Source organism: Lepidochelys kempii, chromosome 7 (genome assembly GCF_965140285.1).
Source record: "Lepidochelys kempii isolate rLepKem1 chromosome 7, rLepKem1.hap1, whole genome shotgun sequence".
Lineage (NCBI taxonomy): Eukaryota > Metazoa > Chordata > Testudines > Cheloniidae > Lepidochelys > Lepidochelys kempii.
Genome location: NC_136386.1, coordinates 60,725,533 through 60,847,428, shown reverse-complemented (window position 1 = coordinate 60,847,428; position 121,896 = coordinate 60,725,533). Strand labels below are relative to the sequence as shown.

The 121,896-nt window shown below is 44.5% G+C and overlaps 3 protein-coding genes and 1 long non-coding RNA gene across 14 annotated transcripts; 2 read left to right on the top strand and 2 right to left on the bottom strand.

The window, feature by feature from the left end:
- Nucleotides 1-2,441: 2,441 nt before the first annotated feature.
- TUBGCP2 (tubulin gamma complex component 2) lies at nucleotides 2,442-94,128 on the bottom strand. 9 transcript variants are annotated; one of them, XM_073353112.2, is made up of 19 exons: nucleotides 93,486-94,128; nucleotides 90,943-91,024; nucleotides 89,556-89,713; nucleotides 80,343-80,471; nucleotides 77,312-77,488; nucleotides 72,842-73,001; nucleotides 58,051-58,258; nucleotides 50,733-50,932; nucleotides 48,526-48,715; nucleotides 41,464-41,609; nucleotides 38,493-38,673; nucleotides 35,872-36,052; nucleotides 34,955-35,127; nucleotides 31,889-32,017; nucleotides 18,536-18,656; nucleotides 16,477-16,620; nucleotides 14,953-15,081; nucleotides 4,688-4,851; nucleotides 2,442-2,819 (listed from the first exon to the last, which is right to left on the bottom strand). In XM_073353112.2, exons 3-19 carry the CDS (start codon nucleotides 89,703-89,705, stop codon nucleotides 2,705-2,707), a joined length of 2,697 nt encoding a protein of 898 aa, XP_073209213.1. In that variant the 5' UTR covers nucleotides 89,706-89,713; nucleotides 90,943-91,024; nucleotides 93,486-94,128; the 3' UTR covers nucleotides 2,442-2,704. The 9 variants fall into 9 exon arrangements, 8 of the variants coding, with proteins under 8 accessions (XP_073209213.1, XP_073209214.1, XP_073209212.1 ...); XM_073353113.2 differs by lacking the exon at nucleotides 93,486-94,128 and adding an exon at nucleotides 93,346-93,410; XM_073353111.2 differs by lacking the exon at nucleotides 90,943-91,024.
- On the top strand, nucleotides 78,265-87,815 carry LOC140914677 (uncharacterized). Its single transcript, XR_012159937.1, has 3 exons — nucleotides 78,265-78,491; nucleotides 86,904-87,140; nucleotides 87,425-87,815. It is a non-coding gene; the product is annotated as an uncharacterized LOC140914677 (long non-coding RNA).
- ZNF511 (zinc finger protein 511) lies at nucleotides 93,602-107,222 on the top strand. Of its 3 annotated transcripts, none has more exons than XM_073353121.2 (6): nucleotides 93,602-94,171; nucleotides 96,472-96,545; nucleotides 97,831-98,032; nucleotides 99,452-99,576; nucleotides 101,055-101,193; nucleotides 107,060-107,222. In XM_073353121.2, the coding sequence occupies exons 1-6, from the start codon at nucleotides 94,031-94,033 to the stop codon at nucleotides 107,105-107,107; spliced, it is 729 nt and encodes a 242-aa protein (XP_073209222.1). In that variant the 5' UTR covers nucleotides 93,602-94,030; the 3' UTR covers nucleotides 107,108-107,222. The 3 variants fall into 3 exon arrangements, with proteins under 3 accessions (XP_073209222.1, XP_073209221.1, XP_073209220.1); XM_073353120.2 differs by having other exon boundaries at nucleotides 93,604-94,171; nucleotides 101,058-101,243; XM_073353119.2 differs by having other exon boundaries at nucleotides 93,608-94,171; nucleotides 101,055-101,243.
- A 9,809-nt stretch (nucleotides 107,223-117,031) lies between these two features.
- Nucleotides 117,032-120,899, bottom strand: LOC140914673 (homeobox protein MSX-3). Its single transcript, XM_073353109.1, has 2 exons — nucleotides 120,085-120,899; nucleotides 117,032-118,809 (listed from the first exon to the last, which is right to left on the bottom strand). Exons 1-2 carry the CDS (start codon nucleotides 120,515-120,517, stop codon nucleotides 118,388-118,390), a joined length of 855 nt encoding a protein of 284 aa, XP_073209210.1. The 5' UTR covers nucleotides 120,518-120,899; the 3' UTR covers nucleotides 117,032-118,387.
- Nucleotides 120,900-121,896: the final 997 nt, after the last annotated feature.

The following is a 121,896-nucleotide window of genomic DNA, read 5'->3' as shown; positions in this document are numbered from 1 at the left end:
GCCTTCGGATGAGCTTTCACTGTAGCCCACTAGAGCATCCTGGTGAACATGCACGTAGTGAGATTAACTTAGAAACTAAAATGCTAAACTCTACGAGCAGCGCAGTGTCAGCAATCTCAATTCCGTTTTATAGTCTATGGGTTTGTCAATGGGGGAAATATTTTCGGCCTGAATGGCCAAACACAAGTTCTCTTATTTATCTGGCATCTTATCCCACTTTAATTAAAATGCTTTGGAAGCAGCATAACTACTTTGGAATGAGTTATCTACTCTACACTTCATGTGGAAACATCCTTATTTGTAATTAACTATACCACTTCAGGCCATCCTCTTCCATTCTGCACTGCTTCACATCGGGATTAGCCTGTATTTCCCTTGTGCACCTTCTACTGCTCCAGGGTCATCCTGACTGGATGTCACCTTCCCATTTAAATGTTGGTGTTCAGCCCAAGTGTGCCCCTTCACAATTCAAGTTTGTAGCAAGTTCACATGCACGGAGTCCATTATAGCAGCCATGTGCTATAAGTCCTGTGCTTTCATGTGCTCCTATCTGGAAGTCCTCGATTTCCTTGTCTCCCTGGGGAGATGAGCACATCCAGTCCCATCTTAACAAGAGTCAGTGGAATGTGAAGAGAGATCATAGAATGAGAGGCTATCACTGCAAATGTGGCAGTAGGGGCACTCCCAGGACATGGACTAGTGCCACAACAAAACAAAGGAGCTCCAGCAGAATTACAAAAACAACAGCTTCAGTAACGCTCCCAGTACATGCACTAGGAGGAGCTGGACTGCAGTTTTGCCAGGGAGGCCACAATGAAACGGATATTCCTGCGCCATCAGAAGGCACCCAGCTGACCACAGGCGTCAGCGAGGAGATATCCTCAAACAACCAAGGTCTCTGGCATGTCCAACCCTGAGCCACAGACCCAGGCAGATACATTGCCAGAGATGGTCCCCAAGACCCAGCTGAAGAACCAGCCTGACAGCACTGCAGAGGGGACCTTTTCCTGTAAGTACTGTGTGTTGTATTGCAATAAACTGCCCTGATACTTACTGCATAGGGGGATTTAAACAACTTTGTTCTGGATAATAGCTGGGTGCCACCATGTGGGGTGGATATTACTATGAGAGAGGCCAGACATGTCTGCCTCTGTACAGCACCCTTAACTCTCCATCAGCTTGGCTTTTATTATCCTCCCCTTCCCACTAGCATGCTCAAAAAGGCATCCGTGCTAGAAAGTGTATGGTCAAAAGTGGTCAAAAGTTTAATGCATGTGATGAGAGGAGAAGTGGAAAGAAAAGACACTCCTTTCCTGATCTGGTGATGGAAGTGATGGTTCCTATAAGCCTAAGGCTGCAGTCAGAGCCATCAATTATTCAACTAATGAACCTATTGTGAGGAAAAACAGCCTCCCCTTGTTAGGCCATCCCAGAAAAATAGAATGCCCTAAAGGCCACCATATCTGGGTTCTACGGAAATGGGAATATGTAGCCAGAACCAAAACCATATAGGGTTCTACAGGTCAAATCCAACACCCTGAGTTACACCTGAAAAACAACTACAGTGCAAACCCACAGAGCATAAGGGCTCTTTAAGCACTGCAGGCAGCCTTGTGTTTGCCATGCATAGGCAGCTGCCTGCACATGGCATACACAAACACTCCTGAGGAGCAGCCCTATGTGGAGTACATGCCCATAGTCTCTTGCAGAGCTGACAACGGCCTAGATAACTGGAGCCCCTCAATGTGCAATCCTGAGTAGTAGGGGATGGAGATGATGAGCTCTGCCATTTCTCTGGGTCTCTCCTCCCAACCTAGCAACATTACTTACTTGAATAATGAGTGGGTTGAGCCTCAGACAGATGTTCTGATTCCATTAGACCTGGGAACAATATTTCAGATGAACCTCTCCCAACTTTCCCACCCAATGAAAAATGAGGATTCATGTCAACCAAAACATTTGCAAACTTACATGGAATTCACTGAACTATTTTGGTCAAAAATTCAAAATGACCTTTTGTTTTGAATTTTACTTCAATTTCATTTAAAAAGTTTGAACTAAAAAATGGAACAAAAAGTTTAGTTTAATCCAAAAGAAAAAAATTTCAGTTTGCCAAAAACCAAAAATTTGTTTCAGGTCATCTGAAAGTGAATTTCTCTTTCCATTTTTCAGTTTGGACAGTGAACTGAAAGTCTGTTATTTGCATAGCTCTGGCATCTATGCTACAATCGCAGACAGACACTGAAAAAGGGCCTGGATCCAAACCTAAGTCAATGGAGGGACTCCACTGGGCTTCAGCGAGCTTTCTTCAAGCCCTAAGTCACAACACGTAACTACCTTACATCTCTATCTGTGAATTAGCAGAACTACATAAGATGACCAAGCTGTAGTCACCCAGAATGACTGAAGTGAGCAGTAAGTTCAGGCCAACAGAGACCAAATAATTCTGATGTTTTATTTCTTTATATATTATACAACACACACAGTTTTAATATTTGGTAAAAAAGTTAACAAAAGTATCTCAGAAGTGACAAAATCCTTTCCACGTTTAGATTTCAGAAGCTCAAACACGATCTTACTAGACGACTGCTGTTTTCCAGCTTTTATGGAGTTTAAAGTGCAAACTACTCACAGATACAACTGGGCAAGAGTACTGCATTCTGGTGTGAAAGGTGCAGCATCTAAAATATGTAACATAAAAGCGTCATTGGGTGGATACAACGACCCTGGGAAGAAGGGGAGCTTCGGAAACTCCTTTCTGACTCCTCTGTGCAGAAATATGCTCCAGCCGCTCTGTGTAGAATCCATTGAAATCCAGCCTAGAGGAAAGCAAACACATGTTCAATAGTCTTCCCACAAATGGCCCAGAAGTGTGAAAACAGAGAGAAGTGGTAACAGGCTTCAAATGCTATTTAAGGGTTTCAAAATTCCATAGTAAAAATGAGAGAAATTCCTGGGCATACACCTAAAATTCACCAGTTACCATAATTACCATTATTTATGATTTACAGTGTATTTATACCTGTGTATTTACAGTGTATTTATACCTTATAGAGGTAAATTCCAGTTATCTAAATGGCTCAGGGGTGGAAGCATATTGGAATTTCAGAAAATCAGAGTTTGCCAAAATTGGAATTTTTGTAAATGAAAGTGTTGATTCTGGGAGACTTTTCCGACATCGTTTACCTGTGTTTAAAACAGAATCATCACAAATATTCCATAAAAGCAAGTTATAAGGCTTTTTGTCTGAAGCTTTCAACGTACTTTACAAAGGAAGATAGGCAGCATTAGCCCCATTTTACAAATGGGGAAACTGAGGCATAGAGGGCTGGCATGATTTGCACTAGGCCAAATAGCAAGTCAGTGTCAAAACTGGGAATAGATCCCAGATCTCCCAACCTTCAGTCTGGACTATGCTGTAAAACTGAATGTTACTAATCCAAGTCTCTACTATTGTTAGGGAAAAATGATTCTGAAACATCAAGCAAAGCAGTGTGTTTTAGGAAGGGTCTCTGAGTAACAAATGGGTATTATAAATTTTGGTTACAAGCTACTACTAGCCATTTAAAATTACTTCTATGAGCAATAAACACACAGTCTCCTGAAGGAAAAAAACAAGACTATACACTTTAAAATAAGGATTCTTGCTTTGTGAATCAAAGCTACAGCCTATGGCTCACTGGGGCTGTGCATCTTACATCTGTCCATCAATTCTGTAACTGCAGCTATTTCAACTTATAAATGTTAATACAAGGAACATTTCCATGCTTTTAAGTCCAAGCTGGTAAGTATCCTAGGCTGTAACTTCACTGCTTTTCCTCCTGTGACACATCAGGTTAGGAATGCCAAGTCTCTCTGCCCCGCTCCATCCTCACTCATCCCCTTAAACCTACAATTGTTTGATGCCTTAGTTGAGAATTTCCAGATATTAACATATTTGGATTTCATTTAATTTTAATCTTCTCTCATTAAAAAATAACCCCAGTCCAGTACTGTACATGGCTTGCCACCAGTGGACATCAACAGCAACAACAGTCGCAGTTCCTCTGGGGAAAAAAATACTGGCAGGAATGCATAGAGTGAGAGGCACTTCTGTTTGATGCACTTCATCCAAGCTCAACTGAGAAGGATTTCCCAGTGCATACCCTGTAGGGATGAGAAACTGGCAGTGCCTCAGCAGGCCCTACACATTTCGCACCATGTTGCAATGTAGCTGCAGAGGGATCTTAAAGACCCAGTGTTACTAATAATACCGGGCACTTTTATAGTAGCTGTTCATGCGTAGATCTGAAAGCATTTCAAAGGCAGCTCTATTATCCCCATCTTGGAGATGGAGAAACTGAGGCATGGAGCGGGTAGGTCAGTTTCTCAAGAAGTATAGTCATTTCAGTGACACAGGACAAGGCTATGACCAAATACAGTGAGACTAGCATCATTTACAAAGTCAGATTTGCAATAGCTTAAAAAAGAACCTCCATTTCCCCAACTTTATTTCTTGCAAAAGTACATTTTAAAAAAGCTACTTGCTGAACTACTGACTAAAGCTTCTTGCTATTCCAGTGTTACACTGATAGAACAGCTGGCTGCCATGATACCACAAAAAAGGAATAAAGAACAAATTTCAGTCTGGTCTAGAGTTGGACTCTTTCCTTCCTGTGCTACTAGGAGACAGTTCCACTCTGCTCACCTGTAGATGATGTTGATCATGCTGTGCTCACAGTCATTGGTGCTATAAACACTCAGCTTATCCAGAAGGTCCAGGAGATGTGTTGAGAAATTGCTGTCAAACTTGTTGATAGTTGCCTCGAAGCCAGATGTTAGTTGGAAGGCGTCTGCATGCTCTGCTAAAAGCTATCAAGAGGAGGCCACAGTAAGTGAGAGTGGTTCTGGGTGGCAACCAGACACACACTGTACAAGTTTCAGAGTAACAGCCGTGTTAGTCTGTATTCGCAAAAAGAAAAGGAGTACACTGTACAAGGACTCTCTCTTTTCTTTTTTCAAACTTCTGTTTCTATGGAAGAATATTGACATAAAATTTCAAAACTGCTCCATCCCAGACACACCTTTTCTCATGCGGCATACAACAGGATGAACAGTTGTGAAATGAATTCTATATACTGCCCCTCAGGTATGCTGCAAGACCCAAGCCTAGAGCATGCTCCCTGGGCAAGGTACTGACACTGAGAAGACATCATGCCCTGGGGGTTTAAAAACCTTGCCCTGCTGGTCTGACACACAATCCAAAGGTATGAAATGGATCCTGTTAGAGTTGTGTAGTAGTATCTTCAGTAGTAGTGTGGCTTTAACTGATCTCTACAGTATTTCATCACAGGCACTATGATCAGAAGCATCCTGTGGGTGGCTTGTTTTCAAATGCTACGTGCTGCTGTACACGAGATAGGTTCATCAGGCAAACAACACAGGCAGGGAATGTCCAGCAGACCACCTTCAAGCATTTACACTGCACTGCTCTTTCGTGGCCCCCTAGTGGCTGTCTGCAGGAATGGTGTGTCAGCCTAGCAGAAGGCAGATTGTGAGCTGCAGGGTGAGAGAAGTTAGCATACATATACACAGAAAGGAAACAAACAAAGTCAGGTGTCCTAATCTCAAAAGGGATGGGCTGGAAATGGTCTAACAGTCTACACACTAACTGGTTCATTTGCCACAAGATACTACTTTGGAGATGTGAAAGAACCCGAGCCACAAAGAACCCATGCGTTAGTGCCCACTGCCCTTGATAAAAACAGTTCAGAACTAAGTAATAAGACAAATGTTTGCTGTAAGCAACATAATTCTGCTGCAGCTGGGTAACAATGTACATGTTTAGCAGGGTCAGCGCTCTCATTAAACCACAGAGGAAGAAGGAAAATGACATGAAAAAATGCTTACTAATCTTTTGTAATTGTTGTTCAAGATGAGTTGCACTTGATCCATTCCACTCTTAGTGCCTGTGTGCCCCATGCACCATTACCAGCAATTTTTCCCTCACTGCTATAAAATGCCTAGCTGACCCTGAGCCCCCCTCAGTTCTTTCTTTCCAGAAATTCCGACATAGAGGGGTAGGAGGGTAGGTCGTGGAATAGACATGTGCAACACATCTCGAAGAACAACAATTACAAAAGGTTCAAAACCGTCTTTTCTTCATCAAGTGCTTGCACATGTGCATTCCACTCTTGGTGACTCCCAAGCAGTAATAAAGCTGGAGGGATCAGAGTTCACATTCATACAGCTTAACCAAATTTGGCATCATCCCTAGAATAATAGGTGATGGTATAATGGGAGAAAGTGCACTGATGACTGGCTTGCTGCTTTACAAATGTCCTAGATAGGGATTTGCACTAAGAACACCACTAAGGATGCTTGAGATCTTGTGGAATGAGTAGTCAGGTTACTTGGTGGCCAAATGCCTGCCTGTTCATAGCAAGTGTGGATACATGACGTTATCCAAGACAAAATCCTCTGTGAACAGTTGGATGGACTGCTGAAATGGTTCAGTCCTGTCTATGTAAAAGTCTAGAGCTCATGTAACATCCAGTGTGTGTAGTCATTGATTCCTATTTCTGTGAGGTTTTGGGTATAACACCGGTAAGTAAACTGCTTGATTGCTATAAAAATTTGAAACTGCTTTACAAAGGACACTCAGGGGAGGGTGTAAATATACCTTATCTTTAAAGAAGACCGTATATGGAGGTTCCGAAGTCAAGGCATGGAGTTCCAAGACTCTTCTAGCAGAAGTGATGGCAATTAGAAAAGCCACCTTCTAAGGGAGGTATAGTAAGGAGCACATTGCTAAAAGGTCAAACGGTGGTCCCATAAATTTAGACAAGACCAGGCTCTAGTCCCAAGGGTGGAGGGACAAGCTCTCTTCATTGAGGATACAACTTTTCAAGGCCTTTAAGGAATCGGATTGTCATGTCATTTGAAAAAACAGAACTGTTATCCACACAACGGTGGAAAGCTGATATTGTTGTCAGGTGAACCTTGACAGAGGAAATTGCTAAGCCTTGCTGTTTCAGGTGCAGCAAACAGTATATGTTGGATGGACGAATGTATCAGCAAGACTCTGGTTTGGGAAGCCAAGACTAAGAACCGCTTCCATTTTGACAGCTAGGTGGCTTTGGTGGAGGGCTTTCTACTGCTTAGTAAGACTTGGCGAATTTGCTCCAAGCAAGCTTGTTCTCTGGGATTTAGCCATGGAGCTTCCAGGCTGTTAAATGAAGGGAACACAGGTTCGGGGGAGCAGCTGACTGTGGTATTACATAAGAACATAAGAGCAGCCATACTGGTTCAGACCAAAGGTCGATCTAGCCCAGTATCCTGTCTTCCGACAGTGGACAATGCCAGGTACCCCAGAGGGAATGAACAGAATAGGTAATCATCAAGTGATCCATTCCCTGTCGTCCATTCCCAGCTTCTGGCAAACAGAGATTAGGGATACCATCCCTGCCCATCCTGGCTTATAGCCATTGATGGACCTATCCTCCATGAACTTATCTAGTTCTTTTCTGAACTGTATTTTAGTCTTGGCTTTCACAACATCCTCTGGCAAAAAGTTCCGCACACTGACTGTGCATTGTGTGAAAAAATACCTTGTGTGTGTTTAATAGGCAGCAGGTTTAAATTTCATTTGGTGACCCCTAGTTCTTGTGTTATGAGAAGAAATAAATAACACTTCCTTATTTACTTTCTCCACTCCAGTCATGATTTTATAGCCCTCTATCATATCCCCCCTTAGTAGTCTCTTTTCCAAGCTGAAAAGTCCCAGTCGTATTAATCTCTCCTCATACAGAAGCTGTTCCATACCCCTAATAATTTTTGTTGCCCTTTTCTGAACCTTTTCCAATTCCAATACATCCTTTTTGAAATGGGGTAACCACCTCTGCACGCAGTATTCAAGATGTGGGCGTACCATGGATTTATATAGAAGCAATATGATATTTTCTGTCTTATTACCTATCCCTTTCTTAATTATGCCCAATATTCTATTCGCTTTTTTGACTGCCGCTACACATTGAGTGGATGTATTTAGAGAACTATAAACCATGATACCAAGATCTCTTTCTTGAGTGGTAACAGCTAATTTAGACCCCATATTTTATATGTATAATTGGGATTGTGTTTTCCAATGTGCATTACTTTGTATTTATCAACATTGAATTTCATCTGCCATTTTGTTGTCCAGTCACCCAGTTTTGAGAGATCCTTTTGTAGCTCTTCACAGTCTGCCTGGGATTTATATATCTTGAGTAGTTTTGTATCATCTGCAAATTTTGTCACTTCACTGTTTACCCCTTTTTCCAGATGATTTATGAATATGTTGAATAGGACTGGTCCCAGTACAGACCCCTGGGGACAACACTATTTGCCTCTCTCCATTCTGAAAACTGACCATTTATTTCTAATGACCTTTTGTTTCCTATCTATTTCTAATGACCTTTTGTTTCCTATCTTTTAACCAGCTACCAATTCACGAGAGGACCTTCCCTCTTATCCCATGACAGCTTACTTTGCTTAGGAGCCTTTGGCGAGGGACCTTGTCATCTTTGGAGCCCTTTTTAAGAACTGGAGTCATATTAGCTATCCTCCAGTCATTTGGTACAGAAGCTGATTTAAATGATAGGTTACAGACTATAGTTAGTAGTTCTGCAATTTCACATCTGAGTTCCTTCAGAACTCTTGGGCGAATACCATATGGTCCTGCTGACTTATTACTGTTTAGTTTATCAATTTGTTCCAAAACCTCCTCTAATGACACCTCAATCTGGGCAGTTCCTCAGATTTGTCACCTAAAAAGAATGGCTCAGGTTTGGGAATCTCCCTCACATCTTCAGATGTGAAGACTGATGCAAAGAATTCATTTAGTTTCTCCGCAATGGCCTTCTTGTCCTTGAGTGCACCTTTAGCATCTTGATCGTCCAATGGCCCCACTAGTTGTTTAGCAGGCTTCCTGCTTCTGATGTACTTACAATTTTTTTTTATTATTTTTTGAGTCTTTGGCTAGCTGTTCTTCAAGTTCTTTTTCAGCTTCCTAATTATATTTTTACACTTGATTTGCCGGAATTTATGCTCCTTTCTATTTTCCTCACTAGGATATAACTTCCATTTTTTAAAGGATGCCTTTTTGCCTCTCACTGTTTCTTTTACTTAGTTGTTTAGCCATGATGGCACTTTTTTGGTTCTCTTACAGTTTTTTAATTTGGTGTATACATTTAAGTTGAGCCTCTATTATGGTGTTTTTAAAAAGTTTCCATGCAGCTTGCAGGGATTTCACTTTTGGTGCTGTACCTTTTAATTTCTGTTTACCTAACTTCCTTATTTTTGTGTAGTCCCCTTTTCTGAAATTAAATGCTACAGTGTTGGGCTGCTGTGGTGTTTTCCCCGCCATAAGGATGTTAAATTTAATTATATTATGGTCACTATTACCAAGCGGTTCAGGATCAGATCCTGTGCTCCACTTAGGACTAAATCAAGAATTGCCTCTCCTCTTGTGGGATTCCAGGACTGGCTGCTCTTAGAAGCAGTTATTTAAGGTGTCAAGAAACTTTATCCCTGCATCCCTTCCTGAGGTGACATGTACCCAGTCAATATGGGGATAGTTGAAATACCCAGTTATTAAGTTTTTTATTTTAATAGCCTCTCTAATCCCCCGGAGCATTTCACAGTCACTATCACCATCCTGGTCAGGTGGTTGACAATATATCCCTGCTGTTATATTCTTATTATTAGAGCATGGAATTACTATCCACAGAGGTTCTATGGTACAGTTTGGTTCATTTAAGATTTTTTCTTCATTTGATTCTACGCTTTCTTTCACATATAGTGCCAGTCCCCCACCAGCATGACCTGTTCTGTCCTTCTGATATATTTTGTACCCGGATATTATTGTGTCCCATTGATTATCCTCATTCCAACAAGTTTCTGTGATGCCTATTATATCAATATCCTCATTTAATATAAGGCAGTTCAGTAAACGCATCTTATTATTTAGACTTCTAGCATTTGTATATAAGCACTTTAAGAACTTATCACTTTTTAGCTGTCTGCCATTATATGATATAATTGAATGGCACTTTTTTCATTTGACTGTTTCTCATCAGATCCTACCTGTATTTTATCATCTTCCATCCTCTCCTCCTTACTAGGACATAGAGAATCTCCATTAATAGATCCTCCCCTAAGGGATGTCTCTGTCCGAATCACGTGCTCCTCTGCACCTGTAGGCTTTCCCCCAGCCCTTTGTTTAAAAACTGCTCTACGATCTTTTTAATTTTAAGTGCCAGCAATCTGATTCCATTTTGCTTTAGGTGGAGCACATCCTTCCTGTATAGGCTCCCACTTTCCCCAAAGTTTCCCCAGTCCCTAATAAACCTAAACCCCTACTCCCTACACCATCGTCTCATCCATGCATTGAGGCCCTGCAGTTCTGCCTGTCTAACTGGACCTGCGTGTGGAACTGGAAGCATTTCAGAAAATGCTATCATAAAGGTCCTGGACTTCAATCTCTTACCTAGCAGCCTAAATTTGGCCTCCAGGACCTCTCTCATATCCTTCCCTATGTTACTGGTACCTACACGTACCACAACCACTGGCTCCTCCCCAGCACTCCACCTAAGTCTATCTAGATGTCTCGAGAGATCCGCAACCTTTGCACCAGGTAGGCAAGTAACCATGCGGTTCTCCCGGTTATCGCAAACCCAGCCAACTATGTTTCTAATGATCGAATCACCCAATACCCGTTTCTTCCTATAACTGGAGTTCCTCCCCGCACTCCCCAGAGAGGTATCCTCAGTGCGAGAGGATACCACATCTGGAAGGAGGGTCCCAACTATGGGATCATTTCCCTCTGCTCCAGTTAGATGTTCTCCTTCCCTGAGACTTTCATCCTCCTCAACAGCATAGAGGCTGTCAGACTGGGGGTGGGACTATTCTACTGTGTCTCATTTATGTACCTCTCTGTCTCCCTTAGCTCTTCCAGATCAGAGACTCTGAGCTCCAAAGCCCGTACACAGTCTCTGAGAGCCAGGAGCTCCTTGCACCAAATGCACACACATGCCACCTGCCCATTGGGCAGGTAACCATACATGCTGTATTGGGTGCAATAAACTGGATAGCCCCCCTCTGTTGCTGGATGTCTGCCTGCATTATTTTTTTATTTATTATCTATTTGAGTGATCAAATCCAGGTGCAACAGAAGTAAGATTGGAGTCACCACTAAGAGATCAAGTCGAGTGGAGAACCAGTATTGGTGTGGGCACACCAATTGGAATTGGGGGTAAAGCATAATAAAGCTTTACCGTCCAGGGTGGCAGGAAGGCGTCTGCAATGGAACCCAGACTGCAGCCTCGACAGCAGAAGAATTGATGACATTTTCTGTTGTACTTGTTCTCATATAGGTCTGCCTGGGAAGTCCCCCACTGCTTGAATATGCCTCTGGCTACATCCAGGTGAACAGACCACTCGTGATGACTAAAGAAAGACCTGCTCAAGTGATCTGTTATCTCGTTCTGCACCCCTGGAAGGTAAGAGGAGTCGAGGTAGACTGAATGGGCTATACAAAATTCCCATAGATGAACTGCTTCCTGAAAAAGGAAGGATGAGCGAGCTCCTCCCTTCCTGTTGAGGTAAAACATGGCTGCGGTGTTGTCTGTCAGAACAAATAGGTTTCTCCTTCTGATATGAGGCAGGGATGACTGACAGGCAAGACTAACCACTCTGAGCTCTCTAATGTTGATATGAAGAGAGATCTTTGTAAATGACCAAAGACCTTGAGTTCTGAGGGGCCCCAAGTGTGCTCCCCATCCTAGCACTAATGTGTCTGAGACCAGAGTCATTGACGGTCGAGAAGGGATGAAGGGAACATCCACACAAGCGTTGAGAGGATCCAACGACCAATTCAGAGAAACAAAGAACCCGGGAAGGAACTGTGAATACAATGTCCACAGGAAGATGGCTTGGCAAGTACCCTGAGACCATCCAAGTCTGGAAGAGTATGAGATACAGACTCACATGTTGTACCACTTGTGGGCACAAGACCATGCGGCTCAGGAGCCTTATACAGTTTTGGGCTGTTATGATTGGATGACATTTGAGGTGTGTAACCAGGGACTGGACCAACTGGAATTGTAACTTGGGGGAAGGGGGGTAACACCCTTGCCTGGATAGAGTCTAACACACACCAATAAACTCTATCCTCTGTACCAGACAAAGTATAGATTTGTCTGCATTGATCAATAGGCTTAAGGCCTTGAATGTTGACTGGATGAGTCAAACACTGGACACAACCAGAGCCCTGGCCCAGCCCTTGACTAGTCAGTCATTCAGATATGGGTAGGCCTGAACTCCTAATCTCCTCAGGAACACTGCCACTACAGCCATACATTTTGTGAATACCCGAGAAACTGCAGACAGGCCAAATGGAAGCACCGTGAACTGGTAATGTGACTGCTTCACTACAAACCTGAGGAACCTTCTGTGCCCACAGTATATTGAGGCATAGAAGGAGGCATCTCTTAAATCAAGGGTGGCGTACCAGTCCCTGGGATCCAGAGAAGGAATAATTGATGCCAGGAGGACCATGCAGAACTTTATATTTTTGAGATAGTTGTTAAGTTGATGCAGGTCTAAAATAGATCCGAGACCTCCCTTGGCTGTCAGGATTAGGAAATAACGGGAGTAGAAACCCTTCCAGGCTGTGGGGGGAATCTTTTACTACCTCTATCTGTATGCCCAGATTTAAGGCTACTCCCTTTAACAACTCTAGGTGAGCTTTATAGTCATCTGGGGGAGGTGAGATGCCCTTGACTGAGACTGCCTTGTCAGGAAAGGAGGACAAGGAGGCCTGCACTGGCTGTGGATGCTCTTCCTTCCCTTCTTTATCTATGGGGTCCTGTTGAACCTGGTTTTGGAATCTGGTTTGAAACCGGGAAGAGTAGGACCCAATCTCCGACTCAAAAGAGGACAATTCTCATTCTGGTGGCCACAGGAGTGCAGCTCCTGACTGTGCTGGCGATCAGTGCCAAGGTGGAGAGGTCTGCAGCAAGGCCAGCATCATGAGTTTCCCCTTTGATGATGCTGAAGGGCAAGCTGTCATGGGTACAGGAGACTGGTCCAGTACCATGCGTTGTAATGATCCAACCAGTTCACCCGTGTCCGCCAGCACTGAAAGTGACGACTCTTGTACTGCGAGCAACACCAGTACTGACAGCAAGAGGAGATCACTAGCAGCTGCAAACACCTCTGGCAATGTTGGTATTGAGAGTGTTGGTATCGGTGCAGTGCTGCAGATATGGGAGTCTCTTCTGGCTCCAGACTTGACAGTACCTGCATAGGTGCCGGCTTCCATGGTACCAAGGCAGAGGAGCACTTGGGTTTAGAGTGCAATTTATTCTGATCCCCATACCTGGCAGACTTCATGTAGATTGCCCCCTTTCAGCAGTCTGCTTTTTATGCCTCTTCCTAGGCACTAGGATTGGTACCAGGACTCTGACATGATAGGATGCCAAAGCAGTCGGTGCTGATTCTGTCTGTCTGGCTCAGATGGAGGTCTTGGTGCCTTCTCCATGAGCAGAAACTTTAGCGGGGCTTCCTGATCTTTATTTGTGTGAGGCTTAAAGCCCTTGCAAATTTGGCAAAGGTCCCAGTATGAGCTTCCCCAAGGCACTTCAAGCAACTAACTTGTGGGTTGCTCATGGGCATAGACTTATTATAGGAAACACAGGGTTTGAAGCACAGTGACCAAGGCATCTCTTGGCACCAGGGATTGATGGAAAAGCAAATAAACAGAAAATCTAACTGTAATTTTACTACTAGTGACTAATTATTCACAATACATAAAGAACAAAATCAACTGTGAGAACTTGCAAATGCAAGAAGAATAGTTCCAGAGACGATCATGGTTGGCAAAAAGAAGCTGAGGGGGCACAGGGTTGGCTAGGGGCTTTTTACCAAAGCTAGTGGCACTTGGCAGCAGAGGGTGCTCAAGCCACCCCAACGAATACCACTGAGGGAAAAATTTCTGGCAACTTTGAACTGGGCACATACACACCAAGAGTGGAATGCATTGTGCAAGCAGTCAAAGAACACTTGTGGTGAAATGAGAAGGTAGGCATTAGTGGAAATGTGCTGTTCTGAGGTATTCGTGGATTTGTAACACTGAGTCTGTAAGCATTCTGTATCTCAGCAAGGATCTGTGCTGAACAGCTGCTGTGTGGAAGTGTCCCTTACTCAGCAGGCCTGCTCCATGTGTGTAGGGAGAGGTAGATCTGCTAAATTTAGTGACCAAAGTAAGCATTCACTGCTTTTTATCCCTGTTGACAGGGCTGGCTCTGTAGGGGTAAGACTGACAGAAAGCTGGATTCTGTTCCTTTCCTCTAGCATCAGAATTGTGTATTAAGTTCCAGTCAGTTACACTATGCAAACCCACTGAAGAGAACAGAGCTGCATGGCTGTCACTGGAAGCTTGCAGAACCTTTATGCATGATGAGCATCCCTGAGAAGAAAAAAGCTCAGCCTGACTGTCAGAGCCTTGGCTGAGCTTGTAGTGCTAGCAGTTAGAAAAATATTTTTTTTTCTCTTGTAACCTGAGCACATTTGATCTGAATTCACTAAAGGCATGTGTAAGGGCATAACAGACATGGAACCTTGAGGGGCCATTTCTCAGAATGAAGTCGCTCTTTGAGGAATGTTTTGAGTGTATTTATTTACATGAGCTTTTAAGTTCACACTTAAAGGAGCCTGGCTGGTTAGTTTAAAGAACACTTATTCCCTCCTTGTTACCAAATGGGAACAGCACACGCTGCTGGCTGGATGATCGTGAAGTACCTCTATGGCTTTTTCAGTGCAATGGAAGAAAGGTAGAAATAAGAGAAACCTGACTTCCAAGGTGCTGTCTGGAAGGAAGAATTAGCCAGTTAAGAACAAGCAAATAAATATTCTTAAAAGTGGGTGCCTTACTTTATTAGTTAGCTGCTTCTTCACAACTTCCTCGGCACGCTCCTGCTCTGTTGGTGGGCCCAACATTGTGCCGTGCTCTAATGTAAGCCGGCCCATTTCATTATTCAGCTTCATGCTTTGGGTAAATCTCTGTGGGAAGAGTAGATGATAGAACATGGTAAACATCAAGCGCCATTTCTATAGTTAAAATGAAGCATAAGAACTGGTTTTAATTCAGGCAGGACTTTAGAGCTTCAATAGTTCACAAAAGCCTTCTTCCATAGCAGCGGGGTACATGGGATCAAATCCTGGTTAAGGCAGCGATGAAGTTAGTGTTTCCCATCAGACTGCCTATTTGTGTACGTCGCTAAAACTGGTGCATGAGACACCAGTGCTGGGTCATGATAGGCAGACACAACTGTTTTACAGGTCAGGACTGAGGTGCATTGGGGTGCCCACAACTGGAACAGTAAAGGGTGCTGCAGATCAGTACAGTGGTGTACTGGCAGAGTTTTGGGGAAGAGGACAGAAAGGAAGACTCTGGGGTGCCGAGGGTTAGAGCTGAGATGCAATGACAGATATATACAGAGAACTTGCACAATGCACAACTGAATATTCCTGACTACCGACTCCTGTTCTAACCACTAGGTTAGAAGGCTGGGTTCAAGGAGGAAAGAGATTAGGTCAAGGCTGGGAACAAACAGGTGCAGGAACTATCACAGCTGTGGGCGAATGCTTTGAGCAGCCATTGAATGCTGCTGCTCCTGGGTTTAACAGCCAGTCTGCTGACTCTTCCAACCAATCAGGCATAGATGACAAATCTGAGGAACTGTCGCAGACTGAGGTGTCAGAACACATGAACAAGGGGGTCACCCAATGAAATTAATAGGCATCAGGTTTCAAACAAACAAAAGGAAGTACTTGTTCACACAGTGTACAGTCCACCAGTGGAACTCGCAGCCACGGAATGATGTGACGATCGAAAGTAGAAGTGTGTTCAAAAAAGAATTAGGTAAGTTCAAGGAAGATAGGTCCATCAGTGGCTAGTAGCCAAGATGGTCAGGGATGCAATCTCATGCTCTGGATGTCCCTAAGTATCTGACTGCCAGAAAATTGGACTAGATGACAGAGGATGGTTCACTCAGTAATTGCCCTGTTCTGTTCATTTCCTCTGAAGCATCTGGCAGAGGCCACTGGTGGAAGACAGGATATTGTACTGAATGGACCATTGACCTGACTCAGTATGGCCATTTTTATATTCTTTACAAGCACTATGAGTCAATTCTCATTCATACTAAACTATCAGTATTCTTGTAAGAATAACATAAAATCAAACTTTCCCTAGAGTAGGATGTTTCAGTCATCATCTTCTTGCCAAAGCAGCTGCCAGAATAGTAAAAAGAAAGCTAAAGAGGCCAGTGAAAGAAGCAAAGTATTTCAGAGGGAGGAGAGAAGGGCAAGTCAAAAGAAATGGCACTGTGAGAAGAGGGAAGTGGCATTTTGAGCAGCTGCAAACACTCTGCTGCGTGCTGGGAGGCCCCATACCTGCATACAGTTTGTGAACATGACACAAACAGACATCAGCTTGGAAAAGATCTTCAGTAGCTCAGGATTTGTTAGCATGCAGTCCTTTAGACAGTTATCCAGAAAGCTCGTATGGTGGCTCAGGACATCATCAATATTGGAAGCCTGTTATAGGAAAACACAACAATAAACAACACATCAACCAGTTCCTTACACTAACCTGCTACCAGAGATTTAAAATATCGGTTAGTGATGTGAAATAAATTAATGGAAAAAGAAAAAGTAAAATTGCTATGAGATATTGAGAAGATCATAGTGCTTAAAATGTAAAGTTAAACTCAGACAGGAAATACATTATAGGAACAAAATGAGATTGGGAAATGCTAACTGTTTCTGTAGGGTTTTACAAGTTTTTAGTCATCTCAACTGATATGGCAAGTTTACATTCAGATAAAACTCTACACTGACTCAAGATGTGCAGAGATTAAAAACGCAAATTGAGTCATGAGAAGGGTATTATAGCAAACACATCCAAGACATCTGCTCATACTTCTCAGAGCCAACAAGGGTCAAAAGCACAACCTTTCCCAGAACTGGAATGGAATAGGGATAAACCCCGTTCCCTGATGAGTCGGGGACGTTGGTTCTATCTTTCCTTATGCCAAGGGGTTCCTTTTCCATTTCAGAGCTCTTTTTCATGAGAGTGCTTGGTGAAAACAGGGGGAGATTGGCACAATGGAGAACATTAGACTGAAAGGGGCTGCCCTTTCCTGTCATTTCTAAATCTCAGTGATCCTAATTCATGGAATACCAGGTAGGGAAAACCTGGCCCAAACAGTCCCAAGGTATGATTAAGAGCTAGTTCTGTGCTCCAAACCTGTAGTGCAATATATGCCTTATTGAAATCAATGGAAGTTTTGCCCAGATACTTGGGGAGGTCTAAACCCTTGCTGACAATTCCCTTACAAAATTTATATATATGCCTTTAATAGCAAATTAGTGATTAGGATTATTCTGTTTCATAACTGACTGTCATAACAAACAAAAGCAATGTATATGTCACCCAATCTTCCTGACCAACAGTCCAGTCCTCTGGACCCTCAGGGAGGGTCGAGTGAACATACAAAAGAATTCAGAGTGATTATTAGTCATAGTCACAGTCAGAGAGTCAGCAAAAGCTCTGTATCAGTGATTCCTGGGTATGTCTAAAACCTTTGCATCCCAGTACTCTGGGACCATTCTCCCCTCATGCAAAGAGCTGCAATCTTTCTTCTGTTCCTGTTATTTTGTTCTCTTTTGGTAGATGGGATCCAGCCACTGATGGCACCATGTCACATGGTGGTGTAAGCAGGAGCTGGAGCACAGAGAAAAGTGTGGTTCTAAGAGAGAAAAAGCCTTTATTAATAATAGAGATGGGAAGTGATGAAGAAGAGTCAGCACAACTGTGGTGTGGTGAGACCAACAATTTTAGCCCTGTAAATGTCTGCCTGCACAGAAACAGCCTCTGGAGGAATACATTTTGGAACGAAAGACAGCTACTTTTGTGAGTCTCCCACACCCAAAAGTGTGTGTTGCAAACTCTTCTGCAGGAGTTAACTACTCTCCTAGCAAGTGCTGGTGCACAAAGACATACAAAAAAAAAAAATCAAACTAGCATTGTAAACTTCAACCACTGGAACAGTCACACGCCAAGGGACAACATTGCTAGGGAGAGTTACTCCAATCTAGACTTCTAAGAAGGCAATAAAATAATGGGGAGTAAGACAAGTGTACGTCTGGAAAACTCTTGTCTGGATCCCCTTAGCTGCTCCTCCTTAAATTTCTTTCTTTTCTAGGCAGAAGCACTGTCAGGCTTCTGATGTTATCACCACAGGAACAGCACTTAAAGAATTCCCAACAATCTCTTCTGGAGCAGTAAGTGTGGGGAACACAGTAACTGTTTTCTGGAGAACGGTATATTTAAATATTTACTTTAAGTAACTGAAATCTGATTTTTTTCTTAAACAAGAGGGATAAGAGTAACAGTTCGGTGACTTGGGACTCTTGTCCATCTGGCCACAGGTCAAACCACTAAACTCACCGATTTCAAGTTTTTCTCAAGGATATGCCATGTTGGTTCCATCACTTCAAACATCATATAATACTGGATATTCTGTACAAAATTCAGCATCCGCTGTCGTAGTGTGAAAGCACCAGCAAACCTGAAAGAGGCAACAAGCTGCAAGCTCAGAGATGGGAACTGGCACTGGCATTGACTTTAGAGAGGCAGGTGAAGCACAACTGAAGACAACCATACAGAAGTCAGGAAATAAAACGTTTGCTCACCTTCTCGTAACTTGTTCTTCGAGATGTGTTGCTCACATCCATTCCAATTAGCTGCCCGTGCACTGCATGCACAGTTCACCAGAAAGTTTTTCCCTTAGCAGCATGCATCGGGTCAGCTCTGGAGCCCCCTAGAGTCATGCCTTCATGGCACCGCATATAGGGCCCTGCTGACCCGCCACCTCTCCAGGTTCTTCTTGTCGGATACTCCAACAGAGGGGAAAGCGGGTGGGTTTGGAATGGATATGAGCAACACATGTCGAAGAACAACAGTTAAAAGAAGGTGAGTGACTGTTTTTTCTTCTTCTTCGAGTGCTTGCTCAAATCAATTCCAATTAGGTGACTCCCAAACCTTACCTAGGAGGTGGGCTGGAGTTTATGGAATCACTGATTGAAGCACAGCCCTGCTGAACACTGCATTGTCCCTGGCTTCCTGGGTGATGGCGTAATGTGAAGTAAAGGTGTGGACCGAAGACCACGTAGCCGCTCTACATATCTCCTGGATCGGTACCAGGGCCAGGAAGGCCAATGAAGATGCTTGAGCTCTGGTGGAGTGTGCAGCCAGAGAGGGGGCAGGGACCTTTGCGAGACTGTAGCAAACCCAGATACAGGATGTGATCCATGATGATATCCTTTGCGTGGACACTGGGAGGCCTTTCACCCTGTCCGCTACCGCAACAAACAGCTGGTTTGACTTGCGGAACGGCTTAGTTCATTCAACATAAAAGGCCAATGCATGCCGCACATTCAAGGAATGGAGCCTCTGCTCGTAGCTACTAGCATGGGGTTTCTCGAAAAAGACTGGAAGGAATAGGTCTTGATTGGCATGGAAATTTGAGACCACCTTCAGGAGGAACACCAGGTGAGGTTGTAGTTGCACCTTATCTTTGTAAGAAATGGTATATGGGGGGTCAGATGCGAGAGCCTTGAGCTTGGACACCCTTCTGGCTGATGTTATTGCCGCCAAAAAAGCCACCTTGTAGGAAAGGTAGAGAAGTGAGCACGTCGCTAGGGGCTCGAATGGGGGCCCCCCAATCAACCTCAAGAGTACCAAGTTAAGGTCCCATGTGTGAGGTGGGCCACCGAATATGAGGATATAACCTGTCCAACCCCTTGAGGAACCACTGCACCATTTCGTTAGTGAAGATGGTGCGTCCATGCTCTCCTGGGTGAAAAGCTGAGATGGCAGCCAGGTGAACCTTTATCGAGGAGTGAGACAAAACCTGCTGTTTCAGCTTTAGGAGGTAGTCCAAGATAAAGGGGACCGACAATTGTGTTGGAGGGATACGACTCCACAGGCACCAAATTGCAAATCTTTTCCATTTGGCTAGGTAAGTCGCTCTGGTTGAAGGTTTTCTGCTACCCAGAAGAACCTCTCTAATGGGGTCTGAGCATGTGAGCTCTAGCAGGTTCAGCCATACAGTTTCCAAGCTGTGAGGTGGAGAGACTCGAGATTGGGGTGTTGAAGCCTTCTGTGATGTTGAGTGATGATGTCCAGAACAAGCAGTAGAGTGATTGGAGTATCTACCGATAGCTCCAGTAGCATGGCGTACCAATGCTGATGTAGCCAGGATAGTGCCACCAGGATCACTGAGGTTCCAGTGCTCCGGATTTTGAGGAGGATCTTATGAATCAACAATATAGGAGGGAATACGTAGAACAGGCAGCTCTTCCATGGAAGCAGAAATGCATCTGCCAGTGAATCCGGGCTGTGGTTCAGGAAGGAGCAAAAGTGTAGACACTTCCTGTTGGCCCTTGTGGCAAACAGATCTATCTGGGGAACTCCCCACTGCTGGAAGATATTGTTTATTACATCTGGATGGATAGACCACTCGTGATTGTGAAAAGACCTGCTGAGGTGGTCTGCTAGGTCATTTTGCAACCCTGGAAATAGACTCATAGACTTTAAGGTCAGAAGGGACCATTATGATTGCCTAGTCTGACCTCCTGCACAACGCAGGCTACAGAATCTCACCCACCCACTCCTGCAACAAACCCCTCACCTATGTCTGAGCTACTGAAGTCCTCAAATCATGGTTTAAAGACTTCAAGGTGCAGAGAATCCTCCAGCAAGTGACCGGTGCCTGATGCTGTAGAGGAAGGCGAAAAACCCCTAGGGCCTCTGCCAATCTGCCCTGGAGGAAAATTCCTTCCCGACCCCAAATATGGCGATCCGCTAAACCCTGAGCATGTGGGCAAGACTCACCAGCCAGACACCCAGGAAAGAATTCTCTGTAACTCAGATCCTACACCATCTAACATCCCATCATAGGCCATTGGGCATATTTACCCCTAATAGTCAAAGATCAATTAATTGCCAAAATTAGGCTATCCCATAATACCATCCCCTCCATAAATGTATCAAACTTAGTCTTGAAGACAGATATGTCTTTTGCCCCCACTGCTCCCCTTGGAAGGCTGTTCCAGAACTTCACTCCTCTGATGCTTACAAACCTTCTTCTAATTTCAAAGTTTAAACTTCCTGATGGCCAGTTTATATCCATTTGTTCTTGTGTCCACATTGGTACTGAGCTTAAATAATTCCTCTCCCTCCCTGGTATTTATCCCTCTGATATATTTAAGAGAGCAATCATATCTCCCCTCAGCCTTCTTTTGATTAGGCTAAACAAGCCAAGTTCTTTGAGTCTCCTTTCATAAGACAGGTTTTCCATTCCTCGGATCATCCTAGTAGCCCTTCTCTGTACCTGTTCCAGTTTGAATTCATCCTTCTTAAACATGGGAGACCAGAACTGCACACAGAATTCCAGATGAGGTCTCACCAGTGCATTATGTAAGGGTACTAACACCTCCTTATCTCTACTGGAAATACCTTGCCTGATGCATCCCAAGACTGCATTAGCTTTTTTCACGGCCACATCACATTGACAGCTCATAGTCATCCTGTGATCAACCAATACCCTGAGATCCTTCTCCTCCTCTGTTACTTCCAACTGATGAGTCCCCAGTTTATAACAAAAATTCTTGTTATTAATCCCTAAATGCATGACCTTCCACTTTTCACTATTAAATTTCATCCTATTACTATTACTCCAGTTTACAAGGTCATCCAAGATCTTCCTGTAGGATATCCCGGTCCTTTTCTGTATTGGTAATACCTCCCAGCTTTGTGCCATCTGGAACTTTATTAGCACACTCCCACTTTTTGTGCCAAGGAGATTAAATAAGACTGGTCCCCAAACCGATCCCTGAGGAACTCCACTAGTAACCTCCTTCCAGCCTGACAGTTCACCTTTCAGTGTGACCCGTTGTAGTCTCCCCTTTAACCAGTTCCTTATCCACCTTTCAATTTTCATATTGATCCCCATCTTTTCCAATTTAACTAATAATTCCCCATGTAGAACCGTATCAAATGCTTTACTGAAATTGAGGTAAATTAGATCCACTGTGTTTTCTTTGTCTAAAAAATCTGTTACCTTCTCAAAGAAGGAAATCAGGTTGGTTTGCCATGATCTACCTTTTGTAAAACCATGTTGTATTTTGTCCCAATTATCATTGACCTCCATGTCCTTAACTACTTTCTCCTTCAAAATTTTTTCTAAGACCTTGCATACTACAGATGTCAAACCAACAGGCCTGTAGATACCCGGATCACTTCCAAAAGTACGCTTCCAAAGGTATGGAGTGTGCTATGCAGAACTTCCAGAGCTTGAGGGCTTCCTGACACAGGGGAGAGGAGTGTACTCCCCCATCTGTTGATATAAAACATCACTGTTGTATTGTCTGTCAGGGACAATATGCACTTGCCCTCCAGGAGAGGACGAAAGGCCTGACATGCCAGTTGGACTGCCCTGAGCTTCCTTACATTGATGTGAAGCATCAGTTCCTCCTGAGACCAGAGGCCCTGAGTTCTGTGCTCCCCTAGGTGTGCCCTCCACCCAATGGCTGAGGTGTCGGTGGTCAGACATAGGGATGGACAAGGTTTGGAGAATGCAACCCCTGCGCATACCAACTGCAGGTCAAGCCACCAGTGAAGAGATTTGAGAACCTCCGGTGGAAGGGTAACCACCATGTCTAGACTGTGCCTGTTTGGTCGATACACCAATGCTAGCCAAGCTTGGAGAGGTCCGAGTCTGAGCCTCACATGTTGCACTACATATGTGCAAGATGCAGAGTTTTAAGTAACTCCTTACTGTGGTTACAGAGAATTGTTTGAGGTCCTGTATGATGTTGTGAATGGCCTGGAAGTGGGATTGAGGCAAGAACGTTCTGGCCTGTGTTGAGTCTAGCACTGCCCCTATGAACTCTATTCTCTGAGTAGGGGTGAGCGGTGACTTTTGAGTGTTTAGGAAGAGGCCCAATGCGTTGAAGGTGGATCTTATGAGGGAGACATGCTGATCCACTTGTGTTCTGGACCGGCCCTTGACTAGACAGTAATCTAGGTAAGGAAATATCTGAACCTGCCTTTTCCGCAGAAAAGTGGCCACGACGGCCATACATTTGGTGAGCACCTGAGGTGCTGATGATAGGCCGAACGCTAGCACTGTGAATTGGTAGTGGGAACTCCTGACTGTAAGCCTTAAGAAGTGCCTGTGGGACAGGATTACGGCAATGTGGAAGTATGCATCGTTCAAGACAAGGTCAGCATACCAATCTCCTGGATCTAGGGAGGGGATGATAGTGGCCAAAGAAACCATTCAGAAGTTTAGTTTCTTAACGAACCTGTTGAGATTGTGCAGGTCCAAGCTGGGTCTGAGGCCCCCTATTGCTTTTGGTATTAGGAAACACCAGGAGTAAAACCCCTTTCCCCTGAGATCCAGCTGAACCTCCTCCGCAGCCCCCACCGATAGGAGGGTTTGTACCTCAAGGACGAGAAGTTGCTCGTAAGAAGAGTCCCCGAAGAGGGACAGGGAAGGGGGGCGGGAGGGAAGGGGGGGCGGGAGGCAGGGGGTGAGGAAAATTTGAGAGAATATCCCACTCCTGCCATGCAGAGGACCCAACAATCTGAGGTAATTTGGGACCATGCTCGGTAGCAATGGGACAGACATTCCGAAAACATGAAAGAAGGATCCAGTTGAGAGGTTGGTATAACGCTTTCGGGCGCATCCTCAAAAGGTCTGCCAAGGGCCTGGTGGCTGCCTGGATGACCCAAATCCCCTGTTATTTGGGGTTTGGCGATGGTGGTTCTGATTTCTGGGATGCCTACGGTTCTGGTCCTGCCTAGACTGCCCCTGGTATGGTCGTGTCATGGGCTGAGGCCTAAATTGTCTACGCTGGGTGGCAGAGGTGTGCAGTCCCAGCAATCTCAGAGTGTCTTTCAAACTGTGGAGTCTCAAATCCATTTTCTCTGAAAATAATGTGGACCCTTCAAACAGTTGGTCCTGAATTGCCTGTTGGACCTCCCTGGGGAGGCCCAAGGCCTGCAGACAGAAGCAACGGAGCATTGCGATGCCCGAAGACAACGTCCACGTTGCGGAGTCCGCCGAGTCTAATGCCGCTTGCAGCAACATCCTCGTGACCATTTTGCCCTCATCAACGAGAGCTGAGAATTCCAACTTAGAATCCAGTGGGACAAGGTCCGAGAATTTGGACCCTGCATCCCATGTCTTAAAGTTATAATGGCTAAGGATCGCTTGTTGGTTTGCGATATGAAGCTGGAGCCCTCCAGGGGAATATATCTTCCTCCTGAAGAGGTCCAGCTTCTTTGCACCCTTAGCTCGAGGAGTAAACCCTTGTTGCCCTTGCCTCTCCCACATGTTAACAGCTGCCATTACCAATGAGTCTGGTGAGGGGTGGGTAAACAAATATTCATAGTCCTTCGAAGGCACAAAGTACTTTCTCTCAACTCCTTAGCTGTAGGAACCAGAGAAGATGGTGTTTTCCAAAGAGCTTTTTTGTTCTCCTTAATAGTCTTTATCAGGGGAAGGGCCAGCCTGGTGGATCCTGCTGGGGATAAAACGTCCACCATTGGATTGGACACATCAGTGACCTCCTCCATCTGTATCCCGAGGTTCTGAGCGACCCGCCTCAGAAGTTCAAGGTGGGCTCTGTTGTCAGGAAGGGGAGGCCCTAAGGATGTTCCTGCCACTGCCTCATCTGGAGACGAGGATGATGAGTCCCAAACATGGGAGGGACCCTCCTGTCCACCCAGCTCCTCAAAACACTGCGGCTCTTTCCCCAAGTCGGAGTCTGCCTTGATGCTGGCCCCGGTCGCAGCGGCAGTTACGGTACCGTCCGTGGTACTAAGTGTAGCTGCGGTGCCGGGTACAGTGCCAGATGTGCTGTCAATGCCAGGCGCGGTACCGACTGTGGTGCTGGTGGTGGTGGCTGATGCCCAGAGAAATCCCTGGCTCTAGATGCAGTCCTTCTCTCAGACGCGACCGAAAAGGAGCGTACAGAGGTGGACTCCTGAAGTAGTGGATAGTTCTCTGAAAACATCCACTCAAAAAAGCAGTCAACAAGCAAACAGAATTTGGGAATCATTAAGAAAGGGGACAGATAAAAAGACAGAAAATACTGTATTGCTTCTATATAAATCCAATGGTATGCCCACATCTTGAATACTGCATGCAGAGGTGGTCACCCCATCTCAAAAAAGATATATTGGAATTGGAAAAGGTTCAGTAAAGGACAACAAAAATGATTAGGAGTATGGAATGGCTTCTGTATGAGGAGAGATTAATAAGACTGGGACTTTTTAGCTTGGAAAAAAGAGACGACTAAGGGGGATATGATAGACGTCTATGAAATCATGGCAGGTGTGGAGAAAGTAAATAAGGAAGTGTTATTTACTCCGCCTCATAACACAAGACCTAAGGGTCACCAAATTAAATTAACAGACAGCAGGTTTAAAACAAACAAAAGGAAGTACTTTTTTAAACAACCCACAGTCAACCTGTGGAACTCTTTGCTGGAGGATGTTGTGAAGGCCAAGACTATAATAGGGTTAAAAAAAGAACTAGATAAATTCATGGAGAATAGGTCCATCAATAACCATTAGCCAGGACAGGCAGGGATGGTGTCCCTAGCATCTGTTTGCCAGAAGCTGGGAAAGGGCGACAGGGAATGGATCACTTGATGATTACCTGTTCTGTTCATTCTCTCTGGGGCACCTGGCATTGTCCACTGCCGGAAGACAGGATACTGGGCTAGATGGACCTTTGGTCTGACCCGGTATGCCTGTTCTTATGTTAATTCAAAAACTCTTCAGAGGTGTATGCTTCAATATCATTGCCAAATAAATCTTTAAAAAATTATGAATAAGACAATGGATTTCATCTTCCAATTCTTTCACCATCTGTGAAAAGCACAGGTTTACATAGTACCCATATTTCCGTGCATATTTTCTGCTAGGCTGGGACTATAGCATGGTTGCCCAGACAGACTAAATTTCCCAGCCTGCCTTGCTCTCCTGCTTCCAAGAGAGAGAGACTGGCTGGAATCACCAAGGGCTACCATGATTTTCCTCACAGAGGATGAAGGGAGGTTCTAGTCCACACTGTTCATGGAACTCCAACCTTGGGCCTTAAGGCTAGGGACCACTGCATGTGCTCCTCCATGAATTTCAGAGTGCCTCCCTGAGACCATTTCTGTCCCCTGAGAGAAATCACCAACCATTACACCTGCAAACCTGAGACAAGGCAGTACAGCCCAGGAGAGATCTCATTCATTTTAAGGCCTAGAGACCATTACAAGGGTACTTTCAGACAAACAGAATTACAAGGTACTTTAATAAAATTTTCCTTCTCTAAAGATTCTGAGTTGTCCATGAACTGTGCTTGGTGCAAATCAGAAAGGGGCATGTTAAGAATCTTAGTACCTTCAGGGTATTCTGAGCTGACCCAGTCTCTGGTGTAAAGTAGGGTAGCCCCATGGCTACCAGTTATCCACAGACCCCAAAGGGCCATTAAAGCAACAGGGAATCACCAGGGAAGGTTTGTTATTAACTGTGATGGAGGAATAAAGCAGCTCCCCAAATCAAAATCCTTAATTGCAGCCAGCTCACATTGCAAAAGAAACAATTATTTTAGCAGTGAGAGAGTTTGGGTTCATGTCTTGGAAACAGTTTCTGCAGGACTGACAGACCAAAGCAACAATTGCTTTGTACATATATAGAGGAGAAACTGTGTGTCTGGCTTTCATACATCTGGAAAAGAAACATCCCTGGGAAAGGCAGACATGGCCCTTCCTCAGATCAAATGGGCTCTGACACAGAGGTAACTATGCTTTAGATCAGCTAGGTCATAACAATGCAAAACGCATGAGACAACCTTTTAAGACCTGGTCTTCTTAGTGACAAGAAGGAAACAGGATCAAATGAAAGAAGTAGTTATGTGGCCTGTGAAGTATTGCAGCCAGGACCAGTAAACCCACCAAGCACATTAATTCCAGCACAGAGTGCTAGGATGTAGTACCAGAGATTTGGTTGATTTCCCCTAAACCCTGGCTGTCTCCACTATCAAGCTCTTGGGTGACAGTGGGAGAGACAGCCAGAGGAAGAAGGGGTTACTAACCTTGTGCAGTAACTGTGGTTCTTCGAGATGAGAGTCCTTAGGGATGCTCTACTGTAAGTGTACCTGCATCCATGCGCTTTTGATCAGAGATTTTAGGTAGCAGTCTCCAATCGGCCCGCACTTGTGCTCTCCCTGTCTTGTTCCTTGTCTTGAGGCTATCTAGCCCTGTGCAGGCAAACTGCCCTTAGTTCCTTCTCTTTATTGAGAACTCCAAAGTAGAGGGGAGGAGGGCGGGTCGCGGAGCACCCATGGGGACACACATCTCGAAGAACCACAGTTACTGCACAAGGTAACCATGTGATAAATGAGAGGGGGGATAGCGCCCTTTTGTGGACACCCAGCCAGCCAATTGGCTATAGAATCCCTCTTGGTGGTTGTTCTCTATGTGCTTTACCTGTAAAGGGTTAACAAGCCCACAGGTAAAAGGAATGGAGTGGGCACCTGTCAAGGTTCCTTCCCCACTCTGAACTTTAGGGTACAGATTTGGGGACCTGCATGAAAGACCCCCTAAGCTTATTCTTACCAGCTTAGGTTAAAAACTTCCCCAAGGTACAAACTTTGCCTTGTTCTTGAACCCTATGTTGCCACCACCAAGCGTGTTAAACAAAGAACAGGGAAAGAGCCCACTTGGAGACGTCTTCCCCCCAAAATATCCCCCCAAGCCCTAGGGGAAGGCTTGATAAAAATCCTCACCAATTTGTACAGGTGAACACAGACCCAAACCCTTGGATCTTAAGAACAATGAAAAAACAATCAGGTTCTTAAAAGAAGAATTTTAATTAAAGAAAGAGTAAAAGAATCACCTCTGTAAAATCAGGATGGTAAATACCTTACAGGGTAATCAGATTCAAAACATAGAGAATCCCTCTAGGCAAAACCTTAAGTTACAAAAAGACACAAAAACAGGAATATACATTCCATTCTGCACAGCTATTTTACCAGCCATTAAACAAAAGAAAATCTAATGCATTTCTAGCTATATTACTTACTAACTTTTTACAGGAGTTCTGAGCTGCATTCCTGATCTGTTCCCGGCAAAAACATCACACAGACAGACAGACCCTTTGTTCCCCCCCACTCCAGCTTTGAAAGTATCTTGTCTCCTCATTGGTCATTTTGGTCACGTGCCAGTGAGGTTATCTTAGCTTCTTAATGCTTTACAGGTGAAAGGGTTTTGCCTTTGGCCAGGAGGGATTTTATAGCACTGTGGACAGAAAGGTGGTTACCCTTCCCTTTATATTTATGACAGCACCTGCCCAAAAGAGCCAGTGGGAGGGCTAGAACTTTTTAAACTTGGGAAAAAACTCCCCTTTGTCTGTCTGTTGCGATTCTCCGGGAAAGAGGGGAACAGGGAGCAGCTATGCTGTAAGAAGCTTTAAGCCAGACAAGAAAACCATCAGATCATATCTAGAACTACTTTTAACAACCCAAATGTGTAAGTTGATCAAGTATGTTTAGAAAGATGTGATTAGAATTATTTCTGTTTATTTCTTATGGCTAGTGGACTCTGTGCTAACCCCAGATGCTCTTGTTTGCTTGTAACCTTTAAAGCTGAACCCCCAAGAAAGCTATTTTGGACGCTTAATTTTTGGAATTGCTCTTTTAAAATCTACCAAAAGCTCAAATTCCAGATGTATTTTCTTTCTGTTTTTAATAAAATTTACTTTTTTTAAGGACGGGATTGGATTTTTGGTGTCCTAAGGGGTTTGTGCATATGTTGTTTAATTAGCTGGGGGTAACAGCTAATTTCCTTTGTTTTCTTTCTCAGCTCTTCCCGGTGTGTGTGTGTGAAAGGGCTTGAGGGTATCCCACAGGGAGGAATTCCCAAGTGCGCCTTCCTGGGTTCCAAGGGGTTTGCATTTGGGTGGTGGCAACGTTTACCAAGCCAAGGTCAGAGAAAAGCTGTAACCGTGGGAGTTTAATACAAGCCTGGAGTGGCCAGTATTAATTAAAATCCTTGAAGGCCCCCACCTTCTGCACTCAAAGTGCCAGAGTGGGGAATCAGCCTTGACACCCATTCTTTCTTCTTTGAGTAGTATCGTTATGGGTGCTCCACTGTGGGTGACTCTACAGCGGTATTCCTGATGGAGCGGTGGGGCTTCACAGTTGATACTGATACTAATACTGTGGAGGCAAACATAACATCACATGCTGAGTCATGGGTAACTGCATAATGTTCTGAAAATATATGAGTGGATGCCCACGTTGCTGCTCTGCATATTTCTGTAATGGGAACATTTTTGATGAAGGCTACAGAAGTGGAAACGGATCTCATGGAATGCGTTTGGACTCCAGATGGAGGTTGCAGATTGCAGGCATGATAGCAATAGTTAATGCAGTTTGATATTCATCTGGAGTCTCTGATTTAATATTGCAGATCACTTGAATCTGACTGCAATTGAGAGGAATAGTTTAGGAGATTTCCTAAAGTCTTTTGTTCTATCCAAATAGAATGCCAAAGCTTTCCTGACATCGAGTGTATGCAATATTGCTTCTCTGTTGCTACGGTGAGGCTTTGGGAAGAAGGTGGGAGGGTGAATGACCTGTTTTATATGGAAGGACAAAGCTATTTTGGAGAGGAACTCTGGGTGTGGTCTCAGTGTGACCTTACCCTTAAAGAAAATTGTGAAGGGAGGGTGTACCATTAGAGCCCCTATTTCCTTGATCCTCTGAGCTGAGGTGATGGCCACTGGAATGCTGTTTTCATAGACAGATGCATAAATGAGCATGTGGCCAGGGATTTGAAAAGGGGTTTTGTTAGGCCCCTGAAGACCAGATTAAGGTCCCATGCTGGTAAGGTACATCTGCTTTGTGGGAAGAGGTTACACATACCCTTGAGGAATCTCTTTGCTGTTGGATGAGCAAATATTGAATATCTATCTTCCGAAAAAAAGCTGTTATGGCTGCAAGAAGCCTGAGGCAATTTCGCACTGTCACAGTGGGATAAACCTTCAGATCTAAAGCACTGGCCAGCATTGTCTAGAATTGTACCTGGGGAAGGAAGACCTTGCTTTTGAAGTGTACAAGACTGCTCCTATGAACTCTATTTTTGTACAGGAGACAGGACTGACTTCTCTGTGTTGGTGCCTAGTGTGCCAAAGGTGGATTGGATCACAATCATGCTGGACAGCACCTGAGCACTGGACCACCCTCTCACCAATCTGTCATCCAGGTAGGGAAACACTTGAATGCCTGATTTTCTGAGGAAAGAAGCCACTGCTACCATATACTTTTGGCTCTGACATATTGCCATATGGAAATGCGCATCTTTTAAGTTGAGGACAGAATTCCAGTCTCCAGGACCAAGGGAGGGGATAATGGAAGCCAGCATGCCTGTGCAAAACTTTATACTGTTCAAATGTTTGTTGAGGTGTCACAGGTCTAGTGTGGGTCTGAGGCCTCCTTTTGCTTTTGGGATCAGGAAATAGAGGGAATAAGACCCCTTCCCTCTGTTCAACTGTGGATCCTTCTCTGTGGCTCCCAACTGGAGGAGGCACTGCATCTCCCAAAGGAGAGCTTCCTCATGAGAGTGGTCCCTGAAGAGGGACAGGGAAGGGAGTGGGAAGGGGGGATCGAAATGAACTAAAGGGTCTATACACTGTGCTTCAGACCCACTGGTCTGTGGTGATGCAAGAACAAACACTCGGGTAGTGTGATAGCTGGTTGGTAAACAGAGGAATAGGAGAGGTTGGCAGTACGGAAACTGGTAGGCTGTCTTTGATAAACACATCATAGTGTTTGCTTTGCACTCCCAGATTGCCAAGATGAACTAGCAGCTTCTGAAGAAAGGGGAGGTCTTCCGCTATATCTTCTGCTCTTCTTTCTCGCTAGGTCCTAGTGGCAAGGTGTGAAAGCAAAATAGTGTGACTGCTGAAGACAAAACTTCTTTTTCTTTGGGGCAGGTATATATGTGCCCAAAGATCTGAGTGTTGACCTGGAGTCTTTCAGGCTATGCGGCTTGTCATGTAGACTGCTTGGAGAAAAAGGGATGATCCTTCACAGGGAAAGTCTGTTCGACCTCTTGAGGGAGACCTAATGACTGGAGCCATGAACATCTGTATATTGAAATGGCCGATGTCATGCCTTGACAGCAGAGTCAGCAGCATCCAACCCCACCTGAAATGATGTTCTAGCCAATAACTTTCCCTCATCCAGCAACCGAGAAATTCTTGTCTTGCATCCTTTGACTCGGTCTACAAATTTTAAACCAGAAGTTAAAGTCATACTGCCCCAGCAGTGCCAGCTGGTTAGTGATCCTGAACTGCAGGCCAGCTTTCTGCCAAACAGGTCAAGTGTTTTACCATACTTTGATTTTGGGGTATACACCTATTGCTCTGTTCTCTTTCTTATTGGTGGCTAAGACCACCAGCGACCTCAGCGGGGGTGGGTACACTTTACTAATATTTTACTAGCACTAAATTCTCTTTAAATAAGAATAACCATCAAGTACAAGGTTTGAATTAATCAACAGGCTTTCTACCAGATGCTGAAATGCTGCTTAAAACAACTTCTCTTCGCTTGGTAAAAACACGTATAATGACTTAGCGAAGGGACCAGAACAGGGGACATTTAAAATGTGTAACCACTAAGAAGAAAAAAAACAAACTTCACAATGCTCCAATGGGAGAAAAAAGCCATACCACTTAGCCGAATGCAGTGAGTACTCCTTAGCAGCCTTATTGCTGATCCAAACATTGCACAACTGTCTCTCCACATGCTTGCAATAGAACATGTGTCTGAAAAGCATCTGGTATCTGGTTAAAGCTTTCCTGGAAATAGAACACAGGAAGAACAAAAATAATAAAGATTAAACCCCATTCTAATTAGCAGACAAGATAAGGTTGCTCTATACGCCACACACAATACAAAACCACCAAAGCAAGGAAATAAAAAGCTAAGGCATCTAACATGACATACCTTTTACTCCTCCACCCAGAGATGCACTACTCACCACTAAAGCAACCACAATCATAATTGCCCCAGTAGTGATGCCAGCCTTCCAGCACCCCCTCCTCAAACTCCCCAACACCATGAACAGCTAGCCATCCCCACCCCCCACCTGACTGTTCTGCACAGTTCTGAAAAACCACACTCATGCCTGTCTGGGAAAGAGGTGCTGGAAGGCTAGCTGATGCCAAAGCATGCAGCAGTGCACCAACTACACTAAAAACTAATGTTAATGCTTCAACTTTTCACCAAGATTTTTAAGAGAAAAAGGAGAAAGACATGTGGCCAAGGACTAGGCTCTGGACACAGTGACAGTTCCTCTACTTGCTGTCATTGCACTAAAAGTGGGAACAGAGGTGGGTGGGACTGGCACTTCTGTTAATACCTTTGGACGCCAAACGTTCAGTGCCACAAAGAGGCGCTGTGCCCCACCCAATAGATGCAGCTCTCTGCAGAGTTCTAAAGCTCTGCAGCAGGGACCTGCATCCCAAAAGCAGAAACATGAAGGGACCACCTCACAGAACATTTGCATTTTAAGTACAGCCCTCGTAACAGAGCAGACTTTAGTCTAGAGCCTCTCCAACTACGGAAGAAAAAAGAGTCAGACACCTGGAGGCTGTGGTACTTTTGCTGACAATCATAGAATCATAGAATATCAGGGTTGGAAGGGACCTCTGGAGGCCATCTAGTCTAACCCCCTGCTCAAAGCAGGAACAATCCCCAACTAAATCATCCCAGCCAGGGTATGTCAAGCCTGACCTTAAAAACTTCTAAGGAAGGAGATTCCACCACCTCCCTAGGTAACACATTCCAGTGTTTCACCACCCTCCTAGTGAAAAAGTTTTTCCTAATATCCAACCTAAACCTCCCCCACTGCAACTTGAGACCATTACTCCTCATTCTGTCATCTGCTACCACTGAGAACAGTCTAGATCCATCCTCTTTGGAACCCCCTTTCAGGTAGCTGAAAGCAGCTATCAAATCCCCCCTCATTCTTCTCTTCCGTAGACTAAACATCCCCAGTTCCCTCAGCCTCTCCTCATAAGTCATGTGTTCCAGTCTCCTAATAATTTTTATTGCTCTCCGCTGGACGTTTTCCAATTTTTCCACATCCTTCTTGTAGCGTGGGGCCCAAAACTGGACACAGTACTCCAGATGAGGCCTCACCAATGTCGAATAGAGTGGAATGATCATTTCCCTTGATATGCTGGCAATGACCCTACTTATACATCCCAAAATGCCATTGGCCTTCTTGGCAACAATGGCACACTGTTGACTCATACCCAGCTTCTTGCCCACTGTAACCCCTAGGTCCTTTTCTGCAGAACTGCTGCCTAGCCATTCGGTCCCTAGTCTGTAGCGGTGCATGGGAATCTTCCGTCCTAAGTGCAGACTCTGCATTGTCCTTGTTGAACCTCATCAGATTTCTTTTGGCCCAATCCTCTAATTTGTCTAGGTCGCTCTGTATCCTATCCCTACCCTCCAGTGAATCTACCTCTCCTCCCAGTTTAGTGTCATCTGCAAACTTGCTGAGGGTGCAATCCACACCAATACTTCTCCCAAGTACTCAGCTCAATGAACTTTTTTACTTAAGCCTAAACCCCAGAATATGGATCTAATTTACACCCACTCTAACCTTCAGAGAGCAGAAATCTTTTCTTTTAAGCACGATTTTTTTTTCAAATGTCCCACAAGCCTGTTGATTTTTAAAAGGTGGGGCCCAGATTAAGGGATATACCATTTTGGTCATTTATTAACAGCTAATTATGGGACCGCAGGTGAACTCATTTTGTTCCTTCCTGTTGAAAAGCAACCTCCTGTCTGTTTGTGTGTCACGGGCAGGATTGCCAGTGTAAAACCAACAGACCCCGGTTGTTGGTGGGCAGGATCGAACCTGGGACCTCTGGAGCTACATACATGAGCTCTAAGCCATATGGCCCTTAGCTAAGGCTGTAGATCAGACTCAATCTCTCTCTAAGTGGTCTTGGTGCCACTAGACGGGTCAGCGCACCTCACCCAGGAGGTGTGGGGGTTATACCAGCACTTGCTGATGAAGGCAGGAGATTGTGCTGCAGCTTAAGTGGAATTTTCAAACTCTCATAACTTGGTCAAATAAAAACTAACTTTCACCACAACATTCAAGGCATTTCTCAATGACAATGGTTTGCCCATACCACCCCTCCATTTTGTTTCAAGAGCTACTAAAGACATGCCTTTTTTTAAAATAGAGGAGGAAATTTATTTCCTCAACTCTTCCCTCATTCAAAGAATGGCTGATCCATTTGCTCAAACTTTAAAACAAGAATTCACCTTCAAGCAGAGACCTAACCTGGAATATTTATGCCTGAAAGGCAACCATTTCAGAAAGTTATGAGTGACTGACAACAGGGGATGATGAGGGTTAGACTGGAAATACTTAGGCAATCTTAAGTTATAAAATACGTTGCTAGCATTTCCAGCTAAGTTTTATGTTTTTATATAGTTTAAAACAGAAGCCTGAAATTCGAAAGACACCTCAGGTATTTTGGTCATATAAACCAACCATTTGGCAGAGTTTTAATGCAGATAAAGTCATGGTCTAAGGATCTAACAGGCATAGCAATGGAAGTAAATGACCTCAGTGCTGCCCCTTTACATATCACTAACCTAGGTAGTTTACATCTTTGAAGAAAGAGACATTCTGTCTTGCTTTTTTAACTACTGTATGAGTTCTGTGCAGAAGTAGGTTTGTGTTTTTTCTTTGTGGCCTAATACTTTACCTGTTTATAATGAGTGACAGAGGCCATTTGACAATGTAATCAAAAGAAAATGCTTCTAGGCCACTGAGAGTGAGCTCTGTGGGATCAGCATTGATAATTGCCTTTTCCTGTTTCGTTTCAATGGCCAGCACTCTCAAGAGCTGTGTAATGAGATCATGGGGCATCAAGTCAATCTGTAAAGAAACAAAGAGCAGGAAAAAGATGCTGCTGGACATTTTCTATTATTGTGTAGCTGCAGACATGTGTGGCAATAGGACTGGTCTGAATGCATTGTATGGAATGTTGTTAGATTCATTCTCAAGTCTTGAAAACAACACCCAATTAAGTAATAGCGACTTGTTGGAAGGAATATCATGCTGTTGATGAGCCAATCAGCAGTGTCAGTTCTGTTGACATTAGAGCATGAACAGATAGAAGAATAGTCATTTTGATGTTTTGTGGAGAGATCATTAACTTCAAGAGAGTTAAACAACGAGCAGCAAAGATCCATCTCTGCTGACTGTCAGTTACTACTGGACAGCTAGACTTGAATAAAGGTTCAAAAAGCTCTTGGGACTTTCGTGCTAAAATTTCTGAACATAATAGGTAGACAGATGCTACTAATTGACTCAAACACTTCATTTTATTATTTTGGGCTATGGGGTTCAGAGCTAGGAATAAAAGCAGAAGCACTGTACCCACTCAGCAATACTGTGTCCACCTCATCCTGTCAGCACAGGAGTCAATAATGAAGCAGAAATGGAAGTGGAAAGGAGATTATCCTGAGACAGCTGAAGAGGGCTCTTTCTTCTATCTATATTTTCTGGGATTCTTTGCTTTGCTTTTACAATTTTCTTTAAAGCATATGGATTTTTCTAGGACATGGATGGGCCTCACTGCTCTATTTCAGATTATTTTCTTTTTATATAGACTCTTACCTTTAAATCATCTTTAAATGGGTCTGTGTTGGCAGTGCTCATTCTCAAGGCTAATTCAAGCAAAGCTTCTAATCTAGTAGGTATAATGTCATCTACCGGCTTTTTCAGTTCCTCTTCTGTTAGATCCATGAAGTGAACAAAGAAATCTCCTTGGTCCATTAGGAAGTAGTGCTTTATAGACCTGCTCAACAAAATGCAAAGACAAAAAAGAAGAGAGTTAGAAAGTAAGTTAACTATCTATAATGCTAAATCTAGAAAAAAAGGAGCAAAAGTCATCAGCTCTCAGCCAGTATGCAGGTTCTAATCACAGGAAAATCCACCCTCTACATGATACATACAACTAGAACTATGATTTCTTCCTTTTTCCCCACCCTCAGATCCAGATGTTGTATGTTCAGATTTTATTAAACATTTGTCCCATTCCTGGGCGAAAATTCTTGTGAAAACATGCATTTTACCTTTGGATCAGAACAGTCAGGTGGGGCTCAGCCTAGAGAAGATTCTGCCCCCAGTGACTGACAACCTAACCTTGGTCTACCCAACTGCATCATTCCTGTGCAGCATAGCTGTCCTGGAGGATGAGGATCTCTCTAAAGTAACCAGGGCCCCCCCAATCCATTCAGAGGTATCAATTAGGTGCAGTATCTTGAACTCTACTCTGATGTGAAGGAGCGGAGTTCACAGAACGTGTGTGATATGTTTGCGTAGGCTTTTGCTGCTAATGAGGTGAGCTGCCATGTAGAGTGTCAACTTCAGCCTTCTTGTGGTGGCAGGAGCAAAGGTGAGTCCGGCATGACCCTGAGACTGTGTGTCACCTGGACAATCTGATGCCCTTGATCGCTGGTGAGTTTAGAGTATGAAGTCACTCAAAATGTGCCTCGTCTTATCGTCATTTTTGTCTTCCGTATGTTGAGCCTGAGCCAACTACTCTCATCCATCTATTGATATCTTTCAGGAGCTGAGATATCTTGATGATTGCAGAAATTGAATCAGTGGAGAAGACATACAGTTGTGTCATCTGCATATTGCTGGCACATGAGTGTATGGTGTCTCACTCAGCAAGAACTCAAATAGGTGTTAAAGAGGGAAAGAGTGGAGGACTCTGCATGAGATGGGATGGGTGATGGGGAGCAGTTCCCTATTACAATTCTCTGGGATCTCAACCACAGATAGTACCCAAAACTCTGGTGTTCACCAAACACACAGCAGGACTCATACACTGAAAGGCTGCTGAGAGATCTAGTAGTATCAGCAAAGAAATTTATTTCCTGTCTAAAATAAGAAGTTGTTCATGTATCAGCCCTGCAGGGCTGTTTCTGAGCAGTGTTCTGGCCTGAAACCTGACTGTGGTACCCAGCACACTGACCGAGGACAGACTCTATCGGAGCTTGGAAGCCAGCAACTTTTCAATGTCTTGGCCAAAAGAGGGGAGGAGATTGGAAACATGACAATGGTTGGCGAACTATTAGCACTAAGTGGAAGCTTTTAAAAGATGGTAGGGTATCTGTAAGCTCTCTTTCAAAGAAGCTTTTATGGTCTTGACCATGAATGACAGTTAGCAGTTTCAGAAGAGATGGGCAAGACACACCTCAGAGCTTCCAGGGCCTCTATTCAGGGGATTGGTCTAAATTCCACCAAGGGAGGTGGGACAGGAGGCAACCTTGGCTCTGGAGAAGTTACCTTTGTTGCAGTGAGGTCCTCTGATTCAAGCAATTTTGTTTGTGAAATAGGCAGAGAGCTCTCTACAGAGATAGGGGCTTTGGTCTGCAGGGATTATGGATCTGTTACGTATCTTACTCCACGGACCAGCTCTGCTGGTCATGATTTGACAAATGCAATTCTATAAGGTTCTTTCAGTTGCCTTTAAGGCTGTAGCAGCTGTTCACAGGTAAGTACTCACTTTTTCAGGGACTGACCACGAAGAATTTGCACCATAGGTGCTCCAGCCTTCTGCTTTCACGCTTTAGTTGATGTGGTCTTTTGGAGAACCACAGTGACCTGTGTGGGCAATATGGGGGAAGGAGCTATTTTAAGGCTTGCTTGTTGAGGTTTCTGGCCAGCAGCTAATTGCAGTGTTCTACAATTGTTGTTTTTAATAGGTTGTTTTTGCACTGGTCCTTTGCCTGGGTGGTTCCCCCAGTAAGTGTCTTCTGAAGGTTCTGAAGGTTTTGAGGGACCAAGAACTGGGTCACACAGGGATCTACAAATATGCTTGACAACTGAAAGTTTCAGATAGAATACATCTGCTGTTGGCTGAATAGATTACATACAACATAAAAGTGCATGATCATAAAAGTGCATGATCAGACTGGACAAATCACTACAAAGCATCCTATTAAGAATGATCCTGCACTGGCCCTGAGGAATACATTGGATGATTTAATACATCTGTGATTCTGTGAATTCCAACTGAGATAAATTTTTGACCTAATCCTTGACAGAACCATTTGTTTTTCACATTAAACACATAAATCTAGTTTGTTTTATTTTTGCAGATCAGAATCTCTATTGGAACTGCAATGATGGCAATGGTAACGTGCATGGAAAAAGCCCAAAGGTAAAAAGATCATTACTTCACTATTTACATACAAACTAACATACATTTAGGAAATAAATCAAACCTCAAATGAGCCACAAGTTCTTTTTCCTCCATTAGGAAATCCAGAAGAACCTTGCTAGCATAGTTATAAGCTTTTTCTATTTGCTCCACATATGCTCGCTCTTTCAATGTGTAGATGACCTCTTTAGCCTCAGGGCAGGTAACATCACAACCACATTCTCGAACAACATTTAAATATTTCCCTAAAAGAAAAAAGTGGCAGCTGCTGTTTAGTCTGACTAATAATAATGCAATTAATTTGCACTCTCTCAAACAGGGAGACATTTAGGCCAAAACTTTCAAATAGAAGGGTAACATTTTCAAAAATGTCTATGAGGTTTAGAAGTAAAAAGGACTTAAGCACTTTTAAAAATTTTACCCTAGGTATCTAAAATTAGACTCTTAAATCCACATTTAGGCACTCAGAACTAGCCTGATATCTAGAAATGCTGAGCAACCTTAGCTCTCAATGAAGTCTATGGGAGCTGCAGATACGCAAAACCTTTGAAAAATCAGGGATTATCTCTCAGAAGTGCCCAGCACCTATCACTTCTCATTGAGAACAATGGGCACTGATGGGATTTTGGAGACTTGTGAAAAACTGGATTACTTCATTTATGTGCCTAAATCAGAAGAAAGACCTTTTGAAATTCAGGCTCCTTGTGGGTGCTGAGTTCTTCTGAAAGTCAGGCCCCAGGCTACATGTGAGGATTTCAAAGCAGTTTAGAAAGACTCACAACCCCACTTTTGTGAGGTAAGTATGGATTATAGGACTGTCAATTAATCTCAGTTAACTCACGCGATTAACTCAAAAAAATTAATCACAATTAAAAAAATAATCACGATTAATCACAGTTTTAATAGCACTGTTAAACAATAGATTACCAATTGAAATTTATTCAATATTTTGGATGTTTTTCTACATTTTCATATATTTTATTTCAATTTACAAGACAGTGTATCGTGTATAGTGCATAGTGCTCACTTTATATTATTATTTTTATTACAAATATTTGCACTGTAAAATGATAAAAATAGTATTTTTCAATTCACCTCATACAAGTAGTGTAGTGCAATCTCTTTAACATGAAAGTGCAACTTACAAATGTAGATTTTTTTTTGTTACATAACTGTACTCAAAAACAAAACAATGTAAAACTTTAGAGCCTACAAGTCCATTCAGTCCTACTTTGTTTTCAGCCAATCATTAAGACAAACAAGTTTGTTTACATTTACAGGAGATAATGCTGCCCGCTTCCTATTTACGTCACCTGAAAATGAGAACAGGTGTTCTCATGGCACTGCTGTAGCCAGCATTGCTAGGTATTTACATGCCAGGTATGCTAAACATTTGTATACCCCTTCATGCTTTGGCCACCATTCCAGAGGACAAGCTTCCATGCTGATAACACTCGTTAAAAAAATAATGCCTTAATTAAATTTGTGACCTAACTCCTTGGAGGAGAACTGTATATCTTCTGCTCGGTTTTACCTGCATTCTGCCATATATTTCGTGTTAAGAACACTTTCACTGCAGATTTGACAAAATGCAAAGAAGGTACCAAAGTGAGATTTCTAAAAGTAGCTACAGCACTCTACCCAAGGTTTACGAATCTGAAGTGCCTTCCAAAATCTGAGAGGGACGGGGTGTGGAGCACGTTTTCAGAAGTCATAAAAGAGCAACAGTCCAATGCGGAAACTACAGAACCCGATCCACCAAAAAAGAAAATCAAACTTTTGATGGGGGCATCCGATTCAAATGATGAAAACAAACATGTGTCAGTCCGCACTGCTTTGGATTTTTATAGAGCAGAACCAGTCATTAGAATGGTTGAAGCATGAAGGGACCTATGAATCTAGCGCATCTGACACACAAATATCTTGTGACGCCGGCTACAACAGTGCCATGTGAACATCTGTTCTCAATTTCAGGTGATGTAAACAAGAAGCGGGCAGCATTATCTCCTGCAAATGTAAACAAACTTGTTTGTCTGAACAACTGGCTGAACAAGAAGTAGGACTGAGTGGACTTCTAGGCTCTAAAGTTTTACATTGTTTTATTTTTTGAGTGCAGTTTCTTTTTGTACATAATTCTACATTTGTAACTTCAACTTTCATGATAAAGAGATTGCACTACAGTACTTGTATTAGGTGAACTGAAAAATATTATTTCTTTTATTTTTACAGAGCAAATATTTGCAATAAAAAATAAATATAAAGTGAGCACTGTACACTTTGTATTCTGTGTTGTTATTGAAATCAATATATTTGAAAATATAGAAAACATCAAAAATATTTAAATACAAGGCATTCTATTATTAAGAGAGCAATTAATTTTTTTAATTGCTTGACAGCCCTAATGGATTATCATCATCACCGTTTTACAGACAAGTAAACTGAGGCACAGTGAAGGGAAATGACATACCCAAGTTTACATACAATGCTAGTGCCAGAGCCAGGAATAGAACTCAGCACTCCCAGGTTCCAATCCTGTGTCTTAACCATTAGTTGATCGTTATTCTCTGGAAGGAGTATGCCAAGGCATACTGTAGTCTTCCCATAATAAAAAAATGCTGATTAATAGCCCCAAATCATACACTGACAGTTGTAGAAAAGTTGATGTGACTTAACTGAATGGGGGGAGGGATAGCTCAGTGGTTTGAGCACTGTCCTGCTAAACCCAGGGTTGTGAGTTCAATCCTTGAGGGGGCCATTTAGGGATCTGGGGCAAAAACTGGGGATTGGTTCTGCTTTGAGCAGGGCGTTGGACAAGATGATCTCCTGAGGTCCCTTCCAACTCTGATATTCTATGATCACTGACTTTCATTATGCACGTCTGTGCATCTCAAGTGCAATTTAAAATGTTAATGTCGTTTAGTGCAACTATGACCTGAGCAGTAGAAGAATTTATAGCAACCAATCACTTTCATCATGTGTTGTCACTGTACATCTTAGACACTTCTATACATTCAGAGTCACAGTCACTTACTTACCTGTGCTAAGTATCTTGTCAGCCATTTTCTGTAGGAATGATGGAATTTGTTGCTGAACAACAGTATATCTTTGATCCCAATATTTGTCATTATAATCCTCTTGTATCTTCTCCTTCTGCAACTCATGTTCTTCCACCATGAACTCACTGTGCAATTAAATCAGATTTTTTAGATACAACAACAAGTATAAAGAAGATTACTCTTTAACTTGACCTCAAACAGGTAATGTGATCTATCAGAAATGGGAATCCATAAGACTTCTGGCTCTTGGAATATTTCCTAATAAATGTTTCAGGAGCACTGGCGTCTTGATGATTGGTATTCAGTTGTGGCAAGAGAAATGGCAATATGGTGAGTCTCAGTATTGACCTGTAGCTTTCACCAATGGGGAATGTAAATAAGTGAAGCCATATATAAAGCACCATTTGTAATTACGTAATTTCAGAAGACCTCTACCAGGTCTAAACACAATTCAACTACAGTGGAATAAACTAAGAAATTAGCATTAATTTTAGTGAAATATGTACATTCCCTCCACAAGAAAACATGCTTTTCTCAAAGATAAAATATCAATATGAACTATAATTTTTCTAGCATTCTAAAAACGTTATCCAATCATTAAACACACATAATGAAAATATTGCATAATCTGTTACATTACAAAAAAAATGCATCAATAAAAACTTAATTCCAAAAAAATCCAGGATATTTCACATTTCAGTCAATCTCAGCCTGGACCAGTCCACACAAGAGATCCACTTCCTGGACACTACGGTGCTAATAAGCGACGGTCACATAAACACCACCCTATACCGGAAACCTACTGACTGCTATGCCTACCTACATGCCTCCAGCTTTCATCCAGACCACACCACACGATCCATTGTCTACAGGCAAGCTCTACGATACAACCGCATTTGCTCCAACCCCTCAGACAGAGACAAACACCGACAAGATCTCTATCAAGCATTCTTACAACTACAATACCCACCTGCTGAAGTGAAGAAACAGATTGACAGAGCCAGAAGAGTACCCAGAAGTTACCTACTACAGGACAGGCCCAACAAAGAAAATAACAGAACGCCACTAGCCATCACCTTCAGCCCCCAACTAAAACCTCTCCAACGCATCATCAAGGATCTACAACCTATCCTGAAGGATGACCCATCACTCTCACAGTTCTTGGGAGACAGGCCAGTCCTTGCTTACAGACAGCCCCCCAACCTGAAGCAAATACTCACCAGCAACCACATACACACAACAAAAACACTAACCCAGGAACCTATCCTTGCAACAAAGCCCATTGCCAACTGTGTCCACATATCTATTCAGGGGACACCATCATAGGGCCTAATCACATCAGCCACACTATCAGAGGCTCATTCACCTGCACATCCACCAATGTGATATACGCCATCATGTGCCAGCAATGCCCTTCTGCCATGTACATTGGCCAAACTGGACAGTCTCTACATAAAAGAATAAATGGACACAAATCAGATGTCAAGAATTATAACATTCAAAAACCAGTCGGAGAACACTTCAATCTCTTTGGTCACTCGATTACAGACCTAAAAGTGGCAATTCTTCAACAAAAAAACTTCAAAAACAGACTCCAACGAGAGACTGCTGAATTGGAATTAAGTTGCAAACTAGATACAATTAACTGAGGCTGGAATAAAGACTGGGAGTGGATGTGGCATTACACAAAGTAAAACTATTTCCCCTTGTTTATTTCGCCTCCGACTGTCCTTGTCAACTGCTGGAAATGGCCCACCTTGATTATCACTACAAAAGGTTCCGCCCTCCCGCCCCCACTCTCCTGCTGGTAACAGCTCACCTTTCCCGATCACTCTTGTTACAGTCTGTATGGTAACACGCATTGTTTCATGTTCTTTGTGTATATAAAATCTCCTCACTATATTTTCCACTGTATGCATCCGATGAAGTGAGCTGTAGCTCACGAAAGCTTATGCTCAAATAAATTTGTTAGTCTCTATGGTGCCACAAGTACTCCTTTTCTTTTTACAGATACAGACTAACACAGCTGCTACTCTGAAACCTGTAACTCAAACTGTTGATAACATGTCCTTTTAAATAATCCTGTTAATGGATGTAGTGAGGTGGAGTGGCCTCCCTCCAAACTTGAGAGCAAGAGAACAGTACAATCCCCCTGGTGAGAAGAGACAAACCTGTACCGCCCCCCTCACCGGAAGTACCAGGGCGGGGCAGGACATATAAAGGGAGGGTGAGGCAGCTCAGTTGAGTGGGAGACATGGAAGGAGGCAAATATCTCCAGTCCACTGCAGAACTCTGAAGCTGAAACTGCACTGTGCAGAACCCTGCCCCCAGAGGAGACCGATCCTAGACAGGCAATGGCAGGACCCCTGGGCTCGGGTAGGAAGTAACCCAGGTAAACCAGATTTTGTCTGGTTTTGTTGCTGGAGCACGAGTCAGTGTGTTTTGGTGGGATCCCCAGTGACCTAGTGGAGTAGCGTGGGGCCGGGTTCTCCTACCTCCAACCCCCCCAGCCCCGGGCTGGCGGCCTATTCACCCTAGGCCAGAAGTCCTGTGCATTCTTTGTGGCTTGCCCCAGTCAGGAGACCGGAGGAGGTCCAGACTGTATTTGCTGGCTGCCCTAGCCAGGATGCTTAGGCTAAAGTCTGCCCCCTTTCTCTGCCCCAAGAGTCCTAGACTGTTGAGTTCGGTCTGTCTTAGCCCGGAGACTTAGGCTAAAGACTGCTCTCTGCTCTGCCCTGCCCAGAGGGCCAGTTTCCCTTATAGACTGTTAATGCTGTCTACCTCAGCCAGGAGGCTGTGGGATAAAGACTGCTTGTGCTCTGCCCACCTAGAGGCCTAGAGCCCTAGACTCTTGATCGGGGTCAGCCCTAGCCAGAAGACTATGGGCTAAAGACTGCTTACTGCTCTGCTTCACCTCTCCCGAGGGGGCTAGAGCTCCAGACTGTTAATGGTGGTGTCCCCCCTGCTAGGAGGCTATGAGCTGTAGACTGCTTGCAGCTCAGCCCCGCCCACGGGGCCTGAGCCCAACTGCTGCTGCCTGCTGCAGTGAGGCAGAGTGGCCTCCCTCCCTGCTTGAGCGCGAGGGACCACTACAACAGACTATAGCTAACACTATACAAACAGAGCAGAAATTGGGTGGTTTTCAATCTGACCTGAGTGTGTGTGAAATTTCAACTATAACTCTGCATTAATAGTTTTTTGCACTTAATTTCCTTGAATTTCAAAAACAAAAGAGACAAAGAAGGTTCCAGTACATTTGCTATATGGTCACAGACTAAAAAGATGTGCATTTAAACACGTGGTCTAACAACCCCACATTCCAATCAAATTTTGCTGAGTCTGGGGCTGTGCATCCCCGTGAAAATTAGTGACTGACAGAACAGGGGACCCAGCAGGAAGTCTCCCTAACCAGCTGGGCCCCCTATTTTTGAGGGTTTTTGTTTTTGTTTTTTAACATAGCCCTGGAGAATGCAAGAGCACATTTAATCATCACATTTTCAAGTATGGCAGGATGATGAAAAGGAAAGCTAGCTGACAGGGAGCTGAAGCAGTCATGGTTAAGATGATTCAAAGCTCAAATGGTCTGTCATAATCAGTTTACACTGCATTCTGTGTGCAGACCTCCACACAGACATGAATTCATACAGTACGTATTGTTCAAAATGAGATGACAGCAGCATGAAATTTTACAATATTTTTAGTTTTATTAAATTATCATTTTAGTTGTTGCTAAATGAAATTCCTTAAACTATGTCAAAGCCACCAATCCTCAGGAAGAATGTTATCTATACTACAGGTAGAACCATACAACTGGGTCAGAGTCTACTTATAGCAACAAGGTCCAGTATAACCAAACAGCAGCATTCTTCTGGCATAATCTTGTTGGCTTGTCCACATCTACCATGATGTACAATAACCCTGGCATCAGTGCATTCTGAGGAAAAAAATAAGCAGCCGTCCCTCCTGCATGTTGCCACAAACACTCATGTCAGGGGCAGAGGACTGCAAGTATTTTACATAATGGATTTTGGGATGTTCTTCAGCACAGACACCTGGGATGTAGGAAGATTGGCTAGCCTGGTTACACAGACCCAGATGGGTGTGTGACTGAATACTCCCCTGTATTCACATCCTACATACTACTGTAGTAATCGTTGCGCAAGGTATGCCTTGTAAGGTATCATTTGAAAACTCAAAATTGGCTGGTCAGTATAGTCATGATAAAATATGTGTGGCAACATTATGTATGAAGTTAAAAGATTCCTCTGTATAATTTTATTAACATGTTCCAAACCCCACAGCTCTGCCCTGAAGAGTTTGGTCAGTAATCTTGCTGGAAGCATGTGGTGAGAAATTTTGCTTGAATCTGATACAGTTTGTTAAGTTAGGCACTAGAAAGTGTTTTATTTTTATTGTAACCATTTCTGACTTTTATGCCGCATTACTTGTATTCACTTAAAATCTCTCTTTGTGGTTAATAAATATGTTTTATTGTTTTGTCTAATCCAGCATGTCGGGGTAACTCTATTTAGGATAACAGGCTAGTGTATATTATTCCCTTCAAGGAATAATGGGCTTAATATATTTGGACTGGCCAGGAGAGGGATGGGCAGTACAGGATACACATTTCTGGGGGGGAAATCTGGAACTGGGAGTGTGTTGGGGTCACCCTGCAATATAACCAAGGCTGGTGAAAGCCAGACTGCAACTGACAGACTGCAGTTACAAAAACACAACTGGGAGTGATCTGCATGCTGGTGGCAGTTTGTGAGCAGTCCAGGTTGGAGGCTACAGCAGCAAGTTATTGTACAGCACCCCAGGTTACAGGGCATGGTGACATAGCTCCCCACTGGTCTGAATTGTACCCTGGTATGTCACAAGTTGGTTCTATCTCCAGTGCAGGTTGTCACAGCCTGAAAAATTGTGTTACAGCCTTGTTATTGAGCAGTACTGGTACCACTCACACTGAGGAACCATGTTTTAACCATGGCAAGAGAAGTAAGCCTTGTGTGGAGTCAGATAAAGTTTGTGGATGACACAAAGCTGGGAGGTATTGCCAATACAGAGAAAGATCGGGATATCATACAGGAAGATCTGGATGACCTTGTAAACTGGAGTAATAGTAATAGGATGAAATTTAATAGTGAAAAGTGCAAGGTCATGCATTTAGGAATTAATAACAAGAATTTGTGTTATAAACTGGGGACGCATTACTTGGAAGTAACAGAGAAGGACCTCGGAGTATTGGTTGATCACAGGATGACTATGAGCCCCCAATATGACATGGCCGTGAAAAAGGCTAATGCGGTCTTGGGATACATCAGGCGACGTATTTCCCGTAGAGATAAGGAGGTGTTGGTACCGTTATACAAGGCACTGGTGAGACCTCATCTGGAATACTGTGTGCAGCTCTGGTCTCCCATGTTAAAGAAGGATGAATTCAAACTGGAACAGGTACAGAGAAGGGCTACTAGGATGATCCGAGGAATGGAAAACCTGTCTTATGAAAAGAGATTCAATGAGCTTGGCTTGCTTAGCTTAACTAAAAGAAGGCTGAGAGGAGATATGATTGCTATCTATAAATATATTAGAGGGATAAATACCATGGAGGGAGAAGAATTATTTAAGCTCAGTACCAATGTGGACACGAACAAATGGATATAAACTGGCCATCAGGAAGTTTAGACTTGAAATTAGACGAAGGTTTCTAACCATCAGAGGAGTGAAGTTCTGCAACAGCCTTCCAAGGAAAGCAGTGGGGGCAAAAGACATATCTGGCTTCAAGACGAAGCTTGATAAGTTTATGGAGGAGAGGATATGATGGGATAGCCTAATTTTGGCAATTAATTGATCTTCAACTATTGGTGGTAGATATGCCCAATGGCCTGCGATGGGATGTTAGATGGGGTGAGATCTGAGTTACTACAGAGAATTCTTTCCTGGGTGTCTGGCTGGTGAGTCTTGCCCACATGCTCAGAGTTTAGCTGATCGCCATATCTGGGGTCAGGAAGGAATTTTCCTCCAGGGCAGATTGGCAGAGGCCCTGGGGGTTATTCGCCTTCCTCTGCAGCGTGGGGCATGGGTCACTTGCTGGAGGATTGCCTGCACCTTGAAGTCTTTAAACCACGATTTGAGGACTTCAATAGCTGAGACATAGGTGAGGGGTTTGTTACAGGAGCAGGTGGGTGAGATTCCATGGCCTGCGTTGTGCAGGAGGTCAGAACAGACATTCGTAATGGTCCCTTCTGACCTTAAAGTCTATGATTCTATGATATTGTATAGCGTGGCCACAAACTCAGCAAATCTCTATAGTATAGATTGGCCTTAAAATTGAAAGCCAAGCCACTGAAGGAAATTCTGGTTTGAGTTATAAAAGGATGAAAAGTAAATCTAAAAAGTGTGAACTCTGGAAAATGTCATTTTCCCATATTATGATAAAATCCCTTTATGCCATTTTTAAGTTATCAAGCTTTGTAAAAAGAAAAATATTACTGCTGGACTGTGAACAAGCATGATCTGCACTGGTTTCTTATTGCTTTCCATGTGGAACATGAGGAGTTGGTTTTCATTTATAAAGCCCTCCGTGGCTTGGGACCAGGGCAGTTGAAAGAAGCCCCTCTCCCTGTGACATACCTCCACAGCTGTGGATTTCCCTCAAAAAAAAGAAAGTGAGCACTGCTGGCAGAACATTCTTCCCAAGAGCTCCTGACTTTGGAATTTGCTTCTCCATCCCTGGAAATAGCTTGAATCTGATTACCTATATTCCCAGGCTTTGGGGAATGCATGGCTGCCCTGAGGGCACAGCAGGGGAGATGACTGGACTTCATTTTCAGGGTTTTTCCCACTCCCACCAGGATCAGGGGCAAAGACAGGCTACTAGTTTTATTCTTCGTTGTACAATTATGTTTTTAATATATGCAAAATAGGCACTTTATTTTGGTGCTACCATCATTTACTCAAAAGCATATCAATATTACAGTGCACTAGAAAATGTAAAACTAACAATCAGGATTTATTAACTTTGTTTCAATGTTTCTGTACCTGTATGGATCATTGATGATTCCTCTATAGATCCACTTCTCCAGAATTTCAAAATAAGGCACACTGGCTGCCTTGGTTAAGTATAGACACAGCTCTTGTGCTTGGCTGTCTCCTGTATAGTTGAAGGTCCTGTCGTGAAGTAAGCTAAGGGTTGACCCTCCCATGCACTCACCTTTATCCACAGAAGTGGCTATAATTAAAAAAGGAAAAACTCTTAAGGCAAAAAAGGCATTTAATTTAAATCAACACATTCACAGAATGAGTCATTTTGTTAAAGGCTATCAAGGCTCAAAATAACAGACTGAGAATTCTGAAACACTGGTTCAACTATTGACAATTCACACAAACATCTTGTCATGGAAAGAGTTATCAGCTAATTATTTGACTAGATTTCAGCATAAGAATTGTGGCTTATTAACTCAGCTGCTACATTGAATGCAGCACGCTCCCCACTTTTGAAGTGCACACATGCTATTATTTAGCTGATTCTCAGCAGCCATTCTGCTATGCAGCCAACATTTAAAGGTGACCTGAAAACAATTTTTTAATAAAACAAGAACTGATGTTAAAAAACCCTCAAGTCCCCCAAGTCACTAGGGTTAAAGTCAAGCACATGCACACGTGTTTGCAGGATCAAGGTCCAAAAAGCTCCCTATACCTAGGGAACACAGGAACAGGTCCATTCTCCAGATGGGTAATTGAGGAATCCTAATTTATGTCTACACTGCAGCTCAGAGTGAGCCTCCTAGCCTGGGTAGACAAGATTCATACTAGCTCAAGCTAGTGTACTAAAAATAGCAGTGTGGACATTGTGACTCAAGCAGCAGCTCGGGCTTTCAAGTCCACCTGACCCTTTGGGACTGAGCTCAGGTAGCTAGTCTGAGTCTCCACTAGAGCCCCAACATCTAAACTGTTATTTTTAGTATGCTAGCTCGAGTGGAGCTAGCAATTGTCTCTCTACCTGGGCTGGGAGACTCACTCCCAGCGGGAGTGCAGACATACCTAAAATGACTTGCTAAAGGTTACATAGGACATTAGTGACACAGGTGGGAAGAGAAGCTTTGTCTCTAAGTGTACATCTACACAGGAAGTGGCAGCAAGTCTGAGCCCAGGTTGACAGACTCGGGCTTGCGGGGCTCATGCTCCAACACTAAAATAGATATGTAGATGTTGCGGCTCGGGCTCTGAAGCCTGGGAGGAGGGAAGGGCTTCAGAACTGTAGCTCCAACTCAAGCCACAATGTCTACACAGCTATTTTTAGTGTGTAGCACAAGCCTGAGTCTGTTGACCTGGGCTCAGACTTGCTGCCGCTCACTATGTAGATGTAGGTAGATGTTTATTTTCTCCACTAACACACAGGTTCTCATGCAAATTGCTTCAACCTCTGAATTCAGTTAGGATAACAGTAACATTTGGGTAAGGGGGATGCTTTGCTAAAGCAATGGGGCAAGTGCAAAGTACTACTAGCTATAATTGAGAGGAATCCGTTGAATTGCACGTGAGACTGGAAGTATGTGGTCATGCCGGGGAAATACACTCCCAAACTTGGCACAGCATCCTTCAGCTATGCCAGAATGGCTTTCTTCTTTAAAAGTACTATACTAAAGAAATACTGTACTTGGGGAAAATGAATGGGTTAGTATTACAGCGTGGGGCAGGAGATGGGAACTACAGGACACCTTCAGGTTTCAGAGCAAGGGGAACCTTAACTTAGCTTGTTAGCTATAGCATTCCAGGAAAGGGAAATGTAAGGAAGTGGCACTTTTAAGACAGTTCGTCTTGTCTCCCTCAAGCAGTACACGCCCTCCCCCCAACTTCAAAATTCAGAGAATCTTTAAAGAACAGATATTTATTTTGACCAAAAATCTCTGGTTAGGCTACAGAGGTGTTTTAAGGTCCCATCAAACTGAAAAGGTTTGATTCAACCTTAACTATGGTTGTCACTAATGTGCCTCCATAACACTGTTTGTTAAAGTCAGTAACAAGTCAGTAAACCTGTTAATACAGCACTAATTAAACCATTGCTACTTGGTCCTCTTCTGTAATCTCATAACAGAGTTTTGATAATTAAAATCCTCTTTAGAGTTCACTTTGAACACTGTACAGAAGCAGATTACTGCATGTAATGTGGGCATCATTTATAGTTCTATACAGCTTTTGGAACCTCATGAAAAATTTAACTATCATTAGAAAGTATGGACACCTACCAAGTGAAGCAAGAATCTCCATGGTCCTCATTGTGGGCTGGATATAAAACCAGAGTTTCTGTAGGGACAAAAGCCCTTGTCTCTGAAGATGCTCCAGCTGGGTGATAAGAATCATGTATTCTTTGATAAGGGTCCTCATTGCTGCTGCCAAAGCATGATTTACCTGTCCGTACTCGAACGAAGATTTTTCCTCAATGAACCTGGAAAAAGCCGTACAAAAAATTGTTTGACAAGGCAGTGTTTATATTTTCAGGAGCTGTATTTACATGTCATTGTAGAAGCACGAAGGGCAGAGTGCAACCTAGTTAGAAGCTGCACTGTCATCTTGAAATCTATACAGTTAAAATATATGTATCTAAAGTAGCTTTAGGGGCTATACCTGCCTTGACTCCCTCCAGTCAATTTTTGTTGTTTAACCATCACATTTTTCTATTTTTTAAAAGTATTTCCTCCCCCTGGTGCTGTCTGAAATGTAGGGTAATAAGCTATTGCTGACTTCAAACATGCTTCTGATTCTAGCCACTGGGGGACTTTAACAACAATATTTTTTATTAAAGTAGCACCCAAGGGCAAACACAGATGAAGAACATTCCCTGCTCCAGTGAGCTTACAAAAAATACACACAGATGAAATCAGGGAACAACATACATGCAAATAAGCATGGTGCTGATCAGCACACATTAATTAGTTACGGGCTCCACTTTGGGTTTTTAATCTGGGAACACAGGTCGGGGAGAGGAATGGCAGGTATGGGGGAGTTAGCGAGAGTAAAAGAGTAGGAAGAGGAAGGAAGGAACAAGCAGTCCCAGCTCACCACCCACCTAGTCACTGTCACAGCAGGGCTCAGCAATTAACTGCTAGGTGGTAAAGGATGGGCAAGTTGGCAAAGTGAAAGTGAACTTGACATTGCAATAAACTAAGAAAGCAACTCAGTACGGTGGAGTTGAAGTGTCAAGGGCCGTGAAGGTGAAGCCAGTGGAGGGACATAGAGAAGGGGGTGATGTGATCAATAACAAGCCAGGAAGATGATCTTAGCAGCAGCAATGTGAATGGACTAAAGAAGGGCAAGGTTGCAGAGAAGAGGTGATTACTGTAGGACCTGGATGAGATTTCAGCTGCATAGACAGAAAGAGAAGGCTGAATCTTAGAAATATTACATAGGAAGAAGTGGAAAAATTAGACATGGTCTGGGTTTTTAAACAAGTTTTTTCCAAATTAATTAACATCCCACTAGAATCAGTCATCATAGCAGATTTTAGTGAGGTGTTGGACTCTTTTTTTGGACAAGTCAAGCTGGCCCAAGCATACACAGTCACATGCTAGAAGCATTATAAAAGATCATATGTAAAAAATAGGGTGAAAAGATGTCTAGAGGTTGCAAAAGCCTACAATGAAGGATTTTACTTTTTTTTCTCCTCTCCACATTCCACATATTCACAAATAGATTTCTTCCTGATTTCTACAAATTTGATGGACTCAGTGCTTTATAACAAAATCAAGTCTATCATGATCTCTGATCATGGACCAGCAATACTACAATTTCCCCCTCCCAAGACAAACTGGATTTGTAAAGGATGGAGACTGAACTCCTCTCTTTTGAAAGATAAACATTCTCAGTACTCTGTCACAGATAAATTAGGTTTTTCTTCAAACAAATGATATGCCAGAGATATCCTGATCTACCCTATAGGATAAGCTTTTATTAGAGGAAGGATCATTTCATACGCAGTGGTTAGAAAAAGGGCTTACCAGGCTCAGCTCCTGGAATTAACCAAACAATTTAAAGGTCTAGATTTAGAATGTGCAAACTACCCCTCCCAAGAAAATCTTTAAAAAAATTTAAAAAAATTAAAAAATCAGTGTGAAGTAAATAGATTGACTTCAGCACAAGCCAAATTTGCTCTTTTTAGACTCAAACACACACACTGTGAGTTGGGAAACAGAGAATAAAATTCTTGCATGCGGATTAAAAGTGAGAGGCCAAACATCCTGAATAGTATCACTCAAATCAGAATAAGGATAGGTTATTACTAATTAAAAAGAGCTCAATGATCAATTTTTGAAATTCTACCAGTACAATAATAATTCACCACCTGACCCAGAAGAGCCGAATAACATTGTTAAAACTCAACCTCCCACAAATCTCAGAAGAGCAACATGCAAGGCTGGCCTCTCCCTTGCAATTCGAGGAAATAATCAAGTTCATAGAAGAAATAAGCCTGGGCAAGACTACCCCCGCCAGGATGGCTTACTGATAGAATTCTATACAAGTCTCAAAGAAATTCTGGCTCCTAAGCTGCTATACATTTTCAAAATGCCTTAAATAAAGATATATTAAGTCCTACTATGAGGAAAGCCCTAATTATTGTACAATTTAAACTGGGTAAGGATATGCAAAAGTGTAATAACTATAGACCCATCTCTTTAATCAATACTGATATAAAATACTTTCAGAAATACTGGCTAAGAGGCTTGAAAAAGTAGTGAGTGATATGGTTCATCCCAATCAAGTGAGTTTTTTTTTTTAAAAAAGCATGATTCAGATCACACACATCAGGTGATTAATGTTATTGCATTCCACCAACATTCCAGAAATTCCCATGCAATCATTTAATCATCTTGATGCAAAGAAACTCTTTGACAGAGTGAATTGGAAACATCAGTTTTTTTACCCTAGATAAATTTGGGTGGGGAAATTCTTTATTTCATGGATAAAACTGTTATATTATAATTTCAACTCTCACATCTTAAAAAATAGCACAATATCCCTCCTTTCATCTTTTTGGGGAAACTAACCAGGAGTGCCTGCTCTCCCCTCTCCTGTTCAATCTAGCATTAGAATAACTTGCAATACTATATTAGGTAACACAGTATTTAAGGGATCAAATCAGGGACTCAGGAGACAAAATCCTTCCATATGCAGACATCATCTTATTTATTAAAGATCTGGATCAATCTATTCCAGATATCCTTCGAACAACAGATAACTGACAAATTCTCTGGCTTACAAGATACACTGGGATAAGTCAGAAGCAATGATGATCTCATTGGAGATAGTTGGAAGTGGCTCTCCTGTAGGGACATTTAGATGGCAACAGAAACTTCAGATATCTTGGCATCCTGTTCCCAAAGGAAATTAAGAACATATGCAAGGTTAAGCTAGCCTCAATCATGCGATTAGCAACAATTTAAATTGATGGCAGGCACTACCTCTCTCCCCTTTAGGAAAAATAAACAATTAAAATGAATATCTTTTCCAGGATCCTTTTTATTCTGCATTCCCTGCTTATCTATATTCTTCCCTTTTATTTTGCCAAAATTAACAACATATTCAGGTCTTTCTTGGGAGGTGCTGGTAACAAACCCAGACTCTCCTTACAAAGATTACAGCTCCCTGTCAAAAGAGGTGGGTTTAGATTTTCCAACTTCAAACTTTATCATCAGAGAATAATTCTTAGCCAAGCTGCACAGCAGCTCATTCCCTCCTGTTGTAGAGCCCCAGATCGGCTCCAGCTGGAAGAAGAATTGGTTGTTCCCTTATCCCTTTCCAATGTGCTGCACTTGGATTACTACTGATTCCCTAAAGAACAATTACCACTATTGTGGCAGCCAGAAATACTTTGCATATGTCCAGTAAATTTAAAAATCACCCCCTTCTACATAGCAAGGCCACTATCTGGGGTAACCTGAAACTCTGTCTAGCAGGCAACCCCATAATTTGGCCAGATTGCATTAGGAAAGGGATTTTGACTATCAGTCAATGTATTGAAAATTATACCTTCCTCTCTTTTACATTATTAAAAGAGATGTTCAATCTACAGACCAAGGTGGAGTGGGAATATATGTAATTTAAAAATCAGGGGGTAGCCGTGTTAGTCTGTATCCACAAAAACAACAGGGAGTCCGGTGGCACCTTAAAGACTAACAGATTTATTTGGGCATAAGCTTTTGTGGGTAAAAAACCATGTGCAACTGAAGTGGGTTTTTTACCCACAAAAGCTTAAGCCCAAATAAATCTGTTAGTCTTTAAGGTGCCACCAGACTCCCTGTTGTTTTAACTTAGAAATGCCATCTCCTATCTGTTTGGTTCCAATACCTGAGCTACCCTGACCCACCTGAACTGCTTTCATTTCTCCAAATATTATCCAGATTGCCAAGAACTACGGTAATACAATATACAAACTTGGACGGCAAATTTGAATTAAATAGATTTCCTAAAAAAGAAATGGGAGGAGGAACTAGGACAATTATTCTCTGCTAACCAACGGAAACGTATTTTAGCCAGTGCTCTGAGCTGTTCCTTGGACCTCCGTTTATGATTAATCCATCAGAAAAATCATATGGAAGATGCATTAGACCCCTCTCCGACTGTTCAAAACAGGTGCTGCTAAGTCAGACAAATGTTGGCACTGTGATTCAGCAGGTGCTAACTTCACCCATATACTCTGCAAATGCTTCTATAACTGTAGGTTTTGGGCAGAACTTAACTGCAGAGTTATTTTATTCTTATAAAATAAAATTGTCTTACAACCTAAACATATAATTTTAAACCTAATGGATGTTAACTGGAAGCCGAATAAATCTGAAAAACTTTGGCTAAGCAGACCACTAACAATTGCCAAAAATATAGTACTACAAAAATGGAAATCCAAAAAGTGACCAACAATTGAAGACTGGCACACAGATTTCAGAAGCTTGGCCCTCTTTCCGTGATGGCCAAGAAAAATTCTCAGAGATATGGGATGTTTTCCTGGAAGTATCTGAATGATCCTATTAAATGCTTCCTTCCTGCTCTCTACCCATTGCCTCCCCCCCGCTCATCCCTACACCGCCCTTGCTACTCTTCTTTGTCTTAACAATTTTTCTTTTACTAGTTGGATATTTATAAACAAAATTTTGTTTATACAAAATACAAAGAATTGATATATATTTTAACCTTTCCTAGTATATATATAATTAAATGTTTCAAATATAGCTATTATAAGAAGTTTATGTATAGTTTGTCATATTTTAAGAACACTAATAAGTTAACAGAAAAAGAAACATGGTCTGGATGTGAGAGTCTGGAGGGGGTGGAGACTGTTACTGGCCTGAGTGACAGGACTACAGTGATGTGATCCACAACTGCTGAATTGGAATTCATTTGCAAATTGGATACTATTAATTTAGGCTTAAATAGAGACTGGGAGTGGCTAAGTCATTATGCAAGGTAGCCTGTTTCCTCTTGTTTTTTCCTACCCCCCCCCCCCAGATGTTCTGGTTTAACTTGGATTTAAACCTGGAGAATGGTCAGTTTAGATGAGCTATTACCAGCAGGAGAGTGAGTTTGTGTGTGTATGGGGGTGGGGGGGATGTGAGAAAACCTTGTTCTATGCAGGAAATAGCCCGACTTGATTATGTAAAGAGTTGTCACTTTGGATGGGCTAGCACCAGCAGGAGAGTGAATTTGTGTGGGGGGGTGGAGGGTGAGAAAACCTGGATTTGTGCTGGAAATGGCCCACCTGTTGATCACTTTAGATAAGCTATTACCAGCAGGACAGTGGGGTGGGAGGAGGTATTGTTTCATGATTTCTGTGTGTATATAAAGTCTGCTGCAGTTTCCACGGTAAACATCTGATGAAGTGAGCTGTAGCTCACGAAAGCTCATGCTCAAATAAATTGGTTAGTCTCTAAGGTGCCACAAGTACTCCTTTTCTTTTTAGTGATAGAGAGGTGAGAGATGGGGAAGGTTTGGAGCAGGGCTCAGTTTTGGCCATGCTGAGTTTAAATTGGTGGCTGGACACACTTAAAGAGATGTCAGACAGACAAGCAGAGATGCAAATTTGGATGGATAAGAGTGGGGTCTGGAGTGGAGAGGTAGATTGGAGAGTCAACAGTGTAAATATGGTAGGCATCTGGATAAGATTACCCAGGAATAGGATAAGGAAGGAGAATAGGATGGATCCAAGGCTGAAGTCCTGTGGGATACCTATTGAAAGTGTGAGTGGGTGGGGGAAGATGAAAGGGAGGCATTGAGCAAATTATTAGAGAGGTAAGAGAACCACAAAAAGACAGTCACAAAAGCCAAAGGAGGACAAGACTTTAAGAGGAAGAGCATGGTTGATAGTGTCAAAGGCAGGAGAAGTCTGGAGTACAGGACCTGAGATCTGGCCAGAAGAGTTCACTTGAGGCTCTCGCGAGAACAATTTTTAGGAGCATAGAGGGTGGGAGCTACATGGAGCAGCCCTAGGAAGGAGCTGGAGCAAAAGAACTCCAGAGAGAAAGTAGTGAGGGTGTGTCTGAGGAGTTTGGAAAGGAAGGGAGATGACAGATTGGATGATACTTTGAAGGTGAAGTGAGCTCCTTTCTAAGAACTATCATTAATACTTATAGGAAAGGTTTGGCCCTGACATGGGCAATTATCACAGTTGTTTTTCTGATCGGGTGGTCCTTTAAGGACATTCAGTTGCTGATTTGATTACATTTGTTGTGCTTTCGCACGTAACAGGGGTGAACGCATGAAGATTGTCATCTCCTTTCCAGGAGTCCCAGGATTCTGTCTTCCCCATAGGCAGTGGATTGCACATAACCAACTTCGGTCAACATACAGAAGGTGTGGATATTCCTCCACAAATGGAAAATAAAAAAAAAATGACCAAATTGTGTTGTCTGATTTGTACCTCATCACAGTCACATCACAGACAACTGTCCCATTTATACTTAGAGCGGTGACACAAGGGCGATCCACCTAGCTACCACAGAAGCATTAGAATGGCTTTCAAATCTCAAGATTCAGTTATAATCTCAGCCCATGGCTTTTCAAATGCCATATGAAAGAAGAAGGATACTTATAGGGGAACTAGAAGTAAATGGATTACTCCACTTTACTTGATCAGTATATGCTGAGTGCCCCCAATGAGCAGTCACCCCAACCCCACTAGCCAGAGTTCAGAAGAGCATTCAGCATGCAAACACCACAAACTGCACTTTCTGCCCCCCATTTAAGACCCCAAAAGCCCAGAACCCCATTAACAGCTGTATTGCTAGGACATCACAACTACCGCTCCACTCTGATGACGCTAAGGTGCTGACCCAATAGAGACTCAGGTAGGGGCTGGGTTGTAAGCCAGCTGCACTACTTTGAGGAGCTCCTATTTTTATTTTACATCCCAATAAGTATAAACTAAACTAAGGTGGTTTCTAAACCAGGCAGCATACTTGCAAATAAAACATCTGCATAAAACATCACAAACTGAGATTCTGTAATTCAATTCTGGGTGTCAGACCCAACCAGACAGAGACATCCTGACATGGAGAAAACAAAGGCCACATCAGATACCTGGTCACAGTGGAGTAACTCGCAGCTACGGGAAGAATCCGGGTCACTAGCTCTTTGACTGACATGTCCAAATTGGGATCCACTAAGAAAGCTCGGTTCTGCCTGCCTATGAGAGGCTGTGCTGTGATGTATCTTCCATCCACGCCAATCAAGACATACAGCAAGTCTTCCACAATTGTGGACTCTTGAGAAGCTAAGGGTAAGCTACCTATTTGAAAACAGAGGACAAAAAGTACAAAATCTGAACACACGACAGAACTACTCTCAGTCCCTTTTCATTCCTCTGTGGCTTTTTGATTGGTATGCTCAGGCTAGATTAAAAGACAGTGAAACATGGAGGTGAGGTGCTGTTAAAAGGGACAGTATGCATCATTCTCCTCAATGGCAATGCTGTCTTCCCACCTTTTAGTACAAGCAAAGTGAAATTAGGTCTTGTAGTAAGGCTAAACCAAAGCAATCTTCAGGGAAGAGGGACCACTGGGCACTGAGTTTTTATTGAATGTTCAGAAGTTATCAAGAGACTTTGTAAACGAAAATCGCATAGTTTTGATCTAGTACTTGGACCTCAACAGAAAATACTATGAGTCAAGCAGAACAAGACTAAGCTACACACACAAAGATGAGCTAAGGGATGGAAAATAATTCATTTGGGGTAAAATCCATAAAATGACCGCTTAGCTTTCTAAACCAGAGAACAGAATCCTTTACTTTGTTTGTGTGCCAAAATGTAAGTTATACAGATATACATACATACCCAGCATATATGACCATGATAGCTAAGGAACAAATTACATTCACTTTGCACCTCTGATCTTCCCACCTGTACTCTGCCCACTAATCTAACTGCACTGGAACTGGGGAAGTACCAGTCTTGTCAGCAGTTTTCCTAGAGTTGAAATTTTTCAGTAAAAAGAAATGAAAGTTACTTACTTGTAACTGGAGTTCTTCAAGATGACTGAATATTCACACTTATGGACACTGCGCTGCTTGATGGAGCCCTATGGCAGAACGTTCTCCCACTCCAGGCAGTGCCTGTTGGAGCACTTGTGTACCCCCTCCTACTCCTTCTCTCGGTGTCTCTGAACATTCCGAGGGTGAGGCTACAAAAGGGAATGCTGTTCCCTCTACCACCTCAGTTCCTTCCACTGCCAACCCAGAAGGCTTGGATAGGACTGAGAAAAAGGGGAAGGTACGTGGGAAGTGTGACTATGCAGAGTCAATGCAAAGAAATATGATAACAAATAAGCAACCTTCATTTCTTTTTAGAGTGGTTCTAGATATTCCTATTTACAGGTAGATTGACAAGCGGTGCTGAAAATCCCTGAAGAGGAGAACAGAGTCCTAATTAAATCATCATCAAACCAAAGAAATGTAGGACTAGAAAGGACCTTGAGAAATCATCTAGTCCAGCCCCCTGTGGTAAGGCAGGGCCAAATAAACCGGGACCACCTGACAGTTGTTTGTCCTACTTGTGTTTAAAAACCTCTAACGACATGGATTCCACAACCTCGCTCAGTAATAATGATTGAGCCACCTCTCTGCCAAATTTGGCACCTGCTCTAGACACTAGATCCAGTACATAATGTTTAGAGAATGTGTGCACTGATTTCCAAGTAGCAACTTTACAAATTTCTCTAATAGGAACACGTTTAAAACAAGCAAAAGATGCAGCTACAGCTCTAGTAGAATGAGACAGCAAAACAGGCAGCTCAGGAATTTCCGTAACTCATAACACTGAACAATGCATTGTTTAACCCATCTGGAAGTAGTCTGAGCAGACACACCATGACTCATGATTCTTACAAAATAAACAGTCTAGATGACTTCCTAAAACTCTTAATTCTATCTGAGTGGTATGCAAGAGCTCACCTAGCACCAAAAGTATGTAAGGCAGACACTCCTTTATTATCATGAGGTTTGGAAAAGAAAACTGGTAAATTAATCGTCTAACTGATATGAAATTCAGACACTATTTTTGATAAAAACCTGGGATCAGGAGTAAGAACCACCTCATCTTTGTCAAAATTCATAAATGGCATAGGTTAGCCATCAAGGTATGCAATGCATTCACCCTTCTAGCTGATGTAATAGCAATAACGAAGACTGCTTTAATAGATGAATAAAATAGGGAACCATACACAAAGCGTTCAAGTAATGATCAAAACATGGTAAGCTGAAATAACAGCCAGATGAACTTTTAAAGACGAATTAGACAATCTTTTAGACGCCAAGTACATTAAATATGGCAAAATACAGGGTATGGAAGCTGTCACTGAAAAGTCAAATTTATCCCTCAACTAAGCAACAAATCTGGTCCATTTTAACAGCTAACACTTTCTTGTAGACAGCCTTCTAGAACTAAACAGAACATTTTGTACCAACGAAGAACACGATGGCTCAAGACTAGTCAAAGTCCGATAGCCTAACCTGTCACATGAAATAACTGTAGATTTGAACAAAGAATCCTGTCTTGTTGCTGTCAGAAGATATTTGGAGACCGACGAAGACGCATGTTTTATCTGTCTGACGGCTGATGAAGATCCATGTATCACTGCTGTCTTGGCCAAGCTGGGGCAATCAATATCATTTTTGCTGTCCTAACAAATCTTCTTCGCCACTTTCTAAATTAATGGAAAAGAGTGAAAGCATACAGAAGGCCTGTGATCCAGGGAGGCTTTGGTGCCAACTGTGCCAACTGGCAGAGGGAATAAGAGGTGCACAGGGGTTTACAGGGATCCCCTAGATCTGATGTTTACATGATAGCATGCCAAAGGGTGGCACATGAGGTCTCTATCAACAGCCAGTAATGCACTGGTCAACCTAATCACTGCAAGATATATGTATAGATGATATTTAAAGAGTTGTTTTCAATATAGATACACTATGTTCTTAAGGTATGTGAGTTAAGACAGGTTGCCAGAAGGTGATAAACAAGTTCTGTTCAAGCAGGGGGTAATGAATGCTTTTCTCTCAGGCTAGTCATTGCATATGATCTGAGAACAATCTGAGAACCAAGCCAATGGCTGATTCTATAATTAATGTGCAAAGCTCTTTCCCTGAAAAGCCCAGTGACTTTGGCTTGTAAATTGAGCTAAATGGAATCCCCATCCAGTGTTGGAAGTTCTGACATTATAATTGGTGAAGGCCAATTGAACAGAACACTCCTGAGAACGCTTGACCTGTTTGTTCACATGTTTAGGGCAAGTGTGTGACGTTGTACCCCATAATGCTTTATGGGAATATGACATAACCGGAATATGTTTTATGCTACAGGGCCTGTGCAGAGCAGTGAGTACCCATAACTGGCAACATGCAGAGCCACTCAAAGAAAAGACAGTTACCTTTCTGTGTTGCTCTTCTCCATTCCACATTAGGTGTGTGCACTCACCACATGCACCGGTACAGGTAGTTTTTCCCTCGGCAGTATCCATAGGGGAGCAGCTCTGGTGCCCTCTGGAGTGCCGCCCACATGGCATGGTATAAGGAGTGCCGCCAGCTCCCCCCACCCTCAGCTCCTTCTTGCCAGAAACTCCGACAGTGGGGAAGGAGGGTGGGTCGTGGACTGGACATGAGGGTGTAGCTGTGCTCCACTGTACTGAGGACCTAGCACACAGTTATCGCCGACCACGCCAGGAGGGAAAAGGAAAGGCGGTTGCAAAAAAATTGGGAAAACAGGATCCAGGAAACAGACTAGTAGGTCGCCCCTGGGCGCACCATCAAAATGACTTTTTAGCTCCTTGCTTGGAGCAGATCAAGCCCATCTGGGCAGAGGCTGGGGGCAGGTGGCTCATGCACCATCTGTAGCCCTTGGGCTTTTTGCGGGTGGGTCCTGCCAGGGATGGCTCCCTTGCCCCTGGGGAAGTTGCGGTTTGAACCGCTTACATGCTGGGCCTGGAACTTAGAGCCCCAGGATTTTTAGGGTGGTTCGGGAGTCCTTCAGTCCATGTAACTTCTTGTCCTTTTGGCCATTGAAGGAACCCGGACAGGAGCAGCCAGGATTCTCACTGCATGAAGATGACGGATGCCATGGTGCGGGCGGCGGAGTCTGCAGCATCAGATGCTGCTTGAAGGGCCTGGTGATTGACCACCCTCAACTGTAAGCTAGACAACGAATACATTTTTCGTCCAAACAAGTCCAGTCTCCTGGAGTCTTTATTTTTAGGGGTAGCTCCGGGTTGCCCTTGGCATTCCCTGTGGTTAACTGCCTCGACCACCAGGGAATTTGGGGCAGGATGGGAGTAAAGGTATTCGTGCCCCTCAGTGGGGACTAAGTACTTACGCTCTCCCTGTTTGGAAATGGGGGGCAGAGAGGAGGGGGTTTGCCACAAGGCGCTGGATATCTTCAGTACCCCTTTGTGAAGGGGAAGGCCTACCCTAGCAGAGGCTGTGGAGGAGAGGAAGTCAAATAGGGAGTCCACTTGCTCCTCCAACACCTCCACCTGCAGGCCAAGGTTGGACATGACCCTCTTCAACAGCTCCTGGTGCGCTTTAGCATAATCTGGAGGAACCGGGTGAGCGGGCTCCATGATGCCCTTGTCCAGTGAGGAGGAGGCGGCGGCGGCTGGTACCGCGGGTTCCATGACACCCATTGGTGGTCCGACAGGCTGTTCACCTTGGTCCACATGGACTTTTGGGGTCTTATCCCCCAGGGCCTCAGCCCCTGGAGGGAGTTGTGTCGTTGATGCCACAGGCCTGTCTGAGGCTCCTGAAGCCGAGCAGGCAGGCTGGGAGGGCTGGGTGAACGCCCACGGGTTTCAGAGGTACCATGGGCCTGGCCACTGGGCAGAGTTTGGTACTGACAATGCAGGCAGCACCGAGGGTCTGGAAGACTGCCCTGCCAATGTGGAGCCTTGCTCCATGCTGGAGCCATATCCAGAGCGATTGCTGCCCAGTGACCCAGATCCACTGGAGCGGCAACCATGTGCCTGCCAATAATCACGGTTGCGTCTAGAGGAGGGCTGGTCCGAGCATGACATGTGCCTCCATGGTGATCTTGGTGACCGTCGGTGATCCACACCTTGCGCTTTGAGACCGGTACCAGGAGTGGGACCTGGAGGTATCACGGGCCGGGCGCCAGGGACACCTCCCTGAAAACAGTGACACCTGTCCCGGGGATTGTTGGCAGGGACCATTGCTGCGGTCCTCTTATCGTTCCCGGGATCTGTAACAGCGTTATGGTGGTGCGTGATGGTGACACAAAGGTTCCGATCCCGACGTTCCTGCCGGGTGACGTGTGCCTCTGAGGTACCTGTGCAAGGTAACTGGCGAAGTCCGCCTCAAATCCCACTGCTGGTGCCCGAGTTCCAGTGACTTAGAGGGCTCCAATGCGTCTGCCTCCCTAACTCCAATGCATGATAGCTTTGAATGGGTGAGTGGTGGCAGGACATTCCCCACGATGGGGAGTGGTACCATTGAGGCAAGGGTGGACAGAAAGGTCCCAAGGCAGGCTCACCCCGAGGTCTGGGCACCACCAGAGCTGGGGTGGGCAGGACTGCGAGAGTCAGGATCTCCTGCAAGAGCCTGGAGCACTTCAGGCATCGACAGCACTTGAAACTGATGAAGGCCCGCCTCTGTGTCCAGGCTTCCGATGCCACAGTGCTGGGTTGGACCTTTGCTCCGGGGCTGGAGTGAGCACCGACTCCAGCAGGAGCACTTGGAGTCTGATCTCACGCTCTTTCTTGGTCTTAGGTTTAAAGGACTTGCAGATTCGACACTTACCACGTATGTGTCCCTTCACTGAGGTACCTCAGACAGCTACTATGCGTATCGCTCACGGGCATGTACCATTTGCAGCAATCGCAGGGCTTGAAGCTTGGGGACCCGGGTATGCCGCATGCCCCAGCTAAGTCCCCGACGAGACTAACAAAACTCTAACTACTGCTAAGGGCTAACTAACTCGATTACTAACTATGTACACTATGAGACAGGCCAGTCCTCGCTTACAGACAGCCCCCCAACCTGAAGCAAATATTCACCAGCAACCACACACTACACAACAGAAACACTAACTCAGGAACCTATCCTTGCAACAAACTGCGTTGCCAACTCTGTCCACATATCTATTCAAGGGATGCCAGCACTGGACCTAATCACATCAGCCATACCATCAGGGGCTTGTTCACCTGCATATCTACCAATGTGATATATGCCATCATGTGCCAGCAATGCCCTTCTGCCATGTACATTGGACAAACCAGGCAGTCTCTACGCAAAAGAATAAATGGACACAAATCAAACATCAAGAATTATAACATTCAAAAACCAGTTGGAGAACACTTCAATCTCCCTGCACACTCAATAACAGACTTAAAAGTGGCAATTCTTCAACAAAAAACCTTCAAAAACAGACTTCAACGAGAAACTGCAGAACTGGAATTAATTTGCAAACTTGACACCATCAAATTAGGCCTGAATAAAGACTGGGAGCGGCTGGGTCACTACAAAAAATAAATTTTCCCTCTGTTGATACTCACACCTTCTTATCAACTGCTGGAAATGGGCCACATCCACCCTAATTGAATTGGCCTCATTAGCACTGACCTCCCCACTCAGTAAGGTAACTCCTATCTTTTCATCTGCTGTGTATTTATACCTGCCTACTGTATTTTCTACTCCATGCATTTGATGAAGTGGGTTATAGTCCACGAAAGCTTATGCCCAAATAAATTTGTTAGTCTTTAAGGTGCCACAAGGACTCCTCGTTGTTTATGTACACTAGCTTTGTAAGAACTCTAGTTTGTATGAATGAAGCCTACGCAATGCTAGTAAGAGCAGTGAATGTTCCGTGCACTGTCACTGGCGGCAAGAAGGAACTGAAGATGCGTGGAGCCAGCGGCGCCCCTTATACTGTGCCATGGGGGCGCCACTCCAGAGGGTGCCAGAGCCGCTCCCCTACAGATACTGCTGAGGGAAAAACTTCCGGCACCGGTGCATGTGGTGAGCACACACACCTAATGTGGAATGGACATGAGCAAGCACTCGAAGAAGAACCTACAGTGCTACAAAAGAAGCCTGTGACCCAACAAAAGTTGACTGCAGTGTGAAAAGGCACAGGCTCTCAGAGCAATGCACTGTCAAGATGACTACACATTAGCTGTAAGGAAAGTGGTAGAAAAATCAGAATCCCAAGGCTTGAGAAGGTCAGGGAGCACCATATGGTTGTAGCAACCAAGCCACAAAGCAGGGTGGATAAAAATCAGTGATTTTTAAAATTTTTTTTAAAAATCTGATTTTTTTTATTTAAATCTAATTGTTTTGATAAAATGTTTGAGGAAAAAACCTATCTAAAGATAGTTTTAATTAATATACATTATAGCTCAAAAATATCTCATCATGGAACAGGGATTATAAATTCTAATTCTATAGTATGAGACAATATATTCATGTAATGTTTAAGAAAAGTTTTGTAAATGAATTCCAATAGTTCATGGATTTTACGGGGTACCAGGGGCTTCTGTATAGATTATTTAAGTTAATCTTTCTATCTATCTACCCAATGAGACTCAGTGCTCACTCTAGAAGAGACCATCAGAGATGCTTAGTTTTGCAGTTCTCAAACTGCGGATTTGTGTCTCCAGAGATAACATGCCTGTTAACAGCAAAAATGTTTTTAAACAAATAAATAAATATAAAGAGGTGAGAAACGACAGACCTTGTCCCTCTGCAAATTTGTGTACAGAGTCAATTCCTTACCTCTCTCTAAAAGTGAAAAGTTTCAAAGAGTTCAATGAATAGAAGATTGTTGGGGGAGGAATAGATCTGGACAAGAAGAAGTCTGGAGATAAATGTGAGAAGGGAGGGACAGGCAGCAAAAACAAAAATGAAACTGTTTGAGCAGCATATTCCAAAAGTCTTGAGGTCTTTCTGAGTGTAGCCTTCATTGATTTGAGATCTACCATTCCATTCTCTCACTAGAAGGGAAAACCTATAATGGCAGCATGCCGTAAAAAAGAGATCCAGTTTGGGAAATAAGATCCATTCAAGAAATATATGTTTGCTGATGATGTTTTAAAGAAAGTCACACCAGTGAACTGGTGGAAGTCACTTAAGCACTTGGATTCAGAGACTGTTGAAGTGATAATCTCACTTTTAACAGCAGTAGCTTCTTCTGCTGGTGTAGAAAAAATATTTTCTTCCTTTGGACTAATTCAGTCCAAATTGAGAAATCGTTTGGGACCTGAAAAAGCAGGATAACTTGTTTTTCTTTTCCAGATTATGAACAAACAAGAAAATGAAGGCAAAGACGACTGAGTTAGCTGCAGAAGGCAATATTCATATTCTGATATAGCTGTAAAACTAATCTAAAAAGTTTTCAAAATAAATCACTTAAAAATGTATAGTGTATACCTTCTAAAAATGAAACCTACATCTATCTCTGAGTTGTAAAGAATGTGTGTTAAGGTTATAACAACCAACAAGAATGCACTTTTATATAGAAATCCATGATTATATTGAGTCTTCCTGACTAGTGATTTAAATCAAATCCACCCTGCCACAAAGCTTAGTTTACGGAACCAGGGAAGAACAGACACCCCCATTTGCATGTTCTTTGGGCAGGAACTGTCTTTGCCTATGGGTCTGTACAGCATCTAGCACAATGGGTTTTCAATTTTGATTGGGGTCTTTGTGTGTTAAGCAATATAATAATCCTGAGACAAGACAATTCATTATAGTTAAGGTGGAAAGCATATCACATTATCCTAAGAGTTAAAAATCTTACTTTTTTTTTTTTGTATAACTTCTACTTTTGTGTAAGTACTAGAACCCCCACCCTAGTCAGTTATGGCAACTCTTAAAAAGGAACCCAAACATTCGAAAATATGGAACTGCACAGCTAAAACCAACCAAACAGATGCACCAGAGGCAAAGAGATCTCAGAAACCCCTTTCTGATTAGAGGGCTACTTTGTCTGAGCGCCAAGCTCACAAACAATTTACATAACTTGCTGGGCATAGCAGCTGAAAGGAATCTCCAGAGCTGCAGCCATTCTCCCCATCATGTCCCAGGAGGCTCCAGAGTCATTTGGAGGAGGAGAAGGGGTTAAGGCAGCCTCATCATGGGATAAGAGAGAAAGGAACACACCTGAGGATTGTCTTATCCTCCTTTTCTGAGACATAGCCTGACTCCATATCAGGTAGAACTACTGATCCTACAGGCTCATGGAAAGGAGGCCAAGGGATTCTTCTTGCAGGAGCCTCTGCCTTCTTGGGAACAGACTTCTAAGGTGAGAAGAGAGAACTGATGGAGAGCAACTGCCTCCAGGCCAAGACCTCCAAGGAGCACAGTACCAGTACAGAGAAATTCTAGGTAAGATATGAACTCATCTCAAGATGATGTCTGAGGTTCCTAAAATGATCCTGTGTCTGATCTAGACTCCCAATCAAGATGTTCTGAGAACTCCACAGCATCAGTTCAGATCCAACAGGAACTGTGGAGCTCAATGTCATTGGATCCATGACTTTCTCCAGAAAAATGGTTACCTACCTTTCCATAACTGTTGCTCTTTGAGATGTGTTACAGATGTACATTCACTGTAGGGGTGTGCATGAGCCTTGTGCAGAGTTGTCAGAGAACATTTTCCGTCAGTGGTACCCCTGGGGCAGCTTGAGCACCTTCTGCCATTGTGCGCAGGTATAGAGAGGGTGGAGACACCCCCAACCTCCCTCTGGTCCTTCTTACTGGACAGAATCCGATAGAGAGAAGAAGAACTTGGAGATTTAACTATTTTATTTCTTCGAGTGATTGCACATGTCCATTCCACTGTAGGTGACTTACAAGCAGATTAATGTGGAGGTGGGTTCAGTCTTCGTGAGCAGCCGTTATAGAACAACCCACCCGAAACTGGCATTGTTCTTGGACTGAAGGGAAACGGCATGATGAGCAGCGAAAGTGTGAACTAATAACCAATATGTCACTTTGCAAATCTCAGATAGTACTTGTGCCAGGAAAGCTGCTAAAGCTGCTTTTGCTCTAGTTGAATGGGCCAATACTCTAGGGAAGTGGTGTAATATTAGCTAACTGGTAGCACAAATGAATGCAAGAGGAAATTCAGAAAGATATCATCGGAGTGGAAACTAGACTGTATTTCATCCTGTCCGCAAGTGAGACAAATAACTGTGTTAAGGATCGAGAAGACCTGGTGCAGTCCAAGTAGAAGAGACTAAAGCCCTCCTTACATTCAATGACAGAAGCGTGTCCTCATCTCTATCCATATGAGAAGAAAGCTGGCAAATAAATTTCCCAGTTCAAGAGGAAATTGGAAACCACCTTTGTCAGGAATTTTGGGTGAGGGCGGAGGTAAACTTTATCCTTATGGGAAACTGTATAAAGAGGCTCTTAAACAAAGGCTGTCAACTCATCCACTCTCCTTGCTGAGGTTTTTGCAACCAAGAAATGCCACTTTCATACAGAGGTGGAGTATGGAGCAATACGTGAGAGGTTCAGAGGGTGGTCCCATTACTTTTGTTAGCACCTGGTTGAGATCCCTTGGGGCAACAAGTTCTTGTATCTGTGAGTATAACCTTTTTAGAAATCTGATAGTTATGGGGCTGAAAAAAAGCAATCTATTACCCACTGAATGGGGAAAAACAAATAGCTGCTCGATGTATTCTAACAGGACTAACTGTCAGATCTTGATATTTTAGGTGCAATAGATAGTTCAAAACATGCTTGCTCAGAATCTTGCTCTGGAGAGACACATTTCTATTAAGACCAGATAGAAAAACATTTCCATTTAGCCAGGTAAGTACACCTGGTTGAAGGCTTTTTGCTATTTAGAAGTACTTCCTTAACGTCTTCTGAGCAAGCACTTTCTAATGGTGTTAACCATGAAGCATCCATGCTGTCAAGCAGAGGGCTTGTAGATTTGGGTAGAGCAGACAGCCAAGGTCCTGGGAAATCACATTTTGATCCAACAGGAGAGACAGAGAAGGTCTTACCGACAATGCTAGTAGGGCTGAGGTCTAGTATTGCTAAGGCCACGCTGGTGCTATTAGTATACGGCAAGCATGGTCCTGTTTGGTCTTCCATGAGACTCTGGAGAGGAATCGTATCGGAGGACAGGCATAGAGCAGGGAATAAAGTGTTTGTAAAGCATTTGCCATAGAGCAGGAAGTAAAGCATAGTATAAGGCAAGCAGTAAAGCGTTTGTTAATGAACCTGGCTGTGACCCCCTGGGGAGCAGAACTGATGGCATTTTCTGTTGGCCTTTGTTGTAAACATATCCATAAGGGGAGCCCCCCACAGCTGAATGGTGGATCTGGCCATTCACGGTGAATTGACTTGTTCAGGTGATCTGTCGATATGTTCTGCTCTCCTGGAAGGTAAGCAGTTTTTAGGTGAATAGAGTTGGTTATGCAGAACTCCCACAGGAGAATTGCCCCCTGGCACAACTGCACTCAACACTCTTTACTTTCAGTTTATGTAGAACATAGATGCTGTGTTGTCCATTAAAACTACCAGATTTCCCCGCATAGTATGTGGGTGGAAGGTCAAAACAGGCTAGATGGACAGCACATAGCTCCCTGACGTTTACATGGGTCCTCAGATCCTCTGAAGGCCACAAACCTTGAGTTCACACTCAAGGTTCCCATATATGCCACCCCTGCCCCAAATGCAGGGATGAGGCATCCAAGACCAATGTATACATTGGTTGTGGGGGAACAAAGGGAACTGAAGAGGGACAGAGAAGGAGGTGGGAAGGGAGGACAGAAACAAATTGAAGGGAATATCACAGATACACTGTGCTTAGGACCCACCAGTCCAATCCAAGAACAGAGGAAGTGGGATAGATGATTGGCAAACATATGGGAAGGAACAGATGAGCCTGTAGGAACAGTAATATTGCCATCAACAAACCTGTCAAAATGCACGCTTAGAATGAACTGCTTGTCAAGAGGAACCTGCTGTCACAAAGGAAGAGGGGGTGGAGGTGGTTGATGCCAGTAACTCCTGCCCCTTTTTCTTGGAAGGTCTTGGGGCCATGGGATAAATGTCTGATATCTCTGAGCCTGCTGGGGCTGGAACTCCTTCCTCTTTGTCACAGTGTATTGACTGCAAGCAACTTCAGAGTTTTCCTTGAATCTTTTAGGCTACGTAGCCTATCGTCCATTTTTTCCACAAAGAGGCAGTCCCTTCAAAGGGCAGATCTTGAATGTTCTGCTGTACTTCAGGCGGAAGATCGGATGCCTGCAGCAAAGCTGCTGAATCTGCTATATCCAAGCTGTCCTGGCCACCAGCTTGCCCTCTTCCATCACCACATTAAACTCCTGCCTGAAGTTCTCTGGTAGCCTGTCTTTAAACTTCATATTTTCCCACAGAGAGAAGTCAAAGCGACTTAGAAGAGCTTGCTGGTTAGCAATTCTAAGTTGTAGCCTTATCATCTAATAAAGTCTGCAACCAAACTAGTCCAGTCTCTGATTCCTTCCTCTTTTGCGTTGATGCTTGGTGCCCCTGCCTCATTCACTCATTATCTGCTGCCACCACACCAAGAGCCTGGGGAGGGTGAATGTAGAGGTATTCAAAACACTTAGAAAGGACACAGTTCGCTGTAGGAGCTAGGGAAGAAAGGGTGTGCCAGAGTGTTCTGACTGGCTCCAGAATTGCTTCATTAATCAGGAGCATCACTTTGGAGGGACCCGTCGAAGCTAGTATGTCCACTAATTTGTGAGATTTCTTGCAGACCAATTCCACCCTAATGTCTTACACTGAGGCCACCCTTTTAAGCAGTTCTTTGTGAGCCTGGTAATCTTCCCGTGTCAGTGAATTGCTCACCATCTCTAAAGCCTCATCTGGTGATGAGGAAGACAATGCACTAGAATGCTGAAGCAATGTCTGGTCTCTCTTGTGGTGGAGCTGTCTGAGCAACTTCCAGCTGCTTGGTACCTGCACTAGGTGTCAGAGAGTGGTATCTGCGGTGACGATGATCTCAGTACACCCTCAAAGAAGTCAACTGAGGTGGGTGAGGTAAGGTCCTACCAGGAGAGAGACACCCCACAGAATCCAGAAAGGCCACTGACATGGTGGTGAGGCCCGTGCTTGCACAGGCCATTGTGACTTGAGATGTGCTCACTGCTGGGACTATGAGACCCATTTCGAATGGGACACAAAGACCCAAACTTTGAGTCTGAAGGAGATGACTCTGAGTCCTGTGACAAGAGTGGAGCAGATTCTGTGTGGACAGGAAATAGATAAGCATAAGCTGAGCCTGGGGATGGTAGTACTGAGGATTTTAATGGTGGATTTCCTCTGGAATGTACTGGCTCTTAGGCACTGGAAGTGTAGAGGGCATCAGGTTGCATGCTCTAGCGGAGGTGGTGTAGGAACTGCAGTCACCAGTATTGGCTGAAATTCTTCCTGTATCGCCAGGGTCACTTGTACAGAAAGACTGAGTAGTTCTCTGGCAGCTGTGTATGCCTCTGGCATCATCGATACTTGAACTGGGTCTTGACCTTGTTGTCTTTGCATAGGAACTTCAGGGTTCAGCTGCAATGGAAGTGGCAAAAGTTCCAAAACTGACAAAAACCCTTTTCAAGATGAGGAGCATTCTGGGAACACTTCCCCTCAGAGTATCCCCCCGAGTCTTTGCCTCTAGGTGGCCTTGGCAGCAATGATCTTGCTGAATGGGGTACCGGGTCTTTGGAAGTTCTCTCTCTTCTTTGACAGATCAAGGTGCTGCAGACATCTCGGGTGGTGTACTCCATACTTAAAGTGTAGCATTCAGAGCATGCTCTGAATCAGATGGCTTGCTGCCTCCATAGGAAGACACTTAAAGCTTGTTGCTCTAGAGAGGCTAAAATCCTTTACAAATGTGATACCTGTCACTGACCAGCACTGACCTGGCACACAACCAACAGGACTTAATCCCTGGAGAACTAGGCATGGCTGCAATACCGGTCCCAAGACTCAAATTTGGTCCAAAAAGGACCTAAAGCTAAAACCTATCACTAACACTAATTATACACTCTATACCTAACTAAAGAGAACAAACTATATACAAAGTGTGAGGGGAAAAACTTGCAATATCAAGATTGTTGGAGCTCTCTAACAACTGTCACTGGTGGTATGAAGGAACAGAGGTGTTAGGGGTGGCTCCATCCTCTTATACCTGCACCCAGTGGTGCATGATGGCAGAGGGCACTCGAGCTGCCCTGATGGGTGCTGCAGAGGGAAAATATTTCTGATATCTGCGCACGAGGCATGCACACATACCAACAGTGGCATAGACATGTGCAATCACTCAAAGAAGCAGCATCATTTTCATCTCCACAATGCTGGGGGAAGGTGGCTCCAGAGAAAATCTTGCATGAACTGATCCGACAGATCCTATGAGTATACAGTCAGGACTAGCACCGTGACATTTCCAAGTCACCCTACATCCAATACCTCAGAGCCATCAGATGACATTGATTCCTGGAGCTTTGGCCAGATGTTTCTGACATGCACCCAGGTGGGGATGAGTTATCTGAATGGCCACGATCTCAGGTGACCCCATCTTTCTGAGGGGCTACAGTATCTGAAGAAACGTGTCACACTGGGATCTGACTGGAGCAAACAGATGTGTTATCATCTGGTTTCAAACATGGCATCCAATAAAATTTTGGGGCTGGGATTTGGTATTGACAAATACTGTAAACAAAGCTTTAAGGCTTTTCTCTCAGCCCATTTCTTACTTAGCGGAGTTAACCGGAGCTAAGCTTTCTCCTCATCTTGAATATTTGGTGAAATCTGAATGAGACCAGAGAGCAAATGCACTGAATAAAACATTCGTCATTTTCGTCTGTGTGATACATACCTATAGGCACTGTTGCGTCAGTGCTTAAACTGGATCCAGTTAAGAAATCCCCATTAAGTGCAGATCTCTCATACACCCAGGCTGGAAATACTGGAATAGGCTGACAAGAATTCTTCTTGTTTTGCTTGTCTCGGAGTATCTTTCGTATAAGCTCAAGAGGCTGTCAGAAAGGAGAGAGGGGCTTCTTTAAAAACACCGACCTGGAAAAGCATCATTTCAAACCAGACATCAATTACAAACTGCTGAACTAGTCAATCTGAGGACAACAGTGGAGAGAACAGGATGCAGGACCTGGCTACTGGTTATAACACTGCAGGGCTTTTTTCTTTGTATGCTCAAGCATTTTTAGAAGCTTTGTTTATTTCACCAAGTAAAGACAAAACAGCCTGGTTTTCCCATTCCCAACTCTAGGGCTCAGTCACTATAAGAAGACAGAAAGGCAGGTTAACTTTTCTGCCAACAAGGGACTGGCCAGTACCATGGAAGACGTCATTTTTGCATTTTGCCATTCTCAGGTAGAGTTTACCAGTGTCCACAGAATAAACTGGTGATTTTAGAGTTTTATTTCTCAGCTGTGACAATTTACTATGGATTGAAATCTGGGTCACAACCCAGAATTAAATCCCATCTTCCAAATTATGAAGAGAATAACGTGTTAGCTAACAAACCACAGAACAGCTCTAGTGATACTGAGAATCTGAGGAAATGCATGGCACTTTCCCACCCTAATGCACCATTCTCCCTGGTAAACGTGTGACACATTCCACCCCTGTACACTGTCCCCTGCAATCCCTGGCAAACACTGACCCAGTGCTCCCCACAATATGCAGATGCTCATAAAAATATCCTAAGATCTACCTGATGTAGGAACTGGCTTTGCTGGACTCTGTGCTTCTCATTTGACCAACCCCAAATATCCTCTGTGATGCGATGAATTCTCTATGTTCTTATCTTTTCCACTTCTTTCTCCTCCAACAATACCATCACCTCCACCTTGGCCAGTTCCATCTCCAAACACTTCTGGCATTAGTAGGGCTAGCCTTAAGCACAAGCAAAGCAACCAGATGCTTGGGGCCCTCTATTGCATGCAATCTCCCTTTCTAAAATTAGGACCAGATGAGGAGGCAGCTCATGGTCTGATTCCCTTCTCCTTCCAACAGTTTGGGCTTCTGAGCCTAACAGTCACAAAGCTAATCCTGAGGACTAGACACTGGCAGGAGTTCTAATGAGAGAACCAAGGACTGAAGTCAGATGCACTGGCCACTAGTGACTCCAATAGGACAGCACATCACACTGTCCCAGGGATAAATGTCATGAAGACACTGGAAGAGGAGTGTGTATTCAAGGTGCAACTCCACAGCCAGAAAAGAACCCTATATTCTTGATGGTGAATCGGGGTTGAGGACAGCTCTTATACTGGATTTCTGTACTTCCAAACCATATTACTATCACTGTGTCACACTCTGGGTGCAACCCACACCAGTTAGAGGTTGTCATCACTTGCCCTGTAACCCTGAGTGCCTTAAAATTGCTCTGGTGCTGTAGCTGGATGCTCCCAGCCGGCATACAAGATGAGTATGTGTAATAAGTTGCCCCGGATCAGTTCTGACTCCAGCAGCCTGCTTGTTACAACACAGCCACATTCTGGACTCCACCTGCTTAGGGTCATCTTGCCAGGTATAACCAAACCCCTCTCAGTGCCCAATTTTCCCAAAACTGTGCACTCTGCAATGTCCAGCCCCTTTCCTGGACCATTCAGAGGAATAAGATTTGTTTGCTCCTCTAAAGAGACAAAGTGCACAGTTTATCACTATAACTGGAGTTAACTATCACTTCAATTCTAACACAGCACTGGGTTGGTTTCAATTAAAAGTAAAACAAGTTTATTATCAAAAGGAAATAGGATTTTAAGTGAGTTCAAGTATAAAGGACAGAGTTAGAAATAGTTATAAGCAAATAAAAGTGAAAAATGCTTTCTAGAGACCAAAACTTAACAAAACTACAGTCCTGGTTCAAAGTTAGATTCTTACCACATCACCTTCCAGGACATGGCTGACCACACACTTGGTCAGGATCTGCCACCAAGTCCAAAGTGCTCCGTTCTTTTGTCTTCTTCGATGAAAGATAATCTGAGGTTCTTTGCCTCTCTCTCTTTTATGGTACAGTGAACCTTTAATTGGGGGTAACTATCAGGAGAATCCATTTCAAAGTTCATTCACGCCATAAGGAAGGAGTTATGGAGTCTTGTGGGGAAGGAAGTTCCATGCTGGCTTCTTTCCCAGCTGGTTTGTTAAAATATAAATTGATCTGTTCCTGCAATCTCCCCACTGACATGATGTTGAGTGGTTATCTCCTCCCCTTGTTAGCTTGATGGTTCTGTTTACCTTTTATGTAAATGCATTCCCACTGTCTTTTAATGTACCTTGGAAGTACCTTTGACTAGGTTGGTGTAACTTCAGCCATGCCTTGCAAACACACTTCAAGATCATAATTCCCAGTATGTTTGCAATTTTGAATTTGTCCTCTGTATATACACTACAGAATAATATTAATGATCAGTATGTTATTAGCTTTCTATTGATAAGTTACATGACACCTTTTATATACAGGTTATGATATTAGTGAGTGGAGGAATACTGAACGGGTCAGGCCAGATGAAACTCTCTACCAGATACCTCTCAGTTCCTTGCCCTCCTGCACTGGGATTCTGTTATGATCATATACAGATCCACAGAATCTGTGCGATGCTCCAGCTTTTAAACAGTCTCTTGGAGGAATCTTTTCAGTGTGCCAGACCACCAAAGGGTCGGTCTCTTCCTTCAGAGTAGGCCATCTGGCCTCACTGCCTCCAAGACTGAACCTCTTGGCTCCAGAGTTTCTGCTTCATACTGTGAGCTCTGCTCAATGAGTCCAACTGAAACAGACTGCTGATTAGAGACTTGCACATTCTTTAGGGAATGACACATCCCAGCAAGTACTTGCAGTGACACCAAACAGCATTTTCAAAAAAGAGCAGGATTTGTGAGTCAATTGGAATACAGAATTGGAAGCTGTCATAAATATAAAGGGAAGGGTAACCACCTTTCTGTATACAGTGCTATAAAGTCCTTCCTGGCCAGAGGCAAAGTCCTTTTACCTGTAAAGGGTTAAAAAGCTCAGGTAATCTGGCTGGCACCTGACCCAAAATGACCAATGAGGGGACAAGATACTTTCAAAGCTGGAGGGGGGGAAAAAGGCTTTTGTCCGTCTGTGTGATACCTTTGCTGGGAACAGATCAAGGATGCAAGCCCTCCAACTCCTGTAAAGTTAGTAAGTAATCTAGCTAGAAAATGCGTTAGGTTTTCTTTATTTTCACTTGTGAAATTCGCTGTCTGAAGGAAATGTGTATGCCTGTTTTTTGCATCTTTTTGTAACTTAAGGTTTTGCCTACAGGGATTCTTTATGTTTTGAATCTGACCACCCTGTAAAATATTTACCATCCTGATTTTACAGAGGTGATTCTTTTATCTTTTCTTTAAATAAACTTCTTATTTTAAGAACCTGATTGCTTTTCGTTGTTCTTAAGATCCAAGGGTTTGGGTCTGTGTTCCCCTGTACCAATTGGTGAGGATATCATTATCAAGCCTTCCCCAGGAAAGGGGGTGTAGGGCTTGGGGGAATATTTTGGGGGAGTAGGACTCCAAGTGGTCCTTTCCCTGGTTCTTTGTCTAAATCACTTGATGTTGACAGTGTTTAATTAATCCAAGAGTAAAGACTTTGTGCCTTGGGGAAGTTTTAACATAAGCTGGTAGAAATAAGCTTAGGGGGTCTTTCATGCAGGTTCCCACATCTGTACCCTAGAGGTCAGAGTGGGGAAGGAACCCTGACAGAAATCCTTGAGTTAGCATAGAGAAACAAATGTTAAAACATAGTCCATGTTGGTCTAGCTAGAGCAATCCACCATCCAAGCTGTAATGGACTCCCTCTTAGGCTCTGTCTCTCTGACTTCTTTTTCAGTCCCAGATGAGAGCAGCCAGCTTCTTCCAGAAGCCCACTCTTTATGCCCTCCCAGTCCTCTGTCTCCAGGCAGGGCCATGCTGAGTTTGCAGCCCCATCTACCTAGTATTGAGTGTCAATTGTTCAGTCATTGGGGCTTTCATTGTCCCTTTGGAACCCATTTTGATCTGTATCAGTTTCAATCAGTTCCTTAATTATACTATTTACTGCAGACCAGATAGCAAGGTGACACCCACACCATGTCCTGCGTCCGGCCGCCTCCCCCCCCAACACAAGAGAAGACTTATCCTTTTTTCTTCCACTGGGAAGCAATGCAAAGTACAGAGGGAAAGTGAGGCACACATAGGATTCATAAAAATATTACAGAAAATTCACACTTTGCCACAACTACACCACAAGGTAATAAAAGATAATGATTAAAGCCCTACACACTCAAAGTAGTCTTGTATCTCCAGACTGTGGAAGAGATAGTACCTGCTGTACACTGGAGCTAGTTGTTACACTGCCAAGTTGCTTGCGTAACTCCTCAAGTTCTTGCATGGATATCTTGGAAGTGGTTGACGGAATGGTAAAACTGGTACTACCACTTGTTGTGGCATTCACTGCAAGTTCCGCCCTTTCCTTAGCATTCTGCTGTAAATACTGGAGTGTCTACAAATACACAACAACAAAAAGAACTTATTCATGAATGCAGCAGAACAAGGATTTAGACAAGATGCTCTAGAAATATCCAAAAATGATAGATCAGAGAGACCTTCACCCACATGGACACAGTCATTGCACATCTCACCTCTCTTTCAACAACTCCTTGATTCAAGTATTTTATAAGCTGTCTTTGTGCAAGATAAGGGATGTAAAATGTTTACCGGTTAACTGGTAAGCATTAGTCTTACCTGTTAACCCACCTTAACTGTTAACCCCCGCCAGCCCCAGCTGGTTAATCATTTAAACGAAATATATTAATCATTTAAACGGTTAACTTTTTAAACAGTATTTACATCCCTATGCAAGATCCTCTTTTTAGTGTTGCCATGGCAAGCAAAAACATACATTTGTGTGACATTAAGGTCACTAAGTTAAACATTCAAAAACAGTTTCCTGTCTGTTAGATGTATGCCATAAAACAAACAGTAATATATTAAGATATATATTTTAAAAGAAACTGGACTATAACGAACTCTAGGTACCTTGTAATTGAGTTAAATTTAGTGAGAATTTTTTTCATTTCTTGACTTCTGGGCATTTAACGTGCAATGTGAATGCTACATTAACATAATTTTTTCTACCCCTCACCCCCTTTTTCAAAGAGGAAATTGTTGGGATATGTAAGGGTTAAGTAAAGACCTGGGAAACTGCTGGTATGCTGACATGGTATTAGGGGGTAGAAGCACAGGCACCATTTCTGCACTTGATAGATAAAGTGCTATCCCTCTCCTTTCCCTTCTGCTTGTTAAGGATTGATAAGCACTGCAGCTGCATAAGGAATGTGGGGCTCTAAAGGATATGCTTTGTGTAAAGCAGTGTTATCTTCCCCCCCCTTCCTTTCCCAGCTACATAAATGAGCTCGGGGTCATGGCCCCTTCCTCCCTTCCCTGTGAGCTGCTGATCAAGAGAATTTGTGCCTGCAATTACTGCAAAGAAACAGATCTTCAAGGTAAAATTGCCTGTAGAATATGCTTAATGCTGTAAACAGTAAACAGGGGCAGGGATAATTATATTCCGTATATACCTATTAATATTCATTGTATGGGCATTCATATTACTCAATAAGGGTTTTGGGAGTGTTCTAGTAAATGTAGGTATTTACATACTAACTTAGATAAAAAGAGTTTGCTGTAACTAATTCAGTGCTTACTCAACAATTGGGTCGAGGGGAACAAGTACCGCAACAAAGAAGCCCGTCTACTCAATCCGCCTCTGGGTCCTCCTGCTCATTCTCTAACAGAAATCACAAAGGAAAAAGGGAGGAAAAAAGCTCCAAAGGGGTGCACTTTACAAGCTCTGTAGATGTGGCACTTACAAGGACACAGCAATTTAAAAATCACAATTTTCTTTGCATTTTTTCACCTTCTATTGTTTCAAATAACCTCCCAGACAACTGTAACAGAGAACGGAGGAGAAAAAGTCTCTTTCTGTATGTTTACTCTGTGCATTTGACAACCCTTCCTGTATTTATCTTTACTCTTTCCCTGATGTAGCCAGTTAGAAACAATAGATGAAACTGTGGATTTCTCACAAAGGAATAGAGAGATTAATTTTTTTAAAAAACAACAAACAACAGCAACAAAGAAAACAGAAGATAAGATTCTGAAACCAAGAAATTGTCAGGGGTATTAGCGGCAGGGAGAGTACCTGTAACTCCTTTCAATTTGTTTAAAAAAAAAAAACTGAGATGATTTCAGCTACACTGTGTTCGTTTACTGGTTCACATTGCAAATACCAAGAGTGCAGGACTTGTAATATGCAGTGAGACGTGCTTGAAGAGTGCGTTTGAAAAAAACAAAATTAAGATTTATAGCACAAAACTTTCAACAAAGAGAGACGTCAGTGTTTAAATTTTTTTATGTTTTAGTTTTTTTTCACAGAAAACAAACACTTTAGGGCATGAGGTTATCTCCCCAGGAAACTAACTGCTGAAGTCTTGAAGGTCAGAATTCTCAAAAGTGACCTCTGGTTTTGGGTGCCCAACTTTGAAGCACTTGGGAATGAATCAACAGGACCTGCAGATGCAGCCATGGGTGCTTAAAGCTTCTGTAAATCAGGGCCAACATGTGTCAAGCTGGCCATCTAAAAATGGAGACATCCAATATAAGAAGCCACTTTTGAAAAATTTCAGCCATTAAGTTTACTTTGTTGAAGATTTCCAGATAAGTTTTAAGAAGAAAAAATTTCTGCATTCAAAATCTATCTGCAGATCAAGTTTTGTACACTGAGTACTTTCTCCACAGATATTAGTTCAGACTCTAACTAAGGCCCCCAAATCCTGCAATATAATCTGTATGCTTACATCCACATGGAACAGAAATGAAATCAATGGGGCTCTGCTTGGACACAAGAGTTATCCTGTGCAGAACAGATTGCAGGATCAGGGCCTTAGCAGTGCAGTGATGAGCATAAGAGAAGACCTGTTCTGGTGAAATGTCCAATTTTTAAATGCTTAGAACTGTTATTTTTCTAATTGTATACATATTATGCACAAAGACATCTTAACATCTTCTCAGAGTGTAAAATGTATGTTTTTTACCCTTATATAATTCAAAATAGCTTGAATGGATTTTTCTCAAAATCAAAATTAAAATTCATGTCTAGACCCAAAAAAAAACTTGCTGGGAAACAGGGGGTTAAAATGAATGCCCTCACATACTCTATTGTAATCGTAACTAGTTGGTTCAGATATGTTTATCTGAACAGCTTCTTAATAGGGTTTACTATAATCAGAAATCATTGTTGCTACTTCCAAATATTATGTATCAGACTGACAGAAACGCAGAAACAAATATGCTACCTCTTTGTCTTCTGTGAGCTTTGACAGCAGATACACCAAAGGATCTAGATTTCTCGTATTTTTAGATTTCAGCTCATCATACTTCTTTAAAAAATCTTCTGGAGTTCGAGAAAATTCTGCTATTTTAACCTGTAAAACATCATATAATAATACAAGTTAAGTACTTAAACATAAAGTTTAGCATTTTAGGAGAAAGTTTCAAATGCACTATTTAGAAGAACAAAGAAAATGTCAAATCTTGGCTTTGGTGTTTGTCAAATGGGGCTACCTTTGCATACCCAACTTTACAAAGAGCCACAGAGGTGCTGTGCAAAAACCAGTATGTGATCATATACCATAAACACTTGTTCATAAGCCGAATATTTTTGTTAAAAAAGCGACACATCAAAGAGCGGGGGTTGACTTATAAATGGGTCTACACCAAAAATTTATGATTTTAAACTCTATGGAATCATTTAATTGAATATCTAATATATTGTCGCTTTGTTTACCTGGAGCGTCTGCAGGCATGGAGCCCCTCAACTCTCTGTGGCTGCGGTTCACCATTCCCAGCCAATGGGAGCTGCGCGAAGTGGCTGGGAACGGCGAAGCACGGCCACAGGGAGCTGAGGGGCTCCATGCCTGCAGATGCTCCAGGTAAACAAAATGTCCCAACCTGCCAGCGACTTACACTGACAGGCTGGGCGCCAAAGTTTGCCAACCCATTTATTGATGTCAATACTGCAGCCTTTTAAAGTTGCAAAGGCTTTGTTTAGTGGACTAGACTGGCTTGAAAGGAATACTAAAAGAGCAGTGCTGCAGATCTGCATGACATTTGACCGATGCATTTCACAAAATGCTATGCCTTACAAGCCAATCAGAAAAATACAATGAACAATAGTACTATAGCACTGGTGTCAGTCTGCTACTGTATAATTTGATCTCTTCATGCACTTCTACCAATGGACCCCATAAGTCTCTAGCCAATATGAAAATATAACATGCAGAATCGATGGAATCTCTAATAAAATTGAAATAGCCTCTTATCCCCACAGACATGCCAATCTACAGGGCTGCTTTGAAATAAGCAAAGAACAATAATAATTTGACAGTGATAAAGCAGGTGGCATTCCTATATAAAGTCCTACAAAATCTATAACTACAATAATAATAATCTATTTTCATACTAGTATTTAAAATGAACAACGGTGAAATCAAAAGAAAAAGGTCTGCTTATCACACAGCATTCAAACTTAAAGTTGTTGAATATGCAGAAGCAAACAATAATTGTGCCGCTGCTCGTAAATTATGTATCAATGAGAAGTAAGAGAATGGCGAAAAAATAAAACAACACTAAAAGACATGCCAAGAAGCAAGAAAAAATGTCCAACAAGGTGCGCTTTATTTCCTGAGCTAGAGAAAGATCTCAGTAATTGGGTTGTTGAATGTCGACAAAATGGGTACATTGTCACTAGAACTGGAATTCGTCTGCGTGCTCTGCAAATGTTGAAAGATGACAAACACAAGGCAGTAAAGCCATCAATGTTTGTTGCATCAGCAGGTTGGTATACTCGCTTCAGGAACCATCATAGCCTCTGTCTTCGTCAGCGAACAAAGAAAGAGCAAAAGCTGCTGAGAGATCTGGAAGTAAAAATCGAATCTTTCCAAAGGTTTATTATAAAATATCGAAAGGAATATGCATTTGAACTGTCACAAATAGGAAATATGGACAAAACACCGGTGACATTCTATCTCCCGAGCAACAGAACGGTGTTGGTGAAAAAACAGTTTTAATTAAAAGCACTGGCCATGAAAAAAATTCATTTTACGGTGGTTTCATCGTGTTCGGCAAATGCATCAAAGCTCCCTCTTATTGTTATTTTTAAAAGAAAAACCTTGCCTAAAAACATGAAATTTCCTGCTGGTGTCCTCATATGAGCACACAAAAAGGGATGGATGGCTGAAAGTGGGACTACTGAATGGCTGGAAAAAGCGTGGAATAAGAGATCAGGTGCACTTTTCAAGAAACCTGATATGCTCGTTTGGAACATGTTCAGGGCATACAAGACGGATGAGGTGAAAAATGTGGCCAAAAATATGAAAACTACTTTGGCTGTAATACCTGGAGGCTTAAATTCAGTTCTACAACTGCTTGATGTCTGCCTGAACAAACCTTTTAAAGACAGACTATGCAAAATGTGGTCTGAATGGATGTGCTCAGGTATGGTGAAGTTGACAAAAGGCAGGAATCTTATGAAGCCCGAAATCAATCTGGTCGCCCAGTGGATCTAGGACGCGTGAGTGTCCATTCCCTCAGAAATGATAGAAAAATCATTTAGGAAATGCTGTATCAGCAATGCACTCGACGGGTCAGAAGATGATGCCATATTTGATAATGACACAACAGAGGCTGATGATGAGAAGGAATCTGAGTCTGAAGACAACACTGCCGACATGTACAATGACAATGCAGGTACAGCTGTGACTGAAGCAGAGTTTAATGAACTGTTTGGTGAATCAGAGACTGATTCAGACTTTGAAGGATTTTAAAACTTTTTAAAGTCTCATATTGTTCTAAGTTACTTGTTTTAAATATCCATTTACTGATTTTAAATATGGACTGTAATTTTGAAGGTGAATACATATTTGTTCAGTTATTATTATAACAATAAAAGGTTTTTCGTTATATTAAAATAATTCTAGCAAAACTTTTGAGTGTTTCTTGTGACTCCAGCTTTTAAAATATAGCAGGGGTTGGCAAACTTTGGCTCCCGGCCTGTCAGGGTAAGCCACTAGCGGGTCAGGACGTTTTGTTTACCTGGAGCGTTCACAAGCACGGAGGCCCTCAGCTCCCAGTGGTCGCAGTTTGCCGTTCCCAGGCAATGGAGCTCCGGGAACAACAAACTGTGGCCACTGGGAGCTGAGGGGCTCAGTGCTCGTGAACGCTCCAGGTAAACAAAACGTCCCGACCCGCCAACGGCTTACCCTGATGGGCCAGGAGCCAAAGTTTGCCAACCCCTGAAATATAGGGTCGGCTTATGAAAGGGTCATACAGTTTTTACTATTTTTACCTATCCATCTTGGGGGGTCAGCTTATAAATGAAGGGGCTAATGAATGAGTATATACGGCAACTAAAGACTATAAAAATGCATATGCACAAGTGCAAGGAGTAAGCTTACATGTGTATGACAAAATACACCCCTGCGTCCAAACTCTACACACTACTGTAATAATGTTTGTATAAGATATGCCTTGTGAGGCATCATTTAAAAACTCATAATTTGCTGATCAATAATGTCATGGCAAAATGCACATAGCAACATTATATGTAAAGTTATAAACATAAACTGAAATCATGACTGAAGTATTTTTCCCAGATAAGTCTGGGGAGTGGCTAAGCCACTTTCTTGGAGACAAAGGGCAAGCTGATGCTTCAGCCAGGTGTCAACAAGGCTGATGGACCATTACCTCCTGAGTGGCCATTCCTTGGCAAGGAAGAGAGCAGGGACAAAAATCTACATTTTAGCAAAGACACAGCATGGACTTTCCTTTCCTCACTAGACTGCCTGTCATCTTGCTCCCAGCTGGAAACGCTCCTCAAAGGGGAGACAGGACTATAAAAAGAAAGGGCACGCACCCAAGACACCCTCCTCTCTCTCCCCTGTCTCTCTCTGGCATTGCACCTAAGATGACAAAAGAAAATGGCAGTTGAACTCGGGGAGGGTGCGGGGGGTGGAGGGTCTTGACCTAAGAGTTTGATCAGTAATCTGCTGGACCATGTGCTAAGAAACTTTGCTTGAGCATCAGGTTATGTCTACACTATGGACCTTACAGCGGCACAGCTGTACTGCTGCAGCTGTGCCACTGTAAGGTCTCCCATTTAATCGCTCTGTGCTGGCAGGAGAGAGCTCTCCTGCCAGCATAATTAAACCACCCCCAACAAGTACAGTAGCTATGTCGGCCGGACAGTGTCTCCCGCCAACATAGTGCTGTCCACATTGGCACTTTTGTCAGCGAGACTTATGTCGGTCAGGGGTGTGTTTTCATAACATCCCCTCACAACAAAAGTTTTGCGAACAAAAGTGCTAGTGCAGACAAAGCTTAATATAGTTTCTTCAAACAGACACTACTAACTGGCATGATTATATTATGTTATTTTGACAAATAATATGCAGAATTTTAAATTATTATGTGCAGAAATTTTATTTTTTTTTGGCACAGAATTCTCCCAGGAGTAACTCTTCATACAGTTCTTTTAACTATATGGAATTGTATGGAATTTCCAGGATCTAAAAATAAAGAGTGAAAATAAAGATATACCGTCATCTGCAACTATCTGCTAGAAAGAAATAGAATACTGGGGTCTCTTACTGACTCTGGGTGAGGAATATGGTCCAGTTGTTAAAGTAACAGACTAAGTTAGGGTTCTACTTATTTATTTAATGTTGTTTATATTTACAAAATTCTCATTCACCTGTGGATCTCAAAATTCTTTGCAAAGATAGGTATACAGAATATCCCTATTATAAGACACCATGGCCAAGATCTGGCATATTTTTTCTGAAAGACAGTGTGGCTAAATGAATGAGTTACAGATCTAGGTTCTGATCCAGGTTCCTTCAGAGAGGGCCTTGTACAAACTCTAAACTCCAGATTCCCTCCCCATTTTACAGACAGGGTATGATACCTATACTCTAGGCCAGGGGTGGGCAAACTACGGCCCAGGGGCTGTACCCAGCCCTTCAGACATTTTAATCTGGCCCTCAAGCTCCCACCAGGGAACAGGGTCCGGGGCTTGCCCCTCTCCATCGCTCCAGCCGGGGAGCGGGGCTCAGGGCTTGCCCCACTCTGTGCGTGCCATAGCTCCGTGCAGCTCCCAGAAGCAGCGACGTGTCCCCACTCCAGCTCCTATGCATAGGGGCAGCCAGGGGGCTCCGCACGCTACCCCCGCAGCTCCCATTGGCCAGGAACCATGGCCAATAGGAGCTGCAGGGGCGACGCCTGCGGACGGGGCAGCGTGCAGAGCTGCCTGGCCACGTTGCTGCGTAGGAGCTGGAGACGGGACATTCCGCTGCTTCCGGGAGCTGCGTGAGGTAAGCGCCACCAGGAGCCAGCACCCCATACCCTCTGCTGTGCCCCGACCCCCTGCCCCAGCCCAGACCCCTTCTCGCCCTCTGAACCCCTCGGTCCCAACCCCGAGTACCCTCCTGCACCTCCAACCCCTCATCCCCAGCCCCACCCCAGAGCCCACACCCCCAGCCAGAGCCCTCAACCCCCCCCACCCCCCCGCATCCCAACACCCTGCCCCAACCTGGAGCCCGCTCCTGCACCCTGAACTCCTCATTTCTAGCCTCACTCCACAGCACACATCCCCAGCCAGAGCCTGCACCCCAACCCCCAATTTCATGAGCATTCATGGCCCACCATACAATTTCCATACCCAGATGTGACCCTCAGGCCAAAATGTTTGCTCACCCCTGCTCTAGGCAGTAGGAAAGCATGAGGTCATGCTCAACAACAGGGGTGTGAATTGCACAGAACTATTAATGATCATAAGTGGAAGAAGTGAGGCAAGAACTCATTGTCTCCTGGCCTTCCTCTAGGCCAAATGGTACTCTCTTGGGTGCCGGGGGGCGGGGGGGAAGAAGAGTAAAGAGGGGGAAAGCAGCAACAGCAGAAACTCTATACTCGTACTCAAGATTCTCCTGTTTATGAATCCAAGGATAGCATTAGCCTTTTGGGCCACAGCACTATACTGAGAGCTGATGTTCAGCTAGTTATCCACCACCAACCCCAAGTCCTTCTCAAGAGTCACTGCTTCCCAGGATAGAGTCCCCCATCATATCAGCCAGGGTGGATAAAATTCAATGATTTTTTTTTAAAAATCTGATTTCTTTTATTTAAATCAAATTTTTTTGATAAAATGTTTTTTGAGGAAAAAACCTATCTAAAGATACATTATAGCTCAAAAATATCTCATCATGGAATAGGGATTATAAATTCTATAGTATGAGACAATATATTCATGTAATGTTTAAGAAAAATTTTGTAAATGAATTCCAGCAGTTCATGGATTAGAGACCCAATTTTACGGGGCTCCAGGGGCTTCTGTATAGTTTATTTAGGTTAATCTTTCTATCTACCCAATGGGACTCATGGCTCAGTCTAGAAGATACCATCAGAGATGCTTAGTTTTGCAGTTCTCAGACTGTGGATTTGTGTTTCCAGAGATAACATGCTTGTTAACAGCAAAAATGTTTCTAAACAAATAAATAAATAATATAAAGAGGTGAGAAATAACAGACCTCAACCTTATTGTCCCTCTACAATTTGTGTACACAGAGTCAATCCCTTACCTCTCTCTAAAAGTGCAAAGTTTCAAAAAGTTCAATGAATAGAAAATTGTTGGAGGCGAAATAGATCTGGACAAGGAGAAGAAGTCTGGAGATAAATGTGAGAAGGGAGGAATAGGCAGTAGAAACAAAAGGGAAACTGTTTGAGCAGCATATTCCAGAAGTCTTGAGGTCTTTCTGAGTGTAGCCTTCATTGATTTGAGATCTACCATACCATTCTCTCATTAGAAAGAAAAATCTACAATGGCAGCAGGCCGTAAAAGAGAGACCCAGTTTGACAACATTTAAATGTAGTTCCTCTACCCTTGGGTAAGGCAGGCATGCGTGCAAAATGCAAACAGTGCAACAAAGAAATGCAAGGCCTGGTTGCCTGAATAAAACAACATCATGAGAAGTGTTCCATCCCATGAGGGAGCTGCGCTGAAGATGATGAAAGGAACATGTCTGAACATTCAGGATCTTCAGGTTGGTAAACTTTTTTTATTTCATACTTCTTTCTTAAGGACTGCCTGTCTTCCTTCTGGACTATTCTTGAATTCTCATGTTTGAGCAAAAAATATAGTTATTACTCTATGGTACTATCATTTTAGATGCAGTTGCGAAAAAAAATAAATAGCTGAAATAGGCAGATCTTCCTTTTACAATTTCACCTTTAAAGTAGTACTAAGTGTCAGTGAATGCAATGAGTAATACTAAATGAGCAGTATGGTAATAATAATTAAATAACTGCATTGACTTATTTTGTTTAGGAGAATCCATCCTCAACACACAGGATTCTGAAGACTATCCACCTTCAAGATCACCATCATTTTCTATAGTTTCAGAGTTATCTGCCCATGATAGTGTTTCAGTCACATCATGTATGTCACATAGCCACAGTATATCACCTGTAGCAAAAAGAAAAAAAAAACTCCATCATCCGGAAACAACCACAGATAAGTTTATGATAAGAACGAGCAGATTAAAAAAAGAGGTAATCAATGAAAAAACTGCCTGGTTTGTTTATGAAACAAACTCTCCTTTCTTTCTGACTGAGAACCCACACTTCATTAACTTGGTTTAGTCATTAAGACCAGGATATAGTCCACCCAACAGAGCAGATATTGCAGGCAAATTGCTGGATAAAATGTATGAAAGAGAAGTTGAGCAGTGTGCAAAAGGTATAGAGGGTAAAATTGTTAACCTGAGTCTTGATGGGTGGAGCAATGTCCACAATGATCCTGTCGTATGTGCTTGTGTGACAACAGAAGAAGGGAATGCCTTCCTTACAGAAACAATTGATATATCAGGAAATGCACACACAGCAAAACAGAATGTCTAGTACGCAGCTTGGTCACAGACAATGCTGCAAATGTATCCAAGATGAGAAGAAGTTATTTAGAAGAGAGTCCCAAACTAATAACATACAGTTGCAGTGTTCATTTGATGCGCCTCCTAGCCAAAGACATCAGTGTTCCAGAAATAAAGGCTAACGTTGTTGAAATTGCAAAATACTCCCGTAACAATCACTTTGCAGCAGCTGCTCTGAAAAAAGTGGGAGGAACCAAACTAACTCTCCCATAAGACGTGTGATGGAACTCAGTAGTGGTCTGTTTTGAGCACTATATCAAGAACTGGCCTACCCTGATGACAGTTTGTGAACAAAATCATGAAAAAATAGATGGCACTGTCACAGCCAAAGTCCTCAACATTGGGCTTAAGAGAAATGTTGAACACATGCTGAGTACCGTGAAGCCTATTTCGTAGCCCTGAACAAAGCGCAGGGAAATAGCTGTTTTATTACTGACTCTGTTGAAATTTGGAAAGAACTGAGTGAGATCCTAAAAAGAGAAATATGCAATGACAGAGTTAAATTACAAACATTAAAAAAATGAATGGGACAAGCACTATCTCCAGCTCATTTTCTTGTAAATATTCTCAATATTCGGTGCCAGGGTCAAACCTTAAATGCTGAAGAGGAGGAATTGGCTATGACATGGACATCCAGCGATCATCCCTCCATAATGTGAACTATGATGAACTTCAGAGCTAAGGGTGAACCATTCAAGAAATCCAGAATACATAACATTGTTGTTTTAGTTAAACAAAACAATTTAAATGTCTGTCTGATGATGTTCTCCTCCTAATACAGCGTGGCAAGGAAATCCTCCAAATATTAATGATTAACCTGTTGAATTGAAGATAGTTCACCTCCTAATGACTTCACAACTACCTGCTTCAATTACCTTTTGTAAATGAAATAATCAAACAATCATTCATTTTCTGATATAGCTGTAAAACTAATCTGAAAAGTTTTCAAAATAAATCACTTTAAAAACATATAGTGTAACCTTCTAAAAATGAAACTACAACTTGGAGAGAGATGTAGAAACATATGTATTAAGGTTATAATAACCAACAAGAATAAATGCACTTTTATGTAGAAATCCATGATTAAATTGAATCTTCCTGACGAGTGATTTAGATCAAATCCACCCTGATATCAGCATGGCCTTTATTCTTTGTTCCTAGATGTATACATTACATGTCATTATTAAATAGTATATCATTTGATAGCGCTCATCTTACCAAGCAATCCAGATTGCTCTGCATCAGTGACCTGTCCTCTTCATTATTTACCACTCCCCCAATTTTTGTGTCATCTGCACACTTTATCAGTGATGATTTTATATTTTCTTCCAGGTCATTGATAAAAATGTTAAATAGCATAGGGCCAATAATGATCCCTGTGAGCCCGCACAAGACACAACCCTGTTGGATGACAATTCCCTGTTTATGGTTACACTTTGAGACCTGTCACCTAGTCACACTCCAATTAAGAAAAAAATGCATTTCAATCATCACTGCAGCCTAGCAGCGAGTAAACCCAAATTAACTCACCTTAGCACTGTGTGCAGAGACAGTTGTGGTAACATAAGGGGTTCGGTTCTTTTGCAGAAGATCTATGTACACTTCAGCTCCTTCCTCTCTATGAACACGTAGCAGGCTTAACAGCTCATTCACATCATGGTGAATGCGGAATTCACTCATGCTTCCACCTAGGGTTACAGATTTCACAGTACACTGAATGCAAAACACAACAGATGATCCTTACCACTAAAATTCAAAGCTAATCAACAAGGGTAAAAAAGTTCAAAATTGCCTTAGTGGCCTAGGAGACCAAGTCTCATTTTCAAAAATGACTTTGGCACTTCAGAGCTTAAATTTCCTTGAAAGTTAATGTAATTTAGACTCTTCAGTACCTAAATCATTTTTGAAATTGGGACTTAGAGCTTGTTTACACATGGCTATGACTACACTACAGAACTCAGCGCTGCTAGTGCAGAGGCTCGTAGTTATGTCAGCAGGAGAAGCTCTCCCACCGACATAGCGCTGTCCACACCGGAGCTTAGGTCGGTTTAATTTACATCACTCAACGGGGTGGTTTATTCACACTCCTGAACGACATAACTTATACCAACTTAAGCTGCAGTGTGTACATAGCCATGGAGTTGTGCAGAAATAACAGTTTTTGCATAACTCTATGTGTGGACGCTTTTTCTGGAATAATAGTGCTTTATTCCTCTTTAGTTCAATCCACTTTTAAATTGTATTAAACTAAACAGGAACAAGGCACACACATTCTTGAATAAGTGTGTCCATCCATAGCTGTCCCTGAATAGTTCCATGTATAAACAATAGTTCCTAAGCCCCTTAGGCACTTTTGAAACTTTTACCCCACAGCTTTGTAGTATGCAGAGTACAGGCTCTACTCCGCAGAGGTTAAATTTGAAGGTGCTGCTGCAGGCTTCTGAAGGCTGGATTAATTATACTTACATCAAAATAAAAAAATCCTTTGGAATTCACACCTTGTTATTTTTATGCAAGTATGAGTTTGGTCAGTGATTTCGGAATAACTGTCCATATACAGACTTGTACCAAAATCACAAAAGATGTGACTTAAAACTGAGTTAGGCCTTGTCTATCTGAGGGAAATTGACCAGGATAGCTATTTCAGAAAAATTATGCCAGTATAATTTAGCTTTGTGTAAACAGATATGTGGACACAGTTGGCAACGGGCTTTGTTGCAAGGATAGGTTCCTGGGTTAGCGGTTCTGCTGTGTGGTTGCTGGTGAGAATTTGCTTCAGGTTGGGGGGCTGTCTGTCCATTAACCCAGGAACCTATCCTTGCAACAAAGCCCGTTGCCAACTGTGTCCACATATCTATTCAGGGGACACCATCATAGGGCCTAATCACATCAGCCACACTATCAGAGGCTCATTCACCTGCACATCTACAAATGTGATATATGCCATCATGTGCCAGCAATGCCCTTCTGCCATGTACACTGGCCAAACCGGACAGTCTCTACGTAAAAGAATAAATGGACACAAATCAGACATCAAGAATTATAACATTCAAAAACCAGTAGGAAAACACTTCAATCTCTCTGGTTACTCAATTACAGACCTAAAAGTGGCAATTCTTCAACAAAAAAACTTCAAAACCAGACTCCAACGAGAGACTGCTGAATTGGAATTAATTTGCAAACTGGACACCATTAACTGAGGCTTGAATAAAGACTGGGAGTGGATGGGTCATTACACAAAGTAAAACTATTTCCCCTTGTTTATTTCCCCTCCTACTGTCCTTGTCAACTGCTGGAAATGGCCCACCTTGATTATCACTACAAAAGGCTCCCTCCCCCCACTCTCCTGCTGGTAATAGCTCACCTTAAGTGATCACTCTTGTTACAGTGTGTATGGTAACACCCACTGTTTCATGTTCTCTATGTATATAAATCTCCCCACTGTATTTTCCACTGAATGCATCTGATGAAGTGAGCTGTAGCTCACGAAAGCTTATGCTCAAATAAATTTGTTAGTCTCTATGGTGCCACAAGTACTCCTTTTCTTTTTGCAAATACAGACTAACACGGCTGCTACTCTGAAACCTGTTATTCTGAAATAGTGACAGTAGCCAATTTCTACATGTAGACTAGCTGTTATTGATTACAGTGGAAAAGCTAGAGAAAGAAAAGTATTTCCTTTCCTTTGCCTCTCAGCCTCTGCCTACTTTGTCTCTTCATCTGATGACCAGATCTCTAAGCTCCCCATTAGTTACACTGACTCAACCATAAAGTATGCTTGGGGAGACAGTCTCCCATTGAAGGGGGAGGAAGCCCTCTAGAGGCTAAATGGCAGGAAGGCAGCTAACCATCAGTTTACACTAGCAAGTCTGCATGTCAAATAGGAAACATCTTGACCAAAGACACAAAACTGAAAAGCCCCGTTAAGCAGGAAATGGTATTTAAATAATGGGCATATACTGAACAGCTGAATACTGGCAACAAGATACAAAGGTGATGGGCATGGTACAGAGACACAGATTTGATTACAAAGAGCAAAATGCTCCAAGATCTGCAGGGTCTTTCTCTAAACCAATATTCTGCTCTACATATATGCTTGGATCGCAGAGTGAGGTCTTGTCTAGACTAGGGTTTGGAAGTTTTTAACTAACACATGTTAATAACCCAAACATCTTCCAAATCCAAATCTAGAAAAGCCCTGGGAGAAAAGAGTAGCACAGCAGATCTTCTCATCTTTAGAGAGTCAAGGGTAAAAATGTGTCCAGTTTCTACTTATCACAGTTCCACACATTTTCTTGCAACTTCAAATATAGTAACAACTAATGGGAAAGAGATAACTGAATCCTCACACAGTTATTCTGAAATTAGCATAATTTTTTAATATACTTAGCTAACCTCACTGGGAATGTCAATCAAACCCACCCACTCAAGAAAGTAACATACTAACAGTAAATCTGTGGGAAAATAAGACTGAGGGGAACCTGGTGGATTTATTTCACAACAGGATTTGACCTGTAAAGAAAACAGAAATACATCTGGAGTTTTGGCGAGGAGGAAACAGCGACTGATTTTGACTTATTGTCAGTAGATATCCTTACATACCAGCATAAATTAGACAGTACAGGACCAGGCAAAGAGAAGATGAAAGGAGCAGAGAGAGAGAGAGAGAGACTGCATAAAAACAAAAGATGATACTTCAGCTAATAATTTTAAAAGATCCAAATAAAATCCAGACAGAGAACAAACTCTTAGAATAATGGGACCAAAGGTCCTGTCACATTAATTCAGATTAAGGTAAGTGAGGTAATAATGTGCACTAGTTTGGTGGGAAAGATATTCCCACAGAATTAGAGCTAACTTTGATCCCTGCAGGCAGTAGTGGGGCTCCTCCATAACCAAGAGCAGTGACACAACCAAAATGCTATAGCCAGGGGGGCTAGAAATCACCTGGTAGACAAACTAAGCAGGGAGCGCCTCTCTCTATTGGGTGAGCCCCGTGCCTGAACCTCTAAAGGAAATCTCTGGTCAAGAAAGCCTTTCTACACCTCTGCACGGACACTACTGTCATGCACCTGCTCGCCCCAGAAGATACGGTAATAAACAAATCAAAGACCAACAAGAACCCAAGCGGGCGTAGGGCCAGAGACCCCCCGAGTCGTAATGTTGCTATTGGTTTCGGCGGGAGGTCAGATCCCCTTGGGGATCAGTGCCACCGCGCAGAGCCAGCTCCCCATGCCCGCCGCGTTGCTACGACGGAAACGGCTACCCCAGGCCCGCCGTTGCTGTGGGGTCCCCAACCGAGGCCCAGGTTCCCGCTCACCCCCTAGCGCCGGCGACAATCGCTCTGCAGCCTGCCTTGCGCTGAGGGCCGCGGGGAGGGGCGTATGGGACAAGGCCGAGCTCCCAGCCCTCATGCGTCCCACCGCCCGCGCCCGCTTCGCTTCGCTGGAAAGCGGGTACCTTGTGCCGGGGCTGAGCCGCTCCCGCCGCCGCCGCGCGTTGGGAGGGGAGGCGGCGCGCGCGGAGAAGGCCCCACGTCGATAGGCCGGTAGGTGGCGCTCCGGGACGCGCGCCCAGTGGGAGAGGGGAGAGCCAGGGGCTAGTCAGGAATTCCCACCGCAGCCGTTAACGGTAACCAGCAGCACGCCTCCGGCGGCCAAGCTGCGCGCGGGGAAGAGGTGCACAGGCTCCGATTGGCCGACGCGGTAACGGCAGCATCCCTGGAGCCAATCAGAGAACAGTGTCGGGACCTGTCATTTCAGGGCACCTCTCTCCCTGTTTCCCCACGCTGCCTAGCTCGCTGAGGAACCGCGGCAGCGGGGTGGTCTGGAAGACTCCTCACTAACCGCAGCCCCGGATCGCTCCCAGGCCTCACGATACCCGACCCACTCCGATGTGACCTGGAAGTACCCGCCGACCCGGAAGTGATCTGCTCTTTCCCCGCGCCCCAAAAAGATGGCGGTCGGGTGAGCGCGTCCTGTTCGCGGAGACACCGCTTCGACAGGATGCTGCTGCCGCCGGAGCTCAGCGTCTCACTGCGAGTGGAGCGGCCGCTGCTGCCCGTCTGGCCCCGCACCCCGCCGCGGGCCCCCTTCTGCTTCTCCCCCAGCCGCCTCCGCTTCCATCGCCAGCACGAGTTCTTTGAGGTAAGGGCCTTGGCTGCGACTACAGCTCCCGGCAGCCCTCGCGTGGCCTCCGGCCTGTTACCCGCGGGGCAGGCTGGGAAATGCAGTCCCAGCGGAGAGGGCACCTGTGCGCCCGAGGGCACCAGCTGGGCCGAGCAGCAGCGAGCTCTGTTCTCGGTGCTTCCCCCCGCCCCAGAGCTCCTTCGACCCAGTGCCCGGGGGCTGTCCCTGCCCTCGAGAGACACCTGCTCCAGTGCCGCCGGAGCACAAATCACCAACTGGATCCAGCCGAGACTCTCTTTGGGCGTCCTGTGTGTTTCGGTTTGACTGAGCTGTGAATCCCCGCTGTGCCCCTACCCGCGCCTCACCTCTGCTCGCTCTTCACGCTGTTCTGCCCCCCGCAGGCAGGCAGGCAAGCAGAGCAGGCCGCCCAAGAGAGGCTCAACTTTTCTAGACCGCTGGAGCTTCTCACGTCATTGCCAGACTGGCCCCAGCCGCAGCCAAAATCCCATTCCCCCCAAATCAGGAGTGTTAACACTATGCTCCTGTTGAACAGCGGGAGCGTTTCATGTAGTCCTGTGACTCAGGACCTGTGGTTATAGGAAAATTGCCCGAACTTGATAGACTTGCTGTAAGCCTATCCTACTGGTGGCAGGAGTCAGTCCAGCCCAGCAACCTCCAGGGATGAGTCCCTCATGTGGTCTAGCTGGGGAATGTTTTGGGTTAAATCTCCCTCATCCCTGATGTGCTGAGCACTGCTGATGGCCAGGGTCTTCAGGCTCCTGGACGTGGATCGTATGTGTCTGCACTGCTAGACTACATGACATAGTTTTATGCAGATACTCATGTCTCTAGCCCATTTGGTTGCAAAAAATGTCTTTTAGTGCAAAGCAAACTAAGGTGAGCCTAAGTCTGCAGACAGATGGCTGCAGTACCTCTGCTGCTGTTCAGAGCTGTGTAAGTAGCTATGACAGTCAGGAATCCTGTCTGTGTTGTGCAGCTCTCAGGAAATGTCCGAGCAGCAGCAGAGACAAGCACTAGAGTTCGTCACAGAGGTTGAGGACCAAGTTTGAAACCAGTTAGAACCAGGAGCAGAACTGTGCAGACTCGTCGTCCACCACCACCACCACTCTTCATCACAGCAGCTCAAAGGCCCTACGTTGTGAGGGTGGAACAACGGCCAGGTTGGGGTGAGAAGCACACAAGTGGGCCTCAAATATATAAGCCTTCTGTTAGCAGATAAAAAAGCTAGAGCCCTCTAGCATGGCCAAGGACAACACACTGGAAGGAGTTACAACCCTCCCCTTTCCCAGCATCTAGAGTGGGTTTGTCTTCTTTCACCTGGATAGTGAGGCCTCTGCCTTTGGTTACAGACTCTGGCACTGTTAACTGAGTTTGTAACTAGTTAATGGCATGACTGGCAGCTCACTGTGTTGCTTAGGCTGACACATGGCTGTCTCACTGTAACTAATTCAGCAGTTTTGTCAGTCTTCCGTCCTCCCAACTTTCTGTGATATGATGTCTGAAGGTAACGTTCTCTGTGTTAGTGGTGCCTGTCAGGGCACTCTATCACCTGGTGAGGCACTGTGGGAGAACTGCTGAGTCTATTCCAGAACGCTCTGGTATGCAGCTAAGGCAACATGATACGTGCAGATGTGTGAATGTGATTGTAATGGCAGAAAAGAAGCTGTATGGAAACAGATTCACAAGTAAAATGGTTCAAAGTGACTGTCGTCTTTGAAAGCTGCAGTGGACTGTGTCCCTTTTTTTATTTAATTTTTTATAAAGAAAAAAACTGAAACCAGTCCATGATAGCAGAACATTTGTTGCTGTGCTGCCTGATTTAGCCACTTGGAACTTCTCAGTCATGGCACAAATAAAACTCTTGACTCCTGCTCCAGAAGCACAGCCCATTTCTACTAGAGCTATAGAAGAATCCCCTTTGGATGTGTGATCCTTTGCAAACATTATACTCATGAGTTAGTCTCGGTGACCTTGAGTGTCTCTAGAATTATGTCCTCGGTTGTTAGCAACAAAGCAGCTCATAGTAACAGTAAAGGACACTGGTACTTGTGTGTACGTAAACCCAGGGGCTCTATTGAGTATGCCAAGTTGCACTTTTAATTGTGGTCTATAAGCTGAGTTTAGCAAAGTGGATCAAGGATAACATATTGACCTAAGAGTCGAGTTCACAGTAACATGTATTCTCATTCTTAACTCTGTTTTAACAGAGTTACTTGTTGGGAATAAAAATAATTTCCAATTTGCTTTTTGAACACACATTGCTGTAACATACCTATAATCGCTATTCCCTGTTCCAGGATGGAGACATACATAGACACTTGTATCTCCAAGATATCTTAACAAATGTTACTGAAGTGACCGAAAGATCCAAGTAAGTGATGTCGTTCAGACAAATTCTGTTGTGGGTCCTGTAACAAAAATGCATTTGATTGATTTTTGACCCTCCCTCTAACTACCAGGTTGTGGTCCATGCTGTCTGTCAGTGTTGAATATATCTGGCTCAGACTGGATTCATTAAGAATAAACAAATGTTGAATAATTATGGAGTACTTTCAATCATTCCTAGTACCAGAGCAAAGTAAACTGATTCCCCTTTGTTATTTCTTGACAAAGAGAGGTCTCTTGATGGATGGTACGGTTTTTTTTTTTGTTTATTGCATCTTCAGATAAGCTTTGGCTCCTGTTTCCTTAAGAGGAATATTTCTCTTTACACCAGTCCAAAAACGTCAGCATAAGTCATTGGAGTTGGGTCTTATCTGTCTGAGTTATACAGACACTAGACAGGGATGTCTTCAGTCTCTATTTTTTTGCACTAACCATGGAGATGGAGAGGAAGGAAGGAAGACATCACAAAGTGCCTTAAAGGTGGATGATGTGATAGTTATTGAACCTGAAGTTTTCCATATAGTTATTGAAAGAAATTCAGGTTTTGAGGAAGTGTCTGGCTTTAAAATGATGTTAAATCTGAAATGTTGGTTATCTCTTTGCCAGATCTGGAGAAATCATCCCTTCAGAAAACATGGGTGTAAATGGGCAATGCATTCCTGAAGATACCTGGGAATTTAAATCTCAGCTAACCTAGAAGATCTGAGCAAATTACATGATAGATCATTACTGCAGTCAACTAAAAAATATTTGGAGTTCAGGGGAAAATATGCAGTTGTTTGGTCAGGGAGAATAACCTGGTCAAAATGAACACATTGCCCAAGATCTTCATCCAGTTTTTTCTGGGATGATTACTGAATATTTTGAAACTAGAAGATACCTAGAGAACAAACTGAAAGTGAGTGTAGCTATTTCATAGAGATCTACTGGGATTTTGTAATATAATAGCTCATACTGCTGCTCAGTATTAATTCATTCCGTAATTTATCGTAAGTTCAGCTCTGTATGTATGACCCACAGATTCTAGCTGTGAGTTAGGTAAAAGAAGTTTGAGCCACAAATATGAGTTCCTAATTACAAAATCCTCACAAACTACTTCTATTGTGTCTCCAGTTTAATAGCGCTCATCTTCTCCTGTGTCGAGTAGATATTAATGAAAACTGCCATAATGTAGAGATTTTATTTAGATGTATGCAGAAGAACTGAGCCATATGCTCTGGGTGGCCTTGACTTAACCTAAAAATACAAATGTTTTCATCGCTTCCTTCTAGGGTGTCAGAATTCTGTTGTCATATTGTTGGGTGCTGCCAGGTCTTTGATACCTTAGAGGGTTATGAACATCACTACAACACACTGCACAGGAACATGTGCTCTTTCTGCAAACGCTCTTTCCCCTCTGGGCATCTGTTGGATACTCACATCCTAGAGTGGCATGACTCTCTCTTCCAGATAATGGCAGAGAAGCAAAATATGGTGAGTTGCAAGCAAAGATTTCCTTGTGTATCCAGCACGTGATAAATTTCTAGTAAAAATCCCCCCTGCACAGTAAACTTGCTACGCCCTCTTCCCCAACTCATTTTTGGGTCAGGACCCCTACAATTACAAGACTGTGAAATTTCAGATTTAAATAGCGGAAATCCTAAAATTTACTATATTTTAAAATGTTATGACCATGAAATTGATCAAAATGGACTGTATATTTGGTATGGTCCTAGTTACAGACAGAGTACAAGACACAAGTTGATTCATGCAAAAGGAAAACAATAATATTCTTTGCAGTCTCTAGTGCCTTCTGTCCAAGGATCTCTAAGCACTACATGTGCTTTATGTCTCATAATGTCCAGTGATTTAAGAATGTATTATTCTTGTTTTTCTGATGGAGAAACTTTGGCTATCGGCGAGGAAGAGACTTTCCCATGGTCACACACAGTGCCAGGAGTAGAACCCAGATCTCCTGCATGTAGGACTAGCCATCCTTTCTCCTTTGCTTATTGTAAAAATGAGAATTGGTGGATAAACACAAGTGTGTAAGTCTGACTTGAGCTAACTTCTCCCTAGGATAATAGTACCTAAAGTGAAGACAGGAAAGAAACAAGGGAAATGGTTTTCTTGTCAAACAGGCTCTATCCTGCTTGTGCAGTGCTGGAGTAGTCGGTTTGCCCATCTGTGGAATTGGAATAGTTAACTGGTTTAATCAAACTTTGCTAATATTTAAGCATCCTGAGTTCAGTCAGCAGATAATTCTCTCTTCTGTCCTCTGTAAACTACACATTTTTATCAAGGAGGTTTCCTGCTGCCACCATTTGCAGGTACTTGCCAGTATTGGACTTCCCAGGAGTTTTGCTTGATGGGCCTTAGCAGTTTGGACTTTGCTTCATACACAGGCAGTCAAGAAACCATGTGCAAGGGGTGGCAGAAAATGAACAATATTTTCCTAATATCCGAGATGGAAGTAGTTTCCCAACAAGTTAAACTAGTGAAACAATCTCAGCGCACCCATGTAACTTGGAGATTGTAATGTGTGAATTCTATTCGTTTTCATAGGTTTTTAAGGCTAAAAGGAACCATACAATCGTATGGTCTTAATAATAACACAGGCCATAAAATATACTTCACCCAGTGGCTCCTGTGGTAGAGGGAAAAGTCATTTCCTCCTTGCATAAACAAAAGCTGGAGAGCCCAATAGTTTGTGATTGGACTAAATCACTTTTCAGAGAGAATCCAGTAGATGATGATGATGATACATCTTTAGAATTGTGTATCAATGTGGAAGTGCCACGTAAACATCTTGCCTTGCCTTGCCTTGCCTTGGAGAAATTCTGTGAGAGTAACTCCCATCTTGCTTATACTGCATGAGTTTTAGAATTACCTTTCCCTCTTCTTGCTTTTTAGTATCAGTGTTTGGTAGAAGGCTGTGCAGAGAAGTTCAAGAGCAGCAAAGACAGAAAAGATCACTTAGTCAAAGTTCATCTTTATCCTTCTGATTTTCGATTTGATAAACCAAAAAAAGCTAAAAGGTAAGTGCCAAATATACTGACAAAGCAAGAATTTATCCTTCTGTGTGCTGAGGACTGGTCCTCAGAAGCAGAGAACACCTGAAAATCCAGCAACCTCATGCTTCTCTGGGCTTAGTCAGTAGCACTTCATATTTACACAAGCTAGTGTCAGATTCCAGAGCTCCTGCATTCCCTTCCCATAATTGCACTAGTTTATTTCTGGCCTCTTGTGTATAACATGTTTACTGAGTGCAAAAATGTTACAGCATAGCATGTGAATTCATGAGCCAAGGAATACTGGACTTCAGGTCCTTCCAACAGGGATGACTTGCCCACATCACATGCGTGAAAGGGGTGCTAAAAAGACATTTGCTCACTCCTCACCCGTGAACCAATGAGTCCTCCCCATTTTGCCCAGCCCCCTGCTTCCCTTGCACTCTCCCTGAAGTACAGAGAGCCGAGCTGCAATCCCAGCAGCACCTGCTCTGCTCCGAAGGGTGCACTCTGTTCCCTTTTCTGAGTGAGTGCAGGGCTGAAGGGCAAACAATCTCCATTGTGACAGCAGTGGCAGGAAAAGGCCTGCCAAGCTGTGTCAAGTGCAGGGATCCATCCCCAGAATGGGTGCATGGGCCTGGAGAGCCCAACACATGCTCAGGAATCCTATCCCAGATGGAGGAGCCTGGCAAGTCAACCAGAGGGTACCAGTGACCCTGCACAAGTAAGGGCCAGAGCCATTCCGTCCCAGTTCACGCTATCTGTGGGTTAGGGTGCTGCCCACAGCCAGACGACACCGGTCCCTCGCCTCTTCTGCAGCACTCTCTATTCTGGCGTGGGCCGAGGGATGTGCTGGCCACTGCTTCCCGCAGCCCCCATTGGCCTGGAGTGGCAAACCGCAGCCGGTGGGAGCTGCGATTGGCTGAACCTGTGGACGCAGCAGGTAAACAAACCGGCCCAGCCCACCAGGGGGCTTACCCTGATCGGCTGCATGCCAAAGGTTGCCGATCCCTGGCTTAGAACTTGGAAAGGAAGTGAACTGCTGATTGTAGAAAGTGTCTTTCTTAGCCATGGGTCAGGCACCAACATTCATCTCTTTGGAGCATGACGCCCTAAGCTATGGAAGGAAGGAAACTCATTGGCCCTGCTCAGCCAGATGTATCCAGTTATGCTTTATGGGTATAAGAAAGAAGCTTGTGGTGAAGCCCATGTACTGTAATGCAGTAGTTCTGACTCTCCACTCTGAAGACCCCCTTGTAAGAGAGTTCCTCCTGTGAGACAGCTTCCCCTCTAGAACTGCAGTGCTCTGCTTGCTTGGACATTTTACAGGCCACCAAGAGTGATCAAGGACACTCACTGCCTTCTGCTAGCCCCCCTCTGACTCTCCTGAGTCTATTTTACTTAATTTGTTTTGTAACCTCCTGATCAAATGACCTTGGGCCCTTGATCTTGGGTTGACTAGGAGACAGTTGGCAGTTCCTGAAAGGAGGGTTTTGTTTCTGCAGCAGCACTAAGCACAGTAAGCCTCCCTCTAAGCTGGATGTGAGCATGCCAATGGATGTGAATGTGGAGACTTATGAGCAGTTGCAAGTGGATTCCATGGAAATCTGTCCCAGTGAGAGCATGGAGAATCCCACCCAGCCTGTGAGTGGCCCAATTTCATCACTGCAGGAGAAAAAGCTCTATAAATCCAGGTCTGTTTTCCTTTATGTACACTCTTTGCAGCAGGGACTGGGTCTTCATATGTGCTGGGGCAGTACCTTGCGCAATAGGGCCCTGACCTTAACTGGAGCCTTTGGATGCTCTTGTGATATATTGCGAAGTAATACCTTTAAGTGTTCATCCCAAGTGAGGGGTGAGCCTTCTAAATACACATTTATGCACAAAGCTTAGCACTTGTGAAAAGTAAACATGACTTTTAATTGATGTTTGCAAAGAGCTTTGAAGAAAAAAGCAAATTCTAAGTGTTTATTTGCAGTTTACTAGGATTAAACTGCTGTTTCTGTACTTAACAGGTGGCAGCTGCAAATTTAATGCATTGTGCATTGATAGTGATTCATTTCTTTGATTCTTGCTGTCATAACTGAGAATCTTTGCAGTAACAGAGAAGTGTAATGAATGAGAAGCACACACTCACCCAAGGAAATGCCCTCAAATTCACCTTTTTTAAATAATCAGCCAGCCTGGGGGACCCGGAAGGGGTGTAGTCTTCTCTTGAGTCTTACTTTGTAGGGTTACCATATTTGAACATTCAAAACAGAGGACACTCCACATTGGGGTGATGTCAGCCTCACCCACAGTCCACCCCCACTCTGCCCCAGGTCATGCCCCTCCCTGCTTGGCCTCGTCACCGCAACCCTCCTCACCCCCGGCCTGCCATTGGCTTGCTGCACTCACCTCCTCACTCCCCTTCCAGAAACCCCCAGGCCCGCCCCGAGAATCCCTGCCTGCCACTGGCTCGCTGCTTGCCTCCTCACCCCTGCCCACCGCTGGCTCTGTCGCCGCTCGCCTCTTCAACCCCCACTGCCTGCTGCTGTCCTTTTCACCGCCCCCGCCTGCCGCTGGCTTGCCGCCTGCCTCCTCACCCTCCCTCCAGCCCGCAGCTGGCTCCCTCACTGCTCTTCTCTTCACCCTCCCCACCCGCCACTTGCCTCCTCGCCCACCCACCAGCCACTGGCTCGCTCGCCCCCACTCGCCTACTCACCCCTCCTGCCGCAGGTCCCTCGGCTCCTAGGATCGGGTCAGGGCTTGCAGGCACTGGCAGCGGGCAGAGAGCCCTCCACCCCCCGACCCAACCGTAGGAGCCAGAGGGACCTGCTGGATGCTTCCCGGGAGCCACCCCAGGTAAGTACCGCTGGGACCCCCCACCTTGCCCCCTGGGAGGTCCCTCTGGCTCTTAGGATCGGGGGGCGGGGGGCAAGGGCTCTCTGTGTGTTGCCGGCACCCGCAAGGCCCGCTCCGCAGCTCTGGCAGCTCCCATCTAGGGTTACCATACATCCCTGTTTTCCTGGACGTTTTTAGATATTTAAAAATTCCTCCCGGATGGCGATTTAAGAACTAAAAAGCCGGACATGTCTGGGAAAATACGGATATATGGTAACCCTATACTTAAGATCCAGCTAAAGCAAGTGGATTTGATTGTGTGCTGTACCTCCAGCAGGTGAGATGAGGTTGTGCAAAGGTGGCTCCAAATTCTGGGCTGCTCTGTGGATTGAAACTGCCATCAGTATAGTTGGAGCAGCCTCTGGTGTAACTGGGACTTGCAAGGGGCAGTGTAGAGCTAATTGTGGTTCCTGTACAACCCTTGTATGCTACTGCAGCAATGCACAGGAGCCAGGATGGGGGTCAAAACCTATAGCTTTTTATGTTTTCTTTTCTTTTAAATCTGAAGTTCATTATGTGTACCAATTTAAATTTATTATAAGTATTTTCTACATTTTCAAATATATTTCAATTACAACGCAGAATACAATGCTCACTTTTATATTATTATATTTTATTACAAATATTTGCAAATTGAAGCATGATGGGGGATAAGAATGTTTAACATATCTGGCAGATAAATACCTTGCAACGCTGGCTGCAACAGTGCCATGCGAATGCCTGTTCTTATTTTCAAGTGACATTGTAAATAAGTAGCAGGCAGCATTGTCTCCTGTAAATGAAAATAAACTTGTTTGTCTTACTTCTTGTTCAGCCAATCACTAGGACTGAGTGGGCTTGCAGGCTCTAAAGCAGGGTTGGGCAAACCTTTTGGGCCAAGGGCCACATCTGGGTGGGGAAATTGTATGCAGGGCTGGGGCAGGGGGTTGGGGTGTGGGAGGGGGTGTGGTGTGCAGGATCAGGCCCAGGGCAAGGGATTGGGGTAGAGGAGGGGTGTGGAGTGTATGAGGGGGCTCAGGGAAGGGAATTGGGGTGCAGGGTGCAGCAGGGGGCTCAGGGCAGGGAGTTGGGGTGCAGGAGTGATGCGAGGTGCAGGCAGGGAGTTGGGGGGGCAGGGTGCAGGAGGGGTTTGGGCTCCGGCCTGGTGCCGCTTACCTAAAGCGGCTCTGGGGTGGCAGTGGTGCGCACCGGGGCCAGGGCAGGCTTCCTTCCTGCCTGCCTGCCTTGGCCCTATGCGGCGCTGCTCCAGGATGCAGCTGGAACCATTTCCCTGCGCGACACCTGGAGGCGGGGGGGAAAGGGCTCTGCGTGCTGCCCTTGCCACACCTCTAGGTACCTACCCCGAAGCTCCCATTGGCCGCAGTTCCCTGTTCCCAGCCAATGGGAGCTGCGGGGGGCAGTGCCTGGAGGCAAGGGCAACACACGGAGCCCTCTGCCACACCTCCCCCAGGGGCCATGCAGGGACGTAGTGCCAGCCGCTTCTGAGAGCGACGCGGGGCCTGTGGCACCACGGGGGACAATCCCGCAGGCCGGATCCAAAGCCCTGACGGGATGGAGTTTGCCCACCCCTGCGCTAAAGTTTTACATTGTTTTGTTTTTGACTGCAGTTATGTAAATAAAAATAATTCTCCATTTGTAAGTTGCACTTTCATGATAAAGATATTGTACTACAGTACTTGTATGAGGTGAATTGAAAAATACTATTTCTTTTTTTTACAGTGCAGATATTTGTAATAAAGTGAGCACTGTACATTTTGTATTCTGAATAACTGAAATTAATATATTTGAAAATGTAGAAAAAAATCCAAAATATTTATAATAAATTTAAATTGGTATTCTATTATTGTTTAACAGTGTGATTTAAAACTGCAGTTAATCACAATTTTTTAACCAAGTTAATTTGTTTTGAGGTAATCACTTGAGTTAAAGTGATTAATTGACAGCCCTAATTGTTAGTAACACATGAGGTTTTTAAGTCTAAAATAATTCCTAGGATCTAATTCACTTGTCAGCATTTCTGCTGTTTTATTATTTGCATTTTCTCTCAAACCTAAGCTCGTCACTTTCACTTAACAAAAATTCCCCACCAGTTCTGCTGAGCTGGCCTGAGCACTCGTGGGAGCCCTAGTATAGACAAGGCTCTACTGGCCAGGCACATTTTTACCATTTTGTCCATTAATATGGTGAAAAAATTTAAATGAGATAGTGGAAAAATGGCTCTAGCTGCAGGAGACTTGCTAACACTGGTCCAGAAAAACAGGGTGAATATTTTTGTAAAATTCCCTAACTTGACTCAGGCCTCAGTCCCAGGCTTCAAGCCTTGCCTACCCATAATAATGGTAAAAATTTCAAAGCCTACAAAAGGAGATTGCACCCCATTTAGCTATATTGCTTTTTAAACCAGTGAAGTTAAATCAGTGCAACTTTGTTGTGTAGACAGGGCCTAGCCACAGACTTTTCAGTCTCCTTTAAGATACAAATGTATAACTTCAAGCCTGTTGCATGCCTCATTAAACTTCACTTTACCAAAAAATCGAATTGGGGGCGAGTAGTGGTTTTCCAAGTTCTGCCACAAAATAAGGTCCTTATGCTTCAGATGCCAAAATAAGACACTGCTGACATTAAACTGTGTAGATGTTCAAAAAATGATAATGTGTGTTCTGTGGGGTTTGACTCCCTCTTGGTGAGGCTTGCCCTGCTAGCCTCTTGGGGCTTGGCTCCTTGATCTCAGAAGAGGGAGGAATAAGAGGAGGTATCCTTCAGATGTATCACACATGGTGCCAAAATGAGCTTGTGGAGATCTTCATAATGTGATATTCCCCCCCCCAACCCCGCTTTGGGCAGTGAAATAGTAAGTGTTGACATGTCAACTCAGATGCCTAACAATAGCTCACCAACTTGATGAGATGAACAGGGAAATTCAAACCTCACAGATGCTGTTTCAGATTGTTTGCAGGCAGACACCGCTGCATCTGTTAAAAACCCTTCAAAATGTGAACAGAATGTATCATTCGTAGATTCCAAAGTCAGAAGGGACCATTGTGATGATCTAGCCTGACCTCCTGTATGTCACAGGCCAGAGAACTTCCCCAAAATAATTCCCAGAGAAGATCTTTTAGAAAAACATCCAATCTTGCTTTAAAAATTGTCAGTGATGGAGAATCTATTGTGACCCTTTGTAAATTGTTCTAATGATTCATTACTCTCACCATTAAAAATTTATGCCTTTATTTTCAGTCTGAATTTGTCTAGCTTCAAATTCTAGCCTTTGGATCGTATTATATCTTTATCTGCTACATTGAAGAGTCCATAATTAAATATTTGCTCCCCATGTAGATACTTGTAGACTGTAATCAAGTCACTGCTTAACCATCTTTTTGTTACACTCAAGAAGCTTAATCTATTTAGCTTATCATTATAAGGGGACACAACAGTTTTCAAGTACATAAAAGGTTGTTACAAGGAGGAGAGAGAAAAATTGTTCTTAACCACTGAGGATAGGACAAGAAGTAATGGGCATAAATTCAAGCAAGGGAGGTTTAGGTTGGACATTAGGAAAAACTTCCTAACTGTCAGGGTGGTTAAGAACTGGAATAAATTGCCTGGGGAGATTGTGGAACCTTCATCGTTGGAGATTTTAAGAGCAGGTTAGACAAACACCTGTCAGGGATAGTCTAGATAATACATAGCCCTGCCGTGAGTGCAGGGAACTGGACTAAATGACCTCTTGAGGTCCTTTCCAGTCCTATGATTCTACAAGGTATGTTTTCTAATTCTTTAATCGTTCTATGGACTCTCTCCAATCTATCAATATCCTTCTTGAATTATGGGCACCAGAACTGGACACAGAATTACAGCAGCAGTTGCACCAGTGGCAAATACTGAGCTAAAATAACCTCTCTATTCCTACTTGAAATTCCCCTGTTTATGCATCTCAGGATCACATTAGCTTTTTGATCACAGTGTCACACTGGGAACTCATGTTCAGTTGATTATCTGCCATGACCTCCAAATCTTTGTGTCACTGCTTCCCAGGATAGGGTCCCCCATCCTGTAAGTATGGCCTACATTCTTTATTCAAAAATGTATACGTTTACATTTAACTGTATTAAAATGCATATTATTTGCTTGTGGACAGTTTACCAAGTGATCCATATAGCTCTGAATCAGTGACCTGTCCTCTTCGTTATTTACCACTCTCCCAATCTTTGTATCATTCGCAAACATTATCAGTCATGATTTTATGGTTTCTTCCAGGTCATTGATGAAGATGTTAAATAGCCTTCATAAGGGCTAGAGGGATTTTTAAAGAGTTTAGGGTGTGGAGAACTAAAGGGTTGCCAGGGAGAGGTAGAAATATGCTGCATCCTCACAAACCCATCTGTCCCCATTCAAGTCCTGCCTTTACATTGCTGACTGTGTCCCTATGAAGCAGAACTTTTGCTAATGCGTACTCTGTTAAAGAGCAGTCATTGTCATTCCCTTTCAAACTAAATTGGTATCTTGTTAGGCATCTCAGCAAAGTGACCATTCCGGTTAAGTGTGCTTGCTCTGAGTGGCACATACATAAGTACAAAGAAACAAGACCTCAAGATTTTTGTATTAACAGGGTTTGTTTTTGTTGTAGAATCCCATCAACTGTTTGCTTCGGGCAGGGCGCCAGCCGAGGATTTAAAAGCATGAAGAAGAAAGTATGAAGGTCACTGCAGCAGGTTCACAAGGAATGACAAGTAAAGACAAGCAGAAAAGGCCTCACCCACTGAGGTTAATAAAAGATACAACTAATCATTCATGGGTTTGCTTGCTCCTCTTGGTTGAGCACAATCTGTGTGTTGAATCTGCTGTACGCTGAGGGCAGGGAAGGCTTGGGGTTGTCCATTGTGATCATGGATAATCCAACGCCAGCAATTTCTGCAGCAAAGGAAAAAGCAAGAGAGAATGAAGGAGGAGGGGATCTTGTGTTTGTAGATGTTTGAGTTCCATAAATACATGGAGAACGGTCACTTAACCAAAGGGCTGTATTTGTGTTTCCCTTCCCCGCTCCACCAAGGGCTTCTGTACTCCCTCCACCACTCACTCCTTTGTCCGGGGACGAGGTGGACAATGTGATAAAGGTGGTGGTATGCCAGCATTCCATCATAGTCAAAGTAGGAGCAAACACTCCCCTGCCTAAAAGGCTGTGGGGACATTGATGGGGGCCAGCTGGAGGATAACTGGGAGTCCATGGGCTCAGTCAAGTCTGGAGACCTCAGCCCCTGTCATGCTACAGGACAAGCTGTACCAATTCCTGGAAGACTTGCGAGGCTCCAGGAGGAAGGTGGTCTCCAGAAGTGGAGGGATCTCAATCTCCTCTTCCAGGGTACCAGGGCCCTATCAGGGGAGAGTTAAGGGACCAAGGAGTGGTACTCCGCAGCCTACCAGTGAACTCACAGATTCCACAGTTCCCTGACACCTTTGGGATCAAGCACAGGTTGCAGGTGGTGCCGCTGCCCCCAATTAAACCAACTACCATTGCATCTCTGAATACAAGAGGCTGTAGGGTGAGTCTCTGCTGGTGCTAGGTACTCTCCTCGCTTTGGGGACGTGGGGTGGTACTCTGTGATCTTGCAGGAGACACACATAGATTCAGCTGCCAAAGCCAGCTGGTGGCGGGGGTAGGAGGGAACAGGATGTACTTCAACCACCTCACTACACTCTTGGATGGGGTGGCTACCCTGTTTTCCCCGGACTTATGGTTCAAGGTCATGCCAGGGTGCCAGCTGCACCTCTAGGTCTGCATGGAGGGGCTGACCCACAATCTTGTCAACATCTGTGCCCCGATACCAATCCCAAAGCGGGTGCAGTTGTATCAGTGGGCATCTGCCTTCCTTGGCACTTTGGATTCTCCTGGTCCTGGTGCCTGGTCCTGGGCAGGGATTTTAACAGCACCCTGGATGTACATGAGAGAAGTGCTAGGCCACAGTGGATATCCTCAGGGAGATCATTATGCCCTGGTAGATGTCTGGAGCAACCACCACTTGGATGACTCCACCTCCTTTTCCTGTGTCTGTTTGGAGGATACTCAGTCATGCCACGCCTGGCTGGACCGCATTGACGTTTCCTATTTTAACTCCTTGTGGGCCCACTCCTCCAGCATCAGGTTGGTCCTCTTCTTGGACCACCATGTGGTATCCGTGATGGTTTATTTGATGCCTGGGCAGCTGCGGCTAGCCTACTGGCATTTTAACAGCCTCCTGGAAGATGTGAGTTCTGTGGCATCCTTCCAAGAGTTCTGGCTGGCCTGACTGGGGGGAGAGGTGGTCGGATGTGGGGAAGGGACATACCCAGTTCTTCTGCCACGACTACATCGGGGGGGCCAGTCAGAGGAGGGATGTGGCGATTGAGCAGTTGGAGTGAAAGGTTTTGGAGCCGGAGAGGTGCCTGGCCACTCACCCTGGGGATCCATCCTGCTGCAGGTAGTGTCAGGAGAAACGGGATGAAGTCTGGGCCCTTGATGACCATTGGACGCAGGATGCTTTTGTCTGATCATGTATCCAGCTTCTTCAGGAGGTGGATTGCAGCTCCTGCTTCTATGCCATGGAGAAAAGGAGGACATGGAAGAGGACAGCACCCCTCTTACAGATCCAGTGGAGAAGCAGCAAAGGGTGGGAGCTTTCTACGCAGACTTCTTCTCCATGGTCCAGCTAATGCTGATGCTTGTGAGATGCTGTGGGACGAACTCCCTACAGTCAGTTCGAGTGACCAGGACTGGCTAGAGCTTCTTCTCACTCTGGCTGAGTTCTTGGAAACCCTTCATCTGATGCCTAATATAAAATCTCTAGGCATCAAAGGGTTGAACTGGGGAGTTCTACTGTACATTCTGGAACGTCCTTGGGCCAGACATTGCCATTGTCTGAACCAAGGCCCTGGGGAGTGGGGCATGTCTCATGTTGTGCAGGGCAGGCCATGCTTGCTCTGCTGTCCAAAAAGTGGGTCCTCCATGGCATGAAGAATTGGTGCCTACTATCACTACTCGGCCTGGACTTCAAGGTCATAGCTGTGAAGAAGTAGGAAATGTTTGTAATATTTTTTATGAAGCCTATGTGCCTCGGTTTTCCCGATGCTTTACGTGGCTACACAGTGGGGGAATAAGTTTGCTTTCAGGGCAGGCTGAGACACATAGGTGTGTGTGTTGTCTCACTGTTTGCGCCGGCAGAATGTGTCATTAAAAGGACTGAAAGAGACCGACCCGCATCAGTGGAAAATCCGAGAGGACAATGGAAAGACCAGTCATCAGGACATTGACACCTAACCACCAATCACCCAGAGGGAGGAGGATTTCCCCAACTCTCAGCAGGGAAGCTGAGCAGAGACTACATCTTAAGAACAAAGGACTGGGAGGTATAAGATGAGGGAAAAAGAGTTGGCTTGTGGCAGAACCTTGGAGTTCTCTCACCTGGGAGCTGACTAAGGCCATGTCTACATTGCACTTTCGTCATTAAAACTTTTGTTGCTCAGGGGTGTGAAAAAAACATTGGTGTGGACAGCACTTTGTTGGCAGGAGCCATGCTCTTGGTGACGAAGATACCACCCCTTGTTGGGAGTGGTTTTATTTTGTCAGAAGAGCTCTCTCCCAGCGATAGAGTGGCTACACTGCACACCTTACAATGGTGCAGCTGCACAGCCGCGCCGTTGTAAGGTGTGCAGTGTAGACAGAGACTAAGGAAGGAAGTCAGAGAGAGAGACAGAGAGCCTGAAAATGGGGTTCATTATAGCTTGCCTGGTGCTCTAGGCTGACCAGAATGGACTATGCTTTAACCTTATGTCTCTATGCTAACCTAAGGATTTCTGATGCTGTGTTCTTGGTGACTAATAAACCCAACTCTTTTCCAAACATTGGTGGAGTGTCACTGTAAAAACTTGGTGGGATGCATTAATCCCTGAAGAGTGTATAAATCTCTAACCAGGACAACCTCTGTCTGGTCTGAGATCTTCTCCAGCTGGCAAGTAGGTGTGGTTGGTCACTCCACCTCCTGTACCTTGACCAGGAGAACACCTGTGACAGGGTGGATCACTGGTATCTCAGCAGGTGTTTGGCTTTGGTCCCCCAATTCATGGGGTTTCTCTAGGTGCTGTACACCTCTGCAGAATGCTTGGGGAAGCTCAGCTGCACCCTGACCAAGCCCGTCATCTTTGGTCAAGGGGTGCATCAGGGCTTTCTGTTTTGTGGGGAGCTGTATGCTATTGCCATTGAGCCCTTCTCAGTCTCCTCTGCAAGAGAATGACAGGTTGGTGCTTTGAAAGCTTCACTTGAGAGTAGCCCTACTGGCATGTGCTGACAATGTGCTCCTCGTGACCCAGAATCTGAGGGAACTGGCATGGGTGGAGGCTTGCCATGCCATATATTCAGCAGTCTCCGCTGCATGGGTCAAGAGCTCTGCTTTGATGGTTGGTAAAGGTGACAGGTGGTCTCTCTCCTACCCATGTTCTCTGCCATCTGGTGGAGCAAGAGTCCACTGCTCTATCTTGGCATATACCTTTCTGCCACCAATCCCTCCTAGCTAGAGAATTGGATTGATCTAGAGGCCAGGTTGTCTGACCAGTTGCAGAGGTGGATGGGGCAGCTCTGGTGCCTTTCCCTTTGAGGCAGGGCGCTTCTGATCAACCAGCTGTTCCTGTCCATGCTCTAGCACCAGTTCAATACACCGAGCCTGCTCTTGAGAAGTCTGGCCAGCCTCCAGAAGAAGATCCTGGAGTTTGTCTAGTTGGGGGTGCATTGCCAGTCTCTGTGGGCGTCCCGGACTGTATCATCATGCATATGCACAAGGGGGCTAAATTAAGATTGTGTTCATGAGCAATGTTCCTTCTGGCATTTTCTGACTTGAGAGTGCTTGACTTTGCAAACTTTTAATCCTTTAATTTTGGATTTTCTAATTTTTATGGATTAGTTTATTGTTGAGAGTAACCTTAACTAATGTTAAACACAGTTTTTTGTTTGAGCATTGTACAAAGTCTTGTTTGAGGGGGGAACAATCACAAGTCTGTCTTGTGATAGGAGAGGACAGGTAAATATTCAGAAAGCCATATCTAGCTCCCAATTGGTAAGAAACAAATAAACAATATACATGAAAAGAGCTGTAAATTCTCTTTGTTTCATGTAACCCCCTTTTCAGAAAGTACCTTTGAAAAGGACCAGTGTAAAGTATCCCAGTACAAGCCCAAAGGAGCCCATTAGCAGCTGCTCCAAGCCTGGCTTTGACTGCAGCTCCTCTGAAATAATGTTATGGGAAATCAGCAAAGGCAGCCGTTGCCATTTCATCCAAGGCACTGGTGACTTTCCCAGTATACAAATGACCTGGAGGGAGAGAGTGCTAAATGGCCGATAATCTCTGATGTCACAATGTTTCTGTTCAGGCAGCCGCAGGGGGCAGCAAATGTTCAGGGTGTGAAAAAATCAGGCTTTTCTGGTGCTCTGGTTTTCCCAAACTTCCTAAAAAAACCAGCAACATCCAAACCCAAAATACACATCGAAAATCATTCCACATACATAGTCATTAGTGGCTGAAATGTGGTTCAATTCTCCATGGCATGCTTTCAAAAAAGGGTTCTGAAGCAAGGTTAGATTCTGAGGTACTGACCCTCTTAAATCAGAAAATACTGATGCAACCTGAACTATGGTATCACTACTGACAGCCCATAATAGCAAGGCATGAAAGAACAACTCTCCCAAACCCAGAGGAAATACCTTAGTTAGAAAGCAGCTAGTTTATTGTTTTAAAAGTTCAGTTGTATCTACAGTATATTCCACTTATTAGCAACCCCTTGGTCACCAGCAAAAAAGTGCTTCTATCCATCAGTTGCTAATATACTATGTGGAAGGCAGGTTTGTGAGGCTGCAGCCGTGCAAACCTGCCTGCTCACAAGGCAGCAGTGGTGGGGAGGGTTGCAGCCAGGATGTGGGCATTTGTACATGGAGCTAGGGCCTCTGGGAGTTGGGCCTCAGCACCTCTCAGCACTTTTTTTCCTGGGTAGGGCACAGCCCAGAGACTGCAGGGAGAAGTACCATGCAGCCCTGCTACTGCCCAACCCATAGCCCCCTACCTCCTGTGTGGTCCCTGTGCATGTGCAGATTTGCAGGGCTTCAGCCCCAGAAGGAAGCGCCATAACCCAAAGAAAGGAGATGACCCTGGTAAGATGCCTCCTGGTTGGAAGGGTTCTTCAGGCGGTTTTGTTCACAGATGACCGTGATTGTTTGCTGATAAAGCATTTGGAGTGGTTTCTGAATCCATTCCTGCTGCCTCAACAGCTGTGGGAGGGGTCTCCACCCCATGGGGAGTGGTGGGAGTTTGGAACGAATGACCGAGAGTATCACACATCACAAAGTCCTGTGCAGTATAGTCCAGGAGCTCCAGACACCCAAAGCCAGAATCAAACCCATAGACCAAGCAGCATACCACTTATAGTTTCTAGGGTTTAGGAACAAAGTAATATCCCTTTAAATAATTTGTGAGCCATCTAGTGGTACTCACTGTTCTATATTTTAGAAGTTGCCAGAACACAACCAGTGTGGCAATGTGTGTATGGAGCTAGGTCTGGCATATTGTGTCCATTGAATAAACACTGCTAGTTGGATTCCACTGTGCCTGTATGGTTCCCTCATGCCCTGTTTGTTGCTTAAAGAGCAAGAGAGACAACACTTTAGCAGCAAGGCAGGGATCGTAATCTGGGAATACAGTCAGGAATAGGGAGCAGCCTAGGGACAGTGCAACTAAAAAGGGAACTGCACTTTGCAGCACTCAGACCATAAGTGATCTGCTCACTTAGAGAAAAATTGTGTTAAAAATGTCTGGCACTTTGGGGGGAATGGACTTGTTTGGTAGTTCAGTAGCAGACTGGCCCCGCCTCTAGAAAGAGATTGAAACAGGATAGACGAGCGAATGGTATAATTGATGAGAAGAGAATCCTAGTTTTACTGAGCATGATGAGCTCAAACGTGCACCTTGCTAAGCAGACTAACAGCTTCTTAAACTTGCAGCCAAAATATCTGCTGATTATGTAGAAATTCTACAAACTCGCCTGTTCCCAAAAGCCATGGTGATCATAGTCATTCCTGCTTTTAGAGTAACAGCCGCGTTAGTCTGTATTCGCAAAAAGAAAAGGAGTACTTGTGGCACCTTAGAGACTAACCAATTTATTTGAGTATGAGCTTTCGTGAGCTACAGCTCACTTCATCACGAAAGCTCATGCTCAAATAAATTGGTTAGTCTCTAAGGTGCCACAAGTACTCCTATTCCTGCTTTTATAAATGGAGTCAAAAAGGCAATGAAAGAATTTCTGAGTATGTGCTTGAATTAAGGAAAGTAACAGAGCACTGCCAGTTTGGAGAGAGTTTACATGGTGCAGTAAGGAACTAGTTACTGTGTGATATGCAAAATGAAGCACCTAAAAACAGTTATTGACTGAGGCTGATTTGGCCCTAAAACAAGCACTATAAATTGCTGTTTCAGTGGAGATGGCCTAATGGGACTGTCTCTTCTTCCCAATTAGGACAGTTAACATCATCTTTAACATCCTGCCAAGGACTGCCATGTCTTTAGGAGAGTCTAGACAGCTAAAAGGCTGGGCCAGAATAGGGGAAAATGTTGAAATTAAACTGTGTAACCTTTTATGGTTGGAATGTTTTAATTGTTTTCCTTTCTTATGCAAGCTTAATAAAAGGGATTTTAAAGGGGGTTCTTCACAGTGGGAGCTGGGACTAACATTACAATTTAACATTGTAACAGTAAACAAGGGCTTTAAACACCATAGCTCAGTTGCTCCCTGGACCCCCACTCTTTAGCTATACAACAGCCTGATATAGCCTTTATTGGGAGGGATAAAACACACCCTTTGCCAGTGGGTTAAACCACTGTTTTGTAGACATTTGTAGAATGCTGGGAATGTGGGTCCATGTTCTTTCTTGGCTCTGGTGGGGGAGTGTGGTCTAATGAGTAGAGAAGGGATCTGCAAATTAGCACTCCTGAGTGGTCTTTGCTTTTAAATGCTTTGCATTTACAATGTGCTCATTAATCTGTGGGTCTCAAACCTATTTGTGAAGAGCGGTATGTTGGAGTAGCCCCATTTTGAAGACATGGAGCATGATTCATCAGTACTTTGTGGCCCCTTTGTGCTGGTTGAACTGCACCTCCATAAAGGGACGTACAAGCTGCCTCCCCTTGTCCCCTGTGGCAAATACTTCACTGCTGCAGGAATGAATTGGGCCACCGTAGCCAAGCACACAGATTTAACACAGACTTTCCGAAACACAGTATGGCTAAGTGACTAAGTGACTGAAAAGTAGGTCTGCCACTTCAAAGGCCTGGGTTCTCTTCCTAGCTCCCCCAGAAGTGCCCTTGTGCAACTTTACTGATCACCAGTTATCTATGAAGATGCCTCTATCTTAAAGCAGGTGTATGACACCCTACTCGATATTAACTGTTAGTGATTAGGGTTCACAGGCTTGTGTCTCCCAGCCTAGCTACTTTCCTTGTGACCAAAGGACAGCTGCAGGGCTGGCATGCTCCTGTCCTACCACCTTACTGACACTGTTAGTCTATGCAGTTGTTTGGAAACAATGAAGAAGGCTCAGGGGGGCTTGGAAGCAAGGTCAGTGCAGTAGGAATGTTCAAAAAATAACAAGCATGTGCCAAAGGATATTTCCTATGGCTTACAAATCTCAAGAGATTTTTTATGGAGGAGGTGAAAGGCACTGCTCTGACTCTACGAGTATCCCTTTGCCAAATGTCCAGTTCCTGATGCACGGCCCTAGGGATGTTTAAACCAGCGTTGAAAATGTTTTTAGCATTGGTGAAAGTATCTATTTTTTTATTGATCTGGATCTAAAAATGGCTAACCTAATTTGCTGAAACTTTCAAAAGAAACGTCTGTTGACATTATAAGCAGCGAGTCTAGGAAATTACAATGGAAAGGATTAGGTAACTTGAAATATTGGCATCACTGCCACTTTGCCAAAAACATTATTGTAATGGGGAGACTTTGTCAAAGGAGTGAGTCTCACGTTTTGTCCTGAAAGCAATGAGATCTGGTTACTCTAATCTCTTCTTGGAAGGGATTCTACAGTTGGGGGGCTGTTGAGCAGAAATCTATCTCCAGCTCTCATACCTTTCACTCTTCCAGTGGAAAGTGTCATCGTTCCTGAGGAGCACAACTGCTGCATGAGGTCATGGCCTCAGTGTCTTGAAGGCAACCCTTGTGGATGTGGCCCAACAGCACTCCCTTAGAGGCTGCAGTAAAGCAGAGGCAGTTCAGAGCAGGAGAGGGCAGGTATGGGGAGAAGTGGTTGAAGGACTGGGCATTGGAGGGCAGTTGCTAGAACCATTCCCACAGAGGCTTGAGTAGTGCTGTAGCAGTAGCTTCTTCAAGGGATGGATTCTAGCCCAGTCGGTGCAGAGTGTCTGGCATCCAGCAGGTGGCAATAGTGCCTAAAGGAAGAGCAAAGGCAGGTCTGGAGCCCCAGCCTCTTACTCCACACAGCCAGCCACAGTTTGAAACTTGACAGGTCTCCAAGAAATACCAGTAATTTCCTGTTCCGAGGGCTGATGCTGCTTAGCGCAAACACATAGTTTGCTACACGTTTAGAATCATGACAAAGTCTGAGACATGGGCTTCCAGTTAAGAATGGCTGCTAGGCACCAACCCTTCCCTGACTGGGAGCAGGGCAAATGCCTGGGACCCACAGGGCTGCTTAAGGGGCAGTGAGCTGTAGGACCCCTCCCCATCCCATCATTCCTGGGAGCAGGAAGGGACCCTAGGTTTCCCAAAGACTCCTGCAAAGGGTAGGGGCAGTGTGACAGGGGTCACCCAGAGAGGTGCATTCCCCTGACACCATGCTGGGGCCTTCTCTGGCAGCACCTCAGGAAGCTTCTTAAGAGCTGTGGCTGAAAAGACACACTTAAAGCTCTGGCCAGAGCCTGGGCTTGCCCTACTTCCTCCCAATGGTAAGCAGCCCCAGGCTGCGCCCTTCCTGCCATGAGCCCTGGGCCAGGAAGATGGGCAGTGAGCTGGGGAGCACCACAAGAGCAGCAGCCCCACCACTGTGTGGTGTGTGTGTGGGCAGGGGGGAAGCAGGGCTTCAGAGTGCTAGAGAGTGGACCGGAGCCATTGCCTGGGGACTTGGAGCAAGACCCTTGGCAAATGGGAGGCCTCCAACACCTGGAGAAGTGGTTCTGCTCTCCGGTGGGGCAGCTACCTCTATTCTGGTCACTCCTCTGAGATGGCTGGGGGTCGCCTCTAGCAGTGGCAGTGCACAGTAGCTGGCTGGAGCAATGGCGGAGGTAGCTTTTTGCAGTACATCCAAAGAGCCCCAAGAATTACTGCACCAGCAGGGCAAGGAGCAGTGCTGTGTGTGTGGCACAAGCCTGACACCTGTTGGGCAGGCAGACCTGGCTAATCTGTGTGGTATTTTACAGGAATCCCTCTTGGCTCTGCCCAGCAGCCAGGCCTCATTGTGCAGGCTGAATACACTGGCTCTGGTGGTCTCTGGTTAGGAGACTGTTTGTTACATTTTGGGGAAAGCTACAATATTTTTTATTAAGAACAAAGCTGCGAGCGGCACCGCTGCCTTGATTAACTTAGAGGCTTTATTGACTGGCTGCTTTGTACAAAACAGGGAGATTTCTGCCTCAGCCCATTCAGGGCTCTGTACAAAACCCAAACTATGTACATGGAATTAGCTCTGTGTCTTTCACATGGGCTGAAATGCACACAGCCTAGACATCTGTGAATACTAGTGAGCATTCACCTATAAACAGCTTAGTATCCTGAAATACAGCCCCCTCGTGACCAATACAAAAATCAGACTGTCCCCTATTTACAGCAAGAGAGCACTAAGGGACCTGGCCTCGAGTCACTGCCAGCCCTATGGAAGGCAGCACGGACCTGGCAGAGCTCCATCCCGCAATAGAGTGACTCCGTAGGGCTGGCTGCTCAGGAAATAATGGGTGTAGAGTCAGGCCCATTGGTCCCATACTGTGAAGTCATGACTGGGTGGAACTCATTCATGCCAGGGGGAGCCTTGCAGAGGGGTAGTCGGGGTGGGGGGGGGGGAGAAGAGGAGGTCACTGAGGAGAGCTAATTAACCAAACCCAAGCTGGTTCTGGAAGAATGTGCGTGTGTTGGTGGGCAGGGGTGAACGGTCTCTGCTTTCTGCTGTTTTACTCTCATCTTTCAACACCTCGCGCTCTGCCATGCAGCATTGGGAGCAGGGGAAGCACCAGGCTTCTCACGCAGTGCTGCAGTATCAGTGTCAAGCACAATAGCATCTACGGGTGTTCAGGCCACACAGTACCATCACGCTGAGTCAGTCAGACCAACACAGGCCAGAGACCTGCTCTCTGCAACCCCAGCATCGAGACCAGTGACTTGTGGGTTGTTGTAAACACTCAGGGACAAGCTCCCCTAGACTAGGATATGCTTGGGAGAGGGAGACGCTAAGAGGAAAGGCCATTAGAGACCAATACAACGAGATGGGAACTTCCTGTCATACTGTGATCAGGTCTCCCCTGTTCAGAGGCTGGGAGACAGGATCAGATTCACCCCAGGATCAAGAGGAACCTGACACAGTTGAGCTAAAATCATCCCTGTGCCAGCTGGTCTGGGAATAAGTGCATTGCACAGGAGTGCTGCAGTGAGGGAGCCCATGGGGATGGAACTTTTTCTTGCCTACAATCTGGGAGGCAGCGATCCTTCAGTGTTGAAGCCCAAACACTATTCCAAGTGGATTTTCGCCTGCTGTTCCACAGCCAGGGACTGACCCTCAGCAGCTGTAAGCCACTCAGTGCATGCTGGTCAGAAGGGGGCTAGTCCACAATCAGCAACCAGCAAAGAAGTGGGTTTGCAGGCCCGCATATTGTGCTGCCCGCCCCATGTGCGGCAGCACAGGCTGGGGCACACAGACCCTGGTCCCTGCACCAGGTTGTTAGGACAGGTAGTACATGCCATAGGTGACTGGCGCTGTGAAGAGACCTGGGACAGGCTGCAGGGCTGCTCTACCGGGGAAAGTGCTGGTGGCTCCATACAGGGAGGGGGAGCCCACATGTGCTCCCAGCGGGAAGGGCAAGGCAAAAGAGGGCAGCAAGGGCTTGGTGGCCAGTTTGAGCTTCTCCAGCTCTGCTTCCTGCAACCTCTTGGCCTTAGCCCTGCGGTTCTGGAACCAAATCTTGACCTGGGTCTCTGTGAGATTGAGGGAGCTGGAGAACTCAGCCCGCTCGGCGATGGACAAATACTGCTTCTGCCGGAACTTCCTCTCAAGTGCTAGCAGCTGCGAGGTGGTGAAGGGCGTGCGGGGCTTGCGATTGTTCTTGTGCTTCCTCAGAGTGCAGGGTGGAGGGCTTGGCTGCCCTGCAAGGTGACACAAACAAAACAGCCCAGCTGCTTAATGGGGAGCGGCCTTGGCCCGGCTGCCAGGCCAAAGGCGCAATCTCCGGGACCCTCCAGCCCTGTATTCCTACCCTACCCACCTCAGATGTGGAGTCCATCCTGGGTTCCAGCCCTGCCATGAATGTGTGTTTCCCCAGTGGGGCTAGCTCCCTCAGGGCTGGGAACCCAGCATGGCACAGAGCAGGTCTTCCCCTGTGACCGCATGACAGGTACTCACAAAGCCCCTATTTGGGGCCCAGAGACTCCCTCATGCGTGGAACCAGGAATGCTGAGCTGGGATGTGGATGGAGCACTGGCCATCAGGGAGCAGGGCACTGTGGCATGCAGGCTCCACATGTCAGTCCCTAGGAGCTCCTGTCTCAACTGGAGAAAGCAGGCAGGTCCCTCCCTTGCCCATGGGGTTCCCAGTGCCCAGCTGCACTGAGTGACCAGAGTGCCATTCAGTTTACAGGGGCAGAACTGCCTGGGGTCAGAGCCATGGGGTTCACCGTGCGCCTGGCCTGGGCATGGGCATAGGAGCTGAGCTCACAGCCAGGCACCAAGTGCTGTGAGCTGTGGCCCTGGGCCCAGGTGGGACCCCCAAGGGAGGAGTGCAGGCCAGGTCCAGGTAGCCTGCACACCATTAGCAATGTACAGCGCTATCTACAGGGGAGAGCACTGGGCCTTTCCCCCACTGTTCAGAAGCGAGTGGCTGGCTAGGGCTGATAGGGGCGCGGAGTGATGGCAGGGCCAATGGCCTGGCAGACTCTACCAGGAGGCCGTAGGTCCCAGCAGGAGCCTGGGTCGGGCTGTGCTGCTCACACAGGACTCGTAGGCACAGAGCATGGGAAGCTGCAGCCACCTTAGTGTCAGCTCGGGGGTGAAGTGATGGCACCTCAGCCTGGCAGGAGCTTCGCAGCACAAGCGAGGGGCTGGGGTGAGTTAGGGCCCGCTGAATGGCTGTTGTCTCCCCATCTACTATCCTGCGGGCAACATGCCCTTCCCACTGGTGGGACCGGGTCCTGACCATTCTGCTGTTCAGAGGAGGCCACAGGTGAGCCTGGCTTGGGATCTCAGGTGGGGAGAGGGTCACATACCAGCAAGGGAGGGAACCCACGCCCCATGAGTTTAGTGCACCCCTGCTGCTCTTGCTGGCAGGGGAGGGGGTGCCAGGTGTCCCGCTAGTTGGGCTGACAGTTGCCCAGGCTGGCTCTGTGCTCTGATACACAGAGGTGCGGGGTAACTTTAGGTACTTACTTGGTGGAGAACAGGCAGACTTTGCAAACCAGGAGTTGGGCTCCTTGTCACCAGGACTCTCCACTGCTGGTGGCTGCTGCTTAGCCCGCTGCTCTGGGAAATCTTGGCCTGACTCTGCCGTGTACAAGCTGCTCTGGGCCCGGGCAGGTGGCACTTCGGCAGTGGCAGCAGGGGGTGGCTGGTGAGGGCGGCTGCTCCGGGGACACAGCTTGCGCTCTGTGATCAGCAGGGACTCCACACTGAAAGGCAGCAGAGGGCTGGAGGTGGTTTGGCCCCTGCATCCCGGTGCCTTGGAGCCCATTCTGGGCAACTCCTCCTCAGCGAGGGGGCTCCCCTTGGCAAGGGCAGCCACTCCTTTGCTGGTCTCTGTGCAGGCTGTCTCCGGGCTCAGCAACCTCTGGCAAGGATTCATCCTCAGGGAGGAGGGAGCCATAAAACTGCTGCAGAGGGCAAGGGGGCATACGCACCCTGGGAGGCTCCAGACACCGCCCCAGAGCTCAGGCCCAAGCAACAGCCTCAGGGGTGAGGTCCAGGCTCCAGGGTCCCAGCTCCAGTCTCAGGGGTGGGGTCCAGGCTCCAGGGACCTGGGTCCAGCCTCAGGGTCCAGACTCCAGGGACCCAGCTCCAGCCTCAGGGGTGGGATCCAGGCTCCAGGGTCCCAACTCCAGCCTCAGGGGTGGGGTCCAGGCTTCAGGGTCCCAGCCCCAGGCTCAGGCACCACCAGTGCAAGGCTCAGGGTGGGAGATGGGATCCCGGGCTCCATGCTTGAGGCAGGGCAGCAGGCTCGCGATGGGACTCGGGGACCCTGCAGGCGTCTCCCGCACTTTAACAGCTATAAAAGTTCTGCCGCTCCTCTTTCATGTGGCCGCCCTCCAATCTCCCCCCTGCAGCCCGTGACGTGCCGGGCGAGGGGCTGCCATTGGCCGCCTGCACTCTCAGGCCGGAGCCGTCTGGCAGGGGCGGGGTGGCGGCGGGTGGCCCCCGGGCTGCAGGCTCTGGGAGCACAGTTCAGTGCAGTTAACAAGCTGGGCAGCGGCCTCTCTTCTCCCATTGCTGGGCGCTTGTTGGCACCAGGGAGAGCGGCTCCCCCGAACTTCCCACTAGCATTTCCCTGCTGGATTCCCCTCTCCCCAAAATCCTGCCTTTGCACACCAATGGGCCAAGAACATTTATTTCATCAGCCCCTCACTAGCCACAAACCCGGCAGCCCCCCAGTCTGCCAGCAGCGAAGGCTGGGAGCCCAGCCTGCTCCAGGGGCTAATTTGCTGTTTTTGAGACTGGGGATTGTTCTTTAAATCCCCTCCCCCCCGGCTCAGTTTTCTTGAACTTTGCTGCGACTTTCAGTCTCCTATTTTACTTACCACGGTAATTGCTAATTTATTACATTGGTCCTAGTCTTTCTGCCGTGCAGCTCGTCTTGGTCCTTCTGATTGTTGCTGCTTCATTTGAAAAGCACCGGGCAATCCTTCACCATAAGTTGGAGCATTTTAATAAGGCAGACAAATTATGTTTTGGAAGGCGCCAGGCGCAGCAGGATCAAAAGGGAAGCTACCTCGGGGAGAATAGGCAACAGTTAACTCTACTTAATTGTCCTCCCAAAATTTAATGTCTAGTGCATGGCTGAAAGGACTAGATTCGCACACAGGCGGGCTTTTTATTGGCTGTTAACTGTTGAGCTGCCGGAATTACTTGAAAAGCAATTAAGTTTGACATTATTACCACTAATAATGTTTTCTCTGAGGGACACATTAAATACAGCTAAAAGTAAACTCTAGTGCATAGGATGAAAAGGTCTTTTCTTTTCAGATTTAC

What these genes read in the sequence shown, in the direction of transcription:
- TUBGCP2 (XM_073353110.1), bottom strand. Translation starts at nt 93,439, where the DNA reads ATGAGGGCTGGGAGCTCGGCCTTGTCCCATACGCCCCTCCCCGCGGCC. An exon ending in AGTTACTCCACTGTGACCAG is followed by an intron (nt 50,933 to 58,050) that starts GTATCTGATGTG and finishes GGCTTTTTCCAG; the next exon opens with GTTCATTGAGGAAAAATCTT. An exon ending in CATTTAAAGATGATTTAAAG is followed by an intron (nt 35,128 to 35,871) that starts GTAAGAGTCTAT and finishes GTTTCTTTACAG; the next exon opens with ATTGACTTGATGCCCCATGA.
- ZNF511 (XM_073353119.2), top strand. Translation starts at nt 94,031, where the DNA reads ATGCTGCTGCCGCCGGAGCTCAGCGTCTCACTGCGAGTGGAGCGGCCG. An exon ending in TGGCAGAGAAGCAAAATATG is followed by an intron (nt 98,033 to 99,451) that starts GTGAGTTGCAAG and finishes CTTGCTTTTTAG; the next exon opens with TATCAGTGTTTGGTAGAAGG. An exon ending in AAACCAAAAAAAGCTAAAAG is followed by an intron (nt 99,577 to 101,054) that starts GTAAGTGCCAAA and finishes TTGTTTCTGCAG; the next exon opens with CAGCACTAAGCACAGTAAGC.
- LOC140914673 (XM_073353109.1), bottom strand. Translation starts at nt 120,517, where the DNA reads ATGGCTCCCTCCTCCCTGAGGATGAATCCTTGCCAGAGGTTGCTGAGC. An exon ending in GTCTGCCTGTTCTCCACCAA is followed by an intron (nt 118,810 to 120,084) that starts GTAAGTACCTAA and finishes GTCACCTTGCAG; the next exon opens with GGCAGCCAAGCCCTCCACCC.